This window comes from Leucopleurus acutus, assembly GCF_964270905.1.
Source record: "Leucopleurus acutus genome assembly, chromosome: 3".
NCBI lineage: Eukaryota > Metazoa > Chordata > Mammalia > Artiodactyla > Delphinidae > Leucopleurus > Leucopleurus acutus.
Window position 1 is genome coordinate 97,734,911 of NC_139145.1, and position 121,896 is coordinate 97,856,806.

Here is a 121,896-nt window from a genome sequence, read left to right on the forward strand (position 1 = left end):
TTTGCCCTTATCATGTAAAAAATCAAATGAGTCACACTTTGCTGCCAGATCAACAGAATAACAGGTTTCTTGGTAAAGATCATGGATATTTTTCCCAGAAAAATTCTAAATAAAAAATAGACCATTTATATTATCCGTAACAGCATCTACCTTTTTTAAATTTACAATACATCAGTACACATAAGGTCTACTCTGTAAGTGTGATCCCAATGTTATTTTCTAGTCTAAACATACCCTCATAACATTCTGTGACCCTGCAGTTTTTCTGTAACATTAAGTTCTCAATTTCTTATAATACATGAATTTATTATTTACATTTTTAGTAGAGTAAATACTCTTTGCAACTTTGCAAAGCACTAGAAATGAATGGGCTTTATAAAGCACAAATCATAAAACAGAAAATTAGCAAAGTAAATACCCTCTGTTACAAAATGCAGCACAAGAACAAAGCATTTGCCAGGAAAGCACTCTAATATCACCCCTCCCTTCCTCCTTACTTTTCCTTTCTTCACCAAATGTACACAGGCAACAAAGCAATGACAACCAATATTTCTTTGCCACTAACATTATCCTTACTCTCTCTCAACAGTGTATACAGTATAGGGACTATCATTCTATTTTGTAAGTGGCTGATCACCAGGATCTCAAGAAAGTGGCCAAAGCCTCAAATTTGTCCCCATAATTTCCTCAATAATATCACATGCCAGAACAGCCCTGCAGTGCCCATAGTTCCTTCAAGTAGAAATGTTATCTTAAAATAACCCTGTCCTATACTTTTAGGGGAGAAAAATCTATAACTGAATGCTATTAAGATAAAATAAATTAATAAAATAATTAGAACCCAATGACTTCCAGTGATGACTGGTGATATTTAATGCTTGAAATACCATGAATAACACATCTAATACTTTACGATGTCACACTTTTATCATTTGCTCTCATCTGTTTATAATGAACAGTCTATGAGGCTGGGAGATCAACGTTTACCATAGTTTACAAGTAAGGAAAGTGAAGATCAGAGAATTTAAGCAACTTGCTTAAGGTCACACAGCTAGGAAGTAACAGAAAAGAGGTAGAAGCCAAACTTGTTAATGATGCTTTCAGGACTGTTTCTACCACCAGTGAATCTATATCCTTAGATTTAATGTGGTTATGTGGTTACACCATACTGAAGACCATGATCAAATCTTCTTTACTATTTTCTTAAGAGAAAGCAAAATCTGATGAATTCCCCTAAAATTTTTGAAATTCCATTTGTATTACTTCTATCATATCTATTTTTTAAATTTTGTTTTATTTTGTATTGAGGAAAGCTATAATGGAATGCTTTGGTCTTCTCTGGCTGTCGTCAAGCTCTATTTTACTGCTAACAGTGAAGGCTAACGCTAATATAAAGTTATAACAGTGTGTTATATAGAAAGGAACTGAGGCTACTATTTTGGACCAGAACTAGGAAACTGTGCACACAGTAACCCCAAATCAGTAACAATGAGAAATTTATTTAGGACTTTCCTCTATAGTTTGAAACCTAAAGAATATCCATTCTTCCGTCCCCTAAAAATATACCCAATTAAATAAAGGTTGGTAGTTACCAACCAACCTCCTGAAGTAAAGGTATTTTATCCTCTGGATAATATCTGAACTTTAAAAAGTATATGTTTTTTAAACAGAATATATTCCATCATAATGTTGTTAGTCTATTTTTTAAAAGAATGGAGAAAAATATAAGGAGAAAGAGAATCTGAGAAAGAAGCAGAAGCAGAAGTAGTAAAAGCAGGAGGAGGAGGAGGAAGAGGAGAAGAAAAAGAAGCAGCAGCAGCAGCAAGAACTTGCTGCCCCTCTCCATTCCCTCACTTACTTCTCAACTCTTTATAATCTGATTTTTGCTCACGAGACTACAGAATATTCTCTACATCAAATAAACAACCTTACTCAGTAGCTTGTTTTCTGTCCTTATCCCATTTGAACTATCAGCAGCAGCATGTGACATGTTTAATTTCTCTATTTGTTAAAACTATCCTCTTGGTTTTTAAGACAATTCTCTTCCCACAGATTTATTCCCTGATGTGTCTTTTATTTCCATTTACCACCTTAAATGTTCATGTCACCCAGAAAAGATGAAGGTATTTATAATAAACTTAACTGAGTGCCAGAATAAAGCTCAAGACTATTTTAGGTACAGAAATATACAGCACCCAATAAACTAAAATCACAACGTCTGGCAGTTAATGAAAAATTACCAGGCAGGCAAAGAAGCAGAAAAGTACAAGCCATAAAGCAGAGAAATTAATCACTAAAAACCAACTCAAAAATGACACGGATGGTACATTTAAGAGACAAGGACATTACAACAGTTACCATCACTATATTCCATACATAAAGAAACTAGAGGAAACTTGAGCATGTTATGTTTAAATGTAAAAGACACACCAAACCCAAATCAAACTTCTAGATGTGAAAACTACAAATGTCTCAAATGAAAAATTCACTGAATATAACTAACAGCAGATTGGAAACTGCAGAAGAAAACAGCAAAGTAAAACCTTGAAGACATGGCAATAGAAACTATCCAAAATGAAACATAAAGAGAAAAAAAGACTGAAAAAAAAATGAACAGGGTATCAGTAAGTTGTGAGGCAACTTCAGATAACCCAATATGTGTGTAATTAGAGTCACCAAAAAGAAGACAGAGGCTTCCCTGGTGGCACAGTGGTTGAGAGTCAGCCTGCTGGTGCAGGGGACACACGTTCGTGCCCCAGTCCAGGAGGATCCCACATGCCGCAGAGCGGCTGGGCCCGTGAGCCATGGCCGCCGAGCCTGCGCGTCTGGAGCCTGTGCTCCGCAACGGGAGAGGCCACAGCGGTGAGAGGCCCGCGTACCGAAAAAAAAAAAAGAAGACAGAAAAATATTTGAAGAAATAAAGGCTGAAATGTTTCCAAATTTGATGAAAACTATAAACTCATAGATCTAAGACACTCAATAAACCCTGAGCAGAAGAAACATGAAGAAATTACACACAAGCACATCATAATCAAGTTACTTAAAACTGATGACAAAGAGAACATCTTTAAAGCAGCCAGAAGTATAAATTTTTAAAAATAATAATAAAATATCTTTTCTTGTAGTCATGTTTTCTTTAAAACCAATCTACACTCCTCTTTCTGTAGCTTTTCCAATTAGGACCAATATTTTATTTTTAAGCTAGAAATTTATATATACATACAAACATATATAATATATAATTATAAATTATATACTTAATATAAATTAAATATAAAATTCAGAAGCAGTGCTGGGAGTATGGTGAGGCAAAAGAAGAGAAGTTCCTCCAGCATAAAATTTTAAGGATGTACTTACCTGACCCTGAGAGGGACTGCCTCCTTAAATTTTCAGCCTAGGAGTCCTTCTTGCCTCTCCCTAGGCCCAGCCTTATTCTGCAACAATCATCAAAGAACCTCTCAATGAGTTTTACTGACAAACATTAGAGCCTCATTAGGAACTTAAGATTCCTAAAGATTCACTTGTATCCTAGAGTTTATATTTTCCAGGAAACATTTAAAATTCATCTCATTTGTCAACAAACAAGCAAAAATTCAGCACTATTTAAGTGTCTGAATCTTCTGAGGATACAACACAAGATCCTTACTTTAAGAAGTTCATGTCTAACTGCCAAATGTAAAATAGATAGCTAGTGGGAAGCAGCTGCACAGCACAGGGAGATCAGCTCGGTGCTTTGTGACCACCTAGAGGGGAGGGATAGGGAGGGTGGGAGGGAGACGTAAGAGGGAGGGGATATGGGGATATATATATACATATAGCTGATTCACTTCATTATACAGCAGCAACTAACACAACATTGTAAAGAAATTATACTCCAATAAAGATGTTAAAAAAAAAAGTCTAGCAAGAAAAGTTAACAATTGAACACTTACCATGAAAAATGGTAAGTATTAAAAGGAGGTATGGACTAGGAGCTTCTCAGGCACTGGGAAGAGAAAGCCTAACACTAAAGATTGGAAAAGGGTTCCAGGGAAAGGCTCTGCAGGATGAACAGTCCTTCTGTGGTAGGGGATGCAAATTCATGACTACAGACCGAATATAAGAAAAAGTGACAGTGCATGCACAATGATTACATGTCAGTGTGCAGGGAGAAGAGGGAGTGATGGGAACTATGGCAAACTGGAGCATGGTCCAAAAGATGCAGTTACTTAACTCAGCTAATGGTTGCTATGTGGGGAACAGGTTCACCATGGTCAGATATTCCATTTTCCCAGAGGTTAGAAACTTGACATTTAGAATTACTTAACCTCTCTGAGTTTCAGTTTCCTCACCGATAAAATGGGAGTAACACTGTCTACCGACCTCACTAAAGAGGGCAAGAGGACTAGCAGAAAGCACATGTGAAATATGTGGCATACCATTTGGTCAAAAGTGGTAGTTAGGGCTTCCCTGGTGGCGCAGTGGTTGAGAGTCAGCCTGCCAATGCAGGGGACATGGGTTCGTGCCCCGGTCCGGGAAGATCCCACATGCCGCGGAGCAGCTGGGCCCGTGAGCCATGGCCGCTGAGCCTGCGCGTCTGGAGCCTGTGCTCCGCAACGGGAGAGGCCACAAAAGTGAGAGGCCCGTGTACCGCAAAAAAAAAAAAAAAAAAAAAAAACGGTGGTAGTTATTAGCATTTTGAAGAAACAATAATTAAAAACAAAACTAAACCATAAAATCCATACCAAACTGAGTTTAAGTGTTTTTGTTCATTCAGGTCATAATTCAATCTCTTTCAGAGTTCTTAGTTTGAAGTGATGATAACAACAAAACAAGCAGAAATGGCAGTTAGCAGAGACCTGCGTGATATGATTCTAGACAATTAAAGATTCTTCTAATGCACTGAAGCACTGTGCACCAGGCACCTGCATGACAAGCATATTAAACAGAGAAAAATTCCTTAAAGAGCTGATGTTCGGTGGGGGTTGGGGAGAGGAGGCGAGGAGACAGATGATTAATAATAAACATTATAAATATGTATTATATATCAGCAAGTGATAAGTGCTATTAAAGGAGAGCACAGACTATGGGAAGATTGGGACTACAGGGTTGGTGGAGATGAAATTATAATTTCAAATTGGTTGGTCAGAGCAGGTCCCATTGGGAAGAGAATATTTAGGGGAAGATTTGAAGGAGGGGAAAGACTTGGTTATGTGAATATCATTCCAAAAATAGGTGCATAATCAACAATTTTCTTAATTTGTATATTACTGATTCTCTATTCCAATTAATTCTCTATTAATCCTCTTTTTAGTCATATCAATTTTTTCTTACTCTTTCTTACTCAAAAAATATTTCAGGTAATTTGTTAGAAACAATGATCAAAAAGAAAGATCAAAAAGAACACTGTTGGGGTTCCCTGGTGGCGCAGTGGTTAAGAATCTGCCTGCCAATTCAGGGGACACGGGTTCGACCCCCTAGTCCGGGATGATCCCACATGCCACAGAGCGACTAAACCTGTCTGCCACAACTACTGAGCCTGCACTCTAGAGCCCGTGAGCCACAACTACTGAGCCTCCATGCCGCTACTACTGAAGCCTGCATGCCTAGAGCCCGTGCTCTGCAACAAGAGAAACCCCCACTTGCCACAACCAGAGAAAGCGCAGGTGCAGCAATGAGGACCCAATGCAGTCAAAAATAAAATGAATAAAATAAATTAATTTAAAAATAATAAAAATAAAATACTATAATTTAAAAAAAGAACACTGTCATTTAGTGAGCACTCAATGAACATATTTTTAATGTTTTAAGAGGCAAATTAGATTAGCATGTTTAAATTTCAGAGATGATCCTTCAGCTAATTTAAATATTTTTAAAATAATGCATTTAATAGCACTGTCTCTATAAAATCTCAAATAGGTGACCAATATTTTTTAGCACAACATGCAAATATACTGCCATTCTAAGTAGACCAGCAGATTTGTTTCTTGAGAAGCAAGATAACCATAAACTATACAATTTTCTATAGGAAAGCATAATAAAAAGAGCTGATAAATAAGATTCTTGGGAATAATTACCCAGATTTTTTAGTAATCAGATCTCTCTGTGTGTGCTCCAAAAAAGAAGAAATTACACAACCAGACTAACTAAATAACATCACTTCAAGAAAAATAGAGAAATGATAAAAACTATAAAAGATTATAAATGTTTAACAGAGAAAAATGAACCATATAATAGAGCTATGAACTCTCTAACAGTTCTGAAAAATATGCAAGCTGAATTATAAAATAAGTGTTCAAATATATATTTTAATATCCTCCCCAGCACATTTCAGTATTTCCCTGAACCAATTTTATGTACATGTAATTTATGTTCCTGTGTCAAACACCTGAATGTTATAAATATATTAGCACAAAAACCTATTTTGAGGATTTTATTAAATCAGAAGTATGTACTAGTACGCTTCCACTCAGTTGAAGAAGTTAATACAAGAGCTGTTGGCTAGTTACAGTACAAAACTGAGCCAGGAAAAACATTCATTTATTTATATACTACAGCACCTGAAAATGTTTCATTTACACGGTGCCCAGAACCACAAAATTTATCAGACTCTCCCATCCAAGCAAAGGCTACATTTCCAAAGACACTGTAAAATTCAAACTAATTTCAAAGTAAAAACTAGCATTACATAATTATATCTAAAAATCAGAAAAAAATAAAAAGAGTATTCTGTAAATGATGAAAAAAGTAATGTACAAAAGATTTTGTAAAATAAAGAATCTTATGCAGAGATTGTGGAAATAATGATCCTAAGAACATTTTATGCAAAAAAATCAAGACTGCATATGATTAAGATGAAAAACCAGGGGGACTCATAACATAAAAGATGTTATGTTATTACAGGGAGACATACATGTAGGAGACCTGAAATTTTCTATTTTTAAATTATTATTTATTTATAATACTTACAATCAGCCTTTTAATATAGCATGGAAAAATTACGGCATTTAAATACTCAAATCAAGTCAGCCAGCACCCACAAGGTCGGAGCCTAACTAAAAATTCACATTATTCACATATTTCAGTGGGTCACAACTAGGGTCAATTCTGCCCCCCAGGGGCATCTGGCAATGTCTGGAGACATTTTCTGATTATCACAACTGCGAAGTAGGGGAAGTGGCACTACTGGTATCTAGTGGGTAGTCAGGAATGCTGCTAAACATCTTCAATGTACAGACAGCACCCCACATAAAATTTATCCAGTCCAAAATATCAATAGTGTGCAGACTGAGACACTCTGCTATACAGATACATGCCTTTCTTTAAGACCCCGTCTCTGGGTCAGTCAGCTATGACCAGAATAGCAGAGTCAAATGGAACAATGAATAGTCATCTCCATAAAGAATCCCTCAGAAAAGGGCCATGTTTTAGAAAACATGATTGGCCTGTCCAATTTGTCAAGAAAACACAGAGTACCTTCTTTGTGGCCATCACCAAATTGCTCTTCACACCTCTGTCCCATCTGTCCAGGACCTCTATTTGGCTGAAAGTTAATATGTTCGAATCCTCCATGTGTCTTTCTTTTTCACTTTTTATTATGGAAAATCCACACATACACAAAATAGAATAGTATAATGTAGCCATCACCCAGCTTTAGCAAGTATCAACATTCTTTCATTTTTGATCTTGTCATTTTCATTTTTGGTTCTACCCCTCTTGTTTAGTGGTTTTGCTGGGGGCATTTAAAAGCAAATCTCTGTCAACATATTATTTCACCAGTTAATACTTCAGTTTCTTCCTATGTAATTTACCCCTGAAGAAAGATACTCAGGATCAACTGGATATGATCAACCTGGAAAATGGGCAATAGAATGAAACTAGTTTAATAAAGTAAGGAGTTAATGGGAGGGACCAGAACAGACATCCCAGATGTGATAGGGCAAGCCTTCCATGGCTATAAGAAGTAAGCCAAGGGCTGCATACCAAAAGATAGTAAAAACAAAGGCATTTATGGTAGATGCATTCAGACATAGATTCAACAGTTAGGACCTATATGTAGAGTAAGGCAGCAGTGAGATGATATCACATAGTTGCCAATGATAAACCAAGTGTCTGTATCAGGAATGTTTGTAAGTCCTAACGCTCTTGCTAACTCTAACAATTTGATAGCTACATGGAGTGCTCTTATAAAGATTCCAGCACTCCAAGGAGGGAAAAAAATCCAAGATCAGTGAGGAATAGGGAAATGGTAGCACCTATGCCCCAGAGTTGCCATTTCTTGTCTGGGAGTTAAAGTAATAAACCCTGGAAAGGAAACTTACCTTCCATGTAAAACGCAGGCATTACCTGAGAATCCAGGAAGCCAGAAGAAAGTCAAAAGTACCATGCATCATACTGCAGAGTCACATAAAAGGCTGGCCTGCTCCTTGGCATTCTGCCTATTCTCTACCAAATGTGGGTGGCCCTACACAGACAAACTTGTTCATAAAATACCAACAACACAGGAGCTGCACGACATGCGAGTGTACTGTGACTACATCAAAAGAAAGGAAGCCAAGAATCCTGCTGTAAATTCATGGGAAGGATTTAAAACCACAGGTTTAAACCAGAGACACTCAACTCATTAACATATAGTCCAAAAGAAAGAATATGTACCCGCCTCCTCTAGTTTCCAGTCTTAAACAGTGTCGTGTATGTTCTTTTCAAAATTCAAGTCTGATTATGTCACACCTTACTTAAAATCCTTCAGTGATTCCCACCTTGCCCTAGAATAAAGTCCCAAATCGTAACACAGCCTGACCTCACCCTTGCCTACTTTTCCTCCTCCAGTGGCACAGCATTCTGCCTTTCTCCATCCATACTGACCTTCTTTCAGTTTCTCTTCCTTTCCTGGATAAAAAACATTTGCACTTGTTATGCTCCAGGCACTGTATTAAGCACTTTTCATACACATTTCATTTAATCCTCTCAAAACCTTAGATGCGTTATCATCTCCACAAGAGAAGTTAAGTGCCTTGCCACGGAAGAGCCAAGTACTGTGAGTGCTTAATTAAAGGTACTATACCTCAACTAAAGCCTTCTGCAATAAAGACTTGCCAAAAATGTAAGAAATTTGTTTTTAGATCATAAGCAAGCACTAGTCTCAAAGTGTTTGGTCATATTTTTTTAATTAAGTTAAATATAAAAATACAATAATGCCCCCACTTAACTCAGGTCAGACCTCTGACAATCTCTAGTGTTCTCCAGAAGTTGGAATTAAAAAAAAAAAAAAAAAAAAGCTGAAAGGCCTGTTGTAAAATCCATGAACTTTTTTATGACAGGACAAGCAGAGTTATGTGTAGATACCAACAATTAAGTAAACCAGATCATAATAATTTATATGTGGATACGATAGCCAGCGAGAAGTAAAAGCTAGTAGACAATTTAGAAAGAGTAGACCAGATCTTGTCTTCTTTTTGGTTCTTCTATACAATCTAAAGGCATTCAATTGTTTTTTATTCTTTTTTTTTGGCTGCACCCCGCAGCCTGTGGGATCTTCCCCGACCAGGGAGTGAACCCTGGCCACCACAGTGAAAGAGCCCAGCATCCTAACCGCTAGGCCACCAGAGAAGCCCTAAAGGCATTCGATTTTAATGAATAATAAAACAACATATTCAACAATGTGCCAATGCATCACAGTTTAGTTTAATATTTGAGATTCAAATAGGATTTAAGTCATGGAAGTCAAGCATTGTACAAATATTTTCTTTCTAAATGAGTAAAGCAAAAGCTCTGAAATTTAAGCTTCAGTTATTTTAAAAACTCTAAATTATCCTTATGATACAGGCTAAGTGGAGTGTCATTGTACAATATAAATGGCCAGCCAGCCATTAAAAACTTAAAGTATATTGGGACTTCCCTGGTGGCATAGTGGTTAAGAATCCACCTGCCAATGAACGGGACACGGGTTGGAGCCCTGGTCCGGGAAGATTCCACACGCTGTGGAGCAACTAAAGCCGTGCGCCACAACTACTGAGCCCGCATGCCACAGCTACTGAAGCCCATGTGCCTAGAGCCCGTGCTCTGCAACAAGCGAAGCCACTGCAGTAAGAAGCCTGCGCACCACAACAAAGAGTAGCCCTCACTCACTGCAACTAGAGAAAGCCCATGCGCAGCAACGAAGGCCCAATGCAGCCAAAAATAAACAAAAACAAACTAATAAATAAATTTAAAAAAATTTTTAAGTATTTTTTAAGAATTGAGGATTCACTGCACCAAAAACAGGGTGTGAGTCTATTGTGTGAATGGAGACATATACAAGGCTTTCATCTGTGTTCAAATGTGTATGTATTAATTAAAGCACTAAGCATGAACAATCTGTAGCTGTTTTATAAGCCTCAGGAAATGAACAAATCTTGTAAATTTTAGATTAATTTATTCAGGAGAACAAAATACATTGACTTTCTTTTCTCTGTGCTATTTCCTACCTCTATCCTATTGTATGTGTGCATGTACATTTATAACATTATGTTTTTCTGATTACAAAAATAATGATATACATTGTACTTCTGAAATGCAGAAAAGGGAAAAGAAAATTTTTAAATACTACAATTCAAAGATAATCATTCCTCTTAAAATTTTAGTATATGTTCTTCTAGATTAGATACGTATTCTCTTTTACAAAGCTATGAAAATATTGTGAAAACTCTGTGTAACTTTTTTAATATAACAATTACCTTTCCAGGTGCTTAAATATTTTTCCAAAACATGACTTTTAAATAACTCTGTGTATGTTTTTACTGTAATCTAACTCGAAAACGTTTTGGAAATTGGTAAAATATAAAATATAAAAAAAATTAACCCTCATAGCATAATATTAGTTTAATCTGATTTTTGTCATTATTGAAAGGCAAAATAATCTACATCATATTGTAAATTAAAATAAATTGAAATATGACACTTGAATTTAAACATATGTTAAAATTATTTGATGGATCAAGTACTCTATAACATTCAGATTTTTCAACAAAACAATATAATATTCTGGAATCAGAGAAACAAAAGTATATTGTTATAGGTTTTAAAATATAATAATTAGATTGATGAGGATTGTAAAGACTTTCTTTTAAATAAGAATAATAAATAGCCCACAAAATTCAGGGCCAATCACATGTTTTTTTTTTTTTTTTTGCAGTACGCGGGCCTCACTGTTGTGGCCTCTCCCGTTGTGGAGCACAGGCTCCGGACGCGCAGGCTCAGCAGCCATGGCTCACGGGCCCAGCCGCTCTGCGTCATGTGGGATCTTCCCGGACCGGGGCACGAACCCGCGTCCCCTGCATTGGCAGGCGGACTCTCAACCACTGCACCACCAGGGAAGCCCAATCACATATTATTTTTAAGTGGATCCTTTTTGAGGGAGGAAGATAATAATTTATCCAATGGAAGAAAAGGAGAAATTACAGAGCATGCAAGTTACAGTAATATTTAAAACTTTATTTTGAAATAATTTTAGGTTTACAGAGCATGATAAAGAAGGTACAGCTTTCTTTAATTTTCCAACCCTAAGATCTTACATAAGCATGGTACACTTATAGAAACTAAGAAGTTATAATTGGCATAACACTATTAACTAAAAATCAGATTCCACCAGTTTTTCTAGCAATGCTCTTTTTCCGTTATATGATCCAAGCCAGGATACCATGTTACATTTAGTCTTGATGACTACTTATTCTCCTCCGGTATCTGTGAGTCCCTTGGTCTTTGCTTTTTCATGACCTTGACACTTTTGAAGAGCATTCTTGTGGTATTTTGCAGAATGTTCCTCAATTTGGGCTTGCTTAATGTTTTCTCATGATAATACCAGGGTTAGGAAATTTTGAGAATACTAGAGAGGTGAAGTGCCCTTACCATCACATCATACCACAAGGTATATGGTATCCACATGACTAAACTAGTGATGGTAATCTTAATCATTTGATTAAGGTAATGTCAGCCAGGTTTCTTACTATAAAATTACTGTTTCCCTCCCCATACTCTATTCATTAGAAATGAGTCACTGAAATCCAGACCACCCAGAAGAGGGAGAATTAAGCTCAACCTCCTAGAGGAAGGAGTATCAAAGCATTTGTGAACATATGTTAAATCATTAGAGTAATTAATAAATATTTGGGGGGAGATACTCCCAGGCTATGCAAATACCCTGTTTCTCCTTAAAGTGTTGCCCACTAATTTTAGCATTCATCAGTAGATTTGCCTGCAGCAATTATTACTGTGGTACGTTAATTGTGATTTTCTATTTCCCTTATTCCTTTTACATTTATTATTTGAAATTCTTTTGTAAGGAACATTTGTCCCTTCTCCATTTATTTATTTACTTAATTATTTATGTCAGTATGGACTCACAGATATTTATTTTATTCTTTGGGTTATAATCCATACTATTGTTATTTATTGTGTTGCTCAGATTATTCCAACTTTGGCTATTGGTTCTTTCAGGTTGGCTTCTTCATTAACACAGCAGAGTAATTTTTTAAGAGTAACATTCAGTGTCTTTTAGATATTTCCAAAGTTGTGAAACATCACCAATATCTAATTCCAAAACATTTCATCATCCCAAAAAGAAACCTGTGTAGTTCTTTCTCCTGACACTCCTGACACGAACTCTGTGGATTTTTTCCCATACCAACAATAAATTCTCCAACACTAACTGGGTATATCTAGGGTTTTGATGCATTTTAAATTAATTTTATATATGATGTGAGGTAGGGGTCCAACTTCATTTTTTGGCATGTAGATATCCAGTTGTCCCAGCACATTTCTGGATTCTCAATTCTACATCATTATCTATATATCAGTCTTTACACCAGTCCCACACTGTTTTCACTACTGTTGCTTTGAGGTAAGTTTTGAAATTCAAAATTGTGCTCCAACTTTTTTCTTTTTCAAGGTTTTCTGGCTATTCTGTGTCATTTGCCTTTCCTCATGAATTTTTAAAATCACCTTGTCAATTCCAGCAAAAAAAAAAAAAATGCATTTGGGATTTTGAAAGGGATTGTATTGAATCTATAAATCAATTTGGAAAGGATTTCCGTCTTAACAATGTTAAGTCTTCCAATCCAATATTTCCATTTATTTAGGTCTTTTTTTCATTTCTTCAATGATGTTTTGTAGTTTTCAGTGTATAAGTCTTACACTTTTGTTAAATTTATTCCTAAATATTTTTTTCATTTTTGATGTTACTACTATAAACAGAATTGTCTTAACTTCATTTTTGGATTATCTATTCCTAGTGAATAGATAAAGAATCGAGCTTTGCATACTGATCATGTATACTGCAATCTTGTTGGACTCATTTATTAGTTCTGATCATTTTTGTGTGTGTGTATTCCTTAAGATATTCTATACACAAGCTCATGTCATCTGTGAATACAGATACTTTTACTTCTTTCTTTCTAATCTGGATGCCTTATATTTCTTTTGCTTGTCTAATTGCCCTAGCTTGATCCTTCAGTACAATGTTGAATAGAAGTGATGAGAGTGCACATCTTTCAGTTGTTCCTAATCTTAGGGGTAAGGCTATCAGTTTTTCACCATTAAGTGAGACGTTAACCTTGAATTTTTCATAGATGCCCTTTATCAGTTTGAAGGAGTTCCCCATATTCCAAATACGTTAAGCGTTTTTATCATGAAAAGATGTGGATTTTTTTCAAGTGCTTCTTCTGTGTTTTGAGATGATCATGGGTTTTTAGTCTATTGTTATGGTCCATTTTATTGATTGGGTTTTGCATATTGAATCAACTTTGCATTCCTAGGATAAACCCCACTTGACCATAGTGTATAATCCTTTTCCTAAGTTTGCTTGATTCTGTTTGTTAATATTTTGTTGAGAAATTTTGGGCTCTACATTCACAGAGATGCTTATCTGTAGTTGTCTTTTCTTGTAATGTCTTCATCTGGTTTTGGTATCAGAGTAATACTGATTTCACAGAATGATTTGAAGCGTTTTCCCTTCTCTTCTAGCTTTTCTAAAAGCAGAGTAATTAAAAAAAAAGATTTATAAGACTTTATGTACTCATTTAACATTCAGATTCTGAGTGAAAAAAAGATAAAAAGATAATTATATAAAGGATTTGCAGGAGCATAGACTTCTGCTTTGGGCCACTGTATGGTAACTAGTATTGGACTTATCAATTATAAAACTGGGCAAAATATATGACTTACTGCTTTTATAAACTGGACAGCCTGTAGTACAAAAGGGAACAAATCAGGTGAGCCTCTGGGGCTCTTTCTGCACCTGGTGCAGTGAGGAGGAGCTCAAGTAAAAACTGTCATTCTCACGGAGCTGACAAGGCAAAGACTGGAGATTGGAGTATTGCAGCAACTGGAATTTATGGGGCAGGATTCACAGAGGAGGGAGTTGTGGAGGAGGTAACATAGAATTATGCATAGTAGTTTCCTTCAGGACTTTGGCCACAGCCAGAACCATGCATTTCAAGATAAGACTCTATGAGAATTAGCAGACGGTAGCTGCCAAGAGCTGAGTGGAAAAAAAGAGAAGCTGCACAAAGCAAGAAAAAGTTCAGGGCAAAGAGAATGGAAGGATCTTGTAGAATTTCTCAGGTACTCCAGTTGCAACTCCCAAAAGGGTCTTCCTTAACAGTAAGAACCAAAATCTAAAAGAAGAGACAAACCCTAGGACTAAGGACAAATCTAAAATAGACCTACATTAACAAATCATTACTCTAATTCTGACAAATCAAAAGGATCTTCCAACAATTTTTTTAATGGGAAAAACATTTTTTTCCTTTTTTGTTAAATTGAAGTATACTTGATTTACAATGTTACGTTAGTTTCAGGTGTACAGCAAAGTGAATCTGTTATACATATACATATATCCACTCTTTTTTAGATTCTTTTCCCATACAGGCCATTAAAGAGTATTGAGTAGAGTTCCCTGTGCTATACAGTAGGTCCTTACTAGTTATCTATTTTATACACAGTGTATATGTCAATCCCAATCTTCCAATTTATCCCTCCCCACCCAACACCCTGGTAATCATAAGTTTATTCTACATCTGTAACTCTATTTCTATTTTGTAGGTAAGTTCATTTGTAGCCTGTTTTTGATTCCACTTATAAGTAATATCATATGATATCTGTCTTTCTCTGTCTGACTTACTTACTCAGTATGGACTTAGGTCCATCCATGTTGCTACAAATGGCGTTATTTAGTTCTTTTTTATGGCTGAGTAATATTCCATTGTATATATGTACCACATCTTCTTTATTCATTAATCTGTCGATAGACATTTAGGTTGCTTCCATGCCTTTGCTATTGTAAATAGTGCTGCAATGAGCATTGGGGTACATGTATCTTTTCGAATTATGGTTTTCTCTGGATATATACCCAGGAGTAGGGTAAGACGAATCAATGGACAAAGGATTAATCTCCAAAATATATAAACAGCTCATGTAGCTCAATATTAAAAAAACAAACAACCCAATCTAAAAATGGGCAGAAGACCTAAATAGACATTTCTCCAAAGAAGACATACAGATGGCCAAGAAGCACATGAAAAGCTGCTCAACATCACTAATTATTAGAGAAATGCAAATCAAAACTACAATGAGGTATCACTTCATACCAGTTAGAATGGGCATCATCAGAAAATCTACAAACAACCAATGCTGGAGATGGTGTAGAGAAAAGGGAACCCTCTTGCACTGTTGGTGGCAATGTAAATTGATACAGCCACTATGGAGAACAGTATGGCGATTCCTGAAAAAACTAAAAATAGAACTACCATATGACCCAGATATCCCACTACTGGGCATATACCCAGAGAAAAACATACTTCAAAAAGACACATGTACCCCAATGTTCACTGCAGCACTATTTACAATAGTCAGGTCATGGAAGCAACCTAAATGCCCATCAACAGACGAATGGATTAAGAAGATGTGGTACATATATACCATGGAATATTAGTCAGCCATAAAAAGGAACACAATCGGGTAATTTGTTGAGACATGGATGGATCTAGAGACTGTCATACAGAGTGAAGTAAGGCAGAAAGAGAAAAACAAATATCGTATATTAACGCATAAATGTGGAACCTAGAAAAATGGTACAGATGAACTCGTTTGCAGGGCAGAAAGTGAGACACAGATGTAGAGAACAAACGTATGGACACCAAGGGGGGAAAGCCGCTGGGGGATGGGGGGTGTGTGATGAATTGGGCGATTGGGATTGACATGTATACACTGATGTGTATAAAACTGATGACTAGTAAGAACCTGCTGTATAAAAAAATTAATAAAATTAAATTTTAAAAAAAAGAAAGTACTCAACTGAAAGTTCCAGAAATATAGATACACACACATATTTATAGTATTTAAGTCAGTAAGATAACTGTAATAATAAACACTTTAGCATATTTCTAAATTATTATTAATGTTAAAATTCTTAAAGATTAAATCAAAGTCAAAAATGATGAAAGATTCAGATGAGTAAGGTAATGTTTCAAGTACAAGGTAAATTAGAAATGTCGCTATGTAAAGGACATTTTAAAGGCTAATAAACTACCATCAGCAATACAATATCCAAAAATAAAAAATACCTCATCAAAATTAAAATACATGCCAGCTATATAAACGCTAGAAATACATAATCCACCATTAGAAAGCAATTCAACGGGCAAGAACTGTTGAAATGTTAACCATATATTTGTGTTACATGTTCTTCATCAGAGGTATGAAAAATGGTGGTACAGACCCCACTGTTGTATTACTTGGTATAGTTACATATCAAGAGGATAGGAAAATATTGATTTATGGCTCCTTGCCTAATTAAATTGTGGTTTATGACACATTTATGTGCCATTGTATATGTCTAGATATAAGGCTACCCTTAATATAAAGTGATTTCCTATTTTTTCAAGGGCAAGTCCCATTAAAAAGGTTTTTTTTCCAAAATGAATATATAAACTTTTATGTAAATGGAATCCCCATACACCTATTAATAATATTAAATTAATTAATTCAGATATATACTTAAATTACATAAGGTTACATAGTAATCTAGAAAAATTGCTTTGTTCCACTTAGAGTTTGATGAAACAATCTTATTCAAACTCTTCACATGCATCTTCAACATCTGCTTCTTCACTATTACCAGGGCCATTCATACCACAATATTTCAAAATAGGTAGCTGAGAAATGGATAGACAAGTCACCTTTATCAAGGCTATAAAGAATTTTGTTGATAAGGATTATGAAAATATTTGCAAAGAGGATTTCCATTAAGAAAGCTGTAATTCTGACCCACTCCAGAGAGGGTGTGGGTGATATCCTCACTTTACCCCAAGCCTAAAGAGAGGGACTTGACCAAAAAAACCTGGAAAACTTCTCATGTATTCCCTGCAGCTGGGGGACAAAGTCATCTATTGAATGACTTGTTCCTGAGAAAACTAAAGTAGATTATGACAGCAGAACAGACAGGGCCGCATCTGGGAAGTAACTGCACACCCCTCCAATGGCTGACCAAAATGTGTGAATCCTAAACAAAATATGGGGCTTCCCTGGTGGCACAGTGGTTGAGAGTCTGCCTGCCAATGCAGGGGACACGGATTCGTGCCCCAGTCCGGGAAGATCCCACATGCCGCGGAGCGGCTGGGCCCATGAGCCATGGCTGCTGAGCCTGCGCGTCCGGAGCCTGTGCTCTGCAATATGAGAGGCCACAACAGTGAGAGGCCCGCGTACCACAAAAAATAAAAATAAAAAAAAATATGGAATTCATGGTGGGTATGTTGGTCTGGAATCATTCAAACCAAGATCCTATCCAAAAGGAACACCTGGCTCCCTATTGCGTTCTGTCTATAGGGTCATTTGAAGAAAGCTAGAGGAAAGGAAGAGGAGAAAAGAACTGTCCTCTCCCTGTATGCTTCCTATTTCTGTCAGCTTCTCCCAGCAATGATACTTTACCCTCAGCAGAAACAGTTGATCCTAAAGCAGCAGTGGGTTGCAGCTTCATTCCCAAAACCACCTTCATTGTGTCCCTCAGATATGCCAGTACCAGATGGCCAGTGGCCCTCACCAGAGTTCTCAGTCCAGCATCCATATTCCTAAAGTACCAGCAATGACCCCACCTCAGAGGTCTGAGTCCCAGCTCAAGACCCCTCCTCTAAACCTCTAAGACTTTAAAATACCAACCTCTTCCCTTTTGTACCCCCCGACTTAAAGGAGTTACCTGTTCTCTAATACTTGGTTAATGATTCTTTACATAAAATTGTCCTTTAGGGCTTCCCTGGTGGCGCAGTGGTTGAGAGTCTGCCTGCCAATGCAGGGGACACGGGCTCGAGCCCTGGTCTGGGAAGATCCCACATGCCGCGGAGCAACTAGCCCCGTGAGCCACAACTACTGAGCCTGCGCGTCTGGAGTTTGTGCTCCACAACAAGAGAGGCCGCGACAGTGAGAGGCCTACGCACCGCGATGAAGAGTGGCCCCTGCTCGCCGCAACTAGAGAAAGCCCTCACACAGAAACAAAGACCCAGCACAGCCAAAAACGAATAAATAATTAATTTAAAAAATTTTTCCTTTAAAATAATTGATATGGTTCCTGTTTCCTGACTAAACTCTGACTGATTCATAAGTTTCACTGTCTTCAATAAAACCTAATGCAAAGCCCATGAATATGACATTACAGAATATGACGTTATCCTGAAGCTCATGTTCAGCAAGTGGTGACAACAAAGAGACCCACCTGGCATGATACAGGTGTCCATAAAGGCTTTACACTCAGTCACTTGCTGTAAATGGGCAACATTCTTTAACCCCTTTGAGTGCCACCCAACCAAACTCTGGAAGCACAGGATGACCTCAATATAACCCTCTCCTTTTGTTTTTACGAAGACCTCTCCAGCCAACCTTTTGACTTAAGACTCTTAGGAGTGAGACAGTTGCCAGGCCCTATATCTTCTAAATTTTCAGTGCCAAATGTGAAGTTCTCTAAATGGGTCTCTTCAAGGCCCCATCACTTAACTTGAGGTAGAGGCCAGCACCACTCTCCTCTCTCTGGGAAAGGTGGGAGAGGAAACATCATTAAACACTGACATCTCTGTCACAAGAAATACTCAATACAGGCCTCCATCTTTCAGCCTTTTTATATCTAGGAAGGTGATATGTTAATGACAGCAGAAATGAGTTTTGAAAACCCCCTTTTCCAACTATGCATAGATGGACTAGTGCTTAAATTTAGAATGTAGATACTTAGCATTTATGAGCCTTGGCCCCCAGAGCCTCGGCCCCTAGAGCCTCCTTTGCGACTCCAAGTCATCGGAAAATTTTTCACTTAAAATCCTATCTGTATTAGTTACAGTATAGATTAATCTTCTATAACAAAAGACCCCAAAATACAGCAGCTCAAATAAGGTCAAGGTTTATTGCTCTCTCATGTTAAGAGAGCAATAAACTTCTACCTTATGGAAGAATAAACTTCTACCTCATGAGAAGACAGCTTGCTCCATGGGGTCACCTAGGACCAGGGCCCTTCCATTTTGTTTTTCAGACATCCCCTTAAGAGTATTGCCCTCACCTACATAGTTGAAGCTGGCTCACTACTGTGATGGTCGAAGTACAGCCTTCAGGAGAATTGAATGCAATAGACGGATCTACAGACCCAATATTTTAAAGGCAAGACTCAGAAATTACGTTTATAATTTCTACTCACATGCCATAGGAAAAAAATTACACATGTAATCACACCTAACTCTAACTAGGCTCAGAAATATAATCTCTAGCTCAGGGGCCATGTACCCAGGTGGAAGTCAGCAGCTTCTATTGCTAAAAGGAAAAGACACTGGCAATAATTAGCAGATTCTGCTAATAATCACTTCTAAATAATTTCAAAATTAAAAATTAATATTGAAAAGGAAATTACTGAAAATTTTAACATGAAATGCTACATTCAGAATATTTTAAAAAATAAAAAGTTTTCTTTAAAACTTTAGTCTTAAAATATCTTAGGGCTTCCCTGGTGGCGCAGTGGTTGAGAGTCTGCCTGCCGATGCAGGGGACGCGGGTTCGTGCCCCGGTCCGGGAGGATCCCGCGTGCCGCGGGGCGGCTGGGCCCGTGAGCCATGGCCGCTGGGCCTGTGCGTCCGGAGCCTGTGCTCCGCAACGGGAGAGGCCGCAACAGTGAGAGGCCCGCGTACTGAAAAATATATATATATCTTAAACCTGCATAAATTATAATCTATCTTGACATTTAAGAAACTAATGTTGAGATCTACTTTCAGTGATGTAGAGAAATAGTGAAAACAACAACAGAAAAGATCCTTACATGAGCTAGGACCCTCAGTTCAATTCCTTCAAATTCTGAAATATTTCATCAGAGCCAATAAAATTAAAACAATAAAAATAGCATAGTTTTCATTTCACCTCATTTTTTTATCTACCTACCCTGACTTAAACAGGTAGGAAAATGCCTAGAGCAGGAGCTATGAGGAAAAACTCAAGAGAAGCGTTCTGTTCATTCACAAACTAAATAATCAATTCATTCAGTGACTATAAAGAGGCCATGTATTAAGTATTAGAAGACACCACCTCTAATATTTTTAGACATAGTGAAAGTTCTAAAAATTACCAGCCCACAGGTTATTTTTGGCTAAACTACACTGTGTGAGCTTTATTCCATATAGGCTTAACATATGTTAAGATGTGTTCAGAAAAACAAATCAATTCAACATGAACTAATATTCAGGCGGCAACCACAGATCAGTTACAGCCAACTTCTGACTTCTTTGGTGAGAAATCCCTAGTAGATTAATAAATGCGTTTGGAGTGTCAGAGAATTTGTGACTAGGATTGCCAGTCACTTTTTTTTTTTCATAGTCACTTTTTAAAAAGCTATTTCCAAAGTTTCCAGATGTCCTCTGACTACAGATGGCAGTTTAACAAAGTTACAAATTCCAAGATAACTAAACAATCTTATACTTGGGAGACGTGTTTGAAAAGGGACACCTGCAGTAATAAAAGTAGAACCATTTGAACATGTCTCAAGACCAGTGGTCTTCCCAAACCTATGATGAAAGAACCCAGTATATGAACTGCCCTGTTCAGGCTGAACTTTGAGAAAGCATGTTGAGGTGTTTATAAATTTACCTATGGGAGAGAATTTGCAGTATTTGGGGGTCTGGCACAGTTACTGCTTTTCATTAGCTTAACTAGAACTCATTTTCACAACTGGGATCTTAGAGAATGTGTATTTTGGGACAATCAAATTTTAAGTAGAAAATAAAAGTTTTAGATATATAATAGCTTAAAGACAAAATATTTTTAAAGTTTTTTCATAGATTATTATTTATAATAAAGTTTCAACTGATAAATACAAATGACTAAATACATTTTCATGTATGTCAGTTTACGTCAACAGACATTTTTAGGTACTCTTCAGCTAATTAAACAACCATTCCACTTTTGAACACCTCATTTTTAATCTTCTATATTTATTTGACCATTTCCTACTGAAAGTTGAGTATCACAATTTATATAAAGTCTGCTTTCATGAGAACTCCTTGTGAGCAAATAATGTTTTCATGTTAAAGACTAGCATATTAAGCCACGTTAAAAGAGGAATGGTAAGAATGTTTAACCAAGTTTGGAAGTTCGGCAGTAGCTTAGACTAAAAAAAGCTGTTCTAACAGAGGGCCAGTTAAATACCCCATAGTCTGAAGAATACTTTTAAAGCTCAGATTCATTATTCAAAGAAAAAGTAATAAAACTATGTAAAATTTAATGTGTGGAAACATTTAAAATTCCATCATTTGAAAGAGTAACCTGGAATAATATACCAAGTGTTCTAATTTGGAACCAAGACAATTACACTATTTTAGGTAAACCAAAAGCCCTTATTTAATAAAAATCTCTATTAGGATAATGAGATTATTTTTAACTCTTGTAAACAAAAAAACACAACAACAACAAAACAAGAACAGGACTAAAGCAAGGACATTCATTAATTCAAGTAAGGCAATGAAATAGAAGATCAAAAATCTGAAACATTTACTCTCTGTATCAAAGTACATAAAAAAAAAGCAAACCATAAAGATTCTTAATTGAGTATTAACCTGTGGAAGTCTAAGAGGCAAACAGAATCTTAAATCTCAAAAACATCTCAGAGATTGTGTCAGTTATTAAGCTACTGTCTTTTAGAAGTCCAAACCCAGACTTCTACATTATACTTTCTGACGCCAGGGCTGGGACCTTGTAAACCACATTTCTGTTTTGCCAGCTGCCTCCATGTTGGATTCTGCTGAAAAGGAATCCTAGAAGGAGAAAGAATCAACTTGTTCCTTCAGTCCGCATCTCATTTGCTTCCTCCAGGCTTCTTCAGTAAGCCATTCTTGTTAGCATTGTCCCAACACTTCTTCAGCCCAGCAGCAAAACCCTTCCATAATAACATGTGAATGTAGTTTGCAGTGTGTGCAACACCTGCCAAACCAATCCTTATCTTGTCCTCCTGGTAGCTGTGGTGTCTTACTATTCTCCTTTCCTCTTTTCAGTTTTCTATTTAGCTTTATGCCAAATTCATAATTCCTAATATTAAATTCTCTTTTTAAATAACTAATACAGGTTCTGTCCTCTGACTAAACCTGGTCTGACTGATCACCTATCCAGTAGTTCCAAAGGGAAATGGTGCTATTAAAGTCATCAATATGAAAAAAATATTATTTTCATAAAACAAATGTTAACCAAATATTCTTGGTTCCTAGGCATACACAAAAGAGAGTGATTCTCAACCAGAGCAGAATGGAGATTATGGGGCTGAGATGGGGACTTACATTAACCAAAAGTTTAGAAACACCAAGTCAAGTCCAACCCTTTCATAATATAAAGGAACCTATGAATTTACCCTCTATGGAAAAAAAACCCTGCAGATATGGTTAAGAATCTGGGTGGGCCCTAAATGTAATCACATGTATTTTTATAAGGCACAGACAGAGGGAGACACACACAGAACTGTAGAAGTCTACGTGACTACAGTGGCAGAGACTGGAGTGATGCAACCACAAGGTAAAAAACACCAGCAGTCACCAAATGCTGGCAGAAACCGGAAGTGGCAAGAAACAGATTCTCCCTCAGACACTCTGGTTGCAGCATGGTCCAGAACCTTTTGTAAAAGAATGAATTTTGATTGTTTTAAGCAACCAAGTTTGCAGTAATTTGTTAAGCAGCCCTAGGAAACTAATATAAGGATATTAAACAAAAGCTTTATGGAATGCATGGTATTTTAAGAATGGCAGGTAGGATTTACATATAGTGACTGTAAAGAATAAAAAGAAAAGGGGAAGGGAAAGTGAGCATTAGAGATGAAGAGAAAATGCAGTGAGACAGAAAATCAAGGGAGTTGTACAAGGTAAAAACAAAGTAGTGCAATTAGGCAAGTGTATATGCCACTTGGAAGTAATGATACATTACTGAAGATTTTAAATGCCAGCCTAAGAAGTCTGAACTTTAAGAAGTTTGAACTTTAATTTCTGGACAGTCAAGATCTCTGCAGCTTGTGAGGACAAGCCCCGTATGTGGAGGGGAGAGAGGTAGGAGACAGAGTATGGAAGGAAGAAATAATGATCTGATAAATCCTTTGCATACCTCTTATACTATTCTCTAACTTTTTACTCATATTCTTCCATCACAAGGCTTAAGGGTTGGGATTGAGTTTCCCCAAGATCGAGAAAAAATTCTGACATACAGATAAACAGTAAATGAGTGAATGAAGAATATTGTGCATTTTTTGTTTGTCATTACTAAGCATGGTATGGTAGAGTAGAGCAGAATACTGAACAGTACTTGAATCACTTTTACTCTTCAAAGGTTTGATTAAGATGTTTTAAAAATATATATTAATATTGAAAGTATAAAATATTTGGGCTCAGTGTGATTATTCCCAGGGAATACGCCAGAACCAGGACAGCAATTCTAGCCAAATCCAATCAATTAGTGGTGGTTGCCTGGAGCAGAGTTAAGAAGTAAGCTAAGGTTTGTGTCACAATAGATTAATAATGTCTGCTAAAGTGTTAGATTAAAAATAGACCCCAAATGACTCGTGTTTCTCATCCCATTCTTGCTCCATAAGTTAGTCATTTGGTTTCCTTAAAAACTTTTTATTTTTTAAAATAAATTTATTTTATTCATTTATTTTGGGCTGCAGTGGATCCTCGTTGCTGCACACAGGCTTTCTCTACTTGCAGTGAGTGGGGGCTACTCTTCGGTGTGGTGCACAGTCTTCTCATTGCAGTGGCTTCTCTTGTTGCAGAGTATGGGCTCTAGGCACGCAGGCTTCAGTAGTTGTGACACACGGGCTCAGTAGTTGTGGCTCACGGGCTCAGTAGTTATGGCACGCAGGCTCTAGAACGCAGGCTCAGTAGTTGTGGCACACGGGCTTAGTTGCTCCACAGCATGCGGGATCTTCCCGGACCAGGGGTTGAACCCGTGTCCCCTGCATTGGCAGGCTGATTCTTAACCACTGCACCACCAGGGAAATCCCAAAACTTTTCATTTTTATGTCTTATGTGAATTACAGAAAGAAAAATTCCATTTCAATGAAGATTTCCATTAGTTGAGCTTGGTTAATCAAAAATTTACTGAATTCAAGTAAAAAAGAAGGCAAAGGTTGTGTTGAGGGAATAGAGGGTTGCTCTGCTTTCTTTATTCTCTATTTCATTATATTAACTATCCTGGCTGAAAAGATAGGGCAGATTAAACTGCCTGCCTTAGAATTCCAGTGCATGTTTTATTAAAGGACTAGTTCTGTGTCTGGACAGAGCAACATACCCAGTGGTGCCTTTGAGAAGAGGAAAATCAGCACACGCGTCAGTGAAAAACCAGAGGCGGGGGAAGGATAGGAACTCTTTGTAAAGACTGATTTCCAAAGTTTATACTAAAGGTTTTGAGGCTAGACCCAGGGAGAGGCTGAACAGCAGTGGCCCACAAACCTCCGCGAGCAAATGCAGCACCCTCACCTCACGTGAGTAGCGAACCAAAATAACTGACTTTTTTTTTTTTTTTTTTTTGCGGTACGCGGGCCTCTCACTGTTGCGGCCTCTCCCGTTGCGGAGCACAGGCTCTGGACGCGCAGGCTCAGCGGCCATGGCTCACGGGCCCAGCCACTCCGCGGCGTGTGGGATCCTCCCGGACCGGGGCACGAACCCATGTCCCCTGCGTCGGCAGGCGGACTCCCAACCACTGCAACACCAGGTAAGCCCATGCCTTTTAAAGGTTTAAAATATAGCTCATGAAACGAGATATAAATGCAAACATTATCATACAAGTTTTGTTATACTTGTAAGAAAGTATAGTAGAGTACGCACCCTCTTTGTCGGGGTGCAAGCTGTTTACGGTCCCGCTCCGGCTACATTTTTGTTGCCGTAGGTTGGAGTCCCAGGGCGGGTGTTGGCAGTTCTCCTAAAGCCCTTAAATCGGGTCCTCAATTGACAACCCACGTAGGTAAGCTCGGAAACGTCAAAACGCGCACTTTTTCTGGAAAAGCGCGGGAGAGACGCCGGCTACAGCCCCGCCCCCACACGTCACTCCAGGCTCCACCCCCCAGCAGGCGCAGGCGCATTCCGGACTCTCGGGGACCAACTTAAACCAAGTAGTGAGCAGATGCCAGAGTTCTCTTTAACCACGTCTGCCCCTGTCCTGAGCATGCGCAGTTAGACAGGGGCCTGCTAGTGTGGTTACTCTATGGATTGTCCTCCTGGATTGTCCGGCGTCCGGCTCAGGTTCATTTTCTCCATCTCTTAGTGGAAGTCACTTCGCCTAAAGTAGGAGTTGCTGTTAAACGTGCTCCTCCCATTAAACTACCACTCTGCTCTTAGAGGCGGGTCGCATCCTTTAGGCAGCCGGTCCTGACAGATATGAAAAATAAATGGCGTATGATAGAGAGCACTTAGAGTCCGCCGACTAAGCCACATAACAAAATCACTTTACAAAAAAATACTCTGCTTTGTTCCGTACTATATGCTTCATAAGACTCAGAAGACGTTTTATTGCCCCCAAGTCAGTGAGAACGGTACCTCTTTTTAGTAACAAGGACCTGTAGTATAAGCTGCGCAGGCGCGAGCCGCCCGGCCGCTGTGAGGCGCGGGAGAAGCCGGAATGTCAGCTTTCATATCGCTGTCTGGTTGTTGAAACAGGATTCTGGCCTGGGTCCGGGGCCGCCATGGGGAAGGTGAATGTGGCCAAGTTGCGTTACATGAGCCGGGATGACTTCAGGGTCCTGACCGCGGTAAGAAGTTCGCCATTTTTCCTCTCCCCTGACCTTTTCTACCGCGCGTGCTCTTCCTCTTCCTCCAAGTTTGCTGGGAGCTGAGCGCGCTTTAGGCCCTGGAACGCGGCCGAGGTTGGGAATGGGGAAAAGACCGGACAGTCGGATTTTTCAAAAGCCTTTGTTCAGAAGCTTTTTATCTTCCCCCACGTAAAGCAAAGACCCCTCTTTTCCTTCCTATTTTGCTCCCCTTCTCCAGAGCCACATCGAATCTCTGTAGCCTGGGAAGCTTCTCTGATCCTGGGCTTCTGACCAGCTGAGAAGGGTTTAAGAATCCTGAAGAGTAATTGATAGCATTGAGTTCCCTACTCACAGATTGAGTCACATAGCATTCCTTCAGTTTCATTCAATCCACACATACTTATCGGATATGTAGTAACCGTTTTAGAGAATTCCACGGGTTACAGGACAGACAAGACGAAGGAGGCAAATCATCAAGTAAACGAATAAATAAGGGATAATATAAAGATAATAAGTTCTATGAAGATGATAAAGCAAATAACGGAATAGAGATCCCTCATGGTGGAGGCAGGGAGCCTGAATACTGTTTTTAAATTGTTTAGTCAGAGAAGACTGCCCGAGTGCAAGAATCTGGTCTGTTTTTATAAAGTTCCTGGTATTTGGTAGGTACTGAATAAATATTTGCTAAGTAAAAGAAAGAATGTGGGGCGGGCATAACAGCTGAATGAGAAGGAGCCGGTCCAGTGAAGTCCTTGGAAAGAATTGAAGGGAGAGGAAGCTACAGTGGTGAGTGCAAAGGCCCCAAGGCAGGAACAATTTCTGAAGACTAGAAAGGCCAGTGTGGCTGGAGCATAGTGAGCAAGAGACTGAAGAGTTGGAGATGTAACTGGGAAAGGTGAGAGCCAGATCATGTGCTCTAGATAGTCATGCAGGCTTGGTAAAGAATTTTGAATATATTCTAAGTATAGGGGAGCCACTGAATGTTGTTAAGCAAGGAAGTGACAAAAACGGATTTTATGGTCTTAGTCTTATAGCACAAAGTTCAACACATAGATTAGGCATTTGCAGAATAAAACACATTTATTTAGGAGCTATTATTTTTTGCTTAAATAGGCATTTCTTAAGGAATAAACTATCAAATGCAAATTCAGTGTAAAATTTGGAAGACACTTCTTTCTCCTCCCATAGATTCTGAAATTCAGCCACACTTTCTCTAAATACCTACTGTCAAAAGATACCTTCCTTCTCTACTTCCTCAGCACATAAACTCACTCCTTAATGCCTCTGACAGAAATAGGGGAGTCAAGAGAATGTTAGAGGCTGGGAGAAACAGAACAAAGCATGGAAGATTAGTTAAGTTTAAAGTGTGAGGTTTTGGTTGGGACATCAAAACGATGCCAGATTTATCTTCCAAAACTTTATTTTTGCCATTCTTAAGTTCTTTTTGAAGCTCACCAAGGAATGGCCTAATTCATTAAGTATTTCAGTCTCAGTTGAGTGTTACTAGTCTTGGTATCAGTGGCCACCTTTCCTTGACCATCTTCCCTTTACTTCTCTGGCACCTCCTACATCAATAATCATACTTTGACTGGCTGCCCTTACCTTTCAGTGTGAATTTCCCCTTCCCCCCCCAAGTTCTGTCCCTTATCCCTCCTTTTTCTTCCATTATCTCTCACTTAATGATCATATCCACTTTATGTATGATTTTATCTCTTACCTCCATCAAGTAATTGATGATTTTTTCTCTGTAGTTATGACTTCATTCCCAAGTGCAGATCAGCCTTTCCAATTTTCCTTAAACATCTTCATCTGAAGTACCTTCCATGAAGGACCTTCCAACACCTCAGACTCAGTGTGCTCATATCGAATTAATCAACTTTGTCTACCCCTTCACTCCTTTCCCAAACTCCATTAAAATAATAATAATTATTACTATCTTAAAGCCTCTTCTTTCTTTTCACTTCACCTTTGACTCTTCATTCACTTTACCCTCCCACATCCAGTGCCAATCCCTCCCATACTAATTTCTTTAATTCTTTCCCTCCATTACCACCACCTCTTCCCTGTCCTGGCTTCTGTTTTCTCTGGCCCAGACTGTTGTCTTAGTTCTCCAATACAGCACCTCCAGTTTTTGCCTTCTCTAAACCACTTTGCATATTCCTGCTAGATTAACATCCTTAAAACAACCCTTAAATCTCCCTTGCCTAAGCATCTTCATGAGTTTCCTACTTTCCTTAGTATAAAATCTAAAACTTTTGGTCTACATTTCAGGTCCTTTCATATCTTCTCATTAAATACCTTCTTAATAAATACCCGGAATATCTGTAGTTATTAAACACAAATATTTGGATGTCAATACATATTTTGGTACATACCATATGTTAGTAACTATGTTAAGCACTCACAATTCATACTCTTGAAGTGCATATAGTATAGTAGAGAGAGAGAGAGAATATGAATATCAATGATTATATACCAAATTGTGATTTAAAATATGTCTAGAGAAGGTAATAATTATGTCCAACAATTGGTTGGGAAACTGCATGGTCAGGAAAGTTTGACGGAGAAGTTAAGTTTTTCACAAGGTTTTGGTAGACAACAGCTCTATGTTGATTATGATTGCATTTTGATTTCTTCAATTGCAGGTTGAAATGGGCATGAAGAACCATGAAATTGTTCCCTGCAGTTTGGTTGCTTCTATAGCCAGCCTTAAACATGGTGGTTGTAATAAAGTTTTAAGAGAACTAGTAAAACATAAACTTATAGCTTGGGAGCGAACGAAAAGTAAGTATTTGAGGCACCGTTTGTGATTTTCCCTGTACCTGGCTTCCGCCAGAGCAGGTATTCCAAAAAGCAGGTGGAAGCTGCCAGACTAGGAAAGCACTAGACATAGAACTGACACAGTACACTTCTACCATGTTCTATTGGTCAGAGCAATCACAGGGCCCACCCAGATCCAGGAGGCTAGAGAAATAGCCTTCATTTCCTCACAGGGGATTAGCAAGTTCCAATTGCAGAAGAACAAGTGGGATTAAGATATTGTTGCTGTCTTTGGCAAGTACAGTCTGCCAAAGGACTCTAGAGCATTACCTCTCAAACCATAGTGGTGAGGGATGAGTTTCTCTTTTTCCACCTATTATGGATCCGTACCTTTATAAAATAATAAAAATAATTACTAGAAAAATAAAAAATTGACAAAATACAGGCACAAATTCCTTCTTATTAGACTGAAGACATAAAATAACTTAGTCAAATTGATACAAAAATTTTTGAACCACTTAGTTTCTATAATTTGTCACAGACTAGTAACAAACATTTATAGACTGGTATCAGTCTGTAGGTTACACTTTGAGTAACACTGCTCTAGAGAAGAAATAAAAATTACAGCAAGAAATGCTAAAACTCATAAGTCTGGGTAGCTAGTGTTTTTACAGCTAAGACTTCCCTTGTTTAAATTTTTCTCTTGACCTGATGTGACTTGATGGTACAGTGTAACTAAAATATGGTCTTTCTCATTTGATTTTTTCTAGCTGTCCAGGGCTATCGGTTGACAAATGCAGGCTATGATTACCTAGCTTTGAAAACACTTTCTTCTAGACAGGTGGTTGAGTCTGTTGGAAACCAGATGGGTGTTGGCAAAGAATCTGGTAAGTGCTGATAGTACTATTGAGTGCATTTTATTCGCTTTAGTTTATGTTTCCCCTTGAGAAAGGATTCATCTTTTCTATTTTTCTAACTAAACAGTAAATTGAAAAGTTGCTTGAAAGCAATACAGATTTTGAAATTACCCTTAGTTTAGTAAACTACTGTTTTTTCATAAGTCTATCACTGAAAGTTCAGTTATACCAAGAATCGGTTTTCCTCTAATAACTGAAATCTTTGGCAAATACTTTATTTGTTCTTATTTTAATATCTGATAAATTGAACATTTGTAATAATTTTTAAAAGTATCACAAGGGGACTTCCCTGGTGGTGCAGTGGTTGGGAATCCGCCTGCAAATGCAGGGGACATGGGTTCGAGCCCTGGTCCAGGAAGTTCCCACATGCCGCAGAGTATCTAAGCCCGTGTGCCACAACTACTGAGCGTGTGCTCTAGAGACCACAAGCCACAGCTGCTGAGCCCGCGTGCACAACTACTGAAGCCTGAGCACCTAGAGTCTGTGCTCCACAAGAGAAGCCACCCAAGTGAGAAGCACGTGCACTGTAACGAAGAGTAGTCCCCGCTCACCGCAACTAGAGAAAGCCCGCGCGCAGCAATGAAGACCCAATGCAGCCAAAAATAATAAATAAATATTTTTTTAAAAAAGTATCACAAGGAAGTTATAAAAACCACACTTTCCATCACAGCAGTATGATCAACAGGGCAAAGTTAGATATGTGTAGAACCACAGAAAAAAATTCTAAAATAGCATTAAACAAATACCTATGTAGTGGTTTTTTATGTGTGGTAAAAATAAAGAACAGAGAAAGATTTTCTTTATGCCATGCTCTCTTATACATTACTTTTTTTTTTTTTTTTTTTTTTGCGGTACTCGGGCCTCACACTGTCGTGGCCTCTCCCGTTGCGGAGCACAGGCTCCGGACGCGCAGGCTCAGCGGCCATGGCTCACGGGCCCAGCCGCTCCGCGGCATGTGGGATCCTCCCAGACCGGGGCACGAACCCGTGTCCCCTGCACCGGCAGGCGGACTCTCAACCACTGCGCCACCAGGGAAGCCCTATACATTACTTTTTGTCCTACAAAGTTTATGAGCAAAAAAACTCATATGAGAGAGCAAAAAAATTAAAATTAGGGCTTCCCTATACATTACTTTTTGTCCTACAAAGTTTATGAGCAAAAAAACTCATATGAGAGAGGAAAAAAATTAAAATTAGGGCTTCCCTATACATTACTTTTTGTCCTACAAAGTTTATGAGCAAAAAAACTCATATGAGAGAGCAAAAAAATTAAAATTAGGGCTTCCCTATACATTACTTTTTGTCCTACAAAGTTTATGAGCAAAAAAACTCATATGAGAGAGCAAAAAAATTAAAATTAGGGCTTCCCTGGTGACGCAGTGGTTGGGAGTCCGCCTGCCGGTGCAGGGGACACGGGTTCGTGCCCCGGTCTGGGAGGATCCCACATGCCGCGGAGCGGCTGGGCCCGTGAGCCATGGCCGCTGAGCCTGCGCGTCCGGAGCCTGTGCTCCGCAACGGGAGAGGCCACGACAGTGTGAGGCCCGAGTACCGCAAAAAAAAAAAAAAAAATTAAAATTAGAAGTAAAAGAACTATTAGGAAACCTATTCCAAAGGAGTTGTTTTGGTACTTCATATGGTTTGTATGTCTACTATATTAATATCCAGAGTATGGTATATATTTAATAAGTAATATTAGAGTTACTAAATACGGGAGTGTGTGTGTGTAAAAATGTATAAAATGATGTAATGAAACACCTCTTTTTCCTCTTAATTTTTTTATGTCCAATTTTTTTCAATTAAAAAAATGGCTTTCTTTTAATTTTTAAGAATTTCATTACTTGCAAAACAGAGTACGAGTACGGTAAAAAGTGAATCTTAACTCCTAACCCAGGTCTCCATCTCCTGTTACTACTTCCCAAAGCTATCACTATTTATTAATATTGTACATATCCTAGAAATATTCTATGTAAATACAAGTATATAACGTACTGAGGATGTATGTATATACATTCACATATCTTTTTAATCATAGGTGAAAGCAAACAGTACTTACAATTCTACATCTTGATTTTTTTCCACTTGGTGCATCCCTGACATCATTTCATATTAGCAGAGGTGTCTTTCTTGTAGTTGCCAAGTATTACAGTCTTAGAAATTAAATTATTAGAGCTAAAGTTATGCACATTCAAAATTTTGATATTACCAAATTTCCTTCCAAATTGTGTCAATTTATAATCTCACGAACATGAGAGGCTGTTTCTCTCATGAGTAATTAGGACATGTTCTAAATGTTAGTATTAAAATAGCAACTTGTTTGATAGAATATTTATGGGAAGATCTCCATTCTGATTATTATAGGATTATATTTGGATACCCAGTATTTATTCATTGAAGCAATTTAAGAATTGAACTTCACATTGTTGAAAAGAAAGAATGTTTTTTCTTTTTGGCCCTGCTGCGTGGCAATGCAGGATTAGTTCCCCGACCAGGGATCTAACCCATGTCCCCTGCAGTGGAAGCGCAGTCTTAACCACTGGACCACCAGACAAGTCCTATGTTGAAAAGGAAGATATTATTAATCACTGCTCGTACATGTAGGACACTAAGCAACAATTAGATGTATTCCCACTAAATGGAATTGAGCATTGAGCATCTTTGGAAGCAGTAACCTTTGACACCTTTGCATCCCTGTTTTCTTTTGTAGTAGATATTAATACATGTCATCATTTTGTATTGTAATTAAAATTACAATAAAAAGAATTTTGCTGAATGGTAACTATTTCTAGTTATTAGGAAAGATAAAATTTGGAACAAATAAAACCAAAGTTAGAAAATTGGAATTGTTTAAATTTACTGGAATAAAAATATAATAATGATCCTTTTAAAATTTTGACTCTAGATATTTACATTGTTGCAAATGAAGAAGGGCAGCAATTTGCATTAAAGCTTCACAGACTGGGAAGAACCTCCTTTCGAAATTTGAAAAACAAGCGTGATTATCATAAACACAGGCATAACATGTCTTGGCTTTATTTATCTCGTCTCTCTGCCATGAAAGAATTTGCTTATATGAAGGTATTTTTAATTTTATATTTTTAACCAAACAATATGTGTAGTTAAAAGGTTGTAGTGACATGCATCAGTCTGTTGCCTCCGCATCTCCCTACTCCCAGTCCCAATCCTTAACAGTCACTTTTTAACTCTTTAGACTATTTCTGGTATTTGTTTTTCTCGTGGTTTCCTTCTACGCAACGGTATTTTTAGCTGTTATAAATGCATAAAGGCAACTTGTATTCTACAATATTAACAAGATAGAGTAGCCTGAAATAAATAGTGATGTAATTGCCTCACAAATGTGTATGTGTGAATGTAAATCTATACCTGTCTATGCATATGTCTGTTTCTAATCGAAAACACCAGATAATTACCTTCTGTAGAAACCTTAGTCTCTCAGGTAAGTTGACTGGTATTTTTTTTTCCCTCAATGGAAGAAATGTCAATTTATGAATTTGTATGTATATTAGAAATGGTAAAAATCTTTAGTTTTCAACCTTTTACCTTCCAAATTAAGTTCAACATAGATTTACTAAATATCTTTAATAATAACCAAATTAATTGTCTTCACTAATAATTTAAATTAAAAAATAACTGCATTCGTATTATTCTCTCCAGTAGGATTTATTTGTTATAACTTATCTTTTTAAAATTTTGAATTATTAAATGTCACTCCAGTGTATGACCTGTTGTTTCTTGGGAATTTCAGTTTGATGTTCTTTGAGTAGGTTATTTTAATTCATGTGCTTAAATTTTTAGTAATCCTGAGGGAAGAATCCTCTAGTCAGTATAAGTAAGTGATATCAATACCATACATTTTGTGTTTTTTGTGTTATATCAATGGTTTGTATCCTGTGATAGTAAGTAGGCAGTTTAGTAGGAATTGTTACACATTTCCCCCAAACTATATTAAGTGTCTTCTTGGAGTTTTTATATGAAGGCACAGGAATAGAGCCTGGTTGTGGATAAATATGCTTCTTAAATTTATTCTCTCTTTTCCTAAGCGAAAATAAGATAAAATTGAGCTATAACTTAAGGGTTAAGCTATGGTACAAGGGCTAGACCACTATGACAATAGTTAGAGTTGTCACATACTGTTGAGCTGCCAAAGCATGTTCAAAACCATTTGGATTTAAAAATAACAAATATATGGCCAAGCAGACAATCTTTGGGGAGAGGGAAATAGTTCAGTTCCTGTCCAAAGAAGGTAGGAAGTAGAGTAGACAGCTCTTAAAATTAACCCTGTTAATAAGCATATATTGAGTGTCAGCTGTGTGCCTACCTCTATATTAAGTATTTTGTTGGGGGAGGTGAACAGCGGATACCAAAGAAATAACGAATGCAGTGTGTGTCTTAAAGTTGGAAAGATAACATGAACACACCTAAAACAGAACAGTTTAAATGTCAAATTATATGTTGAGTTTAGAGAATCTTCTGTAGAATAGAATGATCGATGAAGGAGGTTTCATAAGTGAGTGGGAGTTGAGTAGAGTAATGGAGTTGCATATGATTTGTCTGTAAGGAAAAGACAATAAGACAGTGTACTTTGCAAAGGAACCAGAATGGCAAAGACATGAATATTCGTGTGAGCCCTGTGTGTATAGGGACAGTCACTAGGGTGACTGTCCTGATCACACTCCAGAGTGTTTATTGGACAGAGTATTGAGAGAACTAGGACTGGATAAGTGGATTAAAGAGTTTTGAAAACTAGGAAAAGTTATTCAGACTGAAGTCAATATTTACAGCTATTGTAGTTTTTTTAAAATGGAGTATTGACGCAAGCATCTTAGTTGGTATTGGTACACTGAAGAAAGGTTTGGTGTGGTAGCAAGAACTAGAACCACTGTTGGCGTGATTCAGGTATCAATGACAAAGGCCCTGTCACATAATAGATTTATATTGTATATTGTGGTCTGAAGAAAAAGGTCAGTGCTGTATAAACTGAAATGCCTAATATATTGGAATATTTCATTTCCTGATATGCCAGAAGACAGAATATTTCCTAAATTACAATTTATTTCCATTTGAATTTTTTAAGCACACTCCCAGGAAATGACAGAAACTTACAAAATAGAAGATATACATATTGTAAGAGACGAAACTTCTTGAAGGCAGAGACATTTTCACACTCATTTTTGTAAACCTAGCACAGTGTATAATATTTAGTAAATGTTCAGTAAATGAATGTTTGGTAAAAAAGTGAATTACAGGGGCTTCCCTGGTGGCGCAGTGGTTGAGAGTCCGCCTGCCGATGCAGGGGACACGGGTTCATGGCCCGGTCCGGGAAGATCCCACATGCCGCGGAGTGGCTGGGCCCGTGAGCCATGGCCGCTGAGCCTGCGCGTCCGGAGCCTGTGCTCCGCAACGGGAGAGGCCACAACCATGAGAGGCCCGCGTACCGCAAAAAAAAAAAGTGAATTACAAAAACTGGTTTACAATGTTGTTTTTATGTATAGCTCATTCTGTGCAGTGAATAAACCATGCATAAATAATCATGTGTTAACTGTAATTTTGTAAAGGCTTACATGTTTTTTTTCTGGTTGTGGACAGGTACACTTAATTTTATTGTTCCCTAAAAATTAATGACCTTTTCATTACTTTTTACCTGTTTTGCTATATTTTAGGCATTGTATGAAAGGAAATTTCCAGTTCCAAAGCCAGTTGATTATAATCGCCATGCAGTGGTCATGGAACTCATAAAAGGCTATCCTCTGTAAGTATAATTCTTGGAACCTTCAGTCCTAATAATTATAAGTTTCAATTTTAAAAAATATTTTTTTTTTTGTAAATGGAATATTGCTTCTGGGAGGTTAGAAATTAACATAAAGTAGTAGACTTAAAGGCAAATTGAAAATTCAGTTTCATTCTGACAATATGGATTTTACCACAATTTTTTTTTTTTTTTTTTTTTTTTTTTTTTGCGGGCCTCTCATTGTTGTGGCCTCTCCCATTGTGGAGCACAGGCTCCGGACACGCAGGCCAAGCAGCCATGGCTCACGGGCCCAGCCGCTCCGCGGCATGCGGGATCCTCCCGGACCGGGGCACGAACCGGTATCCCCTGCATCGGCAGGTGGACTCTCAACCACTGCGCCACCAGGGAAGCCCGACAATATGGATTTTATACTCTCTGACTCAGTCAGTAAATAAACAGTCTAGTATGTGCCAAGCGCTGTTCTAGGCTCCCCAGTAAACAAAACAAAGTCCCTGCCCTCATAGAGCTTACTTTCTGATGGAAGGAAACTTGCAGGAAATAGCTAAACAAGGAAATATTTGATACATCAGATGGTGGTAAATGCCATGCATAAAAATAAAGTGGGGTAAGGAGGACAGGAAGTGTTGAGGTGGGTGGGTGTAGGAGGCTGCTATTTTACATGGAGTGACCAGGAAAAGTCTCCTTGATAAGGGGATTTTTGAGCAGAATCCTGAAAGGAGAGAGGAAATCATGCAGATATCTAGGAACATTTCAGGCAGGGGCAAGAGCAAATGCGTAAATCCTGGAATGGGAGTATGCCTGCATGTTCAGGAAACAGAAGGCCACTGTGGCTGGAGCTGAGTGAGTAAGGGGAGAAATTGTAAATGATGAGATCACAGAGGCAGCAGACGATTTGTAAGCCATTGCAAGGATGTTCTATTTATTTATTTTGGTGGGGAGGATATATTTGACATATAACATTCAGTAACTTTAAGGTTGATTTGATACATTTATATTTCCTAATGTGATTGCCATTGTAGCAATAGTATAAGGACTATTTTGATTGAGACAGGAAGCCACTGGAGGATTTTTTTTTTTTTTTGGTGGCAGTGAAAACTCCAGGTCCTAACCACTGGACTGCCAAGGAACTCCCTGCCATTGGAGGATTTTGAATTAAGAAGAGACATGATCTGACTAATGTTTTAATGGTATCACTCTGACTGCTGTATTGAAAATAGACTGAAAGGAGACTAGGACAGGATTAGGAAGAAAAGTTAGGAAATTATTGTAATAATGCAAGCAAGAGATGATAGTAGTTTAGATCAGAGTGGTAGATGTGAAGGTGATGAAAAGTGGTCAGATTTTGGATATGTTTTACAGTCAGGGCCTACATGATTTGTTTGGGATTGTATTGATATAAAGGAAGGGGCAGGTAAGGATAACACCAAGATCTGGGGCCTGAATAATTGGAGGGATAAAGTTGCCATTTACAGAAATGGGAAAGACTGCAGAAAGACAGTTTGGAGTTAGAGGGTGGGGCAGAATCAGAGGTTCAGTTTGGGACATGGTACTTTAGAGATGCCCAGAAGCTCAGAGAAGTCTAGATTGAAGTCTGTGTATGAGCCTGTATGAGATCACCAAGAATAGTTAAGATAATAGGTCTTAAGATTAACCTTTGAGGAGCTCCAAAATTTATACGTCAGGGAAAAGCTGAAGAACTAGCTAAAAAAACTAAGAAGGAATGATCAGTGCAGAAAGAGGACAGCCTGAAGAGTTAGTGTACCAAGGGTCAAGTGAAAGGAGCTGCTTCAAGGAGGGGGAAGAGGTTAACCGACAGACCAGATAATGATGAAGGTGGAGAATTGACCATTGGATATAGCAACATGTAAGTCATTGGTAGTTTTGACGAGAGCTATTTCATTGGAACAAGGTTGAATGAAAGCTTGCTTGAAATGGGCTCATTAGAGTGCTCATTGAATTGGAGAAAGCACAAGTAGAGGAGTTTGGCTGTTAAGATGAAAGAAAGAATGTGGTGTACTGGGAAGAAGATACAGAATTGAATGGGTTGTGTCTTCTTTTTTTTTTTTAAGCTGTTATATCTGTATGCTGATAGGATTGAAGAGAAAACTGCTAGGGAGGCATGATGAAATGGAAATAATATTTAAATGTAAATACACACTTGCTTTCATTAAAATCATAAATGAGGACAAATAACCATTTTCACACTTAACACTTTCAGATGTCAGATACACCATGTTGAAGATCCTGCATCAGTATATGATGAAGCTATGGAACTAATTGTTAAACTTGCAAATCATGGGCTGATTCATGGAGATTTCAATGAATTCAATCTCATTTTGGATAAAGATGACCACATCACCATGATCGATTTTCCACAGATGGTTTCAACTTCTCATACCAATGCTGAATGGTATATTCTGGATGTAACTGTGTTTATGTGTGATGCAGTCATCTTTTATTTATTAATAATTTTTAAGCTTTGTCATACTGTCATTGGGGTTAATAACTGGTTTGAAGTGGCTGATGTTAAGAGTCTAAAAATTGGGATGTCAGAATGCTCTGATTTTCCCCCTAAGAATTTTTCTTACTCCTCGGTATTTTAAAACTGAAAAAAAATGCACTTTGATACAGTTTTTAAAACCTATTCATTAAAATAACGCTGTATATTAGAAATCTGAAGAAACTGCCTACTTTTATAAATCATCAAAAGAATTTGAATTACTCTTGTAACCTGACAGACTTGAAAAAGTCAAACTTTCTCAGCCATGGAACTCTTTATTCAAACAAACGTTTAGGTGGAAGCCCAATTTTTAAAACAAAGGTCTGCTCAGAAGAAGTAGGGACATGGAAGGAGGAACCCTAGAACCACATCCTCTCTGCCTTTCCCCTTTTCTCTCTGCTTCATGGTTGCCTCCAAGAGGGCTTCACCAGGCATAATTTAATAATTTTTTATGGCCTTGATGAAAGTTACGGTTTTGTACTGAACTCAGTTACCAGACTGGTAATATCTCTCATGTTGTTTTTAGCTTTTATTTTGATAAGAGAAAGGAATTCACGTAAAACCTCATCCCTGACACAGGGCAGAATCACTTCATATACTGTGATAATCTTATTTCTCATATTACTTGACCATTTAAACTGCCAAATTGTGAAATATGACAGGATATTTTACTTTATGTGTTTGTATTCTATGATGCAATTGAGTGTAATCAAATTAAGATTGAGTATTTTTTTTCTTCTGTTCTCTCAATTCCATGTCATCCTGTCTCTTAATTCTCCCTTTCTGGAAACCTTCTAGAGAATTCAGTCTGTTCTGGCTGCTTTATGGTAGCCTAAAAAGCAACCTGATATTCAGAGGTCCTTCTACTCTCAGTCCAGATTAGCATGTCTCCAGATAACTATTTATAAGCCACAGCATTAGTTATATCCTATAGATGTTTATTGCATATTAGCTAATGGGTAATAAAGATAATATAAACATAACATTAGTCCCCAAACTTTTTCTTGTGAGTCACTAGTTTATTTTTGTCTTCACCTTTCCCAGTTGACTAGAGGTTCTAGTGAACATAGCTGAAGCTGATGGGAACTATAATCAGACAGACTGGAAACTAGAGAGGGAAAGTAGAAATCTGCCCCCAAACTGCAGGCCCTTATCTTTTTTTCTGGGATTCATATATATGTCTCACAGTATGGGAAAACCTTGAGTTTTCTAACCATAAGAACTGTATGCCATTGACAGCTTATAGTCCTTGTTCCTGGGCTTTTAGTTTTTCAAACACCAGCAGCTGATTTGTTTCTTTTTTCTTTTGAGTAACATCCTTTTCTCTTTCATGTAACAACAAGAATGTCATAACAAGGATGTTGTCTTTGGCTAATAAGGAAAAAGATGAACAACAAAGGCTATATAAAAAATGATTCTTGCTTTTGCAGGTATTTTGACAGAGATGTTAAATGCATCAGAGATTTCTTCATGAAACGTTTCAGCTATGAAAGTGAGCTTTTCCCAACCTTTAGTGATATCAGGTTTGTATACTACATTGCATAAAATGATAGAATTCTGAATACCAGATTTATTTAGTTCTAAAAGTTAACACTTTCATCTAAAAATTTTTCATTATTATTGTTGTTCAGTATCATTGCTATATAATATACAAATGAAACTTAAAAACTATGCCTACCTGTGGTCCATTAACCTTACTGAATTTGGAGGAGGAACCTACTTAGTTTCTTGTAAATTCGAGAACGCTTATTCAATATAGGATGCTATGTGAATAACCCATTTTTAAGGAATCAAGCCAAGTGTTTATCAGAAATCATGTTTTTCCTTTATTCACTATAGGAGCTATATTTAATTGATTCATGGAACATAATTTTATGTAAATTCTCACAGCCAAATGTTCTCATTTTGTATACGTAGTTAAGATATTGTTTTCTGATTTGGGATGGTTAACATAACTTAAAATCTTTAGCCTCCTCTGAAAGTTAATTTATTAAGTCAGTATCAACTGAAGTTTCTGTAACTTTTCTACTAATATCTGTTGCTCTTCACAGTCATTTTATTCCTTTTTTTTTTTAAGATTCATTATTTAATTTATTTTTGGCTGCATCGGGTCTTAGTTGCAGCGCACAGGATCTTTGCTGAGGCATAAGGGATCTTTCCTTGTGGCGTGCAGTCTTCTCTCTAGTTGTGCCGTGCGGGTTTTCTCTTCTCTAGTTGTGGTGCTCAGTCTCCAGGGCATGTGGGCTCTGTAGTTGAGGCGCACGGGTTCCAGAGCGTGTGGGCTCTATAATTTGCCACACACAGGCTCTCTGGTTGAGGCATGAGAGCTCAGTAGTTGTGGCGTGCGGGCTTAGTTGCCCTGCGGCATGTGGGATCTTACTTCCCTGACCAGGGACTGAACCCACATCCCCTGCGTTGTAAGGCAGATTCTTTACCACTGGACCACCAGGGAAGTCCCTCACAGTCATTTTATTCTTAGATGACAACCAGCTATGTCCTTTACATTTGTGTAGGTAAGTGATTTAAGTATTACCTTTTAGGCAGAGAAAAACCTTTAAAATATATAAACTGTTAAACTCATTTGAGAGTTGTAATTTATCAGAACACTAAATACTTAATTCATGTCAGGTGGATTTTTTTCTCGCTCTCTAAATGCATAACATTCTTTTCTTTTCCTAGGAGGGAGGACTCTCTTGATGTAGAGGTTTCTGCCAGCGGCTACACAAAGGAAATGCAGGCAGATGATGAACTACTTCATCCAGTAGGTCCAGATGATAAAAGTATTGAAACAGAGGAGGGATCTGAATTCTCATTTTCTGATGAAGAGATATCAGAAAAAACAAAGGACTGTAGATCAGATATTGAAAGTGCACAGAACTCTACAGGTGAATCAGTTGACTGCTGTTACAGATCATCTGGAGACCTTGAACAAATAAAGGAAGACAGTTTGTCAGAGGACAGTGCTGATGCACATAGTTTTGAAATGACTGAATTCAATCAGCCTTTAGAAGAAATAAAAGGGCAGGTTGTTACAAACAGTTCTGTAACTGAGTTTTCTGAGGAGAATAGCAGAACTGAACATGACACCAGGCAAGATGATAAGACAGGTCAAGGTGGAATCCTCATGGGCTCTGAGGAGTATGAAGACGAGTGCCCTCATATGATTGCCTTGTCATCAGTAAACAAAGAATTAAGGCCTTTCAGGTATAGACTTCTGTTGGTTGGTTTTTTACTTTAATCTGGAGACCTAGACTTTGATTCTGGTAAATGAATGTTTTTTTCAAATGACATGACAGCTATATTCTGCATCATGTGCAAAATGAAAGCAAATAACTCTTTTATAGTTAAAATTCAAATAACCCTCTACAATTGACTTAAGCTAGACAGCCTATTTATTCAATTTTAAGCAGTTCTGCTTTCAAATTCAAACTGATTACTTTCAAATAGTTAATAAGATCTCTTGATAAGTTGATGAGGTTTTAGATGGGTGAATTATTTGTATTTTTTAATAATTATTCATCTAATATATGTTTGGTTAATGTATAGTCCAATAAACATGTAGTAAGTGTGCTCTCTTAAAATATCTACTTACAGTGAATTTTCCCTCATGCTTTGAACCTTCTGTACTTATTTGTTAATGTACAATTAAAATTACTGTTATGTTATTTTTCTTCTAAGATTTTTTTTTTTGGACAAATATTAGTGAATCAGCCTCAGCTTAGATTAGCAAAAGATCTAAAATTTAACTTTTAGATTTAGGGTGGTTTGATGAAATATGGCTTTATGTATTTCAAAGTAGTAATATGATATAAATTAAGCATAATTAACTATTAAAAATTAACTAAATTTTGATTTTAATTTTAGAGATGAAGAAAATATGGAAGATACTAATCAACATAGAACAAGAACTCTGAGTGTTACTTCTGTGGGCAGTGTGTTAAGCTGTTCAACAATTCCTCCGGTAACTATTCATTCAACATTTCCCAGGTGTTTATTAGCACTACTGTGGACAGATTATTAAGCTTAGGCGCTCTGAGGATTAGATGATGTACAGGACCACCTTGGCCATTTGGACTTCACATGTTGATAGTATAAAATTGATAACAAGTGCAAATTTAGTAAATAGAGAGGGTTCACTTCACTTTCAGCTGGAACGATCAGAGCTTTCAGGGAAAACACAGCATGTAAGTTGGCTTGAATTTGAAAGATGAAAATCATAGAAATTTAAATCCAAGGGGGACTTTGTAGATTCTCATGTGATCTTGTCCCTGCATTTTAACAATTAGGAAATTGAGGCCCAGACAAGTTATATGACTTTGCTCAAGATTACTCAGCTAGTGACAGCACTGCACCTCAAATGTGAAAATGCACGAGCTTCGCTAACTAGCTTGTTCTTAAATTTTGAAAGAGGAAAATAGGTAATTGTAAAACTTTCAGTGTCTCAAGCTTTTGTTGGACATTTAGCAACAAATGTCCAAAAGAATTTCATAAAGGACATTTTCTGGACAGGATAATGAAGGTATAGTCCAGCTCCTACCGATGAGCTTTTATGCCTGCCGGCCATTTCTCCTGGCTACCTGGAAGGAAGAATCAGTTTGTTTCCTTTGTAGATTTTAAGCAGAGATAAAATTACATAATTGGTGTGGTAGGTTTTTTCCTTCTGGTTGAAGGTACTAAGTTGAATACCATTGAAACTAGTTTTTAGTGATAACTTTACTTAAAATGAGCAAAAGAAGAAAGTCAGTTTAGAAGGTAGAAAGGAGGAAATCAAATTATTATTTAGAAAGTGAATTCACAGGGAAAGAACTTTGTTTTTTCCTGAACTTCTCATTTTTTAAGTTCAGATATATTGTTAACAAGTTAAAATGTACACCCTGTGGAGGGTAATATGGGACATTTACAAAATTAAATCAGTTATCAAAAAATAAGCTAAAAATAACAGTACTCTGTTTTATTAATATAGTGCACTTTTAGTAGTACTGGTATCTTTACTCAATAATAGAAACATTTGGAACTTGTGAGACCAAAATAAAAGAATAAAATTCTGTAAATGCACTGATTTTATATACTCTTCTGATGGCCTCATAATTTACCTGATTTTCTGAACATAAAATTTAAGTCTGTGAAATCTTTGAAACATGTTTTAATTATGATGGAAGATAATATCTCCCTTTAAGTATTATCACCTGTCTTGGTTAAGAATTTCTCACTTTATGATTGCCTGTCCATTCTTGGCTTTGATATTTTTCTGTACTTATTGAGATATATTCACCCTCCTTTCTTTGATTTTATCAGATTCAAAACATAAGTGCATTTATATCTAATTTTTGGATTGGCCAAAAAGTTCATTAGGGTTTTCCTGTAAGATGTTACAGAAAAACCCGAATGAACTTTTTGGCCAACCCAATACAGTGTTGTAAAATTGGCAATTGCATATAAAGAAAAGTTAGATTACTCCTGCTACTTTCTTAAATTCTAAGTTATGCTCTTTTCTGTATATAAAGATGATGACGCTAACATTGTCTTTAGGTCTTGTCTTTATGCCATTTAACTTACAGCTAACAGAAGGAACTTATATTTCAAATGGGGTCAAGCCTATAATAAACTGGATTATAAAATACAGATTTGCCTTTAGTCTAAGAGGGGAAAAGATCTCTCTAGCCAGCTTAATCAAAAAGGTTTCCCTCTAATCATTGGAAACAAATTGACCGTGTTAACTTCTAATTCTTTTGGGAATTTGGTCATACTATTTTCCTTGAGGTCGTATTCCATTTTTTTTAAAGGGTCAGGAGAAAACAAACTGTTTTATTACCTTCGTTAATTTGATGATTGTTGTTTTCGTGTCTGCAAAACTAAAAGATTTGCTCTGTGTTCTTTGAAATTGTAAAATCTGTTTTCCTCTTTAAAATACTTTTATAGTTCCCTATTTATTGGCAAAGTTGCCATTTATAAATGCTGTTCTTTCTCATATGTAACAGAATTAAATTCCAGCTAAACATTAAGGTATATTGATTTTAAAAAAATACATACATGGCCACCATCAATAGCAACAAACAACAAAACAATAACAAAGTACATGATTTTCATTCATTTTTTCCATGTACTCCTTGAAATAATACAGAAGTACAGTTGACCCTTGAACAACACTGGTTTGAATATGTGGGGTTTTTTAATAGTAAATGCTACAGTACTATATGATCTGTGGTTGGTTGAATCCGCAGGTGCAGAGGAACCTCTGATACAGATGGCTGACTCTAAGTTATACTCAGATTTTTGACTGCACAGTGGGTCAATGCCCCTAACACCCTCATTGTTCAAGGATCAGCTGTATTTTATTTCGCATTTCATCATTTTTTTAAAAAAATATACTAGTGTGGATTTTTCTCCCACTTTTTAACATGAAAATTAACCTTGTAGGATTTGTAAATTGTTCTGAATTAGGAGGTATATGCATCGTGATTCATTACCTCCTTATTTTCTTTAGCTGCTTGATATGATTATCTTATGGTCTCATTGAAGTAAAGAACGAAGGGGAAGTTCAAGCAGAATATTTAGAAAATAAATTGATTTTTTTTTCTTGGAACTATCCCAGAGGCCTCTGTCTGAACTCCTCTAGTTTAAATGTGGTGCATGTTCTACTGTTGTCTCAGTCTCCTGTTGGGTACCTTCTTTCCTAGTTTTATCTCTCTTCCTTACTGAGTTTACTTCTTTATGTGGCAGAACGGATTTTAGTAGTTATTTGAGTGAGTTTGGGTGGGGGAGAGGACTTTTTATTACTAAAAATGTCTTTTTATCGTGTCCTCACACCTGATTGAGAATTTAAGTATTAGAGTTGTGGTCTGGAAATAATTGACCTTCAGAATTCTGAAGGTATTGCTTTGTTCTCTTGGTGATAGTTAAGATGATGCTGATCTGATTTAGGTTTCTGGTCTCCTGCTGGGGTGAGGAGGCTGTGATAGTTGCCTGGCTTCCTAGGGTAGAGAAAAGTCCTAGAGGCCAGTCACTCATGTGTTAAACTTTCAGCCAATCTTAATGCTTTCAGTAATGAAATTTCTGGGATAGCAACCAGGTGCTTCTAAGACTCTGGCCTTCCTGGAACTGCATCTCCTGGGATATCAGCCTCTGCAGGAACTTGCATTTTTATTCTTCTGTTTCGCTTTATCTTCTTTTACTTTTCCTCCCACTGAGAATCATTAGACTAAAATAAAGAGGGATAACTTGTTAAAGCCTGTCTGCCTAACTATGTAAAATATCTGAAGTCTGCATTTAACTTATCTGATCCAGAGTTTTATATTACACATATACAGTCCAAGAAACAGTACATTAGGCAGACTGGTTTTTCTAGCTCCTTTTTACCTCTCAAGTCCATTAATCTTTAATTTTTTAACTTGACAGATTTTTAATAAATGCTTCTTTGTACCTAGCATGGGGTGGAGCATATTAAGAAGAGACCCTTGCTTCAGTCCTTTCAGCGTTCACTCTTTTTTTAGGAGAGGTTGGATGATGCAAGATTATACACAATTAAACAGGCTGCTTCAGAGGAAAAAAAAATTATGTGAACGGAATATTCAGATTTTATTCTTCATCTTGTAAGTCATTTGACATTGGCAGCCTGTGTCTCAAGTGATAAGAAATAATTCGAATTTATGATCATTCACCGTGTGAAAACATACTGTTTCTCCCAGAAACTGTATGAGGACTTTTCCATGAGTAACTGCTGCCATCAGGTCATCTCTACACCTGAAGTTATGAAGGCACTCTTGTGTATATTTGACCAGTAGTAAATGCTTTCAAACATAATTTTCCACTACAAAACCATGCCTCCTTTTACCTAGAAAGCAAAGGAATAAGCAGGTTGTTTTGGTTTTGTTTGTTTTTGTTTTCTTTCCATCTTGTTGGGTTTGGGTTTGGGGATTATGGTTGGTTGGTTTTTCCCAGTTTTCCTGATAGACACTAGGTGGCACTATGATGATTTGTTATTTAAAGAAATGTGACTATTCACTACTATGTGCTACTTTTTGCTGTAATCTGTATTTCTGTTAGGAATTTAATTCCTCCTATTTTATAACAGTTTGGTGTTTTCTCTTATTGCTGTTTAATATAGTACTGTCAGTGTTTGGAATTTTTTAAAACTCATGCTTTTAACAGAAATTTGAAAAATATTAGCAGTGTAAATCTTTGTTTTATTGAATGTTTACTCCTTATCAAAATGTTCCATTATCAGTGATACTAATTCATGAAATCTTTCCAGGAATTGGTGAAACAGAAGGTGAAGCGTCAGTTGACAAAACAGCAAAAATCAGCTGTGAGACGACGATTACAGAAAGGAGAAGCAAATATATTTACAAAGCAACGGAGAGAAAACATGCAAAATATTAAATCAAGTTTGGAAGCAGCTAGCTTTTGGGGAGAGTAATATATTTAAGAAGTTGAATATTTTTCAAAAAGTTACTATGATCCCTTTTTAAGCCACCTTTAGTATTTTTTGGACCAAGGCAGATATATATATATAAATAGATAAGTAAACCCTCTTTCATCAATAAATTTGACTCATTCGGTACATGTCTTCTAAAGAATAACTATAGTAATTCTGCTAAAGCAACCCAGTTTTCCAAGTAATTTTTTGTTAGGAATATTTGAGTTTTTTGTTTTTTGTTTTTTGTTTTCAGTACGTGGGCCTCTCACTGTTGTGGCCTCTCCCGTTGCGGAGCCCAGGCTCCGGACGCGCAGGCTCAGCGGCCATGGCTCACGGGCCCAGCCGCTCCGCGGCATGTGGGATCTTCCCGGACCGGGGAACGAACCCGTGTCCCCTGCATCGGCAGGCGGACTCAACCACTGCGCCACCAGGGAAGCCCTTGAGTATTTTTTAAAATCAAAATATCACTGTTTTTGCCTGGTTTTGTTCTCTTCCACAAACAGGTAGATTGCTTGGTTTCATATTCCAGCTTTTCCACTTACTAGTGGAAACAACCTTAGGCAAGTGTTATTTCTCTCTCCCTCTTTCTCCTTCTCTGCCTCAGTTTTCTTAGTGTTAAAATTGGATTTATAACTACTTTGTAGCCTTGTTGTGAGGATTATATGAGACAGTGCACAGAAAGCACTTAGAACAATGTCTAGCACTTTAAAGTGTAGCTATTGGAATGGTAATTACAATGATGTTTATCTTTCAGAAAATCTGCTAACAACTTGGTTGCATTTTATTTAGCCACAGGAAGAATTCACTGCCATATATTTTTTTAGTCTCTTGTATTAAGGGTAAACCAGCTATGTCTCCTTTTATTTTCTGCTACTTAAATTGGTAATGTGGTCGTGGGAACAGAAATTTGAGACAATCACACCATGATTTTTACAGTTTCCAGTTTTTATGCAGCCTGAACAGAAGTAGAAGACTTAAGGGTGGGGGGAAGTAGAAGGGATGAGAAGTGAACAGTTCTTTCTGATATTCTTAACTGGGTGGGTCAAGAACATATTTCATGTCAAAGATAACAAATACAGTTGACCCTTGAACAACGTGGGTTTGAACTGCGAGGGTCCACTATACACAGATTTTTTTTCAATAAATACATACTACAGTACTGCGTGATCTGAGGTTGGCGGAATCTGTGGATGTGCAAGGGCTGATTGTAAAGTTATAGGTGGATTTTCAACTGGATTGGGGGTCATCGTCCCTAATTAGGCCCCACATTCAGCTATACTCCCTTCACTGGGTGCAGGAAAAAAGAAAATACATAAGGCATGGTTTCTCCCTCAAAGACTTTATAATCCAGTGAGATGTGAAAGTGGGTTCTTAGGTACATGTACCTGATGATAATCCAGTCTCTTCAGCAACAGCATGGCCTGTGAGAGGGATGTCCCTTGCAGTGGAAAATGGCCACTAGATGGCAGTGTCACCCCACAGTCACCAGCCAGGATGTCTTTGAATTACTTGCATCTGTAGTTAGCATTGGCCAGGAGATACAACAGCAGATTCTTTTCCAAGATTGACAAAGACAGCAGATTCCCTTTAACCTTTGCAAAATTAATTCTACTGTTCCTTCACAAGACCTATCTAATAAAATCACTGTAATAATACAGATGCAAGAAAATATCACATCTAATTCCCTTGAAAATTACACTAATTTTGAAAGTATTTACATAGCTTTGAATTTTAGGTATATCTTTAAATTCAGGTATTCTTTTTTTTTTTTTTTTTTTTTTCTGCTGTACGTGGGCCTCTCACTGTTGTGGCCTCTCCTGTTGCGGATCACAGGCTCCGGACGCACAGGCTCAGCGGCCATGGCTCACGGGCTCAGCCGCTCCGCGGCATGTGGGATCTTCCTGGACCGGGGCACGAACCCATGTCCCCTGCATCGGCAGGCGGACTCTCAACCACTGTGCCACCAGGGAAGCCCTATTCATTTTTTATAATCTATCTACTTTAAAGCATTTTGATAACATAATGTTGAAGACAGCATAATAGAACCACAGAATATTTATTTTGGAATACATTTTCTTATATTAAAAGTTTCAAAACCAATTCAGGAAACTATATGACTTCACCCTACTCAACTTTATTCAGTTGACTCAGTCCATCTTTTGGGTACCTATTACATAAAAAGCTTAACTACTATTTGAGGAACTTAGAAGGCATATAAACAGTGCTTACCCTTAATAGCCTAAGATTTCCTGTGAGTTACGGAACAAATTAGTCAAATGTACAAACCTAAACAAATTATTCTGGGTCCAATCACAATGATTTTTAAAAGATGTTTTTGAGTAGCCATCATGTAGAAATTAGAGACTTTGCCTTAATCAGACAAGATTTAACCCTCACATTTTAAAACATCCATAGTGAACAATAAGAAAAATTTTTAAGTCTACTACTAATATAGTAAAACTGTATTATGACGCAAAACACTTGTTGAATCTGGGAGTTTCAAATTTAAATCCTGGTTTTACCACTTCCCAGGTACCTTCTGTAGCCTCTGTAACCTCGCTTTTTTGATTTGTAAATGAAGACATTTAATGGTCCCTGTCTCCAGGTTGTTCTGAAGAGTAAATGAAATAACACCTTACAGGAGCTTAGCACAGTGCTTGATGCTGGTCCCTCAGTATCCCCTGGGGATTGGTTCCAGGACCACCTGTGGGTATCAAAATCATCTCATGCTCAAGTCCCTTAAATAAAAGCGCAGATGGTGGGTCCTCCATCTCAGCGGGTTCTGAATCTAAGGATACAGAGGGCTGACTGTATGTTTAGTGTATGGTTCAAATGACTTAAGGTTACCAAAAGGGAGATTCCAGAGGAATCTTTCCATTTTTCAAGGTATTTCAACTATGATTTTATCAAGACGTACAGATACTTTGCTTGCAGCTTTCCATTGTCTACTTGGTGTTCCCTTGAAATAAGCTTTTCCTGCAAGGTATGCAGTTTGTATTTGTGCTAAGTTTGCAGTGTTGGTAACCATCAGTCTGTTCTTTGGTGTACAGATGGCTTCTGAGCTTTCTCCAGAATCATAAAGATCTTTAAAGGGTACTAACTGGAAAGTTAGTGCAGTTCAAGATAATCCTTCTTTTAGTTAAGTGCACTGTAAATTTTCTGACAAAACACATAGTTGCCTAATTAAAAAACTTAGGTAAACCTGCTGCCTCATACTTTTATCAGCCATTTCCACAGGATAGGGGGTTGAGTTCAGAGCACTTCCCTGAGGTGTAGGTTTGTTTCGTGTCACATTCAGTGCTCTGGGTAGGCCAAGGCTCACCATCTTCATTGTTCTTCATCCTTCCTCAGAACAACTTCCTAGAGAGCATCAGGCCATATCTTAGTTTGCCCTTGATGTGCTTTATGAAGTATTCTGCAACTGTAATGGCTGGGGATGAGGTGAAGTTCAGAATAATCATGAGCTGCACAGTTGCATAATAACTGGGAGTGTGGGAATAACTCCAAAGCCCACAACACTCAAAAAGACTAATATTGATATATTTTAAAGGTCTTAGGTTTTTCTTTTACCTTAGTATTATAAATAATGATGACATTAAAATTAACTTTATGTAACATTTAGAATCAAATTATTGTAAGTTTAATCCCATAAATAGGAGCATGCTCACAGATGTGTTATTTAGGACATTTGTCACAGTATTTATGTGCTTCCGTTTAGAAAAATAATAACCACTTGAAATAAATGAATCCAAAAAAAACCCTGCTTACTATAACTCTGCTGTTGGTAGAAGAGGTTTGGCCTGCATTAGGAACCAAGAAACATGTCCACATCAGTTTTCCAAGTGGTTTGGTGTTGTGTAAAGTGGTATCTGGGGAAGGAGTACACAGGTTTTTAAATTTTTGTTGACTGAAGGTCTTTTGGAGAGACTGGAACAAACACACAGCAGTTACATGACAATACAAAGACTATACTAAAGAGCCTGATACTACTGATCTAGTGCTGAGGAAATTCCAAGGATAGTAGATAAGTGAAAGGCCAGAGTGCTTTGGTGAGTTGTTTTGGGCAAGGGGGAGGGATTTGGTTGAATAGGTAGACTGAAAGAGCTTGCTAAGAGGAAATCATGCAGAAAATTCACAAGTCAGAAATCGATGTAATATGCTTATTATACTGTACATGGGGGAAAGTGTTGTGTGGCAAAGGTCCAAATTAAAGATGACTTTGAAAAAATATTGAAGTATAGTTGATTTACAGTGTTGTGTTAATTTCTGCTGTACAGCAAAGTGACTCAGTTAGATATTTTTTTCATATTCTTTTCCATTCTTATTTATCACAGGATATTGAATATAGTACCCAGTGCTATACAGTAGGACCATTGTTTATCCATCCTATATATGAAAAATTTTAAGTTTAACTTGATGTATTAGGAAAAAGAGTGATTGTAGATTTTAAGCAGTGCAATTATTTGATTTTAAAGGGAGGAGGGAGTAGAACTAAGGGAACTTTGTCAATGTTAGACAATGAATTGGAGGAAAACTAGAATCTAAAGTGTTATGTTGTCTTGTCAGCCTAAGTATTCCAATTAAGACAACCTGGAATAGAATCCTATTCTATCATACTAGAGTTATAGTCTTTATTGCCTTGTTCTTATTTTAGAGATGGGAAAACGTCTTTAGATGTAAAATTACTTTTCCAAAGTCACATCGACAGAATAAGGTTGGGAGTGAGAGAAAAGATGGAATTCATGCTACCGGCAAGGTGAATGGTAGGAAAACCACTGTATTCGAGTGGTTTAGACCTTTGTTTCTGGCTCTGGGGTCTAAATTCTACAAGTCACTAAGATCCACAGACTGTGACTTGTCTTCCTGGTGCCATGGAGATACGAGAAAAAGTCCTCACAACCAGGTCCAGGCTTTGAGTCCTATCTTTCACAAAGTTCCTCCATTTTTAGAAAGTGGGTGGGTTTTTTCACTTGTTTTTCCATAACAGGCCTTTTCATCTTCTCACGGGCCCAAGAAACCCATCTCAGTAGACTGAAGCCCTGAGTGGAATATTTCTGGTTTAGAGGAGGTGGAAAAACGTTTATAGCCAAAAACGTTTTCCCTAGGAAGCAGGGTGGTGCTGGGGGAGTAGTTATTTTTCCTTGAGCTCAAGGCTAATGAGGTACCTTGAGAGGATCATAAGAATATATTTTTGTCTCACTTGGTCTTTCTCCAGTTTTCAATTTGTGGAAAAATAAGCCCTCTTTCTATACAGTTTCCTATCCCTCCTTCTTTAAACAAATTTGGAAAGAAATAATGTTTCTTCTGTGTCAGCAGGATGCATGCTAAGTGCATTGCTCTGGTGGTGACTGCATAGGAAGTGAAATGGAAATTATAGTTTATAGTGTGAAATGGATGGGCACAAGGCTTTTATCTTAATGTAAGCATATCCATAAGTGTGGCCTGAATTGAATTAAGAGTATACTAATGATGCAGTCTTTACAGGAAGCTTCATCTAAAATATATAGAGCAGTGAAGTTACTGGCTTGCTTGAACCTAACATTGCCATCAACTAATCTCAGTTTTGTCATTTGTTTATAGCCAAAAACGTTTTCCCTAGGTTTGTTTTAATCAAATATAATTTTTTTCATAGTCTAGATTTTCATTTTAACTTGCTCGCTGTTGCAAAGATTTAAACATTTCATACAACTCATACCCCAGAAACATGACTTCATCTAAAGAAGGAAGAGGGTAGCTCTAGTTAGTCCATGTAAACTGGGTGTGTGTCTCACCCCCCCAGCATGCCCCTTATAGAAGACCACATCTTTATTTTTATTTTTAGATAAAAACATAAAACTGGAGTTCTTATTTTAGGGATGGGAAAACATCTTTAGACGTAAAATTACTTTTCCAAAGTCACATAGACTGAATAAGGTTGGGAGTGAGAGAAAAGATGGAATTCATGCTACCGGCAAGGCGAATGATAGGAAAACCAGTGTACTCGGGTGGTTTTGACCTTTGTTTAACTGGAGTTCAGATAACTCTTTTAAGATGAATCTGATCATTTTATAGCCACAGCTCATATGTTTTTTCCCCAACAACCAGTAAATTCCTATCCTGGAAAGCGGGAAGCAGGGGGAGTAGGGGTGGTGGTCCTGTGAGAAAATGCAAGGAGAGGGAGAGGAACCAATAATCAGATAAACATTAATTAAAGATAAAACATTGTTGTAAAGGCCACTGGCATAGTCCACTCTAAAAGCAAGCTAAAAAAATTTTTTTAACTCTTCTTTTCAAAATACATTATTATGCTGGAAGTCAGCCAGCCACAGTTAAGTAATCAATTCAGTTTTCATAGAACACATATCTCATGACCCAAGGGCTTGGCATCATTATCTCCAATCCCGTAAATTTGAACATCCAAATTCCTGCACCTTTAAATACCTCTGTTTATCTTGGAAGTGTTAACCCGTGAACTAGCAAAGCCTATTCCAATGATATCTTTGGCCTCTAAAGTATTTCTTGAAGAATCAATTTTACTTCTCTTTGGAGACAAAATACCGAGATTGGACTGGGTAATTGGTTACACAAAACAATCAAGATGACGTGGGCTCATTCAGGATCCCCAAATTATATGAAACAGAGGGTGCAGATAAATGAAGGGTTTACTTTCATTGTGCTTTTTGGTTCTCTGACTGCCCTGGCAAAGACAAAGGGCAGTTCACTAGTGTTTTTATCTGGTGGGGAGGGAAATTATTTCAGGAAAGCATTTTTCGTAATTTTCTATAAAAATGAGAGAATGTACATTCCTTTAATCTGTAGATGGGAGATTTATCAATTTTCTAATTATTCATGTAGTTCAGCAGATTAGTACTTAATAATGATTTCCTGAATATAGCAAAATATCAATGAACGAATATCTGAGATAAAGTTCTTTTACGTTGCCTGTGTTTTTAAACTTTTGTCTGATAATTTGAAGTTGCCTTTCCAACTGACCCTCTCATTAATACCTTCCTTGATTCAAACATTTCATTGGTCTCTTCCCAGTTGAGAGTAAACAAATTAACACTGAGAAGCCATTTCATTCCTTTTACTTGTTCCTTCCCAGTTGAGAGTAAACAAAGTTGATGCTAACCAGCCTTTCATTCCTCCTACTGGCCTCTTCCTAGTTGAGGCTAAACAAAGCTGACACTGAACAGTCATTAGTCATTACCCCCGCAAAGTCAGTTTCTTCCTAGCTTTGCCCTTCTTCCCCCTCCCCCAAGCCCCCAGCAACACTGCACAGGGCTCTTACCCTCTTCCGGCCAATCTGGTATTTAGGACCTACCAGTTCCCCCACCCATCTCCACTGGAATTTGGAAGGAGCTGCTGTCAATTGCTCCCCATTGTTTCTGTTTTGAATAGTTCTAAATAAGCTCAGACTCAGTTACTTAAGGCCTACTCTTTGGAGTTTGCGTACCTTGTGCTAAAATCTTTCAGGACCTGTACTCTCAAGGTCACTGTAGCCTTATCAACAGGCCAACTCTCCTATTTCACCTACCCCAGATTCCTCCTCCAGGGCCAAGCATTGTATGAAGTGACACAGCAAGGAGGATAGTGGAGGTACTAATTCTTCGCTGCATTATGTTTTCTAACATTCTGGATGTTATTTCAGTTGGTGGCCCCTGCCTCCTTATCAGTTTTTACCTGTAATGAACTAATTAACAACAAGAATATTACTCATCTGTATTATTATCGGTACTCTCTGGGAGCTTTGTGTGTGCTGTTGCACTCAGCCTTCCACTTTTACCATTGGGTGATCAATTTTGAACACTGAATATGTCAGTTCGATTCCATTTCTCATATTTCTGAGTGGTACCCTTAACAGGATTTCTAAAAATATCGTTTTGGTTTTCACTGTAGTCATCTACCCTGTTTCAATACTTTGATTTTGCTTTTGCCATATGACTAGAGATGGTTGCAATTGACGGTGAAATCTAATGTGTGAACTGTAGAATATGTACTAAAACAGGCACACTGCATAGGGGTTTCTCAGGCTCTTCCATCTTCATCAGGTGTTTTCTATATCAGAGAGAATGGTGAGAAACCACTGAGTTGTTTTTCTAGATAGTCTCACAATAGCACTTTAAGGTAAGAAGTCTTTAAGGGCAGACAAGGAAGAAATGAATATGCAAAGGCTTCGGAAAACATCTGCTGAAGAACTGGGCCTAATGAGAAAGAAGAAAATATACTATCCAATTGGAATGTTGTATATCCACCTTTCTAGAATTCTTTTTTTATTATTATTTCTTAAAATATAACCCAATAAAGATCATGTTATCTTTATGAAATTATCTTTGCAGAGCTGTTTTGGGGTTCTCTAAGCAGATGTTCACAGTTTGCCTTTAAAAAAATTCTTACAGAGGTTGAAGATAAGTTTTATTAATAAATGTTTACCCTTCGTTTTAGTTAGCTTTAGTGGTATCTTTTAATTCACTCTATGAATATGTGTCCCTTACTATTGATGAATGGGTATGAAGTTGACTATGAGAATAGCAGTGATTTGTTTGAAGACAGTCTAGCTTTTAGGAAATAAATATATGACTTTCCAGAAGGCTAGAAAATGTATGATAATATTTGTGTTCATTTGTAATATACCCATAGTATCATAGATGTTTGATCTGAAAGAGGGCATCTGGCTCAAACCCCTTATTTTCTAAATGAGGACTCTGAGTCCAGAGAAGATAAGTGACTTCTTCAAAGTTATGCAGATAACTAAAATCAAGTCCTAGATCTTACTAATCCCAAATTCAGTGTTCCTTCCACCACACTACACAACCAAAATACTTTATGTACTACTGGAATTAAATTTAAGCCCATAAAAAGTGCATTATTGATTGAAATCCCAGAATTATTTCTAATTTTTCTACTTTTATATTATTAGTCTCACTCCCCTGAGAAGTCCATATTATTTTTTCTGTTCCTCTAATGGGAACCTAAAATATCTTGGTTTCTATCTCAGTATCACACTGAAAATATTTGCATTCATTTATGCTTCATATCCAATCAATATATAATAATTTTTTGTCTACAAACCATCTATTTTCTCCTTTAAATTATGAACTGGATGGCAAGGACATTGATGATTTACTATTTGTTACAGCCCATGTAAAGTACACTTCGGGACCCTATGAAAGAAGTGTGACTTCTTTCAATTTCTTTTTTTATAATATCTTTGCATTCTGGGGCAACCCTATATGTCTGTTGTGTGTGGCATATGCATACTCTCTGTGGGCATTTTACTAGGTGATGGTCATTATAATAGGAATTACTATTACAGCCTCATTCCTTCTGTTTCCTTTTATTAATTAAGCCCACCGCTTGTAGAAGCGGTTGGTAGCAACTAGCCGAAGAAGCTGATCACATGGAAAACATTTTATATAGTCTTTAAAGAACCGGTTTCAGTTAATCATATAGTACAACACAATTATGGAATCTGAGTATTAGAAAGAACATTGGAAAGCGATCTCCTGTGCCTACCCTGGAAAAATATTTTAAATAAAAGTGAGGAAGTCCTCAACAAGCCATCAACAACTAACATAGGTTACAGCCACTAAAATCAGTTCTTTAATATCTGGTTTAAACCCTTATTACTGCAGTAGAATTCTATGACATGTCTCCTGTGGAAGGACTATTTAACATTGTTGTGAGTGGTGTAGGACGTCGGTAGAAAAAGCAGCTTTGTTTTCTTCAGATATTTTCATAACCACCTATATTCTTTGAAAAATATATTTTTACTTCTCCTGAAATTTTTAATATAAAAAGTTATCCTGAAAGGAAATGAAAGGAAGTGAATGATATCAGAACTCATTAAAGTCAATCTTGGGAACGATTTGCCTCGAAGGATAAAGAAGGAAACAAATGTTCCCAAGCAAGTCAAAACACAGACTATGAGATTTTATTTGCCACTGCCCATCAAAAGTGACTATAATTTGGGTGGGTGAAAAAATTAAACACTTGGCTCCCAAAGAGATGTTCCTGGATTCAGATACAATACATGATCTGGTGCCTGGCTACATCCACAATCTTTACAGCACTTCTTTACCGAGAAGAATTTAGATTATACTGATTCTGAGCTGGAAGTCCTGAGCTGGAAACTCCTTTGCTACTAAGGAAACTTTCTTGAGAAATAACCTTCTTGCTTCTATATACCTGAAGTCAGCACATTAGAAGATGAGTGACCAAAAGAAATATGTAAGTCAGAAAGCTGCACACCATTCAGGCAAAATCTGGTTCGAGAGGAAAGCTGTTCCCATGATTAGTGAGCTTCCCCAGCTAGCCTGTAGGTGGGTGTGTTTAACAGAAGGAAGCAATGGGAACCCGCCTGTCAGCCAGCCTTTTGAGCTAATTAGCTCAGCATACAACAAAGATAAGTGAGCCTGGGAGGAGGGCCCCCTGAGGGGTCTTTAGATTCTGGGAAATGTCTGATTGGCAGATGTTAAAAGAGATTCTTTGGTAATCCTGTGCATCAATGAGCTGCACAAATTCAGACCAGGACTGCAAGAATTCAGGCATGAGGACACTGTGCAGCAGGCTTGCACAGGCAGACCCAAGATGGACAGAACCTTGGAATCCTTGAGACACATCATTGCCCAAGTCTTGCCTCACAGAGACCCGGCTCTAGTCTTCAAAGACTGTAAGTACTGAAGGGAAAAACGTTTTTTGACTTTTTTAGAAAATAGTCCTAAATGTCTAGTCACATCCTATTTAAGTATGTTTTCTCCTAAATCTCTGTAGTCGTGTGCTGTGGTCTAAGTGGTATTTAACTTGTTCCTGACTTCAGACAGAATAATTTCATTTCACCTACGGGTATCAGTCGCTGGGATATTTTGTCAGTGATACATCTTGTTAACCGTTTAGAAGTCTGTCTTAAAATCTAAGATTCGCCTAAGACTTAATGAACTTTTCCAGATGATTTTTAAATAAATAAGACTGATTGGTACTAGGATTAAAACTAAAAATAACTTGAAAATGATAATAAAGTATATCTCTTTTTTAACCTGTTTAATCCTCCATACCATATATGAGTTATGTTTAAAAAGTATTGTGTTTGAAATTTTTTGTTGCAAACAAATTAATAAATCACCACTGAGCTCTTAAATTTTGATAACAAATTATAACACTTTAGTTTAAAAGGCCAGTAAAATGAGATGTCTTCCCATTTCTGCAACAACGCCCTCCCCCTCCCCCCCAAAAAAATCTAAACAGCTATGGCAAAGTTATTTCAAAATCTTTTTTTAATGGTTATGAAAAATAATTCAATCAAGATTTCCAATTCTAGCAATACTATTAGGCCATTTATCATGTAACTTTGTTTCTGGAACCAATTTGATTTCCTGCTGCTGCAAAACAGACTATCTTCACCTTGTATCTTATCTACAGTGGGTTTCATATTACAAAGGGCTTCTGAAACAGAACTTTGCTATGGAACTGCCCAAAAGGTAAAATGCATATGGAATTTTTTTTTTTTTACTTCAATAAGTTACAGCTTTCTTCTTTGTGAATCTCGTATGTTTGTCTCCATCAAAACATCAATGGTTTGTATTTTTGCTTTCTGATTGCTGAATAATGTTCGTTTCCAGATGTCCTTTTATTTTATATTTCTCATATGTGTGATGAAGAGAAAGAAATGTTAGGCAATTTTATTCTATAAAATGTTCTTCTTAGAAATTAAATTGTAACCCATTTGCCCACTAAGGCATAAAGTGAAAGCCTGCTCTTTCTTTCTTTTTTCTTTCTTCCTTTTTTCTCTTCCTTTCTTTATTTTGCTTTCTTACTCCTCTTACTCTTTCTCTTGCTTTCTTAGTTTCTTGCTTTCTTTTAAATATTGTCTTCAAGCATGTGTCAATAGCTATGTTAGAACTAATAAAAATCACTCCCTCCCCCAGACTAGCCTGGAGTCTATTCAGGTTTGGCATGTTTTTTTAAGTGAAAAGGGGAGGAAAGAATGCCTCTCTCCTACAATAGCACTGCATTCACTAGTGAAGGGTAAAAAGGATCTTGACCTGCCTAAGACTTTGGATGAACTGTAGAGGACCAGGGATCATGTGGTGAGGGTTTGGATAGTAGAAACAGTAAAAGGAAATAGAGGTGAAATTTTTCACTGAGTTCATTGTGAATTTAAGAAATTTAATCTGAAATTATATGGCCCACTTTTTGAGCTGAAATAAATCCCAGCAATTGTTTAGTTTACCAGAGAGAATAAAACAGAAAAGGATTAAAATAAAACATACGTTAGGTTCCATCATCCAGACCTTTGTGGGAACTCTTTTATATGGAAAAGCAAAGAAGTGTCCTGTTTTATATACTTCATTCCTTAACATAGAACTTAAATTTCATCAGATAGCATTGCCTGCTTACCCTAGAATGGGCTGCCACTCTGCAACTGCTTGCATGGCTTAATAGGTGTGAATTTTAACTTCTGAGCCTCTCCCTTCAGGTGTTTCTAATCTGAAAACTGACTAAATGAAAGTAAGCCAAAATGGCAGATTTCTGTGCCAGGGGTTTTTATGATATCCAAACATCCAACCACTCACCATCCTCATGGAATAATGGGAACAGTTTCACTTACTTTCTGGGGCAGACATCACAAGTCTGCCTAGGGCCTATGCCCTGCCTTAGCAACCTACCATGCATGTGCCAGGGTTTAGCACATAGACTCATTTTCTTTGGCACACCCATAAGTTGCTGCCACCACAATCCTGCTTTACACAGCCTGTAAAAAGCTGCTATCAACCTTGAATAGCAGGTTCTAAGCAGCCTCCCCTCCTCCTAGTCACTCTTGGCTCCTTTTCCCCCACCGCAGGCCAGTCTCTTTTTGCCAGAAGGAAAGAGCTAAGCACTTGAACACATCACTGCCAATTCCTTAAGAAAAATTGCTACCTTGCTTTCCTACAAGATGAAAAGCCAATTCAACAATGCTTAAAACCGTGCACAGTTGAACAATGGAGCATAAAAAAATAATAATAACATTCTAAAAGTGTTTTTCTAAATTTCTCTTCAATGATGCAAAGGCAGTTTTTTTCTCTTTATTCTTCAGAAACATATAATACAAGGAATGTAAACGATCATTTGATTAATTTGTTGCCCTCCCTTGGCTTTTGATTTGTTTAAAAACAAGCAATAGTAAATTGAATTTTCTCTTCAAGTTGGTCAGGAAAAGTACCCAGAGAGTTTTCTGGTCTGAGACCGATGCACATGGGGATAGTTACATTCATTTAAGGAAATAAAATATGAATGTTTTTCTCAGCCAAGGAGGCCCTCCAAGTGGCATTTTGTAATGTATTAAACCTCTCATTTGTTTTAGACAGGTGTTCATCTGGCAAAAGTTGTAATTTGCTTTTTATTTTCTTTCCTGAAAGGAAATAAATTTCATGACATTTTTTCCCTTTTTCTCTATTTTGCGCTTCAAATGAAAAATAACGGAAAGAAATTTTAAATGAGGTGGGCTCTCAGTTTGTAATTTGCTCATCTAAGCTGACACTGGACTGTTCTTCACTACCTAAATGTCTCCATTTTGTAACAGGTATCTCTGGGAGTCTCTACCACCAGAAAGAATCTCTTTGTAGAGAAATTAAGGCATATATCCATGTTGCCCTTCATTCTTGGCTTTGTGCAACATCCAATTTCTTTTCATGTGTCATGTGTCACAATCAAAGATGAGCTATCCTGAAAGCAGCCCTTGTCAGCTCTTTTGAGAGTTTGTGTGTGAGCTTACTATCTGTTTGCCCCTGTTTAACAATTTCTCACATGCTTTCCCAAAGGAAATCACCGCCCCATGATTTCAAGATGTCTGCACTTTCAGATCCTACTCTGAGCGTTAACCCTTCAAATTACAAGAGCATAATATGCTTATCTGCCATCTTCAGATCCTTCTTCATGCATTAATAGTAATGCTAATATGTCAGTCCTCATCATGTGATTAAGGCACTATGCTAAGAAGGTTTACTCTTCACAGCAAGCCAATAACATAGGTACTATTGATTTATAGGTGAGAGAACTGAGGCTTGTGGAGGTTAAGGTGACTTGCCCAAGGCCACACCTAACAAAATGACAGAACCAGGATTCAAATTCTATCTTCCAACCTCTCACCTTTAGCCACTGCAAGACATTGCCTCTCAGAGGTGTTACATTACCATGTCATTTGTGCTGTCATGGCAGTATCTGTTAGGAAAACAGAGGTGGAACTGAAATGGACTCTTCTGGGTGTATGGAGAGAGCTCATTAAATAGGCATATCTGAACAGGAGTGTAACAGGAGAGTAATAAGGGAAGGGCATTTTTGAGGAGAGAGAACAGTTTGTCCAAAGGCAGATCAGGCAATACAGGAACAATGCATCAGGGGAAGTGGAGACAAGGCTGAGAAGGCAGGTGGAGTCACGCTCAAGTGTAAGCAACAGGGGTCCATTAGAGTTAGCAGTGATCGTAGATTAGTTCTGGAAGTGTATGGCCTCATGTTGTATTGGGGAAAAGATTATATTGACATCTGCTACAAGTATACTTCCTGATACTAAGCTGGAGAGAATTGCAGATTTTTCACAGCACGAATCCTTTTGCCCATTCAGGCAAGATGCAATACATGCCTATAGGGAGAAACCACTTTCACTAAATAAAGGCCAAAATCAAGGCAAACTTTTCAGATAGTTAAAAACTATCTTAGCTGTCATTAAAGCCATGAGAACATGTTGGTTTCTAGCACTGATTTATAAAGTGAAGTGTTAGATTTCACTGTTTCCCACAATTTTATAATGAAAAAATATGGTAGAACATTTAACTAAACATTGCACAATTAGAAGAAAAATTTCTCACATATTTGAAGTGCATTAACTCTTCCATTTGAGGAGACATTTTCTGCATGAAAGGTTGTATTTATACCAGTTAAGTGAATACTTTAAAAAGTACATTTTTACCCTTTGGAAAAATTGGACCATACTATAGAGCTATTAAAAACATCTCAGTAATCATGAATCTGGCTGTATGGAATGCAAGAGAGGAAAAATTCTCAGGAGTCAAGTATTTTCCCCATCCCATGCTTTTTAGAGTAGTTATCTAAAAATCTATAAATTTGATGATACATTTATGGTTTTTGCATTTCACATAAAGGAATGGAGTAGGATGTGAGGGATGAAGGCACTTGTGCAATAAAATTCCTACACGTATTGCATTGCATTCCACCACAGAAAGTGTGCTGGAAAGAGCATGGTTAAAAAACAAAAAACAGGGACTTCCCTGATGGCGCAGTGATTAAGAATCCACCTGCCAATGGTGGGGACATGGATTCGATCCCTGGTCCGGGAAGATCCCACATGCCACGGAGCAACTAAGCCCATGTGCCACAACTACTGAGCCCATGTGCCACAACTACTGAAGCCCGCGCGCCTAGAGTCCGTGCTCCACAACAAGAGAAGCCACAGCAATGATGAAGCCCACGCACCACAAGGAAGAGTAGCCCCCGCTCTCCGCAACTAGAGAAAGCCCGTGTGCAGCAATGAAAGACCCAACGCAGCCAAAAATAAATAAATAAATTTATTTTTTAAAGTGAAGTATTGTTATAAAAAAAACCAAAAAACAAAAAACTCCACTGCTTGCTAGCTCATTTTGGATTAATGATGGCATCTTAATTACAATAATTTGAACTCTGATAATTTTAGCATCTAAACTGTGGATGTCCATTCTACTGAAAAAGCCTACTCAAAAGCTAGTTTTACTTTATCTATTACAGGACACAACTATTTTTATTTGAATTTATACTAAAAGAAAAAATGCAGATTTCTTTTCAGCTATCTGTGGCATAAGCACTGTTCTCCTTTTTTCAGTAAAGATACTGAAAAAATACTCATTTGGCAGAGTTTAAATACTGAAAGTCTTAGTGCCAGAGGAAAATTTTTCAAAATGGAAAAAAAGAAGTGGCTTCTTGATCACTTAATGGCCATATCTGTCTTAATACATTTATTTCTTAATATATAAATAAGATTTAACAAATCAAAATAAAATATGAGTGACACCCATCCTGTGATCAAATCTGGTGCCTCTTCATGGTCTGCTGTCTCATCTCACCATAGGCTTTTTTTTTTAACAGTTAAGATTTGTTAGCCTGAACTCAACTTTAACAACTTCTGAAACTCATGTGTTAAGTTACAGCCCATAATAGGATACAGCTGCACAAGGGTGAGTTTCTAAGTTATGATTTTTCTGTTTAAATGATACGGTTTTACTGATTATGTGCTACAGATTGATTTAAGAAATGTAAGACAACTTTAGAAGCCTTTCATAAAAGAATCTTCTTTATTTAATACATTTCATATTGGTGTTTTAACCCCAAAGGCTCTTATTTCTTTTCTTCCATGTTCAAATGCTCATATAAGTTTAGTCTGTCAAGGCAGTTTTAAAAATCCTATTTTAAAAGAAAAAGGAAAGAAAAAAGAATCCTACTGAAAGTTTAATAATGACAAAATAGGCAATTATTACACTCCCTGTAGTTTTCTACATTCTCTCTCTGCTGTCCTTAGAATACTGTTTGAATTATGGTGTTGCTTTTTTTTTTTTCTACTGGGATGATAATCAGTTGATCCCTATTTTGATCTCATCCCATTAATGCAGCTGTGGGAACCCATCATCTAGTCACCACCCCTTTCACACTTATGGGCTGTATAGTGTAGTTTACATTTTTCTCATGTGCCTCTGTACTATGAGTTATAGTTTGCTGGCATGTTTTTGTCCACACCTAAGTTGGAAGTCCCAGGAGGGCAAAGCCATACCTTGCACTTCTATGTAACCCCCAAGGTGTCTCCCACAAGGCCAGGCACCTAGCAGGTGCACAACAGACTTTTCTGGTGGCTGATTTGTTTATTTTCTCCCTCACAAAAAGGGGGAAGATTTTTCCCATTGTCAAGTGAAATATGATGAAAGAAATGGTACTGGGACTTTCTAAACCATCATCCATTGACACCTTAATCACAGCCTAATTGCATGCAGGGTTAAGCTGACAGCCCCATGAAACAGGAGGCAGCATGGAAGAAGGATGGGCTGTGAAAATAAACACAGCCACCTCAGGCAACTTCCCCAGAACACTGCCTCAGGTTGGCCTTGGTAGAGCAGCCCAAATTATCCCATATACCACACTGGCAGTGACTCAGATTGCCAGTCCTTATATTCATCCTCAGGGTCTACCCTCAACTCTGGGTCACACAACTCTGTGTGCACCAAGCTCTTTAGGGCCAAACTCTGTCCGTGCCTTGTACATAAACCCTAGTTGGATAGCTGTGGCAGGGTCATGGAGAGCTTTCTTATAATGACTCTACCCGGGGAAGGTATGTTACATGCATAAAGCCACAATTGCACAGATTTGACCATTCTAACTAAACAGAACTGGTCAGCAAAGTAACAGTGTTTGATTTTTTTGTTTGTTTTTTGTTATCTTGGATCCTTGGTTATCTAAAGTCAACAGTCCTACAAAGTCTCTGAAATATAGTGCAGTGTCAGTGCCCAATGGCACATGGGAAAGATATCAATATATACTTCCTAATTGGTTAAGTGGATTACATGAGGTTTTTAGTCTATGTAGCTTTTGTGATTGGATGACATAATTTGAACCATGGTACACAGATAAAGCACATTTGGGAGCTCAGGCCTGCTATTGCTGCTGCCGTTCAATTGTGATATATTTAATGACCTTTTATTTTAATGTCTTTGTGATTCCCTCTTGTTCCTTGATATTCTCTCCCCTCTGCCTTCTTAAAAAATTACCTTGTACATCCAAAGATTTTTTTAAAGTGTTATTTAAATTTCTCCCCAAATGACTTATAGTTCAGCAATTTAAAATTCTAAAGGTGAAAATTAAACCAAAACGAACGATGTACTTTTTTGCATATTATAGAGAATCTCCCAAGAGGTTAATTTTGTAAAAAAAAAAAAAAAAAAAAACAACCCAAAGAATCTTAATTCCCTCAGAGAAAGTGTTCAGGGTAGAGAATGGGGACCAGACCAGAAGAAAAGAAAAAGCAAACAAAAGAAACACAACCAGCTTCCCAGCTGCTGAAGGAGCTAGTCACTGACTCTGGAGCGTTACTAAAAGAAAATAATGCTGGGAACAAAGCAAGACTCTTAGCTGTCTCAGCTCTGTTGGGTGGCTGTGGCTACCTTTGAAAGAGTATCTACAGAAAAGAAGAAGGGGCCCAAGATTCCTACATATTGTACATGACACACAAGCTGTGTCAGCAAGATTCCATTAGCCTGGTCAAAACTTGTCAAAGCCTGAGGATGGTTATAAATGTTTAGACAGCTGGCTCTGTTGGTCAGTGTCCTGGAGTTAGCCAAGCCAAGCACAAGACCCACAGGTACCCCATTTTGCGTGAATGGCAAATTGGCAACATGCCTTGAGCTGGCTCCTTAAATTATCTGGGGGTCCTTTTCCTATTTCTCCTCAACAAATCTAGGGAATCACATTGACAAAAACAAGTTGTACATGATTGAATTGCTAGAATAGAAAATACTAATTAACTTTATTTTAAAGTATCACCTGCTAAGGGTAATTAAAAGATTATATTAAAATATTGCATAACAAAAAAATCCATCTGTTTGGAGGCAGAGAATCGGTTTGAAAATATGTTTAGCATCTTGAAAGCCTCTTAATGGTTTATCCTTAAATGGTAGCCTTTCCAATTTGTCTTTAATTGTTTTTGGCAAGGGAAATTTTGCCCAGCTAGAATTTTTTTCTCATGTAAGGCATAAAGAAATTGCTTCTTTTTTTCTGATAGATTCATAACATAACATTCATAACATACTTTTAAGACCCCTTATTACTGACAAATGACTGTCTTCCCGGCAGGACTTACCTGGTATTAGGTAATTGAACTGGGCAATGAACTATAATGTTTCTACTTTCCTGAAGCACAATCAGTCATTAACATTGATTTCAAATAAGAGTTAGCCCCTCTCTGTAGTTTTTGCTAAGAGCAGTTCTATTGCCATTAGCATTTATTAGAAAGTGAAAAATTGGGACAGACATCCATGTCTCCAGATTTTGAGACATGTAGCATTTCATCTATTTATTTTCTGTCCATTATGAAGCTTTGACTTTAAGAGTGAATGATATTAAAAGAGCTTTCTTTTTTCCATCTCTGAACTCTTCACATATTTTGGAAATAAATTAAAAAACACAATGTGTCCAATTAGGAATTTTCAGATTTGAGAATATTTTTAGAATGTTTAATGACATGGTTTCCAATACAAGAACAGTCAGTCTCAAAGATGCAACATGCAAGCATATAATCATGCCTCTTCCTTTCTTCCTTCACCTTCTCTAACCACAAATAATAGCTAACACTCTAGTGCTTACTATGTGTGAAGCTCTATTCTGAGCATTTTCCATTTTAAGCTTTACAGCAACCCTGTAATGTAAGTACTATATTTTACAGATAGAACAGGAGCACTAGGTAGGTTTCTTACAGCGGTAAAGACAGGATTCAAACCCAGGCATTCTGGCTTCAGAGTCCATGCTTTTAACTACGTAAGGAAACTGCCTGCCTGTTGATAAAATGTGGAGATAGAAGATGCAGTACACGTTTTATTGTGTTCAAACCAAAGCCCCTATAATCCATGGGGCATTTACATCCTCTCCATCTCAGAGTTCCCATATGAAAACATATATCATGTGTCCCTATTAGCATCTTCATCGTGTCCAATCTATGAAAATGACAAGCTCCGAGTTTTTAGGATAAAGGCCCTCTGAGTGGCTTCATGCTCCTTCCAGACTACAAAAGGAGCATTCTCTTGCTTGCTGCATCTCCTACTCACTCCTCATAGAGATTTTCTGCCCAAGCTCCTCCCAGAGAGACATTCTTCCTGGGCTCACCCAGATGCATAAGAGCAACTGCACATTCTCTCCAAGTATTTGTGCCCTTGTTCTTCATGAATGGAGCCACTAAAGGCAGCACATCACCTCAGGCAAAGACAAAGGACAAGGAACTCTGTGTTCCTGCCTTTCTCTCCCACTTGGGTAAAGCTGAGGTACCAGAATAATAGGATAAATTTCCAATTATTAAAAGAAACAAACTCCCCTTACCCTGTCTCTTATCAAATTGTACCCCCTTCCTAGTGGCATCCTTCCCTATTGCTCCCACACATAATTCCACAGCTGAGGCATTACTGTTTTTCTTACTCTTTTTGTCAAATGCCACTCTCACTCCTTTGAGAGCAGTTTCTATCCCTTCCCCCATCCCGGTGTAAATCTCATTTTTCTGAGGTGGCTCAGATTAGGCCCTCCTCCTATGCATATTTTTATTCTTTAATTAATTTATTTATGTGTTTTTGGCTGCGTTGGGTCTTCGTTGCTGCGCGCGGGCTTTCTCTAGTTGCGGTGAGTGGGGGCTACTCTTCCTTGTGGTGCATGAGCTCCCCTCATTGCGGTGGCTTCTCTTGTTGAGGAGCACAGATTCTAGGCACGCGGGCTTCAGTAGTTGTGGCTCGTGGGCTCGGTAGTTGCAGTGTGCCGGCTCTAGGGTGCAGTAGTTGTGGCATAGGTTCAGTAGTTGTGGCTTGCAGGCTCTGGAGTGCAGGCTCAGTAGTTGTGGCTCACGGGCTTAGTTCCTCTGCGGCATGTGAGATCTTCTTGGACCAGGGATCGAACCCATGTCCCCTGCATTGGCAGGCAGATTATTAACCACTGCACCACCAGGAAAGTCCCCCTACACTTGTTTTTTTTCTGACCTTTTCAGTTCACATTTATCTACTTTTCCCCTTGAATCTGTTTAATTATTATGCCATAAATTTTAAAGTTTTAAATATTACCTTAAAATCATTTCTGTTCTACAATGTAGCAGTCTAGTATTTTGTTAACAAATTATATTATGAATTCATTATTTCTGCAATCATATTGTAAGCCTTTATGAACAGAGGCCTATTTTGACTGCTTTGTTGTTTTTTTTTTTTACTCTATACCATCAAAGACAGGGTTACCAGATACACCAGTGCCTCATTACTGGTTAATTGTGGTGTTCTGTTACACAATTCCTGATCTCAGAGACTACTTTCAAATCCTTTTCAACACAGTGCTCCAGGCAGTCAACATAAATGGATTAGAATTGACACTCTGAGACAAAAGTACTTACCATTCCTGTTCAGGATTTCCCTAAGTCCTAGTTATCATGAAGGTAAAGCCCCAGCTGGCAAGCAGCTAGCAATCACATGTTTACTCTGCCCAGGCTTCATCTTGCTGCACCTCCTCAGCCATCTCCATCTGAACCATGGCTGCCACCACCACATCCATGCTGTGTGGGTATCATGGTGGTTCATATAAGAAACCTCCTATCTAGAAGGAAGTCTTGATCTCTCCATGAATCGTAGTACCTTCACCTATCTTCTGTATGTTCATTCAGTTGCACAGTACAGATATGTAGTTTTCTTAGATTTCAAATGAATTCAACAACTGCTTCTAGATGAATAGCCCTGTGCTAGATACCAAGGAGGCTACAGAGGAGAATGAACTAGAGTCCCTGCCCTCTAGAATCAGTCAGCTGTGAGGCAAATAACATAATACTGTACTCTGTAAGATGAATTGTTATCACAAGGCATTTCATTCCTCTGGCCAGAAGTAAGTCCAGCCAAGTCTGACTTGATAAATTTAGCCTGGAGTACCACATCTATTTTATTACATGGCTTATAGGAGATTAAGTGCTAAGACATAGGGCCACTAATGGAATAAGAGCACAGAAAAGTACATTCATATGGGCTAGAACCAGTGGGCAAGGCGTGATGGAGGACGTGGCATTTCCTCTGAACTATGAGAATAAATTGGATGGATAGAAGGGAGGGGCAGAAACAATACTCAGGATAGGAAGGAGAACTTGAACCAAAACACAGGGGAAAAATATGCAGTATATGTTCAAGGACAAGTAAAGACACTGCATTTGCTGAAGCTGATTGAGGATTTCTGCTAGAAAGGGTCAAAGGTTGGATGGTCAGTGTTCCACATTGTCGGATGTCTTCATTGGTCAACTGCCTTCTGTGAAGTTTGATGCTGAACTTTATAATCAAAGAGAAAGCTTGAGGAAGGAGAAAATGAAAACCTCATTTATGAAAGACTTGCTTGGGGATCTAGTTACCACTCTGAAAACTGTCCTATTCAGATTTTAAAACACAGTGAAGAAAAAAGTATCCACACTAATGTCTATAAACTGCATAGCAAATTGTCATCTTGTTGATGTGAAAATTTTCAAAATTGCTGAAGAGGTTTGTCTTAGTCAGCTTGGGCTGCTGTAACAAAATACCATAGACTGGGTAGCCTAAACAACAGAAATTTATTTCTCACATGTCTGGTGGCTGGAAACTCCAAGATCAAATTGCTGGCACACTCAGTACTTTGGAGAGAGCCCTCTTCCTTGTTTGCAAATGGCTGCCTTCTTGCTGCGTCCTCACAAGGGAGAGAGAGGAAGCTGTGGTATCTCTGTTCTTATAAGGACACCAATCCCATCATGGGGCTCTACCTCATAATCTCATCTAAACCTGATTATCTCCCTAAGTCCCCACTTTCTAATACCATCATATTAGGGGTTAGGGCTTCAATTTGTGGGAGACACAGATGTTTAGTCCATAACAGGGTCTATTACATGTGTCTGAGAAAACAATTTGGAGCAATGGAATTCATTAAGAAATTTGATGTGCAAAGTCAATTCAGAGGTTAAATTGCTTTCTTTACTCTCAGATGTTATGAACTGATAGAAATCACAAAAAGGAACTGGATTTCATGCTGTTGTTCCTAGGATCTCCCCAACAATTCTTTCTCCTTCCACTTCCTCCCATACCCCCAGCCTCAGCCATTTGACATCCTATTTCTTTCTTTTTTTTTTTTAAACATCTTTATTGGAGTGTAACTGCTTTACAGTGGTGTGTTAATTTCTGCTTTATAGCAAAGTGAATCAGCTATACATATACCCCCATATCTCCTCCCTCTTGTGTCTCCCTCCCACCCTCCATATCCCACCCCTCTAGGTGGTCACAAAGCACTGAGCTGATCTCCCTGTGCTATGCAGCTACTTCCCACTAGCTAATTATTTTACATTTGGTAGTATATATAAGTCCATGCCACTCTCTCACTTCGTCCCAGCCTACCCTTCCCCCACCCATGTCCTCAAGTCCATTCTCTACATCTGCATCTTTATTCCTGTCCAGCCCCTAGGTTCTTCAGAGCCATTTTTTTTTTTTTTAGATTCCATATATATGTGTTAGCATACGGTATTTGTTTTTCTCTTTCTGACTTACTTCATTCTGTATGACAGACTCTAAGTCGTCCACCCCACTACAAATAACTCAATTTCGTTTCTTTTTATGGCCGAGTAATATTCCATTGTATATATGTACCACATCTTCTTTATCCATTCATCTGTCGATGGACACTTAGGTTGCTTCCATGTCCTGGCGATTGTAAATAGAGCTGCAATGAACATTGGGGTGCATGTGTCTTTTTGAATTATGGTTTTCTCAGGGTATATGCCCAGTAGTGGAATTGCTGGGTAGTATGATAGTTCTATTTTTAGTTTATTAAGGAACCTCCATACTGTTCTCCATAGTGGCTGTACCAATTTACATTCCCACCAACAGTGCAAGAGGGTTCCCTTTTCTCCACACCCTCTCCAGCATTTATTGTTTGTAGAATTTTTGATGATGACCATTATGACTGGTGTGAGGTGATACCTCATTGTAGTTTTGATTTGCATTTCTCTAATGATTAGTGATGTTGAGCATTCTTTCATGTGTTTGTTGGACATTCTATTTCTTTATAGTAATTTTACCAGTTAAACATCAGTTACCTTGACAAAGGCAAGACCAATAGATGACCTGTAGTATTAAACCCTGAAGTCGGAGAGTTGCTCAGCTTGGCTCCAGCATCAGCCAAGTTGTTATTCATCTGCATTCTCTGGGTCTCCGGCTGAGGATTCACTACCTCTCTCCTGTCTGGTGTCCAGATTCACTATGGATGACCAATTTATCTTGTCATGGCTGTGGATAAAGCCCTTTTCCTTTAGTGTCCATTCAGACAAAATAGAAACTCTTTAGAAAGAATTTCACTAAACTTTGGGAGAAATAATGCATAGCCACAAACGCTGTATTCCAGACGATAGCTTCCTGATCCTGAGGTGGAAGGCACAATCAGACAGAGAAATTTGACCTTGACTTTTGTTCATGCCTCTCTTCAAAGGAAGCCTGTTCCAAAGCCCTCCTCGGTCTTTTGTCATTTCCTCTTGTTCCTCTTGTGGTCTCTCCTTTAGCCATTATTCCTTGAAAGGAGGGACTGGAATGGGAGGCCTAATCACAACCCCCCTCTGAAGCCCACAGCTGGTGGGTATTTACAACATTGTTTTAAACCAGAGCAAAGTGTTAGCTGAAGATTAATCAGGATACCTGTTCACATGACACAGACTGCTCATTCACTGTGACAGTTCCAAGCTAGAAAGTGTCATATCACTTGTATGAAAAAAATACAGATATTAACCCTTTGCTTTGTTTGACTGCCAAGAACAAGTATCAGAAAAATGGCCCATAGAAAATGGTAGGTGAAGTAATTCTTGTGCAGAGCCTCCTACACCTTTCCTACCAACAGCCTCACAATGGCAACACATCTTCCATACCTTTGATGACATTCAAATATTCAATTAACCTTTATTCTTCTTCTAAAATGCTTCTAATAGATGTAGACATGCATGAAAACAACTTAAATTCTATTATAATTAGGAGTGGCTCAGGATGAGCAAAGAGCTAGACTATACACCCAGACCAAACTAGGTTAAAAATCCCAAGGCTAAGACTTAGTAGCTGTGTGATTGTATCCTGAGCATCTTTTATTTCTTATCTCTATGTTGTGGATAATACCTGTTGTAAGAATTAAATGAGAAAATGCCTAGTGCCTGGCATATAATAGGCACATGATAAGAGAGATGAGAATAGCAACTTCGTCCTATCCTACTCAGGACTTCTCAAGCTTTAGTGTGCATCAGATTGCCTGAGAATCTTGTTTAAAATGTAGATTCTGGTTCAGTAGGCCTGGGAGCATGAGAGCCTGAGGGGCCTGGAAGGTGACTTGAGGAAGTTTGGAATGAGAAAGAGTATCAAGACATAGGGTCTTCTATGACTTGCCAAGAAGTTATTTGTTCTGTAGGTAATGAAGGACCCACAGAAAGATTTTAAGATGTGAGTGATTTAATTAACCATAAGATTCAGAAAGATTACCTGGAAACAGTTGAGGATGGGTTGGATGGGAGGGTGATTGGAGTCAAGTGGGTACTGTGGTATATCTGGTTAGATATGAACCAATGCAGCAGTGGCAATATTAACTGAGAGGAAGTGATGACTATCAGAGACATCAGGATACGGAACTGACAAAATCTGGGCATTTATTAGATCTGGAGAGAGGAAATTAAGTTTAAAGTTCCTGTCAGGTTTCTGATTTACGTGACTGGGTATATGATTATATCACTTTCTAAATAATTTGGGAAAAGAGTTTACGGAAAAGAAAATGGGTTGAGTCTGGGAATATGTTGAATTTCTGTGACATCCAAATGGAAGTATCTGTTAACAAAGTTGGAGTTACAAGAGAATGTTTTGGGAACTATTGGCATATATTATGGTAGATGGATTCATGGAAATAGGTTCCGTCATTCAAGAACAGTAGAGAGAGAAGCAAGAAAAGACAATGATAAGGCTCTTGTGCAAATCAACATGAGGGGTGAGCAGAGGAAGAGAAACCCATAAAATAGACAGAAGAAATGATAGAAATACAGAAGAAGAATCAGGGAGAATACTGTCAGAAAAGCTTAGAGATGAGAGTTTTTAGAAGAAATTGATCGGCTGTGTCAAATGCAGTTAGAGGTCAAGTAAATAAGGACTGAAAGTTAGAATTAGTGATATTTGCCAAGTAGTTTCAGTAGCATAATGTAGAGGAAAGCCAGATTGTTGGTGGGTTAAAAATGAATGGCAGGGGGACTTCCCTGGGTGTCCCGTGGTTAAGACTCTGCGCTTCCAACTCAGGGGGCATGGGTTCCATCCCTGGTCAGGGAACTAAGATCCTGCATGCCACATGGCATGGCCAAAAAAGAAAACAGAATATTCCCGAGGTTAAGTGTTTCTTTTAATTGATTCATTGATTCATTCATTTATTCATTCATTTGTTGTCTTGAGCATACTTATGGCCGCTGAGGAGTGAGTAAAGAGAAAACATTTAAAAATAGGAAGCCAAGAGAATTACTAATAGAACAATGCCCAGAAGAAGCAACACAACTTCGTTTGAGACTGAAGGAAATAAGGTAGAGCTGGGCACTTGTGCAGATGGGTCACTAGATGTAGGGAGGGATATCACACGCTTGGTGGCTTAAGTTTGTAACGTGAAAGGCAGGATCATTGGCTGGGCACTGAAGGTGCAACTGCAGCTGGCGACTAAACTGTGTTGTGAGGCCTTTCCTCAAATTTTGGTGGTTTTCTTCAGCAGTACTTGACCCTTTGCTTGCCTTTTCTTTGACATTGTCCATGAACCTTGTTGTTGCTACTTCAAAAAAATAAAGGAGCATGTGTTTCATAAATAGAGCATCTTCAGATATACTGATCTTTGAAATTCCAAACAGCATGCTGGCCTTCTTCCCTCTGCACTCCATTCATCTGGTTTTCCAGTCGACACGAGGAGATAGAGATAGAAAGATGGATTGTGTGTGTGCATGTACATATGTTGCACTCTTTAGAGGTGATGACATATGTAAGACCATCAAAGAAATCTTCCAAGGTTGCAGAATAAAAAATTTGAAAACTGCTACATTTATTCATGCAGAAATTTTACTTAGTACCCACCTTTGAACTCTTTAATCCACACAGTTTTACGTGCCAAAATTCTTGTGTTCATTTTACCTAGAAGAGCATGAATCTTCAGCTCCTTACTCCACTTTTCAGCTGAACATCATTCAACAATGAACCAACTTAAAATAGCCGGTTAATGGCCCTTGTTGACTATCAGGGCAACAGACCACTGACTTCGGTTTTAGGCTTCAATCTTCAAGACATCTCTGCTAAATTCTGTAGGTCACGGGCAAATTGAAACACAAATCAGCCCACTCACAAAATACTTGTTTTCCTGGACATGGGAGAGAGAGGAAGTTGGGGAGCAGAAATACAGTTTAGGAAATAAAAGTTCTAATTCTATTTTGGGTTACATCAACTGGTGGAAAATATTACTTCAAATGTTTTTGAATGAATGAAAAATGTCTGTAATTACCAAGCTCACCTTGACCACTTAGCATGTATTTTATTGGTTAATTCAATTATCCCCTCTGATAGTCTTATATTTCCCAGTTTCTTTCCCAAAACACATCTTAAATACTAAAAAGTACAGTTCTTAAATATACACAGGCATCCAGTTCCCTGGGTGTCTTGCAAATTTTCCTGAACTACACCTTGTAAAACTGGAAGCTGATGGGTGACCTAGGAATGAAGTGAAAGAGCCAGGTGCTCTGGTCAACAGCTTAGAAAGTGGTTGTGCAATGTTTTTGCCTCCAAGTCAAACTCTGTGACTCTCCTGATTCCCTGCAAAATAACAAAACCCAGCATTTTGAAGCACATGTATTCAGAAATATATCAGGAGAATGTCAAAGGGCATAGACACCATATTACAAAAAGAAAGTTTGAAAGAAGAAAAGCTATTCAATCTAGAACCTGAGGAAACCTGAGAGTGGTCTATTTTAGTACACTTTTATATGCAAGTGTGAGATGCCAATTCAAAACGGTTTAAGGTAAAAGCAGATGTGTTGGTTCAGGAGCTTAAGCTATGACATCAGAACTTAGTCTTTCTTTCTCTGTCTCTTGGTTCTACCCTTCTCTATGTTGGCTTTCTTTTCAGCCATGAGTCTCCCTTGCCTGGGCAGCACCATACTTCTCTCCTATAACCCCAGCAACTCTAGTGAAAAAGGAGAATCCAGTCTTCTGACATTTCCAACAAAAGTCCTGGACTCATTGACTCTAAATGACTTGACTTTGGTCTAATCCCCAATCCTCAACCCTGGAGAAGACTTGGTTAAAGGAAAGGTGGTTCTTTAAGGAAAACTTTCGTGCTATTCCTGCAAAGAGGGACAACAAATGCCAGGGAGGCAAAAACAACAGATGTCCTATACCACCTTCAATTATGTCATGGGTTCTTTTATGAATACGGGGATTAACCTCTATGAGGTCCCAGAAATGAGAAATAGCCCACTTGCATGAACCTTATAGGAAAGCAGATTTCCACTCACTTCCCAAAATGACCTTCTTATAGTTAAAACCATTAGCATTTGAAATGGGCTACATCAAGATGTGCCAATTACCCGGTCCTTCCGTGTGTCCAGAATCAGGCCAAATGGGCAGCTGTCAGTGGTATTGTGCAAGGAATTCCTGCATCAAGCAGAGCTTTGCCTGCATGACCTGAAAGGTCTCTTTTGCCTCTACAATTCTATTATCCTTGTTAATTTCCACAATTCAATTTGCAGTACAGGATAAACAAACCAACCTAATTTGATCTGGAACTTCTACAGGCTATCATAGGTCATTTAATCTAAAACACATGGCTGTAGCCATTACTACGTTTTCTGAAGTCATCTAACAGACGTGGTCCTTAACAAGGTTTCCATGTTATTAGTTTCACTTATGGTTTTTTTTCCCCAGCCTCCTGCTTATTACACAATTGCTTTCATTCTCCTTTGGATTAGGGTGGAAAGGAGCATGAAAGAGTTTTCTTCTTTCTGCCTTTCTCCTCTTAAATCTTATAATAGGTGAGTTCCAATTAAAATTACATTGCTTGGGGCTTCCCTGGTGGCGTAGTAGTTAAGAATCCGTCTGCATGCAGGAGACACGGGTTCCAGCCCTGGTGCGGGAAGATCCCACATGCCGCGGAGCAACTAAGCCCGTGCGCCACAACTGCTGAGCCTGCACTCTAGAGCCTGTGAGCCACAACTACTGAGCCCACATGCCACAACTACTGAAGCCTGCACACGTAGAGCCTGCGCTCTGCAACAAGAGTAGTCACCGCAATGAGAAGCCCCTGCACTGCAACAAAGAGTAGCCCCTGCTCGCTGCAACTAGAGAAAGCCCACGCGCGGCAACGAAGACCCAATGCAGCCAAAAATAAAACAAATAAAATAAATAAATTAAAAAAAAATTACACTGCTCATATTTTTACCTTTGAATTTAGCTTTCACTTTGCAGGTCCAAGAATCTATGAGAAACAGGAGTGGGAGTCATGGATAACCATAGATCTGGACAAAGTTTATTAAGGAAAATTTTCAAAGAAGGAAGAGTGAGATTTTTAAATTTGTTATCAAAAACTAATTTGTAAATTTAATATACTGCAATGCTGTTAGAATTAGGGTGCCAAACCACTTGAGCCATACTCATGAAAAAAAAAACACATTTGTGTTACATAGTATTTGTTTCTTTCACAACTGAAAGCACCCCACACCCCCACCCCACCCAAACATACACATACTCCCTTCTGCTTAAACTGGAAGTGCCTTGTTACACAATCCAACCCGCAAATAAAATGTTGTTTTTGCTAGGGTATGTCCATCCTTAATAACTGATTATATTTCTTGTCTTTTTCAGTGAATGTTGTGTCAATGTTACAGGAATTTTGGGAAAGCAAGCAGCAACAGAGGTCTGCGTTCCCAAGTGAAGGTGTGGTGGTCTACGAGTCGCTGCCGTCTCCTGGACCACCCTTTGTGAGTTATGTGACCCTCCCAGGGGGAAGCTGTTTTGGCAACTTTCAGGTAAGAAGCAACCATAAATTGATCAGTGAAAGCTGATTGAGTTGAAACAGAGTAAGCCCTTTTATAAAATAGTACATTGTAAGTTTTCTTGGGTCTAATGAAAAAAGTTGTGCCACATTCCATTATGTAACAGAAAAATTGGTCAGATGTTCCCATTTTTTTAAATGGGAAGTATTTTTTATTAGAGTGTTGTCCCCTGATATTTCTTTATGGAAAATGAATTTTATAGTATTTTATTTGCCTAACTGCTGCTGCCTTTTCCCTCAAATATTTTAGAATAAATCTTAAAGAACAAAGGAACTTGGGCAAAGTCCTTCCATCAGGGCCCTTCCATCAGTAGAAAGTCTTCACGTTTATGAAATTTGTAATCAAATACTAATCAATCTACTACACACGAAAGCATGAACCTATAGCAAAGGTTGAGGGTCACAGGGCTGGGTTCAGGCACCTATGCCAATCCCAAGTTCTGCCTCTGAATAATTGTAGACCCTTGGGAAATTTATTTAACTTACTGATTTCCCTGATTTTGAGATGGGGAATAATACCCACAGGGTAGGTTGAGAATCATATGAAATATACATGCAATGTGTTTATCTGATATATAGCAGTTATTCCAAGTATTATTTTGATAATTAGTATAAAGACTCTTCCAGTTGGTTCTTTGTTATGTTTATGATGGGTGTAAAAGATGATACATTTCTAGTTGTACACCTGTTCACACAAAAACATTTGTCTGCATTAACAATCAGTATCTGGTTGTGTGTGTAACCAATACTTATTGAGTGACTAGGAAATATCAAGCACTGGATCAAGTAATGAGGATATGGTCCATACCTTAAGGAAAGAAATGTACAAAAATTATAGTAATTACATAGTAATATTAGAGGGTCAATGAAAGCACAAAAGTTGGAGCTTCTCAATTTACCAGTCACCTTTATAAGTACCCCTTTAGTGCAGTAAACTGTCTCTTAATTTTCAATAACTGGCAAAAATCCTTCATTTATAGTTTATGGACAATGTGAAACTCAGAAGCGCTCAACTTTCCCTCTTAGCTTTGACAACTAGGAAGCCCAGAGGCAAAATTTCAGTGTATCTCTTTGTAGTATGTCTATAAAACTTACTGTCGTGTAATTTTTAGGAATAACCTCATACTTGATATTATTTATATTTCTAACTTTACTCTCCCTTTGAACTTAGTGTGCCTCACTCATTTATTTCGTCCTGTTACCATGTATCTGTTTTATATTATTTCAAATCCTTTGTGTGCCTCACTCATTTATTTCGTCCTGTTACCATGTATCTGTTTTATATTATTTCAAATCCTTTGTGGAGTAAGGGGAAGATATAGTTTAATAAATAGACCCACAAACCTATGTCTGCCTAGGGAAGTCAGAAAAGAATTCATGGGAAGCAATCACACACTGAGATGTACAATTGAGGGTGTCTTTGCCAATCATTAAAGAAGAGATAACATTCTCAGCATAGGGAACAGTGTGTACAGAGGCATGGAACAAGAGAAAACCACAAGAACTTTCAGAATTTGGGGATCCTAAGTGTGTCTGTGACAGGGAAACAGTAGGAGATGATGGTAGGCACTCATATCAAACTATAAGGGGTGTTCATGCTTTGCAAAGAAGAACAGGTTTTATTCTATATAAAATCAAAATCCCTGAAAGATTCTGAGCAGGAGCATGATATATTCAAATGTGTTTCAGAAAGCTTACTCTGACAGTAGCCTGGGGTAATTTTAAAGAACTGCTTTCAAAACTTCTGACACCGCCAGCCAGTGAGGTCTTGCCTTCTACCCTGAGCAGTGGTCAACAGTGGATTTTTACCTCTGACTAATGAAAGTGAACTGCCTGATGAGGATGATTTGAAAATGGCTCTAGAAGCCTTAGAACAGAACTTGATGGAACCCTAGACACTTAGACATGGATGGGGAGCAAGGGAGGGGGAGGAAAGGCAGCAAATGAGGAAAGGATTCCCTAATCCACATGAGTCTGCAGGTCCATCATCGAGCGTTCAAGGTGAAGTCTGCCTACTCGTAGAGAGCTCCCATCAGACTTCCCATTCAGGGGAGGCCTCCTAGGAAAACAGAGCTGCTCAGCCACAGAGCAAGGTTTTGCCAGCCACCTAAATGAATCTGGTTTTTTTTTTTGTCCATGAATGTCAATGGACTAAAGATCACCAAACATGTGAAGAAATCGAAAAGAAAAAAATTTTAAAAAGGCCAAGGCAAGCAAACAAAAGAACAGAAATAATTCAAGCAGCACAGTATGTAAAAGAGTATTACAGTAATTATCTTCAGAAAATTGTGGAAAGATAAGTATCCCTAAAACAGCTAAGAAAAAAGAAGCAAGCAGGGAACAGGAAATTTAAAGTGTGATTGCCAAATTAGAACAATAATTAGAACAAATAAAAAATGAGTAAACAGATGAATAGACATAGATCACAGCCAAATTAGTAAAGGATAACAAAGTAAAAAATGAATAGTAAATTTTCTAGAACTTAGAGCAAAAAGACAAAGAGATGGAAAAAGAGGACAGGAGACATGGGGATAAATCCTGGAGGTAAACATTAATCTAATAAGAGTTCTAGAAAGAGACAAAGGAAATAAGGGGAAGAAATAAGTAACAGAAGCAATTTTCTTTGAGTTAAAGGAAAGCACAAATTTTCATATTGAAATGGCCCACCGTATTCCAAGCAGGATCATGACAAAAAGTCACACAGCTCTGTGGCTGTATGAGACTAAGGGACAGCATTCTGTTTAAAAGATGGATCAAGGGACTTCTGTGCATTGATCTCACTGTTTTTTTGGGTTTTGTTTTGTTTTGTTTTAAGGTAGATTTGATTTATATGTAGGATAGCTATGGGGGAGCTGATATGAAATTGGGCAAAAACTGGCAAACCTGGTCAAAAAAATGAAAAACTATATATTTGAAAAGATAAACAAGAAAGACATTTGTGAGTAAGAAAAAAGAATAAAAAACATACACTACTCTCAGCATGAGAAAGGGGATGTAATCATAGGAGTGTGATATAAAAATACTACATGAACTATTAAAAAAGCATAAAAACTTACATAATATTGACTTTTTTCTGGGAACTCTGTTATCTTTGCAATTCTTCTATAAGTCTAAAGTTATTTCAAAATAAAAAGTAAAAAAGAAAAAAAAAATGGCTCCAATGGCTCCCTACTATTTTACCTTCTTATTAAAGTTTGAATTCCTTATTCTGGCAATAAAGACTTTACAACTAGCCCCAACTTTCCCAGCTTTATCTCCTGAATTCTTTTCTGACACTCAGTGCTTCAGCCTGACTGTCCCTCATCCAGGCCTTGACCTCTTCCAGCCACTCCACACTCATACTATGACTGACTCATGAAGTGCTGTTGCCACCTTCTCTTCATGTCTAAACCCTGACTATCTTCCAGGACTTCACTTAGATATCACATTTTCCATGAATTTTCCCTGAAGCTCCCCACTAAAAATCTTTACCTCTTCTGATTTTCCAGTGCAGTTAGTTATCTCTGCTTCTCTTCTAGTATTTAATGTTTTTTACCTTATGCTACAGCTACTTATGTGCATGTTCTGTCCCTATAATAAAATGTAAGGGCCTCAGGGACAGAGTCTGTATCCTTATATCCCTAAGATGCCAAGTACTGGGCTTTGCATATAGTAAGTGCCTAATAAATGTTGTTGAATGAATAGCTAAATGATGAATAACAAATCCGAAGAATCAATGAAATTTATATATGTCCTTTCTAAAAAAAATATAATCACTATTGACAGATATACAAAACAATATATACTATTACATACAACATAATATATCAACTAAGGTATTTCACCTCACTCTGCAAGATGGTGGGCTAGGAAGGAAAAATCAGTAACATTAAAATCAGCTGATATTATTATGTTCATATCTGTGATTAAAGTTTTGAAAGTGGATTAATTTGAAACTATTGATTTAAAAAAACCTTCTAATTCTCTCTGAATTTCATTTATGCAAAATAACTTTCCCTCCACCCTATACCCATGATCTCGAATAACCAACATTTGGCCATACACACCCATGCATTATGTTTGTTCATATGTAATAACTACATTCATTATAATGTACTTAGTATATAATGCTTTTGACAGATCAGTAAATAGATCTAGAGGATATGAGTCTAAGAAATTCTAATGTTCTTGTTTTTGTTTTTGCTTCCTTGAGAATTATGAATTTCCCTATTGTCTCATAAATTTCTACTCCAAATGATAAGACTTCCTGTATGTAGTAAATTTACCATCCTCCTTATAGTCTCTAAAAAATAGAAAACAAAATTTAAAAAGCTGAACTCTTCAGCAGGTAAGCCTCTTGGTGATTTCTCTGATCATTTCAGGGTTTCCTTTTCCTTATGTTTAAATCATCATATTTTAAGGTTCTCAGGAGGATTGTTAACATCCTTGCTTTAAAAGATCCAGAATTTCCTGAATCAAATATATTTTGAAAATGTCTTTGGGTGATTGGCTGCCAAATCTTAACCTATTTGGCTCCCCAAAATGTGATTTGAGAAAGGAAAACCAGGAAGGAAAAAAAAAGAAAGAAAATTTCTCCTAAAGCAATGTCCTTACACTTTTCATGGTCAGTTCAGAAACTGTCTTCAGTGGTTTCAACTAAACCGTCTAAATGTTATTTTTACCATATAACATTTTATCATATTTTTGCCAGCAGTTGGCCTTAAGAACCTACATGCTCATTCCTGCAATGCCTTTCACGTAATCAAATGTCACCCTTGTGCATTGCAAATCATTTCATGATGGATTATTAATGCCAAGACCATGTGCTGGGACATGGAGAAACCATTATGCCAGCAGTAGCCTTCTTACTGAGCCGTGGACGTCACCTCCAACGGTGCCAAGTAATTGAAAATACTTGAAGTGGAGTATGGGACTGGACTGCCAGATTAATCCTTCTGGTTCATGAAAGCTGTAAGAGATTATGCTCATTCATTCTTTAGAAAAGTGGTACTCAGACTGAGCTTTAGTTTTCTGATTAATCAAAGGAAAGCAGTCAAAAGGCTCTGGTGGACACAAACCACTGGTTTTATGCAAAGAAACCTCCCACTGAAGTAAATGGGAGGCTTGTGTCCAAGAAGACTAATTAAAGAATTTTCAGTTAGTTTTGACGCCACAACCCAAAAAAAACAGAGAGCCAGAGGGAAAGAAAGCAGCCATAACCCTGCCTTTTAACTGTGCCTTCACAAACTACTTCAGTATAGAAAAAGAGAAGTGAAAATATGATTCATTTTTGAATTTCTAAACGATAAATAAAATGATCTACTGTTATAAAATTATTTGTCTTTTAGAAAGTTATACTGAAACACATTAGTGCTTATTGTGTCTTTTATAAAAGAAACTATCTTCTAAGGCATTAAGTAGAAATTCATGCATCTTGGGTGTATTTTCTCTATGCCATTTTTGTCTAGGCAGTTAATCCTTCCCTAGCCCCATATCATGACCATGAAAACTTGCAGTAATTTCCATTTTTTACAATAAGGGCAACACAAGGGCCATCAGATCAACGTTTGGCTCCCCTCTTGATGAACTCAGAAGGAAAGCCACTCATTGTTTCAGCAGCTGTTTTTGTTTCCAAATCCAAAAGGGGGAACTTAATTGAGTATTTTCTCTTATTTTATATTTTGATTAAAAGATCTGTGATTCAAGTTTTGTTTTCAAGCCAGTGATGTTGTCTTCCATATAGTCTGCTAGAATGATTTGGATTAATGTATTTTACTCTTATTTGGAATAAAAAGTAAAACTTCTTTGAGTGTAGTACTACATCATGTGATTATGTGCAAAAGTTATGATTGAATAAAAAATGTATCACCTGGCTAAAACATTGATGTGATAGCTCGATTTATTTGAAGTGCAGAACACTCATTCAATGAGATGTCATACTTTTTTTCACGTATTTTGTTATTGTTAAAATTGCTTTACAGAAAAACAGGTGGTAAACACTGGGGTCAGGTACTTAGGCTGTTTGTATCATGCCAGGTGCTGTGTGAGATTGAGATGTTTAATATTTCCAGAGGCAAGCTGTTGATTGATTTTTTTTTTTTTTCTTTTCCAACCAGTATTTGGCATTGTGTAACAGGGTCACACAGTTGGGAGGTATGAGAGGGAACACTCAGAGCAGATGAGTTTCTTCCAAAGCTCTGTCTCTGAAAGGCCTTCCATTTTTATGCCACTTGGTTTTCAAACCAAAGCCTTTGCCTGTGAAGACACCTGGAAAAACTACTTTTCCAAGGTACATACTACCTAAAAGGATAGGGGTTTTGTTTTAGTCACTTTTAAGGCAGTAAGCACACTTCACCTTTATTATCAGATATAAAACACATGTTTTATACTTTCATGTGTTGCATGATTCTTCTTCTCAAAGTCCAGGGAATTAAAAGTATATTTAAATCACAATAGAGTAAGTTTATAAAATTAAGTTTTTCCCGAGAGAGAAGGACTAAGAGAAAATTTGATTAATTCATAGACTTGGCTAAATGGAATTGTAATGCTTATGATTATTAAATAAGGTCTAGTCTTAACATTCCATGCTCCAAAGAGAGATTTAGTTCCTGCCATAAAATTGAGACTACTGCCTTGCACTAATGCTGTTTTAATGCCAACTATTACTGTTTGAAATCAACCATGACCTCTTCTCTGTCTCTAGAGTTGTATACCTTGATGCAGATGCACAACATGCTATGCAATGTAACTTAACTTCTAAAGGAGGTATTTCCTGGTAGAAATCTCCACAGGAAAGCATCCTGTTTTGCAACTAATGAGACTCAAAGATAGGAAGGTTAGTTATAACCCCTTCCCATTTGAAAGTCGTATGTCAGCTAATGATCAGGCTTTCATGACTTGCCCGTGAAACTGGAAGTGCATATTGTTTCAATGAGACCTAGATATTCTCCAGAACACTTTGCTAACTTTACTTTTTTTAATCAAGCAAAGTGAATAGAGATATTCACATATTGTTGTTTCAAATAGAACAGCAGCATATAGTGAAAGGAATGCTTAGGAAAAGTCTCCCTGGTAAATAGACTTGGGACAATCTCCAGGGGAGTCCCCCAGCCTCAGTTGATAAACTTTAGGAAGATGCTCACTGTCTCACAAGCTGCTGAATGAGGAAGAAAGTTTCCCCACCCTACCCCCCCATCCCTCTCCGTGCAGAGCCAAGTCCTTTTACATCAAAGCAACTATAAAAATAAACCAAAACTTTGAGCCCTGATCAATTCATCTTGTCTTCACCTTAAGTTGAAAAAAGAATAAGAAGAAAAGAAAAAAGGGAAAAGAAAAAAACCTCAAGGAGCAAAACAACATGGTTTTGTAATAGTTACCAGGGACCTTGGTCTAGGTATGTGTGTAGAATAGCATTTGTGGCAGAGGTAAACGAGGAGGAGGCCAGGTGGTTTGTATTATAAAAATAACATTCTGACCCACCATGTGCATGAAACGTTTCTTTCAGTTGACAGGAACTGGTGAGTTTTCTCTGAAAATTGGACTCCCAGACCAGTCCCCTCCCCCATACCTAGCAAAGACCCCCATTCCCAGCACACACAGAGCTCCAAATTGTTCCCAATGTATTTGCAGCCAGCCTGACCTACAGAGAAAGAGACATGATATTAACTTGGGTGACTGAGTCTCAACGGTTGCCCTTTTCCACATCACCGTCTGGAAGGGAAAAAAATGCTAATATATCTACGAATAGATAAATTGAAACACATGCAAATGTTCATGCTTAGACCAGGGCAGTCAAGGTCTTAAAGAATTGAAAAGGGGACAATTAGTATCAGGGCCTGGTTTGTGGCATTCTTTGTGCTGATGGCTTGCTGTCAGGATGAAACTGAGGTGTTGGTGACACTGACCAGAGCTGGCAGGTCTTACACACAAACTCTGCAAGTCAATTGCTGAGACTTGCACTCTGAGTCACAAAAGCAAAACACTCCCAACCACCTGAATGACAGACTTGACAGCCTAAAGGATCTGGACAAGAATTCTCACCTCGCACAGAGTCAGTTTATTTGGTTTTGCCACCTGCAAAGTCCCAGCTTGGGAGAGCCCCTTGGGTCCCATGGGCGATTGATCAAATGCCATCTAAATAACACTGACCTGCCCTTGGCCCCAGGGAGGATGGCATCTTCAGCTTTGAGTTTGCATGTGGATAAAATCTGTCAAATGTATAATACATGACAGGTCTTATTCCAAAAACCTTGCTCCTTACAGAGCACTTTTCAACTCCTCGGCTACCATTGGTAGACACAGAATAAAGTGTACCTAACTCAGTTTTATACATTTAGGATCTGCAGACCTTTATTTTTCTTGATGTCTTTAATATGCAAGTATAAAAAATTCTAAGAAGTCTGTTGTTTGTTTAAGATGGAGAAAGGTCACTTATATTGATTTCTTTCCACGTGCTTTCGTAAAGAAAACACTGTAGTTGGGATGTATGGACAGAAAAATCTTAGTGTCCAGAAACAGTCACTCAACACATGTTCTAATACAAAGCAAGGGAAAAACTATCAATAAAATGAGGACTACCAGGACAGTTACTGTTCAGAGTATAAATTGTGTCATCCTGGCTAGAAAATGTTTCTGTGAACAGTAACACACTTATAATAATTTCAATTTTTATTGTTATCAATAATTAACAATAAAACTAGTATCTTACTAGGCATTTCTATGTTTACAACATGTACGTGGCTACCAAAATTTTATTTCAATTAATTTAAGAATTTCCGTACATCCTAAAAAACGGATTAGCCACTATTTTATTTCAGGACAGCCTACTGACCCACAAATCATTCTTGGTTTAATCTTTCTGTTGCATAGTGTGACACATAGAAAATTATCATGGAAGAAATAAAAACTGCTGAGCAAAAAGGCAAATTGAGACCTCAGTTAAGTTAGGAGTACTTACATACTTCCTAAGGGCCTACTTTTAGAAGAACAGTTGTAAAGGATTTTTTTTTTTCAACCTGAATGCTGCTGTCCTTGACTTTTGTGTAGAAGTAATTTCTCTAGTGAGAAATTAGCATGTTTGATGTTAGCAGAGGTAGATATACTGTTGTGATATTGTGATTTATAATAACATATATGCGATCTGATTCCCTGCCAACAGCCCCTGAAACCCCTGGGACTTCCTAAGTGGTAGGAGTGATAAAGGTATCTTTTGTTATTTATAACAAATAAAGGGCTATACCACACCTGAGTTTATGTTAATGAGGTGACTTTTGGGGAAGCTCCTAGAGATGGGGCCTGGTTTCTTATGACAGTTTCTTATGACAGTTTCTTATGACAATGCACTGCTTCTTCCTTGGCCTTTTCTTCTAAAAGAAGTTGAGTTCATCATGTGGGAATGGGAGGAGATACTCTTGGTGTCTTATGTCAAAAGGACCCATGGAATATCAAAGTTGGAGCTTGGGCTAAAGTACTATCTATACTGATCTGGGGGATGCTGGGAGACTTCAACCCAATTATATATCTTCTCTATCCCAAGGTGGGTGACCATTTCTGTGACAAGCAGATTAGTATCCTGGTTAAAAATCTGGGCTTTCAAGTCAGACAGACATGGGGTTTAATCTTGTTTTGGTAACTTTTTAAGTTGTATGACCTTAGGATATGTAACCTCTGTTTTTCTTGTGGGTGGAATAAGGATAACAAAACCAACTTCATAGGATTGTGGTAATAACTAAATGTGACAATTGACATAAGCTGCTTAGCTCAGCACCCAGCATATAGAGTCAGCGATGAGGATTACTATTAGTGAGCTCTACCTCAAGGGTGGGCTGAGGGAGTTCCCAATCGCCTGATGTGAGCAAAGCCTTTGTATTAGCTATCTATGTCTGGGTAACAAATTACTGCAAAACTTATCATTGTCTCACACAGTTTCTGAGGATCAGGAATCTAGAAGCAGCTTAGTTGGGTACTTCTGGCTCAGGGTGTCCCAGAGGTTTCAGTCAAGCCATCAGCTGGCGCTAGAGTCATCTGAAGGCTTGATCAGATCTGGAGGATCAGCTTCCAATCACACTCAGAAGGCTGTTGGCAGAAGGCGTTAGTTAGTTCCTTACCACGTGTGCGTTTCAGTAGGACTGCTCAAAACATGCCAGCTGACTCTTCCCAGAGAGAAAGCAACTGTGACCAGGATGGAAGCCACAAGGTCTTTTATAACCTAATTTAAAAAGTGACATACCTTAGCTTCTGCCATATTCTATTGGTTGCACACACCAAACCTGTACAGTATGGGAGGGGACTGCACAAGTGTGTGAATACCAGGAGGCAGAGATCACTGGGGGTTATCTTAGAGGCTGGATACCACCACCTTTAAATGGTTTTCCTAAGCAATGCCACAGATGCTCTTTTTTTTTTTTTTTGGCTTTAATTTTAGAGTTGAGAGGCTTTGAAATGATTATAGTGTTTTATAATCTACCAGCAAATGAAAGGCATCCAAGCCTCAAGATAAATGTCTGAGTGGGGTCTGCTAGCCACTTGAAAAGCATGTGTCTCCACATACCAAAGAAATCCACAGCTGACTTTAGTAAAATCTTGACTGTTAAATATTCCAGCTCTGTACTTTCACAAAGTGCAAAGGACAGAAGTTGTCTCTCTATATTAACAAGTAAGAATGGTTAGCGGATAAGGCATGGTTTACAAGTCTGTATTTATGATTGGGGTCTGGCTGAAAAACAGCAAGAATAAACCATACAACCTGGGAAGTCTAATTCCAGCAGGAAGTTGCTTTGAAATAACATCATACTTCATTCACTCCCCAACTGATGTCTTTGACGACCAGTTTGGACACATCAATAAAACGTCCTGTCACTTACCATATTTTATTTTCTTGCAGCATTTCCCACTGTTGGATGGTAACTCTAACAGTGCCTGTTCTTACAGCAGAATCCACGCTCTGATTTATATTTGCCAAGTAGATTGCTTTTAGCTAAATTTCTTGTCCAAGCACAGGTCCTTATGGTTCGAGAGTTCCCATTAAAAGATCCCTAAAGAAAAATATACAGCCTTACTGGCTTGGATTTGTAGCTCCAAAATTTAAAAGAAAGCGGCTGGTTAACATTATAGACATTTTGAAGTACTTGTCTTTCAGAAATGCAAAAAACAATAGCAAGAAAAGCCTTTGATGGCTCAGAATTTATTTTATTTTATGTACTTATTAATTGGTACACTTTCTCCCCCATTTTAACCAAACATCCTGTACATTGAAACAATAAAATAAGTAAAGACATGTGTCTGCTTTAAAATCTCAAAATTGGTTAAGTCTCATAGTCCTCTTCCATGCTTTCTGGGTAGAGGCTCTTTCTGTTCTCTCAGCCCTGCAGCACTTTGATCTCAGAAGCAGTGCCATTTGGTTGTAAATGTATGTGGCGCCTTTGATCTAGTACTTAGCTGGTCTTATTTAAAATAGATAGCTTCTTTTATCTAAGTAGTGTTTACTAGGTCTCTCTCTATGAAAGATGGTTTAAATTGCTATTATTTAGATAGAAAGTTATATAAAGTTTCTTAAGAGTGCCCAGATCTGAATCTAATTCTCTAAATTCTAAAACCCCAATGGCATTATTATAGATTACATACAGCAAATTCCTGTTAAAATGAGCTGCTTTTACAGATGTCAGGTAATATTTGCAAAAACTTTGTTTGCTTTTTAACAGGGAACTGATTTTCCAAAGAATAATAAACATATCCTACACTCAGGCAAAAATAGTACTCTCAGAGTGTCTGAACTTAATGGCCAATTTTCCCTCTGAAATTCACATATTAGTATATTTTTATGTTACTGGGTTATGAATACTATAAAGTGTATATTGAAATGGGACTTTTTAAAGTAATAAGTATATATCTTGAATTCTCTTCTTTAAGAGGATTTCTTGAATATTTTGTCAGGCGCATTAGTGTTTGAATTTCCTAGGCTGCATTCAGTTATTCATTCAACAAACTATGTTGCAGGTGCAAAGATGCAGAGATGATTAAGTCACAGACTCTGCCCTTAAGTTGCTCACAGTCTGGGGTCAATGGGCAGAGCACTAGTAGACAATTACACAATAGTGTGGTGTGTGCCTCTTATGGATGCTGGTCCTTCCAGCCTGCAGTTGGGACTGGTCAGGGAAGGCTTCCTGGAAGAGGTGGCACCCAAGCTTCAGTTAGACTGCTGACTCAGAACTCAATGTCCTGTAAATTCCCAGCCGAGTCCATAATGCAAAGACAATCTATCTGCCTAACTCCTCTGATCCCCCCAACCCTGGTTTAATGCAAGTGGCCTAAACCTTGAGAAAGGTCTTGAAGGGCGCTGCTGCCTGAAGCTACCCCAAAGCCTTCTAGCTTGTCATTAAACACTAAGGAGAAAAAGCCCAAACCACCTTTCACATACATATTTAGAAATTTAGCTCCATTCTTCATTTAAAGGAAATATTGGAAATCTCTTTGTGTTGCTTAAGTTAAAATAGCTGCCTTTAATTGTTCTGTTAGGCTCCTGACACATGTTTTTTCCTTCCTCCTTGGTGTCGTGTTCCTACCATTTCAGAAGTCTTGTCATTACTTTGCCCACGTACTAACCATACATGAGCCTTCCAAGAACTGACCCTGGGAGTAAGCACTCTGGAGGATGCTCAAGAAGTATATAAGGGGCACTTGCCAGGCCTGGAGGTTGGGGGAAGGGCAAGAAGAGGTAATCCATAGTCACATACAGGATCATTGCACTAATAGTCACAACTGTTCTAGGGAGGTCACGGGGGCATATCAGAGGGGGCCAGGGCCTGACCTCAGGGGACTCATACTGGGTCTGTGGAGATGGAGAAGAGAGGCGGCCTCTGGAGGACATGAGCACATGAGTTTGGAGTGTTCTTGGATCAGTGCAGGGATGGTCAGCATGGGGCAGGTGAGGTAGAGGCAGGAATGTGATAAAAGCAAACTGGAAGGGTTTGGCTTTTTCCCAGTGGTGCTATGAAGCCCTTGAGGCACAAAACTGCAAAATGAAGTGGGGTCTTTGGTACTTTCCCTCTTCTTTGATGTCAGTAACCAAGCACTACTGATTCTGAGAATCTTGCATTCTAGGCAGTGGCCACCTTGGAGACCAGAGAGCCTAGCCTTCCCATTTGCCCAGTGAGGAAATAAGCTCCAAAGAACAAGCAGCCCAGGTCTCACAGTCACTGAATGGCAGAGGCAAGGGTGTCTGGCCATCCTGTTGACCAGGACCCAGGCCTGGGCTTCTCTTCCTGGGGCTTGTTTCCCACTAGGAGTCCTGGAGTAAGATCTAGGACATTAGACAGTTCCTAGGACCCTGTAGGAGAGAGCCATCACACCCTGGGGTCCTCCAACATGTGTGATCTCCAGGGACAGTGCAGTTCTCATAGGGCTTCATCCTCTATCTGGACCCAGGGTCCACACCAAACCAGAACTTGAATAAGAGGAGTTGGTAAGAAAAGAGACAGAGAGGATAGAAAAGAATCGGGTTAAATTGAGCAGACCCGTGTGAGCCACAGGAAGGCCAGGCTAAGAGGATAGAGAGCAGTATTAAATTGGGGAAAAATGAATTTTTTTGTGTGAGTTACTGATCATAGGCTGCCTATGGCCCCTAACTTCAGGAAAGCCAAACTTCCTGTCCCACCCAAACTGTGTGGATTGAGAGCAAGGTAGAAAAGGTGGTCCTTAAGAAAATCAGGGGACTATTATTAGAAGGAGGGTGAGGAATAAATGCTGGAAAAGCAAAAACAGTAGATTTTGACAGCAGCCCCTTTGTCCTAACCTGAAGGTTAAAAAGTATAAGCCTGAGATGTTCTCATAGAGTGTGGCCGTGTGCTGGGTATTCTCATTTCTTTCTCTATATTAACTAATTGAGCCTATCTTCAACCCTGTAACACAGGGACTTCTATTATTCCCATTTACAGAGGAGGCAATTGAGGCACAGAAAGACTAATTTGTCCACAGTCTTTCAGCTAGTAAGTCCCAGAGTTGGGATCTGAACCCAAGGAGTCTGACTCCAGAACCTGTGTTTTTAATGATTGTGTTAAAAGTGTCTCCCATTTTCCTTCCTTACTTACTTTTTTTCTCTGTGAAATAAGGATTTGAGGAAGGCCCTGATAATGAATGTAATCACCTAGCACAGAATAGTAGCCATTATTTTTTTTGTTATTATTTATTAACAGAGTATGAAAGCATCTGGTGCGTAGTAGACATTCAACGACTGTGAAATAAGACAAAAACGTTTGAAGACTAACCAAGACATTTGCCTGGGCTCTAGGGCTGAAAGAAAATCTGCATGATCTTCAGGGGATTAGCCATGGGTATGGAGGAATAGCTGCAGACAGTAAATGTATAAATAGAAATGTCCAGAGACCCACTGAGATGGGGCGAAATGGTGAGATGCTGAATTCTTTAATGACTCCTTTTCTCCTTCCCTTCTTAAGTGCTGCTTAAGTAGAGCTGAGGCCAGACGCGATGCAGCTAAAGTGGCCCTAATCAACTCCCTCTTCAATGAGCTGCCCTCTCGCAGGATCACCAAGGAATTCATTATGGAGAGTGTGCAGGAAGCAGTTGCCTCCACTAGTGTGAGTACCCACCAGGGAAGGGAAAAGCTGGCTATATTGAGAGTACGGAGCCATTTGAATCTTGGGAGATGCTAATGTGAATGAGTTCTTTAAGAATTGTGCAGGTACTGCTGGTGGGAATGTGAATTGGTACAGCCACTATGGAGAACAGTATGGAGGTTCCTTAAAAAACTACAAATAGAACTACCATATGACCCAGCAATCCCACTACTGGGCATATACCCTGAGAAAACCATAAATCAGAAAGAGTCATGTACCAAAATGTTCATTGCAGCTCTATTTACAATAGCCCGGAGATGGAAACAACCTAAGTGCCCATCATCGGATGAATGGATAAAGAAGATGTGGCACATATATACAATGGAATATTACTCAGCCATAAAAAGAAACTAAATTGAGCTATTTGTAATGAGGTGGATGGACCTAGAGTCTGTCATACAGAGTGAAGTAAGTCAGAAAGAGAAAGACAAATACCGTATGCTAACACATATATATGGAATTTAAGAAAAAAAAAAGGTCATGAAGAACCTAGGGGTAAGACGGAAATAAAGACACAGACCTACTAGAGAATGGACTTGAGGATATGGGGAGGGGGAAGGGTAAGCTGTGACAAAGCGAGAGAGTGGCATGGACATATATACACTACCAAACGTAAAATAGATAGCTAGTGGGAAGCAGCTGCATAGCACAGGGAGATCAGCTCGGTGCTTTGTGACCACCTAGAGGGGTGGGATAGGGAGGGTGGGAGGGAGGGAGACACAAGAGGGAAGAGATATGGGAACATATGTATATGTATAACTGATTCACTTTGTTATAAAGCAGAAACTAACACACCACTGTAAAGCAATTATACTCCAATAAAGATGTTAAAAAAAAAAAAAGAATTGTGCAGGTTTTGGGCTTCCCTGGTGGCACAGTGGTTAAGAATCCACCTGCCAATGCAGGGGACACAGGCTCAATCCCTGGCCTGGGAAGATCCCACATGCCTCAGAGCAACTAAGCCTGTGTGCCACAACTACTGAGCCCACGCACCACAACTACTGAGCCCACGTGCCACAACTACTGGAGCCCACGTGCCACAAGTATTGAAGCCCCCGTGCCTAGAGCCCGTGCTCTGCAACAAGAGAAGCCACCGCAATGAGAAGCCTGCGCACTGCAACGAAGAGTAGCCCGCCACTCGCCGCAACTAGAAAAAGCCCACGTGCAGCAACGAAGACCCAACGCAGCCAAAAATAAATTAATTAAAAAAAAAAAGAATTGTGCAGGTTTTATTTTTAACCCATTAAATCATTAATTTTCGGCAGAAAGAACACTTGGACTGGAAATCATGAAATTGGAGGTGGCTCCCTATTCCATGTCTCAGTAATATTCTTTAGCCTCCCTGGATTAATCACAATTAATCAAGCTTTAAATCAAGGTGGATCAAATTATCCACCTTGATTTGTTTATTTGAATGTTTGCTGTTTTAGGAGCATAGATTCTTTTAGGGCCTGAGAACGCATGCCATTGAATACTGCTTTAACCTAGAGATAAAGAAGCTCAATTTTTCCCAAACTTGACAAATCATAAAAATTATCTGAAGTGCTTATTAAAAGTGCCAATTTCCCAGCCAGTGTGAGGTCCTTCAATCTATGTTTTTAAGGAAACAGACTGCTTCGATATGGGAAAAGCCATATGCCCAATATTTGTTAGCTGTTAGAATTATCATGCTTAATATCAACTACTTTTTTCAGAGAGCTTTGGAAATCTCTGTAATGGATGTAATTAAATACAAAGTGCTTTGAGAGCCAAAAACTCTGTCTTAGAAATTTAGATAGGACATTTTCTCGGCAGTCTAGGAGTACAGTAGATGATTTGCCCCATGAATTTTTGGTGCTTTTGATCCTCGTACCTCCAAATTATAAACCATTTTAACCATGGAGGAAACCTTGGGTCTCAACTGGGGCAGGTGTCGCCCTGTGTGTCCTTCAAGTGCAGAAACTTGGCATTACCAAAGGGATTAGCCACCTCCTAGCTTCGCCTTTAGCATGGATCAACCCATCTGAGATTTTCATTCTCTGATTCCCTTAATCTGACTATAAAGGTTCTGTCATTCTGGAGATGCTACTGATAATGAAGGTGACATTATCACACTAGCTGTGACCTTTTTGCTGCTTTTCCCCCTCATAAATGCTCTTATCATGCAGAAGAGAGATAAGGGGAGAGGCGGGGACTGAGAGTGGTTGTCCTGGCAGAGAGACCTCAGGGAGCTCTGGTCTATATCTGCTCTGAGGATGAAAGGAAGCCTTTATTTTCCTGCCCTGTAAATTTCAAGTGCCTTTGGGGAAGAGAAGTTAGGAAAATGATGCCTGATTTATATGTGTGGAATTTACTCAGGAGCAGGGAGGTGCCCTCAGTGTAAATGTAATTTATCATTTTTTCATGGACATTTCTAAGGAAGGAGAATATATATGGTTTGCAGGCTTCTGGATGGATTTCCTCTGGGATATTTAAAAAGCCAACATAAATATTTCAGCAGTAGTGTGTTAATGTTATTGCATTCAAAAGCTATAAATTTGCTGCTATCTGATGCGGGCAGTTGTTTGTTCAGTCTCACAAAGCCGTTGCCCACCTTCCCAGGAATCCAAGGCCATGGGATATTGAAGCGCAGGCCCCAATGCCATTCCTGAGTTCATGTCAGCTTCTTTAATGCCACTCCCCCTAACCAAATTGAAGGGGAATTTCATTTCTTCCCATCACTCACCCACCTTGTTTCCTAAAGATTAAGTGGTCCAAAAGTGAAAAACTATAAACCAAAATCCATGTCTCCAGGCCGAACACCAGCATATTATGAAAAGCTCCCATTAAGAATCATGGGGGTGGGCTTCCCTGGTGGCGCAGTGGTTGGGAGTCTGCCTGCTGATGCAGGGGACACGGGTTTGTGCCCCAGTCCGGGAGGATCCCACATGCTGCGGAGCGGCTGGGCCCGTGGGCCATGGCCGCTGGGCCTGCGGGTCCGGAGCCTGTGCTCCGCAAGGGAAGGGGCCATGGCAGTGAGAGGCCCGCGTACCACAAAAAAAAAAAAAAAAGGATCATGGTGGTAAAATATGAATGGTCCATACAACTGGAGATTTTTTCCCTGTTAGTTACATAATTTGCTTGGTGATCACTGGAATCTTACAGAGCAAGTCAACATTTCAAGATTTCGATAATGGATGAAAGCAGCCTTGGAGAACAACTGCTCAAACATTAATGCCACCACAAACAAAAACTCTGTGGAGAGATACAGGAATTTCTGCTTTGGGATAATTATTCTTTTTGAGTATATAATCAGTTAACATTCTAATCAAAAGCTAGATTCAAGTTGATTACAAAATCCTCTTAACGATGAGTGATGGTGAGAGTAAGGATTTTATCCCAAATCAACTGGAGATGGTTGTAGTGTTGTAGGATGCACCCCTGAAGGATTAGGACAATAGAAGGCTCACTGTGAGGCCACAGAATTAATTCATAACCACCCAAAGAAGAGGAGGAAAAACCCATGATATTTTCCTTTTCTGCTTACTTCCCAAGGGCACTTTGGATGATGCGGACGACCCCAGCACCAGCATTGGAGCCTACCACTACATGCTGGAGTCAAACATGGGGAAGACCATGCTGGAATTTCAGGTACCTGCTTCCTTCCACATATTTGTTTTGCTACACAACCCCCAGAAGCCTGGGGGAATGCCACTCATCACTAACAGCCCCCGTCCTAATAATCTACTCTTTTTTTGTTTTGGTCATTTTAATTTAACCCTGCTAGAATCCAGCACTGTGCTCCCTTTTAGCCGCACCTCAGGAGGCTAAAACAAAAAAGCAAACAGGCACAATCTTTGCTTTCTTAAAGGAAAGTAAAAGACTTAAGCTAAGAAACAGGCGGGGAACATTACAGTCTTATGACCCTATTAACATTTTACCAGCTTTTCAGTATAAAGCTCCCCCTGAAACCAAATCAAACAGTTTGAAGTGTTGGTTGTGACCATTTGGTTCTTAATTTTCAGAAGTCATGGATGAAGGTGCCTGCAATGTATATTAAACAATTTTCCCCTCAGTTATGGTATTTCTGTTAAACAAGACTGCCGTCTCCTATTGTTAACTAAATCAAAACATTTAGCAACCTGTAACCCTTTTCATTCCACTGCTGACAAGCAATAATAGAGCTGAGGAACTATATTACCTGTTATTTGCAAATTAAATAATGATATTAAGATCAATAAGAATAATAATAGCTAACGCTCATTGGATGCTTGCTTTGGCATTGTGCTAAGCATTTAACAAATCTTACCGTAATTTAACCCTCACAATAAACATGTATTTCTTATCGCCATGTCTTCATTGAAGGAAGTGTGTCATACAGCTTAGCAAATAGCACAGCCAGGGTTCAGACCCAGGCAGTCTGATTTCTGAATTCACACTCCTATTATACTATATTGGGCTGGGCAGACAAAACTTCAGAAGTTATTGAGAATGAAAAGTGCACTCTCTAAAAAATTAAACACGAATACATTTGACCATCCATATATACATCAATGCCAGTAGGAATCAATATGCAATGTTATAATGAGGAGACTTTACCCGCCAAGATTTCTATTTTTTTAGGTTAGATTCCAAGAAGCAGTCAGAATATAAAGTTTTATGGACACAAATGTTCATCATGGTATAATGTACAGTGGTATTACAGCTGAGTCCTGAAGCCACCACCTTCCAAATACCATCTTTGGTACCTTTCAAACTCTTTTCCTGACTACAATGGCATAGCCACTTCTCAGGTGGATATGTCCCACCTGCCCATTTTTAAAAACCAGTAATTTTCCTCATCACTCTCTCATTTGATTGACACAAAATACTCTTTCTTCACCCTGCCCTAGGAAGAGCTCAGTCATCCAGGTTTCTCCTTAAGCGGTTGTGGTCTCCCTGACCTTTGATGTTGTTTGTCTTTGTTTGGAAGAGACCCTGAAGCTCACCTTCTGGTGTAGACAGGGGCATGCAGCAGCTCAGTGGTTCTGAGCCCAGGCTTGGGAGTGGGCTCAGCTGCTCATCTCTAAATCTGTTTCCTCGTTTGTACGTAAATCAGGAAGAATAATAGTAGCAATAATAGTAGTGGTGCTACCTCACTGTGCTATTGTGAAGACTAAATGGGACCACATAGAAAGTCCAGAACAGTTCCTGGCATATGGTTAATGCTCAGTGAAAGCTGAGAACTGTTATTATATATATTTCTGAAGAAGGACTGCTTCATTTGAAATGCCAGAGGCTACCAGATGGATTCCCTTGACAACTTTATTTAACCTAAAGGCTTTACATGAGGACAAGGAAGCTCCCCTGCATTAAATGTTTCAGGGCCCTTGCTATAGAATAAAAGAGTGGAACTGTCAAGGTTTTTGTTGTTTTTTTTTTTAATCTTCCATAACAATCTAAAGTCAAACAGAGAAAAAAAATAAAAGGAAAGAGCATGACACAAGAGAAGGGACACAAACTTTAAAAAACCATACAGACCTACATGTAAAGCCTGTGCTACCACTTGCCACCTGTGAGCTTAACCGTTCTGAGACTCAGTTTTCCCATCTACAAAATAAGCATCATGATACCCATTGTGTAGGCTTTTTGTGGGGCGTATATAATATGACATTTATAAAACATTTAGCATGGTGATTCCCCAAGGAAGAATCTCATTTATGTTAATTCCTCCCCCCTCAACCCTGACAGAAGAATATTGTACTTCTTTTATTATACAATGAATGTTGCCTGGCCCAGTACATAATAGCTTGTATAGGATTTAGTAGCTATTTTCAGAAAAATCAAGAATGATTTTTTAACACAGTGGGTTAGTCTGCCAAATATAGGGAAGGCAAGATTTTTTTTTTTTAAATTCTTAAAATTCTGTCCAAGTACTATGAAAGGCTGTACTCAACCATCTTTTAGTAATACTTTAATTGCCTTGCTACGGGCTGCATGTTTTCTGTGTGGTCTGTGTAGTAAGGTATTTAAATACATGAAATAATAATTTGAATCATACTGTGGAAATGCTTCATAAATTCTCAAAATGGAGGCTGGGTGCTGGATGAGGGACAAAGGAAGCGGAAGATGTGAGGGCAGGAAAAATCCAAACTCCCTCCTCCCAGTAGGGATTCTGGCAACCCAGGAGGAGGGCCATGAAGCACATCCCTCTTCCTTCCGCCAGCTCCAGGTTGCCTGCTGGGTTCCTACACATTCCTTGGTGGCCTGGGTTAAATGCATCAGCTTGTTTCTGCACATAATGGGAATTGACCACAGACCTGGGCTGTTTGCAGTCAACACAGCAATTCAGTACCCCTGGTGGGTAATAGATGTGTGTTTGTATCTAGCTATGGATGACTATACCTTATAAAAACAAGACTGGTGTCTCCTGACTGCCTGCAGGCTTTCAGGGGGGCCATCAAGGAGGCAGAGCTCAGAGGAAACATGATATATGCTTCTGCTTACCTTCACTTCGTGGGAGGGAGGCTGGGATGCCTGTTTAAGGTAGCCTTGCCCCTCCCCATAGAGAAAACTGCCTGATGTTTGGGGGGTGGGATGGCCACTGGGTCTTGTCAAGGTCAGATTCAAGGCAGACTTTGACTGAAGCTGGTTAATATATTTATTCTGAAGCCTAATGCAGTCCAAAGAGGAGTTGTTTATTTACATCTTTGCTAAATTCTCCAGGTCGCCTTTTAAAACCTCATCCCATAAACAAATTTCCTCTTAAATCTATTCTCTTGGGTGGGGAGATTGTGCCCACCTGTTTTTCAAGTTCTCCATTTACACTGTTTGTTTTTCTTATTTCTGATGAATCACAGAACCAAGCCAGTCTCCCAGACAGAGTTCCAGAGAGAAGCAGTGTACATTTTCTCCCCGGGGAGTAGCTGGGAGGCCAAACATTGTTTCTCATAGGAGGCAACACTAGGAAGCACTGTGAGGACAGAGCCCAGTTGTTGTTGGTTTAAATTTAATGAATGACAAAATGAACCAGAAAAGCTGTAGAATGAATGCTACAACTGCAATTTCCTTGGAGAGAAAGAAAACACAAGGCTTGATTCACCATTCGATTTTAAATTTACTTTGCTGAAGGGGACTGGCTACATAATTTATGGGGCCAGTGCAGAATGAAAGTTCAGGGCCTTTTATTCAAAAATTACTAAGAATTTCAAGAGTACGGCGCACTAAACCAAGCTCAGAGCCTCTGTGACTGCACAGATCACAAGCTCGTGAAGCCAGCCTTGTCCCTGAGACAAATCCCCAGAAGGGCCCAGACTAGGGTAAGAAGAGTTAGGCATTGAACTCGGGTACAAAATTTAAAGAAGTGTCAAAAAATTCAGTAATCAAGGCAACTAATATTATAATGCAGTATTTTAAAAACTCAAAATAAATGTGCAAAACTTCATAACAAACAAAACATCCAAATTTTAAATAAAGACAGAATTTTAAATAAAAGACCCTGAACTTGTACGATGTACCTTAAATCTTGCTTGACTCACCTCACCCTAGTCCCAGCCCTACCTCTAGTTCAGCTTCTTGTTTATCTGTCAGCCCACCCAGTTGACCCAGGCTTCTAGATCAGCCCACATAACAAACACAGTACAGACTTCAGTGAGGAAGGAGCAGGACAGGTAGGTCACCAAACAGACTTCCTTCAAAGTGATAGGGCTTCTACAGGTAGAAAATGAGGCTGTGAAGACCAGACAGTGAAGAGTCATGGTGAAACGATGAAACGAATCCTCACAGAAGTCCCTGGCTACCCTCTCCTTGCCGCTCTGCCATAATGCAAGGATTTCCAATGGAATCAATGTGAGGCACACAAGGATTTCCTGGGGTTGAGCCCAGGACTCATACAGCTTCAGGAAGATCTGAAGATAGGGAACTTGGTCATATGAGGGGAGATAAAGAGGTGGGACAGGAAGAATGTGGAAATATTTCAATATACTTTATATGACGATGGTGAGAGTCATTATCTCCAGAGAGGAGAGCAAGAACTAGATCAGGACATAAGGTAAGAAGGCAGACAGAAGGTTATCTTTCCTGGGGGATTTTAGGAACAAGAGCAACAATGAAGAAGAGGCAGTTGTATTACTGCAGAGGGAAAAACTGCTTGGTGGTAGAATAGGAATTTGGGGAATAAGGAGGAGGATGATTCTCTTCTTGCAGGCAGAAACAGTTAAGGTCTCTGTAGGGAAGTTTTTGAGAGATGTAGGTTGCCAAGGCACATGGGAAAGATTTCTGGTTCTGTTCACAGAATTGTAGGTTCTGAAGTCTTAGGAGAACTGCTGAGTGGCATGAAAGAAATTTATCTGGATGGGGGGCTTAGTGCACAGATAAGAATAAGAGCTGAGAGGACATTGGGAGAAAAATATATTACTAAGGCAACAGTCGTCAGAGGATGGAATTAAGAGCTCTGTTGGCAATAGGTTGTTTCTCAGACTGGGCCACAAGGATGCAAGGACGATGCCAAGAGGGCTATTGGAAGCCACAGAATAAACTCAGTATCTCTTTCTGGGTTGTCAGCTTTACATGAAGATTGCAGGGTGGGGAAAGGAGCGGAGTCGTGTTTATTTTCGTCTTTTAAAAAAATGCGCAAACAATAGAATACAAAATTTAAGTGGAGTCTTAAGATAAAACATAAGACAAAATGTCTTATTTGTAAATATTGTCCCTCCTGTAACACGGTAGAGACTATTCCATATCAGAAACAAAAGCGCATTCCTATTCATTTTTATGGCTGCAAAGCATTCACTGAGTAGGCTTGAGGGTACGGTAAGAAGGGCAGCACAAATTTAGCTTCCTCAGTTACTGGGGTTACTTTTTTTTTTTTTTTTTTTTTCTTTGCGGTACACGGGCCTCTCACTGCTGCGGCCTCTCCCGTTGCAGAGCACAGGCTCCAGACGCGCAGGCTCAGCGGCCATGGCTCACGGGCCCAGCCGCTCCGCGGCATGTGGGATCCTCCCGGACCGGAGCACGAACCCCTGTCCCCTGCATCGGCAGGCGGACTCTCAACCACTGCGCCACCAGGGAAGCCCCAGTGGGGTTACTTTGATATGAAGCATAGTGGTGAGATCCAGATTAGGCAAGATTTGGTTATGGAACAAACCACTCTCACTTTTCCAAATTAGCATAAGTGGGGTGGGTTACCCAGACACTGGACCTAGGACCCTGGGCAGACAGTGGGGTCAGTGTTTGGGGCAGGAGGCGTAGCTCAGCTGGTGTCCATATCATATTTTAATGGAAACACATGGTTTTGCTTTTACTAAGGTCTCTGTGGGTTCTTGGGCTGCTTACTGTGCAGTAGTACATACACAAAATCCCAAACTCTATCCCAAACTGAAAAGAAGAAAAGCATTACATTCTAATGGCAGTTTTAGACGTGAGAATAGTGCTATATTTTCTGATGATCTTATCACTTTAAATTTTACCTCATAATTTTAAGATAACTGGAATCTCAGAGTGACTTTGTGTCTCCTGATTTTCACAGTGAAAGCGTTTTCCAGAGCAAGCAGACGTAAAGACAATAGAAGTCCACTTTTTTTGAATGGGCATAAGACATCTGTCTAAATGTTAAGTTTCCATAACTAGCTTCATGACCAGGAAGTTCCTTAATTGTATTGTTATTTTCTAACTATTATGTAGTTGTGGTTTGTACTACTAATCCACAGTAGTTGTTTCTCTGGTCAAAAAAGAAAAAAAAAAATGCAGGTAACTTCAATGGAAGACTGCGAATCCTAATACGATTAGGAAAATAAAATCTTCAGTATGTTGAATACACATTAGCTTGCCCTGGGTATCATGCAGGGAAAGGATGATGCTGATAGAAAGGCTTAATGCTGTGCTCAGCCCTAGCCATTGAATGTGAAAACTATGGGTGAGTTTTAATGTCAGTTCAACCTTATTGTCCATATTTTAAGGCATTTTCTTGACTGAATTTATAAACTTAGGGGTTTTTTACAATTTCTGTAGTTTGTCCATTATATGTTTGTCCAATATATTTAAATTGTTTTCCTTAATACGTAATATTGTCGCATGATTTAAAAGGTGCAAAGAATGTCAGAGAAAGGTCTCCCTCCTTTTTTCTCCCCAGAGGCAACTCATGTTACCAGATTCTTTTGTATCTTGCCAGAACTCTTCTAGGCGTTTATAAGCGAATGTTTATAGGCATCTCCTATTCTTTTTAATCAAATAGTAGCACACAGTGTACATGTTGGACACTTTGCTTTTAACTTAACACCTCATAGAGACTCTTTATATTAGAACTAGAGAGCCTTCTCATGCTTTGTGATTGCAGCATATCTGGTAGGATGAATGTGTCGTAGGGAGGAAGAATCATTTTCCTTCTGCCCTTCTGAGTTCTTAGCTGAGGCCCCTGTAATAAAAGACAGATGAAGAAGAGAAAAACAGAAGTACACTTCATGTTTATGTGAGAGGTACCCAGGGAAAAATGAGTACCTCCACAGGGTGGCTTAGAATTCAGGATTGAATACCATCTTAATAGGGAAAGGGGAGCGGGGATATAGGCCTCTCAGCCCTTAAATAATCTTTAAGAAAGATGAATGGGCCCTCAGAAGAATAGATGGGAGCTATGATACTTTGTGACAAAGTTTGTCTGGGTGTGGAATGGACTTTAGTTTCTACTTCTGTGATAAGAGTCAGTCTTCCCTGGTTGATGCAACTTCTGGGGAGGGGATTTATGACAATTGTGTTCCTTTTGGAGGATCTATCTTTAGGCAGATAAGGGGAGTTCAGAGAAAGCCTCTTTGCAGTTTTTAAAGTATTTACAGCTCAAAATAATCAATATACCCAAGTGGCGTATTTGGGGCTGCTGTATGCTGCTACACTTTAGGATGATATTTTATTTAACCATTCCTTTAAAAATGAACATTTAAAATATTCCCAGTCTTGGGCAATTTTAAAAAGTGATGCAATGAATAGCCTTGCCTGTACATTATTATAAGATGTGCTGGTATATTTACATAATTTCTTCGGTGTATAATTGTTAGAGCATATGTATTTTTAATGTTGAAAGGTATTTGTCAATTATTTAATAATTTGTGCCAAATAGCAAGGTAGGGAAGGAAAAATGCTCCGAAAGCCTAGGACTGTGGTATTTGAAAAGTCTCAAAGTGTTCTGACAGTACTGTATATTCTATTTCCCAAATATAGTTGGGGATCAGAGTTATGCCCTGCTCAGCAATCACTGAGGCACTTTCCTTCCCATTTCTGCTTTGAGACTAATGACAGGTATTTGGGTTTTATAGGAGCTTATGACCATTTTCCAACTATTGCACTGGAATGGAAGCCTAAAAGCCCTTCGTGAAACAAAGTGTTCCCGACAGGTGAGATTTTCCAGTAAAAACAGGTTTGCATTGTATGGACTGAGCAGATGGCTTGTCATCTTCCAGGATATGTATCAGTCCAGTTGCATCAGGGACTGACCAAAAATGCACACTCAGAAGAATGTTGGCTGGGCATAGGCCTGATTTAGATACCTGTACTGAATGCCAGAATGAAGGGATCATTAAGACAGACTTAGTTTCTAAGTCAAATACTGAATCTACTCTATGCACCTGTCCTGCCTGCTGAATGTGTGCCCTCTCCCACTCTTCAAGGTAGAAAGAAATGTGAGTCTGCACTGCTTCTGAACCTCCTCACTGAGAACAGGTAGAGTCGGTTGTGTAGCAGGAGGATTTTTCTCATCCCCACCAAATGTCCTTAAGGGACAACAGAAATGATTGTAAAGGTGGACAACCTGGTATTTCAGTCGCTCCTGTTCTTTGGTTTGGAAGTTTCTTCTTTATTTTTCAGAGACAGGGTCTCACTATTTCTTTGCTACCTATAAAAAGCACCCTTCTCCCTTTTTTTAGTAGCAAAGACAACCCCCTCTCCCATGCACGTAACGGTTCTCACCTACTGTCCCTCAAGATTTATTCTTCCTTTACCCCATTAGACTTCGAAGATGGTAGTTTGTTTTGAGAGTTTGCTAACAGGAATTTGTATGAGAAACAGAGCCTTTACTAGTCAGCAATATGAGGGTGGATGTAGGAGTTTTCCATGCACTGCAGCCCCAGGAGTTTTTAGTTGTTCTTTGCTTAGAAAGCCTGGCTTTCGAAATGTCAAAGATGGAAAAGAAATGAGTAGCTGACAATGGCTTTGGCTGTTTTTTTCTTTTCCTTTGATTTAATAAAAAGCCTTTGAAATATGCCGGGTTAGTTATAAACACTTTTCCATGATTGTTTTTAATTTGTTAAGGTCATAAATAAATACCATATGTTCTTGAAAATAAAAGTAAACAATGCATCCACTCCACAAGATCTTCTTAAAGTGCATCCATCGAACTTATACATGATGTTACAATGTATTGGCAAATTTTAAACATGAGAATTGACAGATAGTGACAAATTTTTAATTATTTGGAGAAAGTGAGAGACAACGTACATGAAGGTACCATTATGATATCAATGATGATAATACCTATATTCCATAATACATTTTTAAAGTTCTTCCCATAGTCTCTGTGAGCCATTCAGTCTGTCATCTTCCTTATGCTAACAACATAGCAGTTAGGAAGTTGATTCTCCTGGTGTCTAAGTCTTGTCCTGATTCAAAGTTCCCTGCTTTCTGCAATGGGTGTGACCAAACCCAGTTCTGTCCGAATCCTTCCATATAATTGTTTCCCTTTTTATCTTGCCAAAGGAGATAATGCTGAGCAGAAGAGTTCCGTGAATGAGATAATGTTCATACCAATTGTTATAGGAATGCATTTTCAAAGGAAGACATATTTTCTAGCAAGGTCAGAGCTCTGTTCTGTGAACGTTATTGGGTCATTCCTGGTGGTAGTGTTTTGATTCAACCTGGAGTGACCCTACTTTGTGTACAAGCTTAGCCCTCTGTTTCCTTTAAGAGGTATGTCCTGAGATTTGGCTTCAGTTTGTGAACATCAGAGAGGTTTGGTTATTGGTAGAACCCCTGGGGGTGTGTTGGGAGTAGTGGAGGCACAGGAAAGGAGGCGTCAGAAGGCCATGAGCCCAGGTACCTTTGTTGCTCTTTACTGACACTCTGGACTTTGTTTCTTGGCTCCCAGGAAGTCATCTCCTACTATTCCCAGTATTCCCTAGATGAAAAGATGCGCAGCCACATGGCCCTGGACTGGATCATGAAGGAGCGGGAGTCACCAGGAATTCTCTCCCAAGAGCTACGAATGGCCCTGAGGGAGTTGGAGGAAGCCAGGAAAGCAGGACAAGAACTACGTTTTTACAAAGAAAAGAAAGAAATCCTGAGTTTAGCCCTGACTCAGATCTACAGTGATCCTGACACTTCCTCACCCAGTGATGATCAGTTGAGCCTCACGGCCCTTTGCAGCTATCACTAACAAGGCCAGGTCCCAGCTGCCCCCAAGGCAGGCAGAGGCCGGACTGTAACATTAGGAAGCTCATAGAAGGAGGTCATCAGAGGCTTTAGCAGCTATAGATGCTGCCTGAAGACTGTACTAATTCTCCCCACCCATTCCATTCATAGAATCTCAGAGTAGGAGGACCCTTATAGGACCCAACATGTCACTCAATACAATTTTCCCATCACACTCTCGACAGTTCCACCTCAGACTGAAAGGATGGAGACAGGATTGCTTGAAAAATATTTTCCAGGCCTGGCTTTAACCTGAAGCCTTGTTGACATGTGCCTTGCTAGATTATATATGTTGTTTAAAAGAATGGGTCAATGTAGCATCCCCGAAAAGAACACCAGCCAGGACTGGGGAAAATAGCATGATAGCAATTAAAAAATACTTGGGATTAAATAAACAATATGGATTCTTTTAAAAAATATACAGGGGTCAGAGTTTCTTCCTAAGCTTTGTAAGCTACAAGATCACTTACACTCTACTAGGTGTAATCCAAAACTTCAGTGAGGATTTTATCTGGACATCCCACTATCAAAGATTTTGAACTGGTAATAGTATGAAAATACCGTATAAATGTAATGTGGCTTAAAATGTCATAAATTTTTTTTTCAATCCACTCTTCCATATGGGGATAAATATCACCCAGGATAGTACCCTCACTTGTATTCCTCAAGAAGAATTAATATCCAACTTTTATGAGTCCTGCAATCAGTCATATTCATTTTCAATCTGCAAATAGATTAATTGATTCATTTTTATTTCTGCCACTTCTGTCATATATCTATAATGGAGAAAGTTACTGTCATTTCAAAGGTTAAAACATTTTGAAAAATCATTAGCATTTAACAATGCTTATATTCACATTTGATTTGTTTCTCATGCATTAGAGCAAAGGAATTATTAGCTGTCTTTGTTATTGTTCAAGAACTTAAGCCACCAGTAGCTCAAACATAGTGTCATTTTTCAGTTTAAGTTACTGGAATCTTCTTTAAAGAAGGGATAAAACATTGCCATCTCTTTTTCAAAATGGCTCGGATCAATCAACAGATTAGAAACCAAAAGCAAATACAAACCAATTTTTAGATGGTTCCTGGTCACTCAGATTTAAGAATGGCAGCAGTGTCAATTTTAAACACTTACAAGTATCTCCCTATTTTTAACATGGAAAGGATTATCTTGCATTTACTCCAATAATTCAAATTTAAGAAAACGGTTTTCTCAATTTTAAATAAGGTTTCTTTTTCTTCTTGTTTAGGCAAATGCACATTAAGTTTCATGAAAGCTAAAACCATTATAATTACATTAAAGTTTACAAAAATGTGAGTTTAGCTTCATATCTAAATATCTACAGTGCTAATTGTCACTCCTTGAATCCCCATAAAACTGTATACTGAGTACTATATACTGAGCATATATTTTGGAATTAACCTTGTTAATAAAAAATTAACTTCATACATCATATTTTTCACATCAGGGGAAAATTTAGCTATATATCTGCCCTACTCAAATGTCTTGAAAAAGTAATGCTGTATAATATTAGATACATTTTATTTAAAATATTGTTTTAACAAAAAAATCACATTTCTCCCCATAATGAGGCTAAACGTCACCTAGAAGAAATTTCCGAATAGGAATTAGAATTAATATTTATAATTTGAATAAATTTTAAAATTAAATTACTTCCTATTTAAAGTAATTTTTTCATAAAGTCATTACTCGTTATCATTTCAGAAAAGCCACAACTTCCCATGTTGGGTGTGATTAAAGGTAGGTACATCTGTACTGCATTTGCAGCCTTTAACAATGACCAACTCAAACTGACACCATCTAATTACATGCAGGAACAGGAATCAGCTGGGAAAATATTAAATGTATTCTCTGCCCTGCAATTAGAAAACTGTACCCATTCTGTACACTGAAAGCAGAGGTTCTGTCTTGGCCACTATCAGTTTTCCTGGCTGGTCAAAACTGCCTACTCTTCCTGCAATGGTAGACAAGTTTCAGCAAAAGAAGCAAAAGTCAGAATCCTTGCCACTGCTGCTCCCTTTGATGCTCATTTATCACAAATCAGTTTCAGCTAAGACCTAATGGCTGTCAGTACATCACATAAATGTCTATAATCCTGGCCCTGAGAAGAGCAGGGTTGAAGAGCAAAGTAGGTTATTATTATTTTTCAATTTCTATGTCTTGTTCTCAATAGCACACTGTGTTGGAGGGGCCTAGAGTGGAGGATTCTCTATTTAAATATATGGAGCTATGTGTCTTAACCTTTTGTGGTTATAAACCCTTTGAGAATCTGATAGAAGCTATGGGCCTTCTCCTAGGAAAATAAAACAAAGCATATACACACAAAATTACACAAACTGCTTCAGAGCGTATGTGGACCTCCCCCAAATCCATACATTGCTCTGTCCAAGGACCCCCAGTTTAGAACTCTTAATTTTGAGCACATACTTACAGTTTCTTACGCTTTTCAGCAGGGATCTAACTAACTCAGACATCGTCCCATTAACCTATCTCTAAGATAAATGTCATCATCCTGAAATACAGAATTGCACTGTATTTTGACAAGAGATAGTTTAATTCTCACAAAACCCCAATACACCAGATTGTTATGAAAAAAACAGCTTGAAGCAAACTAGTCACTAAATTTGTGTGAACATGTTAGAATATTACAGATTTAATAAAGTCATTGTTCCTCTCATGATCAGAATTTGGCTGTCTATTTGTTCAAAAGATATAGTCCATTGATATGTTTGCTGTTAAATTCATTCACCTATTTCTAGAAAATGAAAAGAATCAAGCCATAGATAGTCCTGAAATGCTGTACCTACATCAACGATGAATCTGGTCAGCTAGGTCTCAGGACAAAGAGAAAACATAAAGGTTTAACACCTTTCGGTTTCTTTAGGGAAAGCTTTTGAAGTCAGGAGTATTGTTGTAGTTGACTTTATCTCTGAAATGCTTCAGAGAGTTCTCCGTTATATCATGCCATGCCTTTCTTTCTTGCCAAAGGACAAAAGAAGCCAGACTAAGAATATTTTTGTTATCCTTGACTATGTTTACAGGTAAACACTATTCAAGACATTATCTATTATATATTGTTGGTGTTTTGTTTTGTTTTTTTTTACCTTGCAGAAATGCAAATATCAATCTTTCTTCTATGGTGTCCACCATGTTAAAGAGCGAATATTGAGATTGTTTTTAGCCAGGGTTCCAGGAAAATGAAAATTATTTTCCCTACTACAGTGGTTTTCTTTGGCTGCCCATTAGAAATATCCAAAGAGCTTTAAAAGATCCTAACTGGGGCTTCCCTGGTGGCGCAGTGGTTGAGGGTCCTCCTGCCGATGCAGGGGACGCGAGTTCGTGCCCCGGTCCAGGAGGATGCCGCATGCCGTGGAGCGGCTGCGCCCGTGAGCCATGGCCGCTGAGCCTGTGCGCCCGGAGCCTGTGCTCCGCAATGGGAGAGGCCACAACAGTGAGAGGCCCGCGTACCGCAAAAAAAAAAAAAGATCCCAACTGTCCAGACTGCATCCAGACCAATGAAATCAGACTTTCTGGAAGTGGGACCCAGGCTCCCCAGGTAGTTCGAATGTACAACAAGGTTGAGAACCACTGCTCTACCCAGGAAGTTCTGGCTCAGAGGTCTATGGCCTAACTAGTGGGAGCTGTTACTTAACTTGGCATTGGCTCCAAATTCAAAATGTTGAGCTCTTCTGATTTAGGGAGGAGCAAAACCTTTTGCTTGACCAAGAGGCTTTCCTGGAGCCCAGAACTAAAGCAGAGCAAGCATGCATGTGCGTGCACAAACACACACACCTTAGCAGGAGAGCCAGATGCTGCTCCAGGGTCCAGGCTTGCTTTCACAAATATGATATACAAACTAACTGCCCCAGAATCATCCTTTAAAAGTACAAGTTCCTGGGCCACACCCAGACCTGCTGGCCAAATTCCAGGAGAGAGTCTGGATTATTTACCACTCCACCAGGTGTTTCTGATCACACTTAAATTTGAGTTCTTTTGGCCTAGAGCTACCTAGCACATTCTTTAGTAGGCAGCACAGCCCTGGCCTTCTGATATAACTAGCCTCTTGGCAGAGAGAGCACAGAAAGGAATAAAGGGGAGAGGGGAAGGTTGCCTCTTTACCCCTCCTGGAAGCTAGAGACAAGCAGAAGGGGCAGATATATAGCTGCCTTTTCTCTCCCAAAAGAGCTCCCACTCTTTTTATCACTTTGGCTCCAACATTTGGAATTACTTTTAATCTCTTTACTAGAAACCGTGAAAATCTCTATTAGCCCATGGTTAAAGTCACTTCTTTAAACCTGACTAAACCCTGGTAGCACTTTCTTCGTTGGAGCAAAGTAGGTTGTGGGAAAGGGAAGCAGAAGCTTCTTCCTGCGAGCTGATGATTCTCTAGTGATTGTTGGTTTTCAGGTGAAAGTCCCAAATTGCTATCTATTTTTAGGCAGTTCCCAATTTTAGCAGCAATTACGTGTCACAAGTCCATTTGTAAGTCAGTTGTTCAATCCTGAGGATGCATTCTTCTATAGGAGCAAGGTCATAAATGGTGGCCAGTTTCCTAGACTAGCTTGTATAAACAATAGGGTACCTTAAATATTGATTTATATGGGACCTAATATGCTCTAGGTTGTGGGCGGGGGAGAACAGAATAAGGGGCAGCTGTGGGTCTAGGGCATATTATTGTGGACCTACCTCCTGGGGGCATATTCCTTAGTCTCAAACTGGTTCTCCAAATAGTCCCCTTATTTTCTCTTTGCCCCCCACCCCAAGATTTAGCTTGATAATACCCCACCCCCTGCCATCACTTGTTGCTTCTTCTGATCATGGTTTCTTCTACTTGTTGACTTACTGAAGAAGTACTTTTCTCCTGCCTTTCCTACAAACACTTTGAAAACTTCTAAGAATTGGTATCACTAGAAACAGGAACATTGGATGACCTAAAAATGGCAGCTACTAAGCCACTTTGCAGGTCCTGTGGGGAAAGACACAAGCACATGAACCAGGACTGCATTATTGTACTCATCCAGGCCCCTAAAGTTTCCTGCTTCTTTGGTGTTCTCATTTGGCTCCACAGGCATTGCCCCCTCCTGATCATGGATGTCCCATAGCTAGCCAGTGATTCTGGGTAATCTGGCTCAAAACTACAAACTGGACTGATCAGTCTGTCCCCCTCAGGAATGTGAACTAAGAAACATGGAAGGAATTTGGCAGTTCAAGTTGGGAGTTGAAGTTGGAAGGGTCATGTTCATGAGCGCTGTGCAGGCTGAAGTGATGAGGAAGTAGGAATGATGAGTCAGCAGAGGAAGCTGGTCAGTAGAAAGAGGAGAGGTGGTTGGTGTGGAGAGCAGATGCAAGGAGAGGCAGAAACACAAGTCAAAGGTGAGAGCATGAGGTCCATGAGGAAACCATGAGAGCTGCTGGCCCAAGCACCCTTCAGTAAATTCACTTACTCTTTACCTGAGTGGATCACACGCTTTGCGACCAAAGAAATCTCACTTTACTAATTTCAGAGCAAAATTGCTCTAGATTATCCTGGACTTTTCATACTAAGAATAGACCAAGAAAGCTGACATGAGGAAAAACCTATTCAAGCAATAGAAACGCTGCTAAGAAAACTAGACTTAGGACTGGTGACAGAGTTAAACTTTTCCCCACTCACTGTTCCTTCCACTCCAATGTAAGCTCTCAAACCAGTCAGGAGTCCTTCCCAAATCTGAAATAAACTTATGTATTATGTATTATGTGCTAACCATCATGTTGTTCCTCCCCCTACATAGAAATTCCTGTGTTCTCATGTTCCACAGGAGATATATAGACACAGAGGGACATAGAATTCTATTTTTATGAAGATAGAATTCATAACCTCAAATAATTGTTGTCTTCTTTAAAAATTAGTCACCTTGGGAACCTAATAACATGCTCTGACAATACTCAAGAATGCTGTCTTTCCCAAAGACATTTCTGTCACGAGCTTCTCCTTGGGAATGGAGTCTTTTGTCAGAGAAAAAAGAGTCAGTCTCTTTTGTCAGCAGAAAGCACCTTGCCATCCTGAACTGACTAGTTTATTTCAGTATCTTGACTATTAGGCCTAATACTTAACAGGTACTCAATGAATGTTTCTTGAGTAGAAATTTGTCATCAGTATCTTGGTGCCTTCCTTACTCCTTGCTTGAGTTAATTCATTCATCAGACCTGGCTCTGTTCTAGCAGGTTAGTCAGGAATCACTAATTAGTCAGGATTAGTAAGGCAGAAACTCAAATCAAACCTACTAGGCAAAAGGGAAGTTTATTGGCTCAAAAAGGGGAGTTTATTGACATAAACAAGCCCCAGGACACTTTTTGCTCCAAGTACATCTGGATCCAGGAGCACAAACCAGGACTTGATCTCTCTCACTATATAGATGTGTACATATGTGCACATCCATGTGTATCATTGCTCATTTCTCACATCTCCTTTCTTTTGTGTTGGCTCCATTTATAAGCAGGCTCTCTCCCCACAGAGCAGCAAGATGGTGGCCAGCAGTTTCAGTCTTACATCGTAGCAGAATGAGAAGTTCTCTTCCCAGCAGTGTAAATCCAAATTCCAGAGCCGAGTGCCACAGTGGTGTTACAGTTGACTCAATCACCCGAGTCACATGTCTGCCCCCTGGAACTACTGGTGAAGCCATCCCACCTAAATGACCTAGTAGGGGAGCAGTAGTCATCTCAGGTAAATATGGGTTCAGTTACCAATATAGGGAAAATGTGGCCATTTCCCAAGGCATTTTTTTTTAAGATTTTTTATCATTATTTTTTTATTTTTTAACATCTTTATTGGAGTATAATTGCTTTACAATGGTGTGTTAGTTTCTGCTTTATAACAAAGTGAATCAGTTATACATATACACATGTTCCCATATCTCTTCCCTCTTGCGTCTCCCTCCCTCCCACCCTCCCTATCCCACCCCTCTAGGTGATCACAAAGCACCGAGCCGATCTCCCTGTGCTATGCGGCTGCTTCCCACTAGCTATCTAGTCTATGTTTGGTAGTGTATATATGTCCATGCCACTCTCTCACTTTGTCACAGCCTACCCCAAGGCATTTTTGAAACTATTTCTCCTCAAGAGCCTTCAGAGACCAAGTGAACAATAGAAGAAATGCAGTCTCTCCAACCATTAGTTGGGGAAAAGGATTCCGGGTAGACCAAAAACAACAGATGTTCACTATGAATACATTGTACCATTTCCAAAAATAAAATTCACCCTCAAAGGACAAATTTTGTCACCATTAAAGATGTTCAAAAGAACATTTTCCCCTGGAGGGGAAATCCAAAAGTGTTTCCAGACCAATCACATCGCTGGAATAAGCATACAGGTTCTCTGAGGACTGCCCTGAAGGGGACAGCACTCATTTATATGTAAGAGTTCTGTTGTGTGGAGAGGCCTAATCACTGGCATTACTCTGCAGCCACATTTCATATACCTTCAGTGCTGATGAATTGCTGCTATGCAAGAGAATCAGGAAATTTCCTCTGGTCTATTTCTGGTGGGCCCTGGCTTTCATTACCAGTGGCTGCTATTGCTTTTAATAGAAAAGAAAACAGTGGGTCCCAACAATTAAAAACAATTGTGGCAAAACTGGATAGTGCAATGACCTGGGTAGTTTGTTTATTCCTGCTCATGACTGAGCAGCTTGCAAACCTGAAGTATGGCTCCACTCTGACCCCTGGGTTATGATGCAGATAAGCTATAAAATGATTTGGAAACAAGTTATTCTGAGGCAATCCGTTGTGTATCTCCCGGATATTTCCCTATGTCCATGTACTAATCTGTTAGATGAGGTCTGGAAGTAAATAGGCGGTACTTAATACAAGCAGGTTTTCATAGGGAAATTGTGAAAACGCAGGTGACCCAGGGAAATACCAGATTGCCGGGAGAGTTGAAAAGTCAACCTGAAACTTTAATGAACTAAAAAATGGGAGCTATTTTACCCTTTCAGTTAATCTTCTCTCAGTGGATCTGGGGATTTTGTTTTATTTATTTGTTTATTGTGCTCACTTGGATTTTTAAAAAAATGTTTTTTGGTCACAAGGCCACCAAAGCAAATTCTCTTAAAGGCTGAGACAGATCCTTTTAAGTGATGTTTGTTAAAGATTGGGTTCACTAAAGTAGTGAATTAAATTAAGACAAGTTTCCTTCATCCAGAGTGTTCTTGGCAACATGTTTTGCATCCTTTTTTATTTTCTTCATAGAAATGCAAGGACAGTAGCTCCTTGCCCAGTTCACCAGTCATTTGTGAAAAGCCAGGGGGGCTCAGCTCTCACTCCCCTGAAAAGAGCCTTCAGTAAGCTGAGTCTCGCCACATGGGCAGCTTCATCCCAGGCGTTGCAGGTGTCACACACGTTTACAGTAGGATTTACAGGGTCTAAAATAAATGGCCTAAAACAAAGCAAAACATGCTCTCCATTTCTAAACCCAGTTTCAATTTGCTGTATAGTTAGAAGAGAGGAATGTCTGAGTTAAATATGGAACCCTGTTAAGAAAAGGACTCTCTGGGAACTGTGGTAGTGAGTCCATGGAGGACTAACCACACCTATTAGAAAACAGCCAATTGTTCCTGCCCCACCAACTCTGACTTGATCTCATTTTCCCGTTTCACCTGAGGAAGCGTGTCCTCCCTGGATTCAGTCTTGTTTCCTCCTCATTTGTTGTCTATATCCACATTCTATTCATTTTACTCAAATTACTCTTAATTCACACTTTAGAATTAAAGTTCTGTGAGAAGTAATTGAAGGGAATTGACTTTGTAGTAATCAGGGCCTTCTCATTTACATGGAATCCCGATAAAGCTACTCTTTGCTCCAGAATTTCTTCCTTGATGGCAAACCTGCTTCTTATATCTTAAGGGTGTAGAAAAAATAAATAGTTACCTTGTGTGCTTCTGGTTAACCTTTACAAAAATGGGGAACTTGGGATGATAGTGTCTGTGCCAAACAACGTCGATTTCTGCATATCAAACAAGAAGTTTGAGGACTGCCCTCATTCCCTGTACCAGGCTGAAGAACAGGGGCTTCTCCGCCCATTCCCAGATGTATATGGTGAGGAGCTCCACTGTGTAAGAGGAGGGAAGTCTCCGGAATCTAGACACACAGAATGAAGGGTTGTACGTACTTGCATTAACCCAGAAAGTGAAGACAGGTTTATTCAGTTATGAGAAAAATCCAAGCTCAAAAGGCAATTTACAGAAGAAGAAATTCTATTTTCAATCTCACTACTTACCAAACAAAAACAATATTTCCACCAATCAGACTGGCCAAAAAAGGAATTATAATGTCCAACATTGGTAAGTCTGTGAAGAAAGGGACACTCACACGCCATTGGTGAGACTCTAAATAGCCTTTTCTGGAGTCAACTCAATTAAAATTTGAGATGTTCCATCCTTTTGACCCAGCATTTTTCACTTCTATGAATTCATTCTGTAAAAAACATCTACTAGTGCTCAAAGATATATACAAAAGTATATTTTTTGTTTTATTGTTTGAAATAGTAAATATTGGAAGTTCATCAATAGGGGACTAGTTAGATAGCTTCACGGTACATCTCTTACTGTGCTATTCAATATGGCAGCCACTAGTTGCATGTGGCTACTGAGCACTTGACATGTGGCTAGTCTGACTTGAGTATGTACTGTATTTTGAAGAGTTATATAAAGTAAAATATCTCATTAATAATTTTTCTTTTGACTGCATGTTGAAATGATAACATTTTGGATATATTGGGTAAATATATTATTAAAATTAATTTCCCCTATTACTTTTTAAAGTGGCTACTAGAATATATAATACTGCATATGTGGCTCGTATTTGAACCTCACATTCTATTTTTTTAGACAGCGTTGTCCTGTACTATGTGGTCATTAAAAGAAGTAAGGTAGATCACAATGTACAGATATAAAGATACAATATAGATTAACTGAAAAAATTTTAAAGCAATAAACAGCAAATACATTTTTTTTAAATTAAGCATACATAAAAAACAAATTTGGAGAATATGCTCTAAACATATTTTTGGGAGGTGGGGATTTAGGGTGAAGAAAGAAACTTGGTTTTTTTTTACATTAAGTCTTAAACTGCAGTTTATATACCAGGAAAACAATTTAAAGCTGATAAACAAACTTGGGAGAAAAAACCCAACACGACAGTTTTGGGATTTCATGGTGGTTGATATTCAAATATGTATTTTTACTGCCTTGGCATTCATTAGCCACAGACATCTCTTTTGATGATATATTGCAAAATCATGCAATTTATTTCCTCTAATAGAATTTAGGGAAAACAGAGTAGCATTTTCTTACTATTATATTAATCATTTGTTTTTACCTCAACAAAGGAAATAGAAAAAACTAAAAATAGATGAAACCTCTTGTCCTGGTAATGAACAGCAAACCAGATTTCAGCTAATCAGTAACTCAGTTCCTGTGATTTTCCCTCAGCGGTTGACGACAATAGACACAAGACTTAAAGTCCACCTCTACTTTAACAATCTGATGCTTCCAAGTGCCCAAAGTAAGCCATGGTTGAAAACTGCTCAAGCAGGATATGCTCTTCACATTTTATGAAAGAAAATTTGGGGGTGGGGGGAGACTTAATAAGCAATGAACTTCACATTTTTATAGCATGATTACATATATATTTATATAGCTCTGATATGTGTTCATATTATTTTGTGTCATATTTTAGTCATTTAAAATTGGTTCATGTAAATCTTTCTATGTATTTCCATGTTTCCCAAACTTGTCTTGAACGGTATTTCATCATGACAATTTTACTTCATTCCCAAATTTCATTATCTTTAGTAGCACTATTCTGAATATACAAATTACTCTTTTTACGTGATTTATTTTCTCTAAGGGTAGTTCCCCTAAGTATTTCTGACATCTCTTTAAAAATCTTTGAGTACTCTTTTTTAATGAAATTCTTAATATAAATGGCCTCAACTCTTTTTTTAAAACCAAATAATGAGAAATATTTTACTTCTTACTTTCACCTGTTTTTGTTTTGTTTTAACTTAGAGGGGAGTTAACTTGACAGATGGTTTGAATATTTTAAAATCCTTAACACATAATAAATACTTAATACACATTACAAGATTACTTTCCTGAAATAGAAAACCAACTATTGTATTGGAACATATGTGGTCCAATTTCCCCACCTTTTTAAGTCTTAGAATTATTTTTCTGCTACATTATTAGATAAGTTCCTTCTTGCAGATCTATAAATGCTCTCTACTACCAAAAAAAAAAGTGATTTCAAAACCAGGCTTGTCATCTGACCAAGGATCTACTGAAAGCAAGAAGATTTATTTCTTTTTTCTATATTCACTAGTTTTCCTATTTTTACTAGTAAATTTTTACTCAACCAAAAGAGAAAAAATATATAGAATGGTTAGAGATGTTTAGAAATAGGAGGTAACTATATAGGAGTAATGTATGTTTTTACAAAGTGACAAATGTTGTCGTCAATATTAAACACAAAAATATACAAAGAGTAAACAGAATGTGTGATTCAGATGAACAAATCAAGATTTGTAACAACTTTATACATAGCTGAAGAAGACTTATTCCATGCAGAAAGTGGCCATATATAAATATGTTATAATAAACCCCCTGCCTCTGCTATTTCTGCCAAATGGAGAATTCATACAAATATATTCTAGTTCTCTGTTTTTCAAAAGTTTATTTTAAAATACTCAAACCAGTATCTGAGTCTCCCTCACATCCCTTTACTATACATTAGAGCCTGTTGCTACCAAAGTGAAGAAAAGATACTAAAACATGCACATATCAACTTTTGAGGCTCCCTCGCCTGTAGAGGACAACTCTGCTCTGTTAGAATTGGCTACAGTAGAAAGAATACTTAAAGCCTGAACACTGAACGACTGAACAGCTCATTCAAATCATGCTAGTAGTCTCCCTTTTCCTTTTCTGTGCCTTACTTCCTTGCACCAACCCATTTGGGTATGCCACTGAATATTTTAGTTTCTATTCTTTGGTTCCTACCAAAACATTATGTTATAGTTGAAATAATGCAATACAGGTGTTCCATATTTTATAACAGCCCTCATTCTCTACATCGTTCTCTCTCCTTCCTCCCTCTCTCTTTCCTCTCTCTCTCTTTCCCTCTCTACATATATTCCCTCTCCCTACCAAGGAAAGAGGTGGAGCCTGAAAGAATAAAGAAAGGGGACCTGAAAAGAGAAAGGCTCACGTCGTGCCCATGTGCTGGTTACATACTTATTTTCCTTGGTGGTGTTGGCAAATGATGTCTTGAACCAATGTATCATTAAACGACTGAGCTCCTTCACCCTCACGACTGATGCCTTGACAAAATCCACTTGGTAAGGTAAGAGGGCCAAGGCACACAGCTGGGCCTCGTCACTGTCATTACAGAGGTACAGTTTGCGGTAAAGGTGAAGTTTTAAATCTGTTAACACCAAGGAACAAAGACAATTGTGAGACTTTCCTCCCTCCTCTCTTCTCCTGGTTTCCCGTGGTACAAATGAGCTGTGTTACTCTGATTAATTAGACCTTAAGCATTTAAAACAAAACAGTTTCTGTGTTTAGGAGAGTTATTCCAGTTTACCCAAGTGGTTAAAAGAGAAAGCTACAACATTATGATGCCAGAGTAGCTCAAATTGAGCTAACTCTGGTTCAAGAAAATCTTTCTCATCAGATGATAGAAAGATTTTCTATCAGCAGAGGAAGTTTATTTCTCAGAAGCAAATTTCATTACCATTTGCAAATGTCATCTGGCATATAAACTAAACATCATTATTCTCTGTGCACCATAACCTATATAATCCCCTCTGTTTAATTATCTAAATTGTTATTATCTGTAGATATTTTTGCAGAAGAGATTCTACTACCCAGACACTTGAAGGAACTGATTATACTTATAAAGATGGAGATGACTTTAAAAGATGTATTTAAGTCAAATTGCAAACAAACAAGCTATGACAGCGATACATTAATGAGGAAGGAAAACTAGATTAAATAGCATACATATATATATATTATATACTATAATCTCATAAAACAACATTAACTCAGATTGTACTCATTCTAATTGTATGATATATAAATGTTTAGTATCTTTTTATCATAATATACTTAAATTTTCCCAATTTGACACAATTAGAAGTTCTATTATGAATCTATTTTGTATACCCCTATCTGTACCTGTCCGTCTGCCTAACTAAATGGTCATGCAATAATGACACACTTGTTAACATGGCAAATTTAGATTTTACTATACACATTTTAAAGTTAATTGTCAAGTATCTATTTTACTTGTACATTAAAAAAAAAACATTATGCCTTCATCCGGATTCCTAATTTTAAGAGTATCTGTACAGTCCTTTTATACTGGTCCAGCTATTTAGGGCCAAATCAGAGATATAATAGTAGGTTGATTTATCAACAGGTTAGAGAGTAAAATCAAATTCCTATGATAAACATAGATGAGCAGATAGAATTGTTTATGGCAAATATTCTCATAACTGCTGTTATAACAAGCATATTCTAGTCTTTTATTGACAGTCTCTCTGACTTTCTTAGCAAACAGACAAATAAAAATTCAGGTTTATAATGACAAAAGATAGAAGAAACAATAATGTAACTTAAATTTTGGTATGCAATAGGTATGTCAGATACTTGATGACCTATTTCTATTATCTGATAAGCTGTCTTGGCTGACCCAGAGATTATCTACTCAAAGCCACCTCTGTATCAACATTTCCTCCTCTTTAAGGTTCTTCACTGACAGGAACCCAAGTTGGTGGCTTCTAACTTAAATTATTTTTTAGGCTTATAATTGTCTGTTTCTACTCTAACTGTGTGACTTAGAGGAGTTTATTTTATCACCATCATCATTTGTAAAAGCAAGAATACTTGGCTCCCTTGCTATTAATCAAGTATTACGCTAAGTGCTTTATTTATTTATTTATTTATTTTTGCGGTATGTGGGCCTCTCACTGTTGTGGCCTCTCCTGTTGCGGAGCACAGGCTCCGGACGCGCAGGCTCAGTGGCCATGGCTCACGGGCCCAGCCGCTCCGCGGCATGTGGGATCTTCCCGGACTGGGACACGAACCCGTGTCCCCTGCATTGGCAGGCAGACTCTCAACCACTGCACCACCAGGGAAGCCCTAAGTGCTTTATATTTATTAACACATTTGCTCTTTAACAACCCTTGATATGGAAACTATTATTATCTCCAGTTTATAAATGAGGAAATAGAGTCAGAGAAATTAAGTAGGTTGCCCAAAGTCACACAGCTAGGAAGTTAAACCATCTCTTGCCATCCTACTGTCCTACGTTGCAGGTTAGATCTGAGCCCAAATGCTTCCTAATCCACGGCTAATTACTTCTCAGACTTTAATGAGCACAAGAGTCACCTGGGGATCTTTTGAAATGCAGTTTCTGACTTAGTAGGTCTGGGGTGGAGCCCAAGATTCTGTATCTCTAACAAGTTCCTAAGTGATGTTGATACTGCTAATCTGAGAATCATATTTAGAGCAGGAATACTGTCAACCATGTCCTTGTCAAACCTCATGGCTCTGGGGTGCATTGTGGCACACAGGGCCAAACTATTAGTTGTCTAGCACATATGTAAGACGTGCAGGGAATAACATTAAGATGCCTGTGAAGATTTAATGTGATTATCTGAGTCTTGCTCTGACAATTATTAGCAACATTTAGTTGCCTAAATGGAATCCTAGGACTTGTCTGAACTGTTCATCTCCTCTCAAACCCAGAGAAGCAGGGTTACATAATAACTTCAGTTTTTTAAAAATTCATTTCACACAGCTGTGCTCAAGAACTTAGGGGACTTAGAAGCCAGAGTAAAAATATACTTCTGCTCCTCTGGGAGACACTTTAGCTCAAGAGCTACTGATATAACCTCAGATCCTCAAGACAATAACCCAAAGGTTGGCTAACAATTGTGCTTTTGAAGTCCGCACACAAGAGAAAGAAAGCATTTTACACAAACACAAGAGCTTCATGGGCCTGTGGTGAGACCTAAGGAGACGGAAGTATTTTCTCTTAATAAATATTCATTGAGCTAAGCACAATTACATGCTACATGATTTCAAACTAAATCTCATATTTTACTTCTTGCAACTATCCTTGAGGTAACTTTCTCATCTCAGTTTTATAGATGAAAAAAGTGAGGCTTCAGAGTTTTACATGATTTACACAAGTTCACATAGACAATATGAAATAGATCTGGGATTTGGCCTCAAGCCCAGTGTGTTCTCTCCATTATATAACTTTGATGTCATGTCAGTCTACACAGACCTACACAGTGAGACAGACCTGGATTTGCATCCCAGCTCTTACACTTACTAACTATATAACTGTGGGCAAGTTGCTTACATTTTCTAAGACTCAGTTTTTAAATATTCAAACTGGGGAAATAGCTTCCTTTCAGGGTTGTTGTGCAAATCAATTAGGATTCATTTACCAATTAATTTTAGGGCAATGAGAATTATATATGGCACATAATAAGTGCTTGATAAATCACAGCCTTAAAAAGAAAATCATAGGCTCAGCAAGATTTTCAAGGCAGGGTGTAGGATGGGACAGGTTAAGAAAAGTTTATCAGTGGAAACATTGTGCAAAGACAGAGATAGGAGGGAAATATTTAAGAGTCACTCGCTTGCGCTTCCCTGGTGGCACAGTGGTTGAGAGTCCGCCTGCCAATGCAGGGGACACAGGTTCGTCCCCGGTCCGGGAAGATCCCACATGCCGCGGAGCGGCTGGGCCCGTGAGCCATGGCCGCTGAGCCTGCGCGTCTGGAGCCTGTGCTCCGCAACAGGAGAAGCCACAACAGTGAGAGGCCCGCGTACCGCAAAAAAAAAAAAAGTCGCTGGCTCAAGAATCTCTCCTCTACCAAATGTGAGCCCCAAAAGAGCAAAAATATTGAGCTCCTACCTAATTCACGATAAATATTTAATGGTACATGGTAGGTATTCCAGAAATGATGGTTGAATAGAATATTTAAATGAATAGATCAGTGAAAATATTTGATACCTGCGGCTAAGCCAGAGCAGGGTCACTGGTCACGTATTGGCTCACAAATTGCTATGGCATTTTCAGTTCTGCCATTTTGCCACACAGAGAATATACAAATGTTTTAGTCAAGCAGAAGCCTAGACTCAAGCCCCAAGTTCTCTGGAGAATACATTTACCTCTATAGAAATCACTTAGTCATCTGGGCCTCTGCTTGGGCTACTAAAGCAAAATACCGTAGACTGGGTGGCTTAAACAACAGAAATAATTTATTTCTCACAGTTCTGGAGGCTGGGAAGTCCAAGATCAAGGTGCTGGTAAATTTGGTTCCTGATGAGAACCCTCTTCCTGGCTTGCAGATGGCTACCTTCTCACTACATGCTCCCATGGCTGAGAGAGGAAGTTCTGGTATCTCTTTTTATTCTTACAAGAGAATTAATCCCATCATTGGGGCCTCACCCTCAGGATGTCATCTAAACCTAATTGCCTCTCAAAGGCCTCACCTCCTAATACCATCACATTTGGGGGTAGGGCTTCAAAGTGCGAATTTTGGGGGGACACAAACATTCAATCCATAACAGAGCCATCATGTTTTTGCCTAAAGTGGAGATATTCTACCCCCGTTTTTAGGAGTATGATTAGACTCTATTTCATATCTTACCCTAGATAACACAACATCTTAGGGATAAAAATAACATCACAATGACCATAACAATGCCATTCTATGACTGTCCTTATCACTTTTCACTTCTTTTAGGAGTTCCAACTCCCTCAAATCCCTATCCTACTTCAGTCTCCGGGGACTACCTCCCATGTGCTTGCAGGCTCTTTCTTTCTGTACCACACAGTATCTGCCATTAACATTTTCTGATCTTTTGTGCTGTGTTTGATGCCTTCTGTGGCTGCGTCTACCAGAAGCATGGATGGTCCAGCCAAAAACAGTCATGCCTCCAATGGTGGCCACGCCATGCCAAAGGCACAACTGCTCTTGCCAGTACCAGAGCATCAAAGAGAGACGGCCGCTCCTGCATCTTCTCAATTCAGAGTGAGGGTGGTCCTCTTAGCTGCGCAGGCACTCTGGGCCCCTTCTCTGCTTACACAGGAACTCTGGGGCTGCTTTCTACCACTCAGGCTGCAAAACTGTGCCAACCTGAGCTTTGGCTGCCTTAGTAGACATCCAGGAAACAGCTCTTCTGGTTTTTACTTAATTTTTTGAACTCTTTCTCCCAAAGACAGAGGCATGAGTCCACTGGTGCTGAGTATTAAACACCCTCAACAATCTGTTGAATTTAGACCAAAGTTCTCTTCCTAACCAGTCCTTTCCATTATAGGAGACTCATTTACCTTCCTGAATTAGCCAGATTGTGGTTGAATCCCAGTGCAAACTCAATTTAGGCTCAAATTGGAATTCCTGCTACAAGAGG

General features: G+C 38.5%; 2 protein-coding genes across 2 annotated transcripts; both read left to right on the forward strand.

Annotated features, from left to right (window-relative positions):
• The first annotated feature begins 26,114 nt into the window (after nt 1-26,114).
• Nucleotides 26,115-48,539, forward strand: RIOK2 (RIO kinase 2). Its single transcript, XM_082835233.1, has 10 exons — nt 26,115-26,245; nt 28,891-29,029; nt 29,776-29,892; nt 32,821-32,996; nt 35,600-35,688; nt 37,907-38,098; nt 39,619-39,711; nt 40,868-41,392; nt 42,053-42,149; nt 46,440-48,539. Exons 1-10 carry the CDS (start codon nt 26,180-26,182, stop codon nt 46,602-46,604), a joined length of 1,659 nt encoding a protein of 552 aa, XP_082691359.1. The 5' UTR covers nt 26,115-26,179; the 3' UTR covers nt 46,605-48,539.
• Nucleotides 48,540-57,173: 8,634 nt separating this feature from the next.
• Nucleotides 57,174-104,372, forward strand: LIX1 (limb and CNS expressed 1; the record flags this gene model as incomplete). The annotated part of the gene is made up of 6 exons (XM_082835969.1): nt 57,174-57,255; nt 76,223-76,386; nt 90,842-90,982; nt 94,535-94,630; nt 102,262-102,339; nt 104,085-104,372. The coding sequence occupies 6 exons, from the start codon at nt 57,174-57,176 to the stop codon at nt 104,370-104,372; spliced, it is 849 nt and encodes a 282-aa protein (XP_082692095.1).
• Nucleotides 104,373-121,896: the final 17,524 nt, after the last annotated feature.

Coding starts and splice junctions, on each gene's coding strand:
- RIOK2 (XM_082835233.1), top strand. CDS start 26,180: ATGGGGAAGGTGAATGTGGCCAAGTTGCGTTACATGAGCCGGGATGAC. Junction 29,030..29,775: donor AGCTTGGGAGCGAACGAAAA/GTAAGTATTTGA, acceptor GATTTTTTCTAG/CTGTCCAGGGCTATCGGTTG. Junction 39,712..40,867: donor CCAACCTTTAGTGATATCAG/GTTTGTATACTA, acceptor TTCTTTTCCTAG/GAGGGAGGACTCTCTTGATG.